Source organism: Eschrichtius robustus, chromosome 6 (assembly GCF_028021215.1).
Source record: "Eschrichtius robustus isolate mEscRob2 chromosome 6, mEscRob2.pri, whole genome shotgun sequence".
Taxonomy (NCBI): Eukaryota; Metazoa; Chordata; class Mammalia; order Artiodactyla; family Eschrichtiidae; genus Eschrichtius; species Eschrichtius robustus.
Genome location: NC_090829.1, coordinates 141,694,715 through 141,838,893, shown reverse-complemented (window position 1 = coordinate 141,838,893; position 144,179 = coordinate 141,694,715). Strand labels below are relative to the sequence as shown.

General features: G+C 43.5%; 1 protein-coding gene across 4 annotated transcripts; it reads right to left on the bottom strand.

The window, feature by feature from the left end:
• Window positions 1-71,581: 71,581 nt before the first annotated feature.
• On the bottom strand, window positions 71,582-115,535 carry IGSF5 (immunoglobulin superfamily member 5). 4 transcript variants are annotated; one of them, XM_068545777.1, is made up of 9 exons: window positions 115,377-115,535; window positions 111,837-111,912; window positions 104,215-104,532; window positions 99,049-99,348; window positions 88,184-88,321; window positions 84,791-84,815; window positions 81,122-81,222; window positions 79,861-79,934; window positions 71,582-72,597 (listed from the first exon to the last, which is right to left on the bottom strand). In XM_068545777.1, the coding sequence occupies exons 2-9, from the start codon at window positions 111,898-111,900 to the stop codon at window positions 72,502-72,504; spliced, it is 1,116 nt and encodes a 371-aa protein (XP_068401878.1). In that variant the 5' UTR covers window positions 111,901-111,912; window positions 115,377-115,535; the 3' UTR covers window positions 71,582-72,501. The 4 variants fall into 4 exon arrangements, with proteins under 4 accessions (XP_068401878.1, XP_068401879.1, XP_068401880.1 ...); XM_068545778.1 differs by having other exon boundaries at window positions 115,328-115,526; XM_068545779.1 differs by lacking the exon at window positions 115,377-115,535 and adding an exon at window positions 115,094-115,149.
• Between the last annotated feature and the right edge of the window lie 28,644 nt (window positions 115,536-144,179).

The following is a 144,179-nucleotide window of genomic DNA, read 5'->3' as shown; positions in this document are numbered from 1 at the left end:
TGCTTCCTTGTTGTAATACTGAAGGGACACAGGAGCAGAGCAAGGTCCCCTGAGGGCCCTGCTTGTAACCCTACAGTTATATTACACAGCATATATATTTGTGTCAGGTGAGAATTCCAAATCCTCATCCAAAATTCAGCTGTGTGGGAGCTCTTGCGTGTATTTCAGTCAAATCTGGCTCTCAGCAAGAACTCAGCATAAAAAGGATGACATGGAAATTCACAAAATAGTGCCCCCCAAACGAACTGAATCTGCTTTGAAGTTGGGAAAGATGAAATCTAGATGAAAAAATAACAGTGAACTTGCAAGAGGTATTTGGTGGAAGTACAAATTGACAAATTGGTACATCTATTTTAAGAAGATATAAAGAGGAAGTAAAATAGCCCACATTTCGGAGGTATAGAACATTGCCAGAAATAATATTTGCGATGTGGCACTGTATTATCTCGGTATTTTGACAGGACTTATACATATGTGAGAACTGAGCTATAAATACAGGGATGAGCCCACGCCCTGAACGAACTCCAATGACAAGAAAATAATAATAATGCTTAAGAAGCCACCCGGGGCTCTGAGATACAAAGCGTGCAATGATATTCTGCCATGGACAAATGTTAATACCCTCACAGAAGATAGATTACAGGCATATCTAAATTCACTTAGGCATTTCTCACAATTAGAATACGGAACTTTTAAAATAACACAATATGCACAATTCCAAAAATCTTATTGACTGTCCTCATGTAATCTGCTTCCAAAGTGCTGAACAGATTTATTTTCACTTAACACTTTTAAAGAAAGATATGACAAGTCATAGAACCCAACTATTCATTAATAAGGATGAAAAAAATGTCCAGCATGTTTAAAGCAATTTACATCACTAGGCAGGAGTTAGAAATCAACTACAGTCAGCCCTCTGTATCTGACAGTTCTGAATCTGAGATTCAACCAACCGCAGATTTAAAATATTTTTTAAAAATTCCAGAAAGTTCCAAAAACCAATACTTGAATTTGCTGCACGCTAGCAACTATTTACTTAGCACTTACATTGTATTTACAACTATTGACATAATTTACATTGTATTAGGCATTATAAGTAATCTGGAGATGATTTAAAGTATACGGGAGGATGTGTGTAGGTTATATGCAAATATTATGCCATTTTATATAAGGGACTTGAGCATCTTTGGATTGGTATCCATCCGTGGGCAGGGTGGTCCTGGAACCAACCAATCCCCCTAGGATACCAAGGGATAACTGAATAGTATCCTAATAGATATGTAACCATTCATTGGACCTGAAGATTGCTAAATTCGCATGAGGTTCTAACATATATGACTTTTAAGATTAACCATTAGTTATGGTGGTTATTCTTCAACCAACATGTACTGAGCCCTTACTTTTGTAAACATTGACTCTTTGAGAAGGTTTTGCTGGTCACATCCTTCTTCCACTTCCCAGGTCTGCACGATGATGTTAACCACTGTTTCCCTGGCACTTGGTCTATACAGTGAGTAGCCCCGTACCCTGTATGGACCCTGTTGTCCAGTTAATTTTATGTGAACTCTGTCTCCCCCAGTAGCCTATAAGCTCTTTGAGGGGCGGGGCCCGTTCACCCAGCACAATGTCCAACATATAATGGATTCTCCATCAGTGTGGGTTGAATGGTATGTGCTGGGGAGATGGAAGGGTGTAGAAGACACAGTCTCTGTCTTTTAAAGGTTCAGCATCTAGAAGGCAAACAGAAATTTGAGAGGGCAAGTAATTACCAATTACAGGCATATCTCGTTTTATTGCACTTTGCAAATATTGCATTTTTTACAAATTGAAGGTTTGTGGCAACGGTGTATCAAGCAAGTCTATCGGTGCCATTTTTCCAAAAGCATTTACTCACTTTGTGTCTCTGTGTCACATTTTGGCAATTCTCACAATGTTTCAAACTTTTTCATTATTATATTTGTTATGGTGATCTGTGATCAGTCATCTTTGATGTGACTGTGCAAAATGAGTATGCCTCGCTGAAGGCTCAGATGATAGCATCTTTTCAGCAATACAGCATTTTAAATTAAGGTAGGCACTTTTTCTTAGACATAATGCTATTGCACACCTAATAATAGACTACAGTGCAGTGTAACTGTAAATTTTATATGCACTGGGAAACAAAAACATTTGTGTGAGTCCCTTTATTGAGATATTCACTTTATTTCAGTTCCAGTGGTCTGGAACTGAACCCAAAATATATCCAAGGTCTGCCTGTACATGCAATGGTTTTGACCATAGAAAAGGACTCTGTTCACTGAGCAAACATTTTCTAAGAGTTTGATTTTGGGGGTTTAGAGTGGTCTTGCACATTCAAACAGAGCCAAGGAGGGTAAGGCAAGGAATGAAGGTCACTGGTGTAAACTCAAAGTCAAGGAAATTCTGCGGGACGATGCAGAAGAAAACTTTGGGAACAGAGATCTTTAAGAGATATTGCACAAGAGTAGCAATACTGACATTTACCAACTTCATGTGTGATTGGGGTGGGAGGATGAGGGGGTCGGCTTGGATACTTGAATCTCTAGAAACAAAGTGGAAGCCCTGGTGAAGGAAAGAATAACTTTGTCAAGATTTCTGTGGTTGTTCTTTTTTTACTCTGAAAAAAATAATCCAGGACAATATTAGTTTTAATATGTTTCATGTCCAAGTCCTAAATGGAATTGGGACAGGTATAAAAGAAATTGGGCTGTATCCAGGATATGTCAGAAAATGAGAAATTTAATAGGATAGGAAATGTGTAAGTGAAACCTAGCCTGACTTTTCCTCAAGAATCTCTGTGATTTTGAACAGGATTAGCCTTGGGGCACTCAGTTCCCTATTTTAAATGACTACTTGGAATGAAATGACAATAGGGCATCCTTTAATTCTAAGCAGGACGGTAGAAACAACCTTATTTCTCTGGGTCAATGGTCTTTAAGCAGGCCAGCTGCACCCCAGGAAGGGGCAGGGCCACCATGTTCAGCTGCACAGGTTGTGCACTGCACAATTCCAGAGGGCACCACTGACACAGACTGCAGTATGGATGGCACCTCAGGGATTGTAAGGTGCTCAACTCTTACAACTATACATGGTGCAGAGAATTTTAGAATGTCTATTTATATCAGTTTAGGATCTAAGATCAGTAAGAAAGAAATTAGATTTTACCAGTAGCTATTATCTGGATTGATATCGACATCATCATTTGGTGGGTGGGAAACAGTGGAAATCCCACGACTGAGGATTGTCCAGAACACCCTCCCTCTTCTTTCCCCCCTTTTTTTTTTAATTGAAGTATAGTGATTTACAATGTTGTGTTAGTTCCAGGTGTGCAGCAAAATGATTCAGTTTTATATATACATATTATATATAATATATATATACTATTTCAGATTCTTTTCCATTATAGGTTTTTACAAGATACTGAATATAGCTCCCTGTGCTATACAGATGGACCTTGTTGCTTATCTCTTTTATATATAGTGGTATGTATCCATTAATCCTCCTCCCACCACTTTCCCCTTTGGTAACCATGAGTTTGTTTTCTATGACTCCCTCACTCTTGAGTTGCTCTTGGAATATCACCACATGCTGCACTGCAGTTCCTTGTGCTCCGGTAAGAGGATTTATATTTATACACCTACCTTTAACCAACCTAATCCCACCACAGTAGGTAAGTGGCTTTAAAAAATTCCTGCATAGTCACATGCTACAACATGGATGAACCTTGAGGACGTGATGCTAAGTAATACAAGCCTGTTACAAAAAAAAGACAAATATTGTGTAATTCCACTTATATGAGGTGCTTAAAGTAGTCAAATTCATAGAGACAGAAAGCAGAAAGGTGGTTAACAGGGGATAGAGGGAGGAGAACAGGGAGTTGTTTAATGGGTAGAATTTCAGTTTTACAAGATGAAAAAGTTCTGGAGATCTGTTTCACAACAAAGTAAATAAACCATACGACTGAATTATACACTTAAAAATGAGAAAGATGGTAAATTTTCTGTTTTTTACAGGAATAAAAAAATTCCTGCATAAAATTTTCACAGATATTAATACTTCCAGCAAAAGCAACAGGGAAACAATGGAAACGCTACCTAACACTTCTCCTATTAGAATATCTTCACAAGTGCCAATACAAGCTTAAAAATCACAGTCAACAAATTCGGCTCAAAAAGAAGTGCAGGGCTTCCCTTGTGGCACAGTGGTTAAGAATCTGCCTGCCAATGCAGGGGACAAGGGTTCGAGCCCTGGTCCAGGAAGATCCCACATGCCGCAGAGCAACTAAGCCTGTGCGCCACAACTACTGAGCCTGTGCTCTAGAGCCCGTGAGCCACAACCAATGAGCCCGTGTGCCACATCTACTGGAGCACGTGCTCCGCAACAAGAGAAGCCACCGCAATGAGAAGTCCGCACACCACAACGAAGAGTAGCCCCTGCTCGTCGTAACTAGAGAAAGCCCGCGCACAGCAACAAAGACCCAACGCAGCCAAAAATAAACAAAATAAAATAAATAAATAAATGATTAAAAAAAAAAAAGAAGTGCAGTTACCAAGACTATTTGAACTATAGATTTCCACGTTTTCCATCAACAATTATGTCTCACAAGTATATACGGTGCCTTGAAATTTTGACTAAGATTAATAAAGCCATCACAATTAGCAAGATATCTAAAGTATAGCTTATTTCATCATTCTCTCATTCTTTTCAATGCTTATTTTTTGTATGTTTCATAACTGCACTTAAGAGATGAGCACATTAGCATGAATAAATAATTTTAAAATAAGTAAATAAAAAATTATTGTGCACGCATGCTCCAATTTTTTTCCTGAGAGGGTACACTATCAAAGGCTTTGAAGACCACTCTTCTTGAGAATTGATACCCACGGTCACTGTGTACACCATTCCATTGCTCTGTCACAGATCTGCAGGACGACTGAGGAAATGGTTCCCCAAAAGCTGATAAGCTTTGAATGTTAGTTTTTAAGTACTTGTGGATGTTTATTATTAGAATTACCACAGCTAATGGTGAAAAAGTCAAAGAAAGGAAGGGGCAGGATAGCAATGGTTTCACTAGGGAGAGACCAGAATCATTCCAAACCACCTTGGATTGTTTCAGGGATGTGTTCCTATGGCATAATAGTTTGAAGTTTTGCTTGTTGCATCTCCATCTACAGCTCTTTGAGACTTATGAAGAGAGAGGATCTTTATAGAGTGTTCAACACACTCTGCCACCTTGAATGTAGGCAGGTTTGTGTCAACACCTGTGTCTACTGATGACCTCTCAACCCTCCCAGATGAGGAGACCATCACAGTGGATGCTCTCAGGCTCAGAATTTGACCAGTTCACGGCCTCAGGGATTCTTTTGCACATCAAACAAGTGTGCGGAAATGTGAAAAAGAAAAGCCTAGGTACAATTAGCCATTTTGCCAAGCTCAAGAAAATAAAGTGATATTTTTCTAACAACCCCTAAGGAGACAGTGGATAATACTTAATAAGGAAATTATATATATAAGAATCTTCAGCTCGGTGCTTTGTGACCACCTAGAGGGGTGGGATGGGGAGGGTGGGAGGGAGGGAGATGCAAGAGGGAAGAGATATGGGAACATATGTATATGTATAACTGATTCACTTTGTTATAAAGCAGAAACTAACACACCATTGTAAAGCAATTATACTTCAATAAAGATGTTTAAAAAAAAAAAGAATCTTAAACTTTAAAACAAGTGTAATTTCTTAATTAGTTTTTAAATATTGGAACTTAACCACATGACTGACAGAAAAGTGTATTGACTAAAAAAAAAAAAAATTTCAAAAAGATCTTGGGAAAAAGAAAGAACATATTTCCTTGTTATATTTTTACTCTCTTGTTTGGTTAAGACCAATGTTAATGAGTATTGTCAATCTCTGGGGTCCTCTTCTCAGGCACTGTATAAAATTAAAATAACTAGTCACTTTGTTAGAACCTTGGCCACGATACAGGTGCGGTGTTATGGGGACAAATGACCATTTCTTTCACCGTGCCACTCCACAACAGTTTTGGATTGTAATAGCCAGAAAAGCATAATCTCACGTCAATCCAGATAGAAACTCAGTTATCAAATCACCATAAACAAGTATTTGAAGACTAACATTCAAAAGATATTCCAGGCCATTTGGTGAAGGATTGCAATATGGATGACTTGAGATATTTCAGTCTTAGGAAATCCACCAGTGTCCTCAAACTGGAGGCTGAAACCTTCCAGAGCAAAGGACACCCTGTTCTTCCTTATAGCTCCATCATGATATGAAAATTGCCCTATTTGAGTGGGGCAGTTCACACTTTTTGGCTTCTTCCCTTTAGATGTCCTGCAGGGGCGTTTTCAATTTGTGGATGATTACCTTCTTACTTTATGATTCTAATTTGTCTTCCTTTTATTTATAAAGTGGCAGTTTAAGAGTAAAATATAAAATAATGGCGTTTAGTGGGTGCTTGATTTTTCCATTGGCAATGTTATAAATATAGCCAAGCGTTTCCCTTTCAGATATGGAACAAGGAGTCATTTAGTGAGATTCTGAAGCATAAATTTAGGGCTATTTGCAAGGCACAAACAATATTCAAGCAGACTGATGCCTGGAACTTATGTGTAACTTATACTGAATTGTTCATGTAAAACAGCCCAGAAATGGATGTTGGATTTATGGGTTTTGGGCCGTTGCCAGATGTGGCAAGCTTGCTTGGCTTATGACACAAAACAATGAGCTATAGAACAGTCTCCTATCCATACCCAAAGGGCACCTGTACCAAATCGAACGGAAAATATTTCTTCATTCCTTATTTATACCTCACTTCATTCCAAAGATTGGAAGAACGGTAAGTAGTTTGTGCCTGGGGACAATAAAAAAAGTGGAGACAGACCCCACGAGACTGCACAGCAGCCTGGATGCACAATTCAATGTCCTACTTCCCAGGAGGACAAATATGAATTGATGTCTTTTTGCATATGAATTGTCCTGTATTCCTATTTCAAATATAAATTAATTTGAAATATTTAAATATGCACCTATAATTAAAATATTTGTTTTAATTAGTACTAACATTGGTGCTTCATTTTGAAGTATTCATTAAAATATTTAAATATGCAACTTGCTTTCTGTATGCTAGATATATTGCACCTGCAACAACACTCCAGAATTCACAGTTTGGCTGATGATGACTGGGCATATGGAGCTAACTTACTAAGATCAGTTTGGACTATTTCTTTTTCGCCTCTAATCCCAGTCAAATTGGTTTTCTATTTCAATACAGCAGCCGTTTTTCAAGGTAGTCATGGGCTCTGCCCCTCAGGTTACCACCCCTTTTTGTTTGAATTTCACAGAACTTACCTGAAGCAAAATAGTCTCAATGAAGAATAACCCCAAACTGAAGGATATTAGAATTCTCCATCCCTCCCTCAGCTCCCTATTTTTCTTGACATTTTCCCAAATGTCAAGAGTTCTTTCTATTGAGATTCTTCTAAGTTTTTCTCATTTTCTTTGCCTGCTGTGAAAGTATTTATTTTGCATGTATAACAATGCACCCATTTCCAATTTAAAAGGATTTAAATGGCAAACACAGGTTTCAAACCCGTAAACAACAAAAGAGAGAACTTCTTTCTCTCCAAACTCACCTGGACCACAAATCTCAACATTTAGAGAAGAGGGTGCTGGTCTGTTGGTCACAGTAACTGATAAGTCCACAACCTGAAATCTACTGATTCATCCAGTAGATTAATCTACTGAACAGTACAAAGTGCCAAACCAGGAGCCAGGTTTGTGGATGACTCAGGAAGTTCAAAGTCTAGGTAGGATAATTCTAATAAATAAAATGCAACCCATAATACTTGCTATGGTCTGGATGTTTGTGTCCCCCAAAATTCACATGCTGAAATCCTAACACCCAAAGGTGATGGCATTAGGAGGTGGGGCCTTTGGGAGGTGATTAAGTCATGAGGGTGGAGCCCTCATGGATGGGATTAATGCCTTTATAAAAGAGACCCCAGAAGGCTCCTTCACCCCTCCCACCAGGTGAGGATACAGTGGGAAGTCTGCAACCCAGAAGAGATCCTTCACCTGAGGATGCTGACACCCTGGTCTCAGACTGTCAGCCTCCAGAACCGTGAGCAATAAATTTCTATTGTTTATAAGCCACTCAGTCTGTGGTACTTTGTTATAGCAGCCCAGACAAATCAAGATAATACTTTAACAGCATGATCTTTACTGCTGTGTTTTATAAAAATATCAATCAAATATAATATATACCTGTGCATATGCATCCCCTAAAATCTTTCTTTTCCCCCACTATGAAGCCCTTTCTGGAAAGTCATTCTAAATTAATGGAAAGCCCCAGGCTTGGGTTCATGATATCATTCAGGTGTTCAAATAGTCCAGTATGCCCAGTGGACGAAGAACAGAAAGACCCCAAGCAAATTGTGAATGCCTTCCACCTATGACAACACCTCTGATAAAGCACTGAGAGCAGAAATTAGAATTTTAAAACATAATGCAGAGAACGTGTTCATCAAAAATTCAAGGCACTTTCCATTACAAAAGCTCATGTTTCCTCTTCATCTTGATCACACTATTCCACTAAACCCCTAATAAAATCAATTGTGAGTCATTTATTCAATTTTTCTCTCTAAAAAAAAAAATACATCTTTCATTCTGTCATTCTTAGAATTCAAAAGAGAAAAACGGTGAGACTTCTTAATCCCACAGCATTCGTTAATGAAATGCAGGATTGGGGAAATCAATCTTATAATAATCCATTACCATCACCAGCCCAGCAAACACAGTTTCCTGCTTCACTGTGGCCTCTTCCCACTTCGGAAATGTTGAAACTCGAACCCAAGTTGCAATTGGTGTCTTTCTAGACCTATTGTTCCCAATTAGAGTATAGAGAGCATCTATCAACGTGTGATCCAGCAAAACCATATGGATCTTGCTGGATCTTCCTATATCTCCCCTCAGGTATATCCCCAAATGAGGTTAAAATTACGTAAGAAATCGCATTTTCATTTGACCTTCTTTTGCTAAGCCTTTTGGGCCAGTTGCAAAATCTACATTGTGCAGTTACCCTCAGAATCCGGGCTTAACTGGTCTAAACTATACTGTTCCTTGCAAACCTATTACTCACCCGTCAGCACCTGTTTCAGTTCACTATTACATCATAGGAAGCACACAACTATACTAATTTTCATTTTAGGCCTGTTTCATCTTACTACTTCTCTCACCAAAGGGTTACACTGAGAGCTGAGTAGGTGAGCCCTAAACCAGTGTCATATGTGATTTTTAAACCATTGGCTACTTCCGGGAAACAAATCAAGTCTTTTCCATCCCCTGCCCCCCAATATAAGTGGGCATAGCTTTCCCTTGCAATCTCTGTCCAGAACAATACTGTTCACTGCTTTCTTCTTGCTTTAGAGATTTAATGTATCAGGCAAGTAGCTTCTGATTCTGTGCTAAGGATATACATGTGGGTCTAAAGATTTGACCCACAAAATTCCTCGGTGTGTTCAAACCATGCCTTGACAGGTGTGGTCCTTTTGTCGTGGCCAATGTCTGGATGGGAGAAAGGCCCAGAAACCTGGCATCAAATTGCAACATCCCATCCAAGCCGATGCAAGAAAAGAGACTGTGAACAGCAACAGGGAAGCGTCCAGAGAACGCTTTCCCAAAGGAGTCTCAAGTCTGATTCACAGCTGTCAACGGATGCATTATGCAACCGTGAACTCCCTGATCCTCTCACAAACAGGGTGATGGTGTGTGTCATTTTTTAAATCAACTCTCCAAATGTGTGCCTTTATGCATTAAAATCTTGCTCCTGGCTCTCCTAAATAAGTTCTTTTGAAAAGCAACTTAAAAACAGACACCTGAATGAGAAGATGGAACTGATTGTCATTGTTGGTGGAACTTTTCTTCAAATGGTATTATTAGGTCACTAAAAAAAAAAGGAGCCTTTTTCTTTCTTGGGCAGGGAAGAGATGAGAATACATTTTGTAAACTTCAACCTTGGTGTTTAGGATTTTTGATCCAGTGAATGTACCTAAGCCTGTATCTTGATCCTGGCTAAATTATCTTCCAGCTCATTTCATAGATTGCTCCAGGCACAGCTGACACACTTTAATACTGAAATGCCAATTAGACACCCCTGCAAACCACCTCCACTCCCTCACGTTACCCTAAATTTGGACTTGACTTTCTTTGCTATACTTGAGCTGCTCTTTTCAATCACATGCCACTTACCCCCAAAAAGCGTTGTCAAAGGGGTAAAAGATGTGTTGTCGTAAAGTCACCCAGTTTAAAGCCAGCTCCAGGCTCAGTCCCCCAACCAAAGGCTGCAAGAACTCAAAGAGAGAGCTCACCTCAGGGAGCCTTTGGCCCTTTGGGGGCCTCTCCTCCCAGCCCAGCTGTGAGCTAGGGAATTTCTGCAGCCTACACTATACCCTGACAGCTGGAGCAGGAACTCTGTGCCCATCAGACTCAAATAAATCCTGAAGTCAGGGGAAAGTCTGACAAAATCCATTGCTTTGGCCCTCTGGGGTAATTAGTTACACAGTTAAGTAAATGATCATCTGAAATCCATCCCCGCCTGAGAATTATTAAAATTAGAAGCCACATGGAAGTCATCCAACTAAAGAAAAGCTTAGGGGGGAGGGGGGAGAGATCCCGTCCTCTACCCAGAAAGGAGCTTCTGTTCAACTTTATTAAATGTTTTAAGCAGATTTAAGTTTGAGTCAAGGGACAAATTTCCACCCTCCGAGGGGCACGCTCCCAGAAACTTGGAGATGAGCCGCAGAGCTGGTCACCGGGGCTGCACGTGACGTGGGGCGAGGGATGGGCGCAGGAGGGAGAAAGGCAGAGAGAGCTGGAAGGGAAGCAAAGGGGGGCAAAGGTGTGAGATGTTCACGTTGTGGGATTTTATCAACATTCAAGAAAGAAGGCAGAGTTCTTGGAAGAGCCCGCAAAGGCCTCTGACAGAATGCTGAGGGGCTGGGCCGCGGCTGCAGAGCTGCCCTAATTACATGTTCAGCAGAAACGAGGTTGTGATCCTAATGATGGGTGAGCTCTGGGAAGTTTGCTGTCTCCCTGGGGACCCACAGTTAGGTGACACTGCCAAGCTGAGGCATTCTGGAAAGCTCATGAGTATGGCACGGGACAAGGAGCCTCTGCTGAAGATGGGGTGACAGCCGGAGGGGAGAGCCAGCGGGAGGATCCCCACTCCCGAAGAGTCCCCTTTAGCTAACTTGATCGAAGACAGGGAGCCCCCTGGGCTACACAGGTTTCTAAGTCCTTCTTCTATCTGAAACTATTAAGTTGTATAAAAAAAACCCACCCCACATGGCCATCCCTTCTACTTGCAAGCAAGGTGAGCCGATGCAAACAGAGAAGATACTGAAATCTCTGTCGACTCTGCAGAAAGCCCCTCACCTGAGCATTCAGGAAAAGAAGGCCTGGCTCTCATTGCCCTGTCTCTGTTTCAGAGCCCCAGCTTCCTGGCCTCAGCTCCCCGCCCTCCACCTCTTTCACTTTCTCTGGCATGCACTGTTCATACGGATCAGAAAATTCCATACGCAATTTGGACATCAAGACCCACCCAAGTCCTGGAGCTGCTCTTCACTAGCTGGTGGCTTTGAGCCAGCTGACCTTGAACTTCTCTGCTCCTGTTTCCTCATCTGTCAATTGCGAATCATAATAGCACCTACTTCACAGGCTTGTGGGGAAGTTCAAATAAGGTAACTAGATGCCCTGCTTGGTACTGGGGACACTGGGCAAACAGGAGCTGCTGTGGTGGAAGGTTTGTTGCTGCTGGAAGGTTTCTGCCTTCCCATCTTCCATCCACACTCGCACTCTTCCTTGCCCGATCCCTTGGCTCCATCCCAAACCCTGTTCCTAAATTTTATAACGCTTTGCCTGCTCCGTCTTCATGTCATGTTTATATCAAAAGTCACCCATCAGAGAGGTGAAAGCAGGGAAGAGGCATTTTATTTCTGAAGTTGTTAATTTTGCTGTAGATTTCCCAAAAAAACAGGATCACCCGTCTGTCAAAAAAAAAAAAAAAAAAAGGCAAAACAAAAGATTTTTAAAAACAATGATTTAAGTGCCAGCCAAAAGGATATGAAAGTGGATTTGCCTCAGCTACCAAGTGGAATTAGAGGGCGATGCTGTACAACCCCAAAACTGCCTTTTTGAAAAGAGAGACAGAGAATAGCATCTTTTAAAAAATACAATGAGCTATTAGTTTGCCCCAACAAACTCTTCCAGATAAACAGATACAGAGCAGTGACTTTCAATTGAAAACTGGAGCCAGAGTTTCTCCCGTCTTAGACCCACACGCCCATACACGCAGATTTTTTGTGGTTCATACAATTTGCATTTCTCTACTGGTTTTACTCTGATTAACTGCAGATGTAGTTTGTACAGGCAATGCTTCCACATGGCCACGCAATGCAATCCTTCCCTCACTTCTCTTCTGAGGCTGACTTTCGCCAGCTGGCCTGCCTGCTCACATTCTGACAGGTACCCACCAAGGAAAACATGTGAAGACACACACGCTGCAAGAGTGCAAATCTTCGCAAGAGACTAAAAACACTCAGCTTTCTCTCCTGAGGTCTAAACCCCAAAGCACCTTCGAAAGTCACAATTAAATCACAAGCAAAATGATGAATCCCTTTCTCTACCTAAGGTGAATTTTTAAAAGTTGCAAAATTAACCAATGTCTGCACTTACCATGCAAACCCAGATATGAACAGAGTCAGTCCCCCAAGCAAACAGTTCCAGGGTCGAAGGGTTCTACGTTTTCTGAGCCTAACTGAGCCCCTTCTCACCCCCAGGTTTCCCTCCAGGAGTCAAAGCCCCACTCACCTCACTCATGATGCTGTAACAGCAGCTCCGGTATCTCTACCAGCCACACGGAGAGCACTGCTCTGGGGTCGCTGCTCCCAGGCCCTGGCTTTTCTCTTAAAAAGGGCTGCCCAGTGGCATCATGCCTCCCGTGAACCAATGAGATTCATTCACCTGTCCGAACGCCTGGCAGATATCTGAGGGCTCCCAGGGCCACCTAGTGGAGCAAAGGAAGAAGGCGGGCTCGGTCACATCTCCAAGTCCTGCCAGGGAGGGAAGGAAACCACAGATGACAAAAGAGTCAAAGTCAGAGGCACACGGATTATCACAGGTTTGCCTTTGTTCATAATTTCAGGGGGTACAGGATCTAGACATGTGAAAGATGCACTTTCAATGTCGGTGGACAGAAGGGGGTTTTTTTTAGAAGGAAGACCAGTTCTGAAAACACCGGTGCCGGCCGTTCCACACACCCCTGGTTTTCTCGGGAGCTGCCATTTCCTCATCATTGTAGCACAGTCTCAGCCTTCAGAGCCGAGCAGTCTCCACTCCTCCTCCTCCAGCCCCAAACCTGCCAGCCTGCTTGAACCCCAGGTACTCATCCCCTGGTGGGAGGACGTGAGCAGTTGGGGTCATGGACTTGGAGAGTCACGCTGTGACCTCAGAGGAGAGCAGCTCCCCCAGCTTTGCCTGTGGGCGTCATAGCCTCGCAAGAACCAGGAGGAAAATGGCTCTGACCCTGGAATCTGCCCATCCAACCTGGCTGTGAAGATCCTTTTGCCCAGGTCTGGACTCCTGAGACCCTGAGGAGCATCCGAGTGGGTCCTTGATTTTCACAAGGCAGACGTCACGGGTGAGAGTGTAGCCGATGCCCAGAACTGAGACGCGTGTGACTGCCTGTCTCCTTGGTCCTTCCTGCAACTTGCCGGCTTCAGCTGGGCCCAGATTCAAGCACAGGAGCCCCAGAGTGGTAACAACGACGCCTTCTCATGGCAAATACTCCGAAGGGTAACAGTAACTCCTCACATGCCAAGGACCTACTGGAAATACAAACATACCCAAGTGATGACTATGGAATAGCTCATGTAGATAAATAAATGAGGACCTGGGTACAGCGATAGGATCCTCAGATGCCCCACGGGCCTCACCTTTCACCCAGAACACAGACATTCAATCAGCAGCTGCTCTTGGAATCAGTGCCAGTCACAGCCCCGTCTCTGACTCTCCTCCATCGGCTTCCATCACCTCCATCACCTCAGCAGCGTCTCCCTTCAACTTCCTCCTCCACGGCTCCTCCCTCCCTCACTTCACGCCCCATGGGGTTCTCAGGCCACCTCCATGCCCTCCTTCTCCAGGCTTTCTGTTCCCAGTGGGCACCCCAACAATCATGGCAAATCTTAATTCTCTCCCCATTCCCTGTTCTTTCCTGACTGTCCTTACTGCCTGGGAATGGCCCACGGTGACTGCTCCGGGGCGGAGTCCCACCATCTCTGCCTCGCAGCCACCCTGGGACGCAGATGCCCTGGTGGGACCTGGGAATATTTGGGTGACCTACTGTTTGAAACCCGAACTGTTGGATCCACAGAAGCTACTTCCTGAGTTTGGAAGAGGAAGTAAGAAGTGGTGACCGCAGGGCAGGTGCAAGATTTAAGGAGGCACTCACTCTCAGGTCCATGCACATGCTGACGCTGCACTTGCTCAAACCCGAGAATCAGCGCCTCCTTAAATTGTGTGCCCTGGGTGCCGGGATTGTGCCAGCCTGGTCCTGGCCCTGCTGGCAGCTCCCCACTTCCCAGGAGGGGGTTGATGAGCTTCATACCAAAGAATAAAAGCATGGTGAAAGGAAAGAACAGAACCCCTCTGGACGCCATCAAAGAAGAGGCTTGAACGTGGTTCTTTGGGGAGTGTTCGAACCAGAATGCACTTTTCAAGATGGAACCAGAACAGATAAATACAATCAACAGCATGAGCACCGGATGGAAACTTCAAAACCTGTGAGCACAGGCTGCCCGAGGAGGCTGAGGCAGAAGCGCTGGGTCCGAGCCCTCATCTGTGCCTTGTGAGCACAAGTGAGCAGGACCACGAAGCAGCAAGAAACACGAGTCTCCTATGGCTTGTGGGAACCCATCTTCTTAATTTATAGCCGCTTTAGGTAGGAATTGTGTCTGTAGAAAGGCCCCTTTCAATGGGAAGATTGGTACATTCATTATAATAAATCGTATTTCACAGAGCAACAGGAAGGGACTTAATATATAAATTATGCATACATGTACATATCCTAACCACACAAAGCATTTGCAAGCTATCAAAGCGTCTGCCTGCCGGCACATCCTGACAGCATGTTCCTTAAATTCTCACTCTCCTTCCTCCCGCCCCCTGTCTCCAATTTCACACGTGGGAGAGCCCAGGTGGGATGCTTTTAGGACTCCACAGCGGGTTAGAAAGTGGAGTTGGGGAGAGGAAGGTCAAAGTGGAGAACTGGGACTGCAGTGCTATCCGCAAATGTACCACAGACAAGAGGAGGGAGAGCAGGGCTCCATCCTCCCCTTGAGGAGCAGAACCACACCCTCCGAAGGGGAGCCTGTGTGGCTGGGAATTCTGAGCACCCGGTGCCTGGAGGGAACGGGGGAACTCTCCCAGCGGCAACCTTGGTGGGGTCCCATGGTTTTGCAGGCTGTGCTCAGGCAGAGGGGACAAGAGAAGGGACACCAAGAACCAGCCAGTGCTCTGCTGCCCTGGCTCTGGTGCAGACACGGATTTTCTCCTCCCACAGACACACGTATAGAATTGCAACAGCTGAGGTTTAGGGATCAGTAAGTACACTGTAGTGGGGGTTCCCCAAGGGAGGGGCCAGGATTGGTGGTGTGCAGAGTGTGGGCTGTGGCTTTACTGAGTAGAGCGTGCAATTGTTTGGGACAAACTGGGGGGTGTGTGTGTGTAAAGGTTATGGATAGATGATGTTATAGGCTGAATTGTGTCCCCCACAAAATTCATGTATCAAGGTTCTAACCCATCATACCTCCAAATGTGACTGTGTTTGGAGATAGGGCCTTAAAAGAGGTAATTAAGGTAAAATGAGGTCATATGGATAGTCCCAAGTCCAGTAGGACTGGTGTCTTATAAGAAGAGGAAATTTGGACACAGTCCCACTACAGAGAGAAGAAGATGTGAGGACATAGGGAGAACATGGCCATCTACAAGACAAGGAGAAAGGCCTCAGGAGAAACCAACCCTGACAACACCTTGATATTGGACTTCCAGCCTCCAGAACTGAGAGAAAGTAACTTTCTATTGGTTAAGCCTCCCATCCTGCAGTGCTTTGTTATGGTGACTCAAGCAAACATATAGAAAACCTAGCAAGCACTTGCAGAGGACTTTTGGGGAAAGGCTAGAAGGACCTTAAAGGGGATTTCATCAGTGTTTGCCATGTGGCACACAATTTAACACTATTCATTCCCCAGGGCATCTTTAGTAAAGCAGTTATCTCTTGTTAATAAGTTGTGAGGTTGTGTCTGTTTTAGAAAACACAAGGCAGAGACGGCTTCAAGATGGTGGAAGACTAAGACTTGGAGATCACCTTCCTCCCCACAAATACATCAGAAATACATCTACATGTGGAACAACCCCTACAGAACACCTACTGAACGCTGGCAGAAGACCTCAGACCTCTCAAAAGGCAAGAAACTCCCCACGTACCTGGGTAGGGCAAAAGAAAATAAAAAAACAGAGACAAAAGAATAGGGACGGGCCCTGCACCAGTGGGAGGGAGCTGTGAAGGAGGAAAGGTTTCCACACACCAGGAGCCCCTTTGCGGGCAGAGACTGCGGGTGGCAGAGGGGGGAAGCTTTGGAGCCACGGAGGAGAGCGCAGCCACATGGGTGCGGAGGGCAAAGCAGAGAGATTCCCGCACAGAGGATCGGTGCCGAGCAGCACTCACCAGCCCGAGAGGTTTGTCTGCTCACCCGCCGGGGCGGGCGGGGCTGGGAGCTGAGGCTCAGCTTTCGGTTGGATCGCAGGGAGAGGACTGGGGTTGGCAGCGTGAACACAGCCTGAAGGGGCTAGTGTGCCACGGCTAGCCGGGAGGGAGTCCGGGAAAAGGTCTGGAGCTGCCGAACAGGCAAGAGACCATTGTTTCGGGGAGCGCGAGGAGAGGGGATTCAGGGCACCTCCTAAATGAGCTCCAGAGACGGGCGCGAGCCGTGGTTATCAGCGCGGACCCCAGAGACGGGCATGAGATGCTAAGGCTGCTGCTGCCGCCACCAAGAAGCCTGTGTGTGAGCACAGGTCACTCTCCACACCACCCCTCCCGGGAGCCCGTGCAGCCCGCCACTGCCAGGGTCCCGAGAACCAGGGACAACTTCCCCGGGAGAACGCACGGCGCACCTCAGGCTGGTGCAACGTCACGACGCCTCTGCCGCCGCAGGCTCGCCCCGCCTCCTCCGTACCCCTCCCTCCCCCCGCCTGAGTGAGCCAGAGCCCCCGAATCAGCTGCTCCTTTAACCCCGTCCTGTCTGAGCGAAGAACAGATGCCCTCAGGCGACCTACACGCAGAGGCGGGGCCACATCCAAAGCTGAACCCCAGGAGCTGTGCGAACAAAGAAGAGAAAGGGAAATTTCTCCCCGCAGCCTCGGGAGCACGGATTAAATCTCCGCAATCAACCTGATGTACCTGCATCTGTGGAATACCTGAATAGACAACGAATCATCCCAAATTGAGGAGGTGGACTTTGGGAACAATGATATATATATATTTTTCCCCCTTTTTCTCTTTTTGTGAGTTTGTATGTGTATGCTTCTGTGTGTGATTTTGTCTGTATAGCCTTCCTTATACCATTTGTCCTAGGGTTCTGTCTGTCTGGTTTTTTTTGTTTGTTTGATTTGTTTTTAGTATAGTTTTTAGTGCTTGTTGTCATTGGTGGATTTGTTTTTTGATTTGGTTGCTCTCTTCTTTCTTTCTTTCTTTTTTTTTTTTACTATAAAAAAAATTTTTTAATAATTATTTTTTATTTTAATAACTTTATTTTAATTTATTTTATGTTATCTTCTTCTTTCTTTCTTTCTTTTTCTTCTCCCTTTTATTCTGAGCCGTGTGGATGACAGGCTCTTGGTGCTCCAGCCAGGCATCAGGGATGTGCCTCTGAGGTGTGATAGCCAACTTCAGGACACTGGCCCACAAGAGACCTCCCAGCTCCACATAATATCAAACAGCAAAAATCTCCCAGAGATCTCCATCTCAATGCCAAGACCCAGCTCCACTCAATGACCAGTAAGCAACAGTGCAGGACACCCTATGCCAAAAAACTAGCAAGACAGGAACACAACCCCACCCATTAGCAGAGAGGCTGCCTAAAATCATAATAAGGCCACAGACACTCCAAAACACACCACCAGATGTGGACCTGCCCACCAGAAAGACAAGATCCAGCCTCATCCACCAGAGCACAGGCACTAGTCCCCTCCACCAGGAAGCCTACACAACCCACTGAACCAACCTTAGCCACTGGGGACAGACACCAAAAACAACGGGAACTACGAACTTTCAGCCTGCAAAAAGGAGACCCCAAACACAGTAAGTTAAGCAAAATGAGAAGACAGAGAAACACACAGCAGATGAAGGAGCAATACACAAACCCACCAGACCTATCAAATGAAGAGGAAATAGGCAGTCTACCTGAAAAAGAATTCAGAATGATGATAGTAAAGATGATCCAAAATCTTGGAAATAGAATGGAGAAAATACAAGAACTATTTAACAAGGACCTAGAAGAACTAAAGAGCAAATAAACAGTGATGAACAACACAATATATGAAATTACACATTCTCTAGAAGGGATCAATAGCAGAATAACTGAGGGAGAAGAACGAATAAGTGACCTGGAAGACAAAATAGTGGAAATAACTACTGCAGAGCAGAATAAAGAAAAAAGAATGAAAAGGATTGAGGACAGTCTCAGAGATTTCTGGGACAACATTAAACGCACCAACATTCGAATTATAGGGGTCCCAGAAGAAGAAGAGAAAAAGAAAGAGACTGAGAAAATATTTGACGAGATTATAGTTGAAAACTTCCCTAATATGGGAAAGGAAATAGTCAATCAAGTCCAGGAAGTGCAGACAGTCCCATACAGGATAAATCCAAGGAGAAACAAGCCAAGACATGTATTAATCAAACTATCAAAATTTAAATACAAAGAAAAAATATTAAAAGCAGCAAGGGAGGGCTTCCCTGGTGGCGCAGTGGTTGAGAATCTGCCTGCCAATGCAGGGGACACGGGTTCGAGCCCTGGTCTGAGAGGATCCCACATGCCGCGGAGCAACTAAGCCCGTGAGCCACAATTACTGAGCCTGCGCGTCTGGAGCCTGTGCTCTGCAACAAGAGGGGCCGCGATAGTGAGAGGCCCGCGCACCGCGATGAAGAGTGGCACCCGCTTGCCGCAACTGGACAAAGCCCTCACACAGAAACGAACACCCAACACAGCCATAAATAAATAAATAAATAAAATTTAAAGAAAAAAAAAAGCTCCCTTTTAAAAAAAAAAAAAAAGCAGCAAGGGAAAAACAACAAATAACACACAAGGGAATCCCCATAAGGTTAACAGCTGATCTTTCAGAAGGAACTCTGCAAGCCAGAAGGGAGTGGCAGGACATATTTAAAGTGATGAAAGGGAAAAACCTAAAACCAAGATTACTCTACCCAGCAAGGATCTCATTCAGATTTGACAGAGAAATTAAAATCTTTACAGACAAGCAAAAGCTAAGAGAATTCAGCACCACCAAACCAGCTCTACAACAAATGCTAAAGGAACTTCTCTAGTCAGGAAGCACAAGAGAAGGAAAAGACCTACAATAACAAACCCAAAACCATTAAGAAAATGGTAATAGGAACATACACATCAATAATTACCTTAATGTAAATGGATTAAATGCTCCAACCAAAAGACATAGACTGGCTGAATGGATACAAAAACAAGACCCATATATATGCTATCTACAAGAGACCCACTTCAGACCTAGGGACACATACAGACTGAAAGTGAGAGGATGGAAAAAGATATTCCATGCAAATGGAAATCAAAAGAAAGCTGGAGTAGCAATACTCATATCAGAAAAAATAGACTTTAAAACAAAGATTATTACAAGAGACAAAGAAAGACACTACATAATGATCAAGGGATCAATCCAAGAGGAAGATATAACAATTGTACATATTTATGCACCCAACATAGGAGCACCTCAATACATAAGGCAAATACTAACAGCCATAAAAGGGCAAATCAACAGTAACACAATCATAGTAGGGGACTTTAACACCCCACTTTCACCAATGGACAGATCATCCAAAATGAAAATAAATAAGGAAACACAAGCTTTAAATGATACATTAAACAAGATGGACTTAATTGATATTTAAAGGACATTCCATCCAAAAACAACAGAATACACTTTCTTCTCAAGTGCTCATGGAACATTCTCCAGGATAGATATATCTTGGGTCACAAGTCAAGCCTTGGTAAATTTAAGAAAATTGAAATCTTATCAAATATCTTTTCTGACCACAACGCTATGAGACTAGATATCAATTACAGGAAAAAATCTGTAAAAAATACAAACACATGGAGGCTAAACAATACACTACTTAATAAACAAGAGATCACTGAAGAAATCAAAGAGGAAATCAAAAAATACCTAGAAACAAATGACAATGAAAACACGATGACCCAAAACCTATGGGATGCAACAAAAGCAGTTCTAAGAGGGAAGTTTATAGCAATACAATCCTACCTTAAGAAACAAGAAACATCTCAAATAAACAACCTAACGTTACACCTAAAGCAATTAGAGAAAGAAGAACAAAAAACCCCAAAGTTAGCAGAAGGAAAGAAATCATAAAGATCAGATCAGAAATAAATGAAAAAGAAATGAAGGAAACGATAGCAAAGATCAATAAAACCAAAAGCTGGTTCTTTGAGAAGATAAACAAAATTGATAAACCATTAGCCAGACTCATCAAGAAAAAAAGAGAGAAGACTCACATCAATAGAATTAGAAAAGAAAAAGGAGAAGTAACAGCTGACACTGCAGAAATACAAAGGATCATGAGAGATTACTACAAGCAACTATACGCCAATAAAATGGACAATCTGGAAGAAATGGACAAGTTCTTAGAAAAGCACAACTTTCCGAGACTGAACCAGGAAGAAATATAAAATATGAACAGACCAATCAGCAGCACTGAAATTGAAATTGTGATTAAAAATCTTCCAACAAACAAAAGCTCAGGACCAGATGGCTTCACAGGCGAATTCTATCAAACATTTAGAGAAGAGATAACACCTATGCTTCTCAAGCTCTTCCAAAATATAGCAGAGGGAGGAACACTCTCAAAGTTGTTCTACGAGACCACCATCACCCTGATACCAAAACCAGACAAAAATGTCACAAAGAAAGAAAACTACAGGCCAATATCACTGATGAACATAGATGCAAAAATCCTCAACAAAATACTAGCAAACAGAATCCAACAGCACATTAAAAGGATCATACACCATGATCAAGTGGGATTTATCCCAGGAATGCAAGGATTCTTCAATATATGTAAATCAATCAATGTGATACACCATATTAACAAATTGAAGGAGAAAAACCATATGATCATCTCAATAGACGCAGAGAAAGCTTTCAACAAAATGCAACACCCATTTATGTTAAAAACCCTCTAGAAAGTAGGCATAGAGGGAACTTTCCTCAACATAATAAAGGCCATATATGACAAACCCACAGCCAACATCGTCCTCGATGGTGAAAAACAGATCCACTAAGATCAGGAACAAGACAAGGTTGCCCACTCTCAGCACTATTATTCAACATAGTTTTGGAAGTTTTAGCCGCAGCAATCAGAGAAGAAAAATAAATAAAAGGAATCCAAATCGGAAAAGAAGAAGTAAAACTGTCACTGTTTGCAGATGACATGATACTGTACATAGAGAATCCTAAAGATGCTACCAGAAAACTCCTAGAGCTAATCAATGAATTTGGTAAAGTAGCAGGATACAACATTAATGCACAGAAATCTCTTGCATTCCTATACACTAATGATGAAAAATCTGAAAGTGAAATTAAGAAAACACTCCCATTTACCACTGCAACAAAAAGAATAAAATACCTAGGAGTAAACCTCCCTAAGGAGACAAAAGACATGTATGCAGAAAACTATAAGACACTGATGAAAGAAATTAAAGATCATACAAATAGATGGAGAGATATACCATGTTCCTGGATTGGAAGAATCAACATTGTGAAAATGACTCTACTACCCAAAGCAATCTACAGATCCAATGCAATCCCTATCAAACTACCAATGGCATTTTTCACAGAACTAGAACAAAAAATTTCACAATTTGCATGGAAACACAAAAGACCCCGAATAGCCAAAGCAATCTTGAGAAAGAAAAATGGAGCTGGAGAAATCAGGCTTCCTGACTTCAGACTGTACTACAAAGCTACAGTAATCAAGAGAGTATGGTTCTGGCACAAAAACAGAAATATAGACCAATGGAACAAGATAGAAAGCCCAGAGATAAACCCACGCACATATGGTCACCTTATCTTTGATAAAGGTGGCAAGAATATACAGTGGAGAAAAGACAGTCTCTTCAATAAGTGGTGCTGGGAAAACTGGACAGCTACATGTAAAAGAATGAAATTAGAACACTCCCTAACACCATACACAAAAATAAACTCACAATGGATTAAAGACCTAAATGTAAGGCCAGACACTATCAAACTCAGAAGAAAACATAAGCAGAACACTCTATGACATAAATCACAGCAAGATCCTTTTTGACCCACCTCTTAGAGAAATGGAAATAAAAACAAAAATAAACAAATGGGACCTAATGAAACTTAAAAGCTTTTGCACAGCAAAGGAAACCATAAACAAGACAAAAAGACAACCCTCAAAAATGTGAGAAAATATTTGCAAATGAAGCAACTGACAAAGGATTAATCTCAAAAATATACAAGCATCTCATGCAGCTCAATATCAAAAAAACAAACAACCCAATCCAAAACTGGGCAGAAGACCTAAATAGACATTTCTTCAAAGAAGATATACAGATTGCCAACAAACACATGAAAGAATGCTCAACATCATTAATCATTAGAGAAATGCAAATCAAAACTACAATGAGATATCATTTCACACTGGTCAGAATGGCCATCATCAAAAAATCTAAAAACAGTAAATGCTGGAGAGGGTATGGAGAAAAGGGAACCCTCTTGCACTGTTGGTGCGAATGTAAAGTGATACAGCCACTATGGAGAACAGTATGGAGGTTCCTTAAAAAACTAAAAATAGAACTACCATACGACCCAGCAATCTGACTACTGGGCATATTCCCTGAGAAAACCATAATTCAAAAAGAGTCATGTACCAAAATGTTCATTGCAGCTCTATTTACAATAGCCAGGACATGGAAGCAACCTAAGTGTCCATCAGCAGATGAATGGATAAAGAAGATGTGGCACATATATACAATGGAATATTACTCAGCCATAAAAAGGAACGAAACTGAGTTATTTGTAGTGAGGTGGATGGACCTAGAGACTGTCTTACAGAGTGAGGTAAGTCAGAAAGAGAAAAACAAATGCCGTATGCTAACACATATATATGGAATCTAAAAAAAAAAAAAAAGGGTCATGAAGAACCTAGGGTCAAGACAGGAATAAAGACACAGACCTAGTAGAGAATGGACTTGAGGATATGGGGAGGGGGAAGGGTAAGCTGGGACAAAGTGAGAGAGTGGCATGGACATATATACACTACCAAATGTAAAATAGATAGCTAGTGAGAAGCAGCTGCATAGCACAGGGACATCAGCTCGGTGCTTTGTGACCACCTAGAGGGGTGGGAGAGGGAGGGTGGGAGGGAGGGAGAGGCGAGAGCGAAGAGATGTGGGGACATATGTATATGTATAACTGATTCACTTTGTTATAAAGCAGAAACTAACACACCATTGTAAAGCAATTATACTCCAATAAAGATGTTTAAAAAAAAGAAAACACAAGGCAAATGCTGAGTGTGGCACAGAGGGAGAAGCAAGCTGCCCGTGGGAAATCAGTGCCCACGGGTGACACAGGACGCATCTGCGTGTGCGCCCCACACGTCTCCACGATGCTCGCTGGCCAGTTCCACGGGCACCCTGACACTGAGTGCTCCTCTGTCACATGCCCAGGTGGGCTCTTGGACCACAAATCTCAGCCAGCCCCATCCATGCTCTTGGGGCACTGGTGCCCCAACCAGCCATGAGACCAAGGATGGCAAAGACTCCATGGTCCTCATCTTGGACTCCCCAAGGACAAGGGTAATAAACAATAAACGGATGGTCTCTAAACTTCGTTATGTTGTTCTGATAAGCAGTCAGGTTTGAGAATCACTGCTTGAAGCAGTGATAGGACACACACACACACACACACACATCACTTACTCACTCCTTCCAAATTTCCCAGGCTCCGTCTTGCCACCTACCCCCACTCCCTTTACCTCCTGTTAGGATGTGCACAGACATTGCTGACTCTTACATGGACCAGTCTTATTTAAACAGCTTCAACACATCCCTATCCTATGACCCTCCTCAGATCAGCCAAACACCATATTACATGATAGATGGAGCCAGGAACCAGAAGCTTAGAACTTTAATCCTTGACAGGAGCAATCATTTTCCCTATGACCTTGGCCAAGCCTCTGCATTCCTCAGCGTCTCATTTCCTCCACTGGTAATATAGAAGTATTAAAACCTCACATCTGCCAACATAAGCAAAAATATATACACTAAATATACTGAGCTGGGAAATAAATTTTGAAGGATCTTCAGGAGAATTAGATCTACAGCTTCATATATTAGACCTGGGAGAATACTTCAGCCTTGCTGAATTAAAATACAGACATGTGGTTCTATAATGTATGAAAAAATATACAATATGGATAGATTATTTTCATCTTCTTGGAAGCGTGATCCTGCCTGAAGGTGCAGAGTTGGACCAGGCAGTCTTTCAAATCTTCCTTTGGACTTACTTAGAGGGATACTATATATTGATGACCTAAGGCTTTTCATCAGACTTTCAGACCCAACTCATCACTTGCGTACAATGGCAGGAGATGTGGGAGTTTTAAAAATATCCACCTCCTCTTTCATTTCTCCACCTTTGCTTCTCTACCGCTTCATCCTTTGTGGCTTTTTGTGAACTCCATGTGCAGCTGCAGTGCTGTCCTAATCCCTGAACATGAAAGGCTTCAGGACAGAGAATGTGGTCATCCTCCCATGATGGAAGATTCACCAGCTCAGCATCAGTGGCTGGTTTCCCCCCTCCCTTCTGCCTTTACTGCTCCCCAACCAGAAGCCAACACTGGTCCCTTGGGGACTATAGGTCCCCACCCCCAAGTCTCAGCATCCCCACCCTAATGAGCAGACCCAGTGGGCTCCTGTCCTTGATCCCCCACCTTGTTTCCTGCTGCCTTGAATTCTTATCCTTCCTACAGATCCCAGCCCTCTGCCAACCTCTGGATGTCGCATGGTCCAGAGCCGGGAGGCTACCCTGGTTGTATCTACAAAAGTGGAAATGCAACCTAATTCTACAAACCTCTCCTAGAAACATTTCTTTATCATAATGCTTCATTCATGTGTTTGCTGTTTACACAAATCTAGTCTCTCCTTGACTTTAAGTCTCTTGAAAGAGAATGAAACCGTCCTACCCAGTACACTCTTCCACTGCCCCTGCCCAGCATGGCATCAGCTCCCAACACGACTTTCCAACAGATAAGTATCCTATTGGTCACTAAGTGTGAATGTTGCTATATAAAGAAAACATTTTTCTACAAAATTAGATTCACTCTCCAAAGCTAATGTGTAAGAATTTTCTCTTTTGAAAAGGAGAAAAGAGGATATTTCAAAAATCTCTATGCTATTAAGCCAACTTTTTAAAACACTTTTAAAAATTGCTGGCCATTAAAAAGAATGAAATAATGCCATTTGCAGCAACATGGATGGACCTGGAGATGATCATACTAAGTGAAGTAAGTCAGACAGAGAAAGAAAAATATCATATGATATCACATGTGCGGAATCTAAAAAATGATACAAATGAACTTTTTTACAAAACAGAAATAGACTCACAGACTTAGAGAATGAACTTATGGTTACCAAAGGGGGAATGGTGGAAGGGTGAGGTGGGGAGGGATAATTAGGGGGTTTGGGCTTGACATGTACACACTGCTATATTTAAAATAGATAACCAACAAGGACCTACTGTAAATAAATAAATAAATTAATTAATTAATTGCTGGCAAGATTGACTTGTGGTAAACCTCCATGACTGTGTTTTACTGCCTTTTTAAAGAAAAAATAGATTAATAGAAATATTCGGTCATGGCCTTCCAAGGTTTTAGCAAATATCACACAGCTGCCATCCTGCCCCTGCTACTTTGCCCCTGCCCAACACGTGGGTTCCCCACCTTCTGTGCTCTAGAGCAACGGTCCCCAACCCTTTTGGCACCAGGGACCAGTTTAGTGGAAGACAATTTTTCTAAGGACTGGTGGCGGGGTGGGAGGGGAGCGGGGGGGGGAGGGATGGCTCAGGCGGTAATGCGAGCTATGGGGAGTGTAGGTGAAGCTTCACTCACTCGCTGCTCACCTCCTGCTGTGCGGCCCATTCCTAACAGGCCGTGGACCGGTACTGGTCCGCAGCCCGGGGGTGGGGACCCCTGCTCTAGAGGTCACCCTTAACTGGCCACCCTGGATGATATGTGTGTACACTTTATTATTTCTGGAAGGCATTGAAAGTTTGTTATCTTTGAGCTTTCTCTTCTCTCCCACCCACCCCATATCTCTCTGTCTCAGCTTAAATAACTTGAGTTTACTTATCCAAACTTCCACCCCACCTTGACCCTTGGTGAGGTCACTCTTTCTTCACAAAAGGCTCCACCAGCAGGAGAGAAAGGGGGATTATACGGGAGACGGACACATACGGGTCAAACCTCTCTGCCACGGTTCTGTGGACCCTCTCTCTTGTCTCTTCTTCTAATTTCAAGTGCAACAGTCTTACCTGAAGCTGCTACTATTCTCAAGGTTTAAATCACTCCCAGTTTAGGGACTTCCCTGATGGTGCAGTGGTTAAGACTTCACCTTCCAATGCAGGGGGTGCGGGTTTGATCCCTGGTTGGGGAACTAAGATCCCACATGCCTCATGGCCAAAACACCAAAACATAAAACAGAAGCAATATTGTAACAAATTCAATAAAGACTTTAAAAATGGTCCACATCAAAAAAAAATCTTTAAAATAAAAAACATTTTAAAATCACTCCCTGTTTATAGATGAAAAGGTCATCTTATAACCTGTGGTCCCTTTTAGCCCAATTAAATGTCCAAGTGGGGCCCCGGGATGAGGCCTCCTGGACAGCCCCCAGAGCCAGCGTGCCACCCCCTGCAGCGTGCTCTTTGATGGAAAGGTCAGTGGGTGTTTGTATTCAAAGAGCCCCTTCTCGGAAGGCCAACATTGGGGCCTGCTGGGAGGGCTGTCCCATCTCCGCAGCCATGAGAGCGTTCAGAATCGTGCTCTGTTGAGTCCTTAATTATTCTCCCTGTCTTTCCTTCCTACACAGGTGAACTCCTCCAATTCACTCTCCAACAACTGTACTCATATTTTCAAATCAGTGATTCTGCAGAGCCAGCCCACTTGTCTGGCGTTACAGGCTGAATTGTGGCCCCCATTCCCCACCCCCAATTCATACATTGAAGTCCTAACACCCATGTGACTGTACTTGCAGATGGGGCCTTTAATGACGTAATGAAGGTGAAATGAAGTCATATGGATGGACCCTGATCTAATATGGCTGGAGTCCTTATGAGAAGAGGAGATTAGGACACAAACACACACAGAGGGATGACCTCTTGAGGACACAGGGAGGACATGGCATCTACAAGCCAAGGAGAGAGGTCCCAGGAGACCAACCCTGCTGGCACTTTGATCTTGGACTTCCAGCCTCCAGACAGTGAGATAATAAATGTCGGTTGTTTACGCCGCCCAGTGTGTGGTCCTGTGTTATGGAAGCTCAAGCAGACTTGGACACTGGACCGTGGCTGAGGTTCCTTCTATGGAGGACGCTCCAGTGGCCACCCCAGACCCTCTCCCTCCCAGGACGGAAGCCTTGATTCCCCGGCTGCTGGGTGTCGGTGATGGTGATGGACTCAGCCCTGTACTCAGTCCCCCGGGGAACCTGCTCTCAACCCAAGGGAGCTGCCTCACCCAAAGGCGCTATGCCATGCCGGTGACACATCCACATCCAACAAAAGCCTGGCCCCCTTGTCACAATTCACGACAATTCTGCAGGGTTACCCATCCCAGCTCTGAAGCTTCCTGTGGGATCTGCTGGAATCACAGCCCACATTCCCCCTCTGCTCCACCCTGGCCTTCACTCTGTCGACTGGAAAAAAGAAAAGCACAACCTAAAAGTTGAGAATGACATTTTATTTGGCAGGCAAAGCTGAGGATTTAAGCCTGGGACGCAGCATCTCAGATCGCTCTGAAGGACTGCTCTGAAGAGGTCAGGAAAGATCCAGGATATACAGGAGTTTTTGCAACAAAAACCAGGTAGTGAGAACATGAAAAGATCACTGTTAATTAAAGAAAACCAGACATCTCAAGTTAATGACTTTAGCGCTTTTCTATGTATAGGGAGATGCAAGAGTCTGGGCTCACTGAAATCACTCCTTTGATATGCACCTTAACCATCTAGGGCCGGTATCCTGCTTTTCTCCACCCTGAATCCGTTCACAGCGCACAGTTGGGGGGGCGGCTGCAGTGGCTGAGGGCTTGACAGGGGGCAGCCCATTTGTCCCCCTCCTGAGTCCCCTCAGGGCTCACCGATGGGGTGGCTGTGGTAGAGTGATGGCTGCAACATCCTTCGTTTACTGATATGCCAGGCAGCCCTTTTTCACTCACAACCCCCACATGGCTATAATGACAGGACACCCCCTCGATCACCCTGCGAATATTTTAAACTCCACCTCAGAGTCTACTTACAGGTACGACCTGACACAGACAGTTGTGATGGGAGAAAGCAGACCCTGACCTGGGGATGGGAGCTGGACCGCCTGCTGGCCAGCTGGCCAGGAGAACCCCCAATGGCAGCAGGTGGAGCGCGGAGGCCCCTGGGGTGCAGCCACGCGGGGGCTGAAACGTTCACCCTGGTGAGGTGGGGTGCTACCCCTGCAGAAGTGAGCATGCAGGGTAAGGAGACGCGTGTCAGGCTTTCGAGAAATAGGTAGGAAAGGGTAACCATAAGGACAGCAGAATGAGATGGCTGTTGCTGGGGAAATCAAGGCTTTGGAGAAAAATAAGGCAAGGCTGGGGTGATTAATTAGGAATTGAAGACTAAGTGTGAAGCCAAGGGCACAGGGAGACTGAGGTTTGCAAGACTGAAAAGCAGAAAAGAGGCTGCAGCAGGGAGAGAGCTGCAGAGATCTGCAGAGTTTCCCTTGGATCTTGGACTGAACAGTGATCTATGCAAAAGCCACTCCTTGATGCCAAAGTGGAAGAAACCTCCCAGCGCTGGGGAAGAGCCCCTGAAGAATCCCTGGAAGTCCCACAGAACTGGAAACCATGCCTGTTCCCACCAGGCAAAGAGGAGCAATCTTGGGCATCGGGTCAAGGCCTCAACGGCCCATGCCTTAGTAATAGTGTTAAACTAGTCCCAGAGTAAAGACTGTTCTTGGCTCACATAACAAAGCCTGACAGCAAGCCTCAAAAGACTCAGACCGATCCACAGGGGACTTAATCATGTGCCAGAAAAATAACCCAACACTCTTTGAAAGAATGCAGTAAAATCCAGCACCCGACAATCTGATATTCATAGTGTCTGGCATCAGAAAATTCACCAGGCATACAAAAAAAAGCAGGAAAATACGATTCATTCACTTCATAGAAACTGATCACAAAGGGGGTGGAATTAGTAGGCTCTCCCTCCTATATCCCTGCTCCACGATCCTATATGTGGGATTCTACAATGCACGTTTCGGCTTGGCCAGCCACTCGTTTCCAGAATCAGCCAAGAGGGAGCACGGGAGGGAGGCTTCAAGGGTGGAGGAGGAAGGAGAGATGTGTTCCCGTTTCTTTCTTGCCCTTCCTGCTTGATTCCTGTTCCTCTCGGTGGCAGCACCTCTTCACCGCAGCAGTGCAACTCCTCCTGGCTGGATCTCCTTGCTGGTTTTGCGTACATTTGCAGAACAAGCCTCACCGGGCTCCTTCCAGACACACCAGCCCGAGCCACGCCCCCGTCCTCAGAGGTCTGAACCTCAGCTCCGCGAGGCCCTTCCTCTAAGCTTCTAAGTTTTAATAATCCCAATTCTTCCCTTTGTTCCCTCAGCCCCAAGGGTGGGAGCTGCTTCCCGTACTTGCTTCCTCTAGGACACCTTAGTGTTTTCTTTTTGCTCCTTTGGTCCCTAGTCAACAACTTCACTCATTATCAATTTTTATACCAACTCCAATCCGAGCAAAAACTGGTGTGATTTCTGCCTCCTGATAAAGCCTGCCTGGATAGCCCCTTAGGTGCCTCATTACATTTAGTACTCACAAAACTGAATAAGGTAGGGAATTCTATTAAGCTCGTGTTTTCAGATAAAGAACCTGTGGTTCAGAGAAATTGGTAATTTGCCTGAAGTCCCACAGTTAGTAACTGTAAAGGTTTGTTTTTAGAAACAAGCAGCATGACTCCAAAATGTGTGTGCTGACTGCATGGCAGCCTGTAATGATAACATGGCTGGACTCACTGGTATCGGGGGAAGTGTCTGTCAGAGGCTAGAGAGGGGTTAGGAGGATTCGTAAATACTACACACGCTCAGCCCGTGATCACAAGAGCACCCAGGAGAAGTCCTCAGGGGTCATGTGGAATGAAATGAGTCTTGCATCATAGACAGTGTCTATGTGAGAAACCCCAAGTGATCCGGAAATAAAAATACCAGGGAACAGGTGGTTTATTTGTTGTTACTCACCCACAATATAACTTTCAATTCCCTGAGTTCAGACAATCCACCTATTTTCCCTCAAGAGAAAAAAAAAAATAATAGTTTACATGGTAGTAAAATTTAAAAATTTGATCATTGTTTTTCTTCTTGGGTGTATAACCTGGTGGATACCACTGTCTCATTCCCTCAAACCCCTTAATAGAGCCCTTTCCTTGTAGCAAGCGTTGTTCAGGACAAAGATTTGGAGGGGGGGCGGGCAGTGTGTATGCTTGTGTGTGTGTCCCAAGGGCTGGAGAAAGGGGCAGACAGAAAGTAAACAATCATAACGTATCCCCAGTGGCACCTTCTAAGCCAAACAGCATTTAAATGGGTCATGAAAGAATTATATATGGTGCCCACTCTCTGGACCTAATGCGTATGTCCATAGATGCTGGGAAATTGTGCTAGAATCTTTCAAGATGAAAGCAAAAATGTTGTCCACATTTGATCTCCTGCAAAACCTTCCTGTCATTTTAGTCATTTCAAGACAGTAAAATATTCGCATAAAAAATAAGTTCATTCCATTTAATATGCACACTTGCTTTAAATAATTCCAAATACTAAATCACGCCAAAGAACTTATTACCAATATAGTAAAAATTAGAAAAAAATCTCAGTCAGTTCAATTCAGTGAAATAAAGTCTTTAGAAAAATTTAATTCCCTAATTAAGCAGCTGGTGGGGTGGGGAGGACAAATGCGATGTTCCCCCCACAGTGGCTGCAGAGTTACTAAGCTCATAGATGAGATATTCTGACTAAGACATAATTGTGGAGAAGGAAGGTTAAAAATGCATAAATGCCATCATATACTTGGATTCCAAAAGGCAAGGCCATTTTCATCATGTAGAGAACTTAGAAAAAAAGCTTTCATTCATCTGATGAAAAATAGCTTTTGCAAACAGGTGCCTACAAGTCAAAAATATTTTGAGTGATAACATTCTATTCAGTGGTCCTAATTTGGCCTGAACAGTCTAGGAGCCAGAATGTCATTTATAGCAACTCCCTTACCCAAAATATTAAAATGTGGATGAGCTCGCTGCCCACTCCCCCATAAACACATATTCTTTAATAGTAATAGCAATGCCTTTAATAAGATCCACGGGGACATGTAATTCTTCCGGAGGCTGTGCATCCTTTGATCCCTAGGGCCATGGAAAAAATACCTAAAACTTCATGAAGTACTTGAACTATTGAAAGAGCAGCCAGAAACACGTGAAATATCAGCCTGGGGGCGGGGGGTAGAGATATAGGGTATGAGATGAATGGCTACAGGGAGGGACTTTATCCCTGGGAGAAGGGAGGGGCCGAGGAGTAGGGAGGAAACATGACACTTCACCATATGTGAAGTCTGTCCTGGGAGGACCAAGGACCAGCAGAGACTGGAGGGAGGGCGGAGTCAAGATACAGGAAGGGAGGAGCCAGGGGAAGTTCCCCAAAAGGTCTCCCAAAGAATCACTGAGTGCAGGAGAGGGAAAGAGGCCCAGAGCCAAGGAATGGAAATGGTCCGAGATTATGTGTACATACATCATGCTTTAAATGAGAGGGGTCAGGCAGGGCCAGCGAAGTCAGGAACTCGGAGTCAGACGGCCAGGTTGCAATGTTAGGTAGGAAAGGCAGGCAATTCTGGACATTGGTCTGAAGAGGAAAAGCTGCATCTTCTGTGACCCTGGATTGTCCTATTAGGTGTGGCGAATTCCTACAGATGAAACTAGGCTGAACTAAGCGGTTGACCAGGAGGGACTTCACGGGCACCAGCGCCATCTGCCTGAAAGCTGACCCAAAGGACACCCGCCAGGAACGCGTCTTCTGTTACCGGCCATTGTGTCTGTCCAGTGCAATGCACGGGGTGGTTATCATTCTGGGCCAGGACAGCGCTGGGGTCACTCACCTCCAGATGTCGGGAAAACAAGAGTACGTTTTGCGGAGCACACAAAAAGGAATCTCATCTCTGACACATTCCCCCTGGGGAGATAACGGGGCTATTTCATCCCCCCACTCACCCAATCGCCACTCCATCCCTGAGTTATTCTGGGCCAGGGTGGAGGTGACAGGTTTTTCAGGGAGCAGGAGTTATGCAGGGTGTGTCATAAATGGCCAGCACCCACCGAGGGCCTCCTGCACTCGGCATTCCCCACACACAATCTCATTTACTTCTCACCACATCCCAGTGAGGTAAGTGGTACCGTAGGGTAGAAAGGTTTGCCACCACTGAGCACAGCCCATGGCCCCAGAGCCAACAGGTGTTGGTTTCAATGCTGGGCAGTCCGCTCCAAAGCCTCAGGTCACCACTGTGTCACTCTGCCTTAGTCCAGGGGCCTCGGCAGCCAGCCCGCTCACCTCTGGCGTCTGTGGGCGTGGCTCTTGTCCTCACCTGCTTGCTGTTTGAATGTAGCGTAAGCCCCAGAAAACCAAAGGGAGAGTATCAGCATGGAAACCAGAAGTCAAGCAATGGACAGCCTGTGTTTCAGCTCCATGGTTACACACCTGATGGCCCCTCAGCATCACAGAGAGATCACATTACCAAGGTTTCAGTTGCCAATGCCTTATTTTGGTTTCTAAAGCACATTCATCTGCCTTATGACATTTAACCCCTCCTTGATCTAGGCATAATTAGCCTGTTTTAAATATGAAGAAAAACCTGAGGTTCAGAGAATTGAAGTGACCTGTCTTGGTTTCCTATTGTTTCTTATATGCTCCTGCCATCATGAGGTTTGGGATCATGGGAAGTCCAGGGCCTACTCAATAGGCCCTTCCCCCAGCCTCCCAAGGAGGGAGGAAAAATAAATGAATGAAGTGGATTCAGACATGAAGAATCCAGACCAAGGCCTGGAGCAAAGCCAGGGCCTCTGCAGGAGCTGGGTTCAGTTCCAAAACACTAGAAGTTATCTAGAATCCTGATGATTCACCTTGAAAGTCAACTCCAGAAAAAAAGTTCCAGAAAATTCTCAAATCTCAAAGAATTTCCCTAAGTGCCTGATGAGCTGAGAATTTGATTCCCATTGTGTAACAGGTACAATCCATTTTTTAAATAAATTAAGTGTATTATTTTTCATAACAATGGGATCTGATATTTATAATTAAAAAAAGAAAAGAAGTGTAGTGTAGATGTCTCCTGCTGTCATCATTCCTTTCAGTATCTGAGGATGGAACTTTTTCACATATAATTCTATTAGTCGATGTTGAAACTATTATTTCCAAGTAGTTTGGTGACTTTTATGAAGAGGAAACCTTGAAGATAATTAAGCTAGAATACTTAAGCGGTAACAATCTGAATGCAAGGAAAGTAGCTGCTCCCCATGCCCACAAAAAATCAGTGGGATGAAAGACATTCACAGGTCATAGTTATTTGATGTGGCATGCACCCATGTTCTTACTTTGAATTGTAGCTCAATTATAATAATGCTTGTCCATTTTATTAAAATTAGCCACACGATAAACAGGTGAATATTGGATCCACTTCCAGTTAAATAACAAGACCGATTTCAAAGAAGGATTTCAAGAAAAAAAAAAATGTGTTTAAGTTGGGAAACCAAGAATTTTTCCTTTATAAATTGTTTTAATTAATAACAGCTTTCAGTGTCACAAGTAATTTGCCTTTTTAAGTATGGAAAGTTCACCTTGATCCATGAAAGCTAAGTTTTTCTACTCTAAAAATACTAACCTCCTGTGGAGTCAAATTTAGATGAGCATCTTCACATTTGCATGAAGTTCAACTTTATTTTCTAGAGAGGGAGTCTGAAGCATGCTCATTTTTACATCCCCCTGTGTGTGCAAAGGTAGAGCAGAGAGAGTCCTCTTGCTTAGGCTTATTTTGGTTTTGAAAAATAGCAACCGTATCCAGCTCGCTTAAGCCCAAGAGGATTGATTAAAGGGAAGCAGCCTGCCTCCTAGAAGTCAAGGGCAAGATGAGGATGAACGAAGAAGGCTGGGGGTGGGGGGTGGAGGTTGCTAGGGAACCAGGAAGCGCTAGTGATTGGCTTCTACCCTCTTTCACTGCAAACTGGGCTTCTCGGCTACTCAAGGCCCACGTGGATGGAGGACGACCACTGCAAGCCCAAGTTCACGTGTAGTGATTCCAGCCACATTCGGTCTCTGTGTGCACAGATTTCCCAGAAATCAGCCCAGCATGGCGTACACCCCTGGATGAATCAACTATGCCTGGGATGCGGTCACGTACCAGAATCATGTTCCCCAGGAGCCCTCCCTGAGCCTGGCAGGACCAGCACATCCTCAAAAGGGGGCTGGTCAGACAGCCCGTCAGCTACTCACAGAAAGAAACGCCCCCTTTGAAGGCTCAGAATGATTGGATTCTAACGCCAAAGAAACCTGGGGTTGACTCCCCGTGGAGCCCAAGTTCCTAAAGAGGAAGCAACTGGCCCTGGAGCAAAATGACTGATCGTGGGTCATGACCACACCACATTTTACAGGATGCTTAGCACCCCTGGCCCACCCAGTAAATGCCAAAGGGGACCGTCCCTGGTCATTGTGACTCTGAACCTGCCCACTTTGCTTTAAGTACCTCCTCAGATCACAGCACTGCATCCTGTTGAAAAGCACTGAATTTTAGTCCAAACTTCTTGAAACACACAGGTATGGTTCCCAAGCCCTTAAGTAAGGTGCAAAATAGTGCAAGCTATTTAGTATAAGACAGCTGTCTCTGCCAGCCTACCGGCTCTGCGAGATTAAGCAAATACCCTAACCTCCCTGAACTGTGGTTCCTCACCACCCAAAAAATTAATTAAATGACACTTGCCCCATAAACGTATTGTGAGGATTAAGTGAAATTATGTATTAGGTTAAACCATGGGAAATGTCTGGTTTCGTAGGTCAATTGCAGTTGAATATCTGCAATTTCATAGAGCTCAGACCAACATCCCAAGGCTTTAGCACTGCACCTGGCACCTAAGAAGAGCTCAATAAATGGTAAATATGAACCCTACAAGGATGTAAGTTGAACTTGGATTGCGCAAAATACAATAAAAAAAAATAATTTCTAAGTAAGGACTCTGTGTCCCATCCTCCAACCTTGGACAGAATATAGCACATGCCATGAACTAAGGTATAAACAATGATGGGAAGACAGTATCCTTTGGGGAAATTTTAGTTAAACGCCATCTGTGACAGCTGTGACAATCGGAAGAGCGAAAAGGAGGCACCTTCCCAGTGGAGCCTTAGAGCATGGTGGCCAGCTGTCCTCCGTTTATGGGAGATGCTGGAGAAAGCTAGAGAAAGTCATCTGTGATGACTCAACAGTCATCCCCAGGAAGACAAAACAAAGCCTTCCTCTCCTCTCCAGAAACAAGGAAGTGGGGCTGCGATGGGTAGCTGAAGGGATTGTGGACTTGGAGATGATTTTCATTTTTCATTGTTTCAGACTTACCTTTTGCATCATTTTCCATAAAAGAAATATCATTTCTTTCAAGCTCCCCAAGGCCCTCATCACTTGCATACAAAGGCCACATTCTGGCCCTTCAACTGGCCAGCAGGTCAGGAAAGCCCAGAGTGCGTGAATTGCCTGGGTACAGCGGGAGAAAGTTCCTTGGCACTTTCCACTTGCAGTTAACTTTTAATTAAAAGGTAAAAAAGACATTAATTATTGGTTACCAAATTTCAATCTCTATTCAGACAAGGGAATTAATGTGTTTAAAAAAGACCTCGATAATTATTTCTTGCAGTTTAGAAAAGAGGTGATGATAAAAGTGTACCCCTGCCCTCACTCTTCCCTTCGGGTTTCAGGAAGCTTGAATGCCAGGGCAGCCATACCCAACTCCTGTTGGAGCGTTCAAGATTTAAAGGCCCCGTTATAGAAAACTTCAGGAGGTGGGGCACATCCCCCAGTGGAAAGGGAAGCTGTTGGCAGGCTGGTCACCTTAGGAAGCTGGTCCTGCACTAGACTCCCTTCCAGATCATTCTTTTCTTAAGTTTATTCCTGCTTTGCCCCCCACAGAGCTTGGCTTTCTAAATGCAGGTAGGAATACCACAAAGTCAGGAAGGATTTTCTCCACATTCAGAAGTTGCTAGAGCTCAAAGAAAAATGTTCCCAGGCGGGAAAACAAGGCGACCTCTCCTCTCATCACCTTAACAGATCTCATGTGGCAGAGCTGACCAGTGGAGAGAAATGCTTCTCTACCCCTCTTCCTGAGTTATTTATTCTTTGTGATTTTTTTCTCTCCAAACTCTCCTTCTGAGACATTCTTCAGTTTTTTCAGAACCCGCCTTTTCTTTCCTTCCTTTCTTTCCTTGGAAGGAGATTTGAACTGCTAACGTTTACTTGATAAGAGTAAGTCAGCCACTGAGAATGGAAAATGGGGTTTGGGGGGACGTCAAAGGCTTTCAGCTCCTCTGATGAAGCTGTGTCAGATGGCAACATGCTGAGAGGCCGCCCACCCGTGAATAAATTAGAACCTGGATCGAATATAGCAAAACCATCCTCTTTCACTTGATAGACCTCAATGTAGGTCATTTTTTAGCTGCTCCGCTGGACCCCCAGCACATTTTGAGGTCACAGAACTGAGGACTCCCCAGGGCTCGAGCCTCACAGACCAAAGGGCAGAGGAGAAAGGTTTGCAAAGGTGAAGCCAGAGTGCAGCCACCCACTGCGATCAAAGACACTCATTCTCAGAAGGAGGGGAAACGCACCCAAACAGACCCTCCCCTCTGTGCCCATGAGCGGGTCCCTCAGCCTGGAGTCTGCCCCTAACCTTGGCCAGCTGTCCTCAAGCCCTGCCCAGGTGTCCCCTCCACCTCCCCCATCGCTGCCCCCTCTGAGAATCCGCCCTGCAGCCTCCTGCTGATGGCCTCGCCTCTCCACGGAGCCACCGCCAGGACGAAGGCTTCTTCCTGATTATAGACCATCTCATGTTGAAACCCAAAACCCTGCCGACCCCAATGCCCTCCTCAGGAAGTCAGAGTGTCCTAAGTCATGCAAAAGCACATGACTTCCTGGCTTTCGGGGTTGTTTTAGTTACTGGGGCCACAAAATACCACAGAATGGGTGGCTTAAACAGCAGACATTGATTTCTCACAGTTTTGGAGGCTGGAATTCCAAGATCAGGTGCTGGTGAGAAACTGCTTCCTGGCTTGCACGGGCCACCTCCTTCTTACGTTCTTATATGCCCTTTATTTAGTGCATGCCTGTGGAGGGAGAGCTCTCATGTCTCTCCCTCTTCTTATAAGGGCACTAATCCCATCACGGACCCCACCCTCATGACCTCATCTAACCCTAATCATCTCCCAAAGGCCCCACCTCCCAACACCATCCCATTGTGGGTCAGGGCTTCAATATGTGAATCGGGGATGGGGAAAGACACAAGCATCCAGTCCATAGCAGAGCCCTGCTCCGCAAGTGAGCTGTGTGACTTTGAGAGTGCCGAGTGACCTCTCTGAGCCCTGCTCTCTCGCCCTTCAGTCAATCTGGGTCTGACCACGAGCTGTTGGTCCGCTCAGATGGGTTTAACAGAAAAGAGTTTACTGTGGAGACTGTGTACCCAAGTGTAGGCAGGATTAACAAAGCAGCAGAGGAAGTTAACCACCCAGGACCAATAACTTCAGGAAACTCTGTCAGCATCTCCCTCTGACTAAACGGAGTCAAGAGGCCTGGTCATTGCACTCCATGGGGCAGATCCAGGCTGAGCAGGCAGGAAGAGGGTGGAGAATGGTCATTGAGGGCAAGTGCAGAGCACAGGGCCAGTGGGAGTTGGGCTGGTTGGAGACATCTCAGCGTACGCTTTTGTACTGCTTCATACTCAAGTCATGCAAATGGGGTTCCTGTTCAAATAAATGAATATAAAGGAAAATTTCAATATTCAAGGAAGTCAATCACTGGGACACAGTGGGACCCAGAATGAGAGAGGAATTACACCCACCTGCTCCTCCCCTGCCCCGTTGTTCCACAAAAGGGGCAGAGAAGGGAAGAATCTCTACATGCCCCAGAGTAGAATCAACACATCAAAATGGAATCAAAATGGAAAAACAATAACAAAGAGTGATACACAGTGTAGGACTGTGGTCTTACTTTATTGTATCGTGTGCGGCTGCCACTGCGCAATCACTGGGGAAGATTTGGAAGTAAAACAATCTCATTAGAGCAGCGTCCTCCTCGCTGTGGGCAAAGAGAGACCCATTCACAGCCAGCAAGGAGGCGCCTGTAATGGAAGCTGGTTCTGGGAAGAAGCCAGACACTCCTGGGCACAGTGATGCCAGGGCTCATTGTTTTGCATGGGGCAATGAAAGGTCGTGTAACGAGAATGACAGGCTTTCATTGGGTGAGACCAACTACATTGTCACCAAGTAGAAATAGCACTCACCTTGGCAAGGTGCTGGCTTTGCAGGTGAGCTAGGAAGGCAGTCAACTGCCCATCTGGCTGGTGGTTGGACCAAACCAGAGGTGGGGAGTCTGCTTTCCTGAGCACCCCCTGGACAATGCTGACCCTTCCCCTTGGGGGTCTCAGCAGCAGTAACCTTCTCCACCAGCATCCAGACCAACCTGGAGGCTCTCAGCATCCAAGCCTCATGAAGGGACCACACTGAAGAAAGTCCGTCCTCTTAAGGGGAGGGGAGCAGTCTCCCGAAATCGACCTGACCCTTCAGTGAAGAAACTATGCCTCCATCCCCATCCATGATGAGTTTAGTAAAACATGGTTAAAGCCATGTGAAGATTTAAAGCCCCTCCTCTCCATCACCAAGCCCCTCTAGAAGATAAACCAGCACTTCCCAAATCAAATGAACATGAGAAAAATACACAGCGGTCTGAACCTTGGATAAATATGTAATTCTGAAAAATATGATTGCTCTAACTTCAATGTGCATTTCCTTCCTATTGTTCATGACCAATATCCTTAAAACATCACTTCATAAAAGCTTTATTATATGAAACTTTTTGTACCATTCTCCTCTATTATAAAAGCATTGTTATTGCAGAGCTCTCAACTTATTTGGGCAGCTCCCTCACACAAGACACACACACGCGCGCACACACACCCACACATGCGTGCACATACACACAAATCCCATTGTCTTGTATAGATGAAGGTCAGGCTTTCAAGGCCAAGAAGTCCGGCATCCTAAATGTGAGGCTTGCATACCAGAAGCACTCACAAGATGCTCATGACTCTCGAAGGTTAAAATTCCTTACCCTTTGCAACAGAGACTGAGCTATTTTACTGCCCTAGTGTGAGCAGCAGAGAGGTTCATTCATTCATTCAGTGTGCAAGGGATTAGTACTCTGGCACTCATGTAAGTAATATTTATTGAACACATATAGTGTGGAAAGCCATGAATTACCCCTGTGGGTGCCTATGGAACGTACAAGATGGGACTTCATCTTAGAAAAGTCAACATCTCATTAAGGGCAGTAGAACACCCACGAACAAGTAGAATACAAGGTTAAAATTGCCAAATGAGAGTTGTAGATGGTTATGTTGATATGTGGATTTTTTTTTTCTGCAATAGCTTGAAAAACTCAAAGATTACAACAAACACCTATGTACATTTGACCCAAATTCACCAATTAAATCCTCCCAACATTTGAGTCCCCCCCCCATTTGTTTATCATTTGAAAGTAAATTGAAGTCATCATAACACTTCATTCCCAAATCTTTTATTCCCAAATATTTCTTCTAAGGAAAAGGATGCTTTTCTACATAACTTGAATCTCATTGTCACATCCAAGAAATTTAACACTGATAAATAATATTATCAAATATACAGTCCGTATTCAAATGTCCCAGCCATCTGAGACCTTATCAAGGATCATGCAATGTATTTAATCATCATGGCTCTCTGGCCTCCCTTTACCTAGAACAGATCCTTTGCCTATGTTTTTATTTTTGTTTTGTTGGCAACATTCTTTTTAAGAGGCCAGGCTGGTTGTTTTGTTGAATGTCCTACAGTCTGATTGAGTCTGACTGTGTCCTCAATGTTAGATTCAGGTTAAAACAACTTGGGCCAGAATGCTAAATATTTGATGCTGCGCCCTTCATCTTGCATCAGAGCAAGAGCCGGTGAAGTCAGCTTTTCCCATGACCCTGATGCCGACAGATGGCTGGGCTGGGAAGGGAAGTTTCCCTCGTAATTAATGAATAACCCAGGGAGTGTTACTCTGAGACCATGTGTCTATCCTGTTCCCCAACAATTTTTCATCCTATGACCTTCACCTGACTCTATTATAGTCATGATTGCAAAATAAAGATTTTCTAATTCCATCCTTTTCCATCTAATTCTGTCTCCTCCTTTCATTTTGTTCTGTTTTGCTTTTGCCACGTGGATTTGAAGGAAGGGGAGATTCTCCCTCTAGCTGGGATAATAAAGGAAACCTTAGGAAGGACAAGGCATTTGGAGATGCAGAAGGAGATTGAAAAGGCCATCAGGACAACAAGTTGTTAGGCTCTTGAGACGACAAGAGAAGGTCAGGGTCTGTTCTTTACCCTGCCGCATGGAAAGCTCAATACACCTCATGCTGAATCCCATCCCCAGACACTGTGCAGCTCAGCTGTGCCAAGTACCCCCCACCCCGTCCCTCAGACACACCCCTGTAGGGCACACCTGCTCGACACAGCATCCCAAAGCATCAGTGTGACTTGAGGGTTTGGGGAAATAGACATTTTTATGTTAAAACAAGTGGGAATGTGATAAGAACGTAAATCATAGGGGTAAGTGGGAAACTGAAATAGGAGATTACACAAAAATGTTGTGCCTTTGGTAAGTCATTCTGGGTTATCCCCCAGAACCGCAGGGACACACATCTCTCTCTTCTGCAAAGAGAACGCTGAGAGAAACATTTGGGAAACACTGTCCAAAGCCAATGAAGCAATGAAGGGACCACAAACGTCAGCGATCAGGCAGGAAAAATACACAAGGGGCAACTCGACTGTACAATAGCAAGTGGGAAACTAACAGTATTGACTTCCTTGAAATCAATACTGCGGTCACATGACAGGAAGATTACTAACAACTAGATGTTTAAACATTTTGGTCTTCATAACATCCTTATTGGTAGAGAGGGCTTTAGTTGGTCTCCTTTGTCTTATCCTCCAAATACTTCATGGAACATGTTAGTAAAGAAAATACAGGTTCGAACTTTTTTTTAGCGTTTAATTTTAGGGATTTTATTTTAGGGTTCAAATTTTATATTTTGCACAGAGAGAGAAAGAAAGAGAAACAGAGCACTCAAAAAGGGAAACCAATCAAACAGAATATGCATCCCAAAATCTTAGGAGGATTTGGAAACTGGCCCATCATTTCATAAAAAGGAGAAAAGAAATTGAAGCTTTAAAAAGAAAAGAATGAAGTCACTATTTTTATGAGATTTTTAAAAATCCAAACTCTGAGGCTCAGATTTAGCTAAGCCACCATAAAATGAAAACCAATAAAGCCTGTAAGTGTACATTTTCATGAAGTGGAAGCTATGCTAATTTTTATAATTACAAAGTAGGAGACTTCTTTGGGTCCGTCTGTCAATTTTAATTCAGGCGCTCTTAAATATTTAGTTTATTGCCTCTTTGGAACCGGAGTCTCAGCAGATAAAATTTTAAAGGTGTTAGAAAGCACACTCCGTTCTCACCTCTGGCTGTGTCCGTGGAGCGCGTTGAATAACAGACCTCTCACTCGTGGAGGAGAGCTGTTCGCACTTAAAAACCCGTGGCCTCTAAGGCAGCCTGGGCAGCTTATCACTGTGCCCTTGGTCCTTCCCACAGGGGACTTGCGTCAGGGCTCAGAGGACGGCAAAGTAAGTGACTGAGCGCAGAGCCCCACCCACCTCTGCACCAGCCGATTCTGGAACCATCTAAACTGCATCCTTCCTGATTGATCAGTTCATAGTTACGTGTTTATTTGTCTAAGGTCTGTTTCCCCTGCTAGACTGGAAGTTCCAAGAGGCTGGGGAGTGTGCTGCTAGTCTAAAGGATGAACGTTTGTTGAATGAATGCATGAAAGCATGATGCTCCCCAAGGAGCAGTCATTGAGTCTCAGAGTTTTCCTCCTTGCCTGGACATCAGTTATTTCACCAAATGGGGAGGCTCCAGACTCCAGCCTCCTGTAAATTGTCATTCATCCAGCCCATGTTCTCTGAGGCCCTATCACGTCCCAGGCGCTGAGAATAGAAAGATGAATGAGATGCAAACAAATGTGTGAACTCATCAATCAAATCAAAGCTTGCCTTCCAATAGTTTTTTTCCAGAGGTAAGTACATTGAATTTTTCACTCTTAAAATGCAAAAACTAAAATTAAAATAAAAACTCTGAAAGACCTGTAGGAAAAAAAAAAATACGTTTAACAACATGATAAGTATAATTCACACTGCTGTATGTTATACTTGAAAGTTGTTAAGAGAGCAAATCCTCACGTTCTCATCATAGGGGAAAAATTTTTTTTTCCTATTTCTTTAATTTTGTATCTATATGAGATGGATGTTCGCTAAACGTACTGTGGTGATCATTTCCTGATGTGTGTAAGTCAAATCATTATGCTGTATACCTTAAACTTATACTGTGCTGTATGTCAATTATATCTCAATAAAACTAGAAAAAAAATAAAATTATACACTTATATGAAAAAAAATGCAATATGAAAACAGAAATTATAAATTTAGGAAGAAAAACAAAAGAGGTGGCAACCTTGACTCACCAGTATCTAGGCCCAGAGAAGACAGGCTCTCTGATTTCACTTCCTGTAGCCCCCAATTTTTCTCTCCTCGAAACAGCAGACATTAATAGAGACCCCCTAACTTTCCTATACACAGAGACCCTCAACAGCCAAATAGAAAATGGGGTTAGTCTCCAACGGCTACTCCTATTGGCTGGTAGTGTCTGCCTGGAGTCACGGGTGCCATATGCAAAGTGGGAAAAGACCACCATCAATTAGTGATGCAACAGGCACCATGGGTGCCATATGCCATATTTTTGTCAGTCCTGCCCTAGGAGGTGGACATTAGTACAAGGCAGACATGGAGAAGATCAGAAGAGCTTTTTTCTGACCCTGCCTTAGCCCAGTATTGGGCGTACAGTAAGTGCTCAAGAAAAATTTAATTAGATTGATTAGTCTCTACGCTAGTAATGTTCACTTGGTGAGATTCATGCCACACTTTCTGTACCATTTTGTAGCTGAAGAGTTTATGGGAAAGTGATCTCTTTAGGATGGAGACATTGAAAATAACCTTTCTTATGGTTCTCATATATGACTATCGAATAGAGTAACATTCTTCTATTGGACTCAGGCAGTAGAGCCCAAGACATTCCTGGTTTAATTTATGCCCAAGAAGATTCCTTGTGTTCCCCCATGACAGGCAGCCCTTACTGAACACTGTTATGATCATTTATTTATTCATCTGCCACTTCTGCAAAGACAGTGATGATTTCTAATTCATTTTTGTTTCATCAACCCGGGAATAGTAACTGCTACATAACAGCTTCTTATTAAATTTTAATTAAATAAATGAACTGAAAAGTGGTTATGATATAACTACTGCTGGTTATATATTTTTTGACAAAAATAGCACAAAAATATTATGATTTTTAAAATATATAAATGCAATTATAAGGAACTCAACAACAAGAAAATAAACAAACCAATTTAAAAGTGGGTAAAAAACTTGAAAATACATTTCTCCAAAGAAGATATTCAAATGGCTAAAAAGCACATGAAGAGATGCTCAATATCACTAATGATTAGGGAATTGCAAATCAAAATCACAATAAGATACCATGTCACACCCATTAAGATGGTTATTATCAAAAAAAAAAAAAAAAAAGAAAAGAAAATAACAAGTGTTGGTGAGGATGTGGAGAAATTGGAATCCTTGTGCACTGTTGGTGGGAATGTAAAATGGTGCAGCTGCTGTGAAAACAGTATACTATTTCCCCAAAAAGTTAAACAGGGAAGTATCATATGATCCAGCAATTCTAATTCTGAGTGTAGACCCAAAAGAATTGAAAGCAGGGACTCGAACGCATATTTGTATGCCAGTGTTCACAGCACCATTATTTACAATAACCAAAAGGGGGAAACAACCCAAGTGTCCATTGATGGATGAATGGATAAACAAAATGTGGTATATACATATGATGCAATATTTTTCAGCCTTAAAACGGAAAGAAATTCTGACACATACTCCAACATGGAAAAAACCTTGAATACATTATGCTAAATGAAATCCATCAGGCTCAAAAAGATAATATTATATGATTCCACTTGTATGAGGTACCAAGTGTGGTCAAATTCATAAGTAGAATGGTAGTTGCCCAAGCTAGGGAAAGGGGAAAATGAAGGGTTAGTGTTTAATGAGTACAGAGTTTCAGTTTGGAAAAATGAAAAATTCTAGAGATGGATGGTGGTGATGGTTGCACAGCAATGTGAATGTACTTTAATGCCACTGAAATATACACTATACTTAGTGCCACCTAAAAATCATTTAAATGGTAACTTCTATGGTATGTATATTTTACCACAATGAAACAATTTTTAAAAACAATAAGTGCACATGCCCTTAGGATTATGTCATTTTACTTTTGTGCAGTTTATCCTACATATATAGTCACAAACACATGAAACTACATATGTATACAGTTATTTGTTGCAGCATCATTTATAACAGCAAAATATTGGAAGCCATCTAAATGGCCATCATGAGAGCACCAGCTAAATAAATCATCTTTCCAAGCATGCAATGGAAAATTTTGCAACTGTAAGAATAAATCAAGATGTTCTTTATATACTCATATGGAAAATTTCCCAAGATAAATAGTTGAATGAAAAAAAAGCAAGGTACAAAGCAGAGTATATAGTATGCTACGATTTGCTTTAAAAATGGGGGGAGAATATGCCCTTGAATTATTTGTATATGCATAAAACTCTCCTGGAAGATTACACGAGAAACAAATGAAAAATATTGCCTGGGGGAAGGGAAATGGAGCAGGGAAAGGAGGGAGGCTTTTCATGCATTCCTGTTTAAGTTTTTATTGACAACCTTGTGAATGCACCATCTGTTCATATAGATTGCTAGAGACCACGTTTTAAAATATGAATAAGCTGGTTCAACAATAACCAAAAAAAAGTGATTATGGGGTATTTTTACTTATATTGAGAATCTGATGATGTCTAATTATTTAGATGCACTGTATTAGTTTCCTGAGGCTCCCATAACAAATGACTACAAACTAGGTGTTTATAAAGGAAGATTCCCTCACAGTTCTAGAGCCCAGACCTCTGAAATCTAAGTATTGACAGAGCCATGCTCTCTGGAGACCCTAGGGGAGGATCCCTCCAACTCTTCTAGCTTCTGGTGGTTGCCAGCAATCCTTGGTGTTCCTTGACTTTTAGATGCATCACTCCAATATCTTCCTCTGTCTTCACAGGGATTTCTCCCTATGTGTATGGCTCTGTGTCCAAATTTTCCCTTTCGTAAGGAAACTAGTCATATTGGACTTAAGACCAAATAATTTTAAGTTTATTATATTTGCAAAGGTACTATTTCCAAACAAAGTCACATTCACAGGTTCTGGATGGATATGAATTTGGGGAGGACACTATTAAACCCAGGACATGCTCTAAAGATCATGCTGGTGTTTCAGTGTGTTTATATAATTACCATCTTTCTTGGCCCCGTCATAGAAACCTCATGTCTTTCTCTCTCCCAGGAAGGTTGGGGTAGAGATGCACCCATAAGGAACACCTAAATGATCTAACACAAGAGTTGATACATTCACTGTTCCTATTATTATTCCCCTGGTCTTTTCCAATTCCAATCCTGTGACAATGTTGGTCACCAGTTTTAGGTATTTCTACTCAAACCAGTTCCCACTGGGATTATTTTAATAGTAAGGTTAAACTAAAGGACTTACTTGAGAATAACCATCACACTGTGATAAATTGCTGAGGGTATTTACTAAGTTGTTAAACTAAGTATAAGGCGCTAACCACAATACAAATATGAGTTAGGTTCTTACTTGTATTTTACTTTCCTAGGAAATAAATAATATTCTCTCGTTGGGGACAGCAGTTTAGTTTTGTAGTCCTGATCTTGTAATCTATGAATTATGATCTAGCATCTTATTCTTGGCTGTACTGAGGAGTTAACAGTCTTCCTCTTCATTTTACTCAACATCCAGCTGTTCTGTTACTGAGCTCTGCTGCTGTTGCCAAAAATGCTCACAGGTTCACTTCTTCCTTATTCATCTCCTTTGCTTCCCTTCATCCCTTGTGTCTTCTGCAACAAGCCCTGCATCATGCTGTGTTCTCTGGCCCCTACTATGAAAGAATAAAGACAGAGAAGATGGTAGTCAAGACACAGGATGTGGATTTCAATTACCTGGGCTCAGATCTCAAACGTGTTACTTACTAGAGGAGCAGCCTCACACAAGTTACTGTACTTCTCTGAGCCTCAGCTGGCAAGGAAGGCCTCTCTGAGGAGGTGACATGAATCTGAGACTTGAGTGATGTGAAGATGTACGGAAACAGTGTTCAAGGCAGAGGATCAGCAAGTACAAAGGCCCTGAGATAGAAACAAAATTGACCAATGAAGACAAGTAGGCCAGGGAGTTGGCAGCATGGTATTCCAGTGCATAAGTATGTCGATGGGTGATGAAGGGGTAAGGGTGCCAACTGAAGTCAGAAAAATAAGGTAGAGCCAGATTAAGAGAGCTTGGAGGATTTTTTTCTTAAGTATAATTGTTACTGCACTCAGGCCCAGCTGCTAACTGCTCGAAAGCCAATACTCAAGAGAAAAGTGTTGGTAGGAAAGGAAAGGTTGCTTTATCCCAGAGGTTGGCAACCGGGAGAGAAGCTGGACTCATGTCCAATAGCCAACTCCCCACTGCTGATTAGGGCACAAGAGCTTTTAAAGGGGAGTTTCAGGGGTGTATAGGCAGAAGTAGGGGGCTACATGCACAGCAGCACAGTCAGCTCGGACAGCCATCTTGAAATTGGTCATGTGATGGTCTGATCAGTGTCATCTTGATTGTTTTAAGTACAGTTAATCTTTAGTTCCAGGGTTGGTTTGTTCCCTTTACCTTGAGGCCAGTTCTTGAAATTGTGTAAGGCGGAGCAGCTATGTCATGGCTACAGTCTGGTCATCATGTAGTTAACTTCTTCCACCTGGTGGGGGTTTCAGTATCTACAAAACAGCTCAAAGGATATGGCTCAGAATATTATCTGTAGCCCTTGAGGAGGAATTAAACGTACTTCACTTTGTGTAATGACTAAACTATTATTATTTTGTCCTGTTTGACTATTTTCCTTCACTTCTGCATTTTCTCACTTCTCTGATTAAACTTATTCTTTGGCTAAAGTTTTCTACAGACAAGAGGCAGGCAGAGGACATGGGGCAGGGGGGCCAAGGGTTTGTCCCAGGAAGGCCCCATAGGGTCCTGCTCCATTTCATAATGAGAAGTCATTGGATAGTTTTAACAAAGGAAATAGTATTATCTGATTTACATTTCTAAAGACTCTCCTTGCTATTTGGAGAATGACATGTACTGGAGCTAGAGTGAAAGCAAGGAGACCAGTGAAGAGGCTAGGGCAGTTGTCTAGAGAGACGGTGATGATGGCTTGGACCAGCTTGGGAGCTGTGGGGATGAGCCAAGTGGATGGGTTGGGGAAGTACATTGTGGAAGGAGAGCTAGCAGGACTTGCTGATGGATTTGGATGTGTCGATAATGGAAAGAGAAGAACCAAGGATTACTTCTAGATTATTTTTTTCATTTTATAGTGAGGGATCAAAAGTTCTGTTTTAAACTTTTTGGTTCAGCAGCCTAGTAGACTTTGAAATAGAGATGTCAAGGGGGCAGTTGCATATATGAGATTAGAGCTCAGGGAAGAAGTCAGGGATGAACATCAATTTGGAAGTCATCAGCATTTAGATGTTATTCAAAGTCATGAGACCATAAAAAAAACACCTGAGGGGAAAACATAAATGAAGAAAGAAGGACAGTCAACCACCAGGAGTTTTCCAACATGTCATCTGGTAAAAACAAGCAATAATGAAGGCAGTTTGAGGGAGGAAGAAAATCAAGTAAATGAATCAACTTGGAAACCAAAGAAGAAAGTTTTCCAAGAGAAGGAAGTGGTCAACTTGATCTAACACTGCCAAGAGGACCTGTGAGGTAACCCATGTGGATGTCTTTGATCCTGACAAAATGGTAGTCATTGGTGACCTTGACATGAGCTGATTCCATACTGTGCTGGGGGAAGAAGCTGGACTGAGTCAAAAAGAGAATGGAGGAGGAGGGATTGTGCATATAAAGTGCTGTTCTTAGCACAGAGCCTGGCACAGAGTAAGCTCCAATGAATGATAGGATGTATCACTAGGCATCACAGGGCATGGCTCCTCTGCAGCCCCACGTGACTCCTAAGCTGCAGATTGCTACAGATAGAAATTCTAAAGTTAACATGTGCTCCAAAATGCTACATCACCCAGGAAAAGGGTACCAGCAGAGGAACTTGACCAGGACAAAGTATTTCTTTAATTTAAAAAAATGTAAATTTCTATTTTCCAATCATAGTAAAAAACTGATGATCAAAACTACTAGAAAATACATGATGTAAATGAAGAAGCTACAGAAGCTTGAGTCCTAATGTGCCAACTGGGTCCTGAAACATGGGTGGGAGGAAGCGCACAGTGATTTGGAGGTGTTGTGCTGGTCATGTAGACCCAAGTACACACCTCCCTAGATGAAGGAGTTGTTCTGTGAATAAGTTTTTTTTTTTAACATCGCATGCCCTGATATCTCAGCACTTCAGCAATGTCATCAGAAATGAGAGATGCTAGATATGTGACTTAATTGGAAAATCACGCTCGGTGACCTCTCCTGCAGGCTGTAACAGCATGGTACCAGATCATCCTGTACATGGGAGGAGAGGAGAACCTTCTTCTTGCCATCATTATATTCATAAAGCATGTGAGTTCAGTCAAAAACCAAAGAAGCAAGCAAAATGCCATGGCCTCTTGCATCTCTGAGCCCCAAAGTTCTGAGACAGCAGCTGACCAGCACTGTCAGATGCTCCCCCTGTTTGCCTTGCCTCTTGGGCTCTGATTCCGCTGTGTTGGGACATGAGCAACGTGCTAGCCCAACCTAGCCCCACTTCTTTCCAAGCTCTGCAGAGCTCCTTCACCCAGTGAGCCAACTGATGTGTCGATATGTCTGATAAAGAAGTAATCATGTGGAAAACGGAGAGCATCTCTCTCCATTCCCTCTCCAAGCACTTGAGGTGCAGAAGAGATGGATTCATTGACTCAAAGACTCAGATACTCTAGCTACATTCTGTGCTTCCTCACTCATTCAACAAAAATATATTAAAACCCTACTACAGGCCAGAAGCTGTTCTAGCCAACAATGCACAAAACAGCAACACACAAGGCAAAATTTTAGGGGCCCTCATGAAGCTAATTTTCTAGTGGCAGAGACAGACAATAAACTAGCAAAGGAAAGAGACTATAATACCCATTTTGAATACTAATAAATGCTATCAAAAATAGTATAACAGGTGAAGGAATAGAGGTGGCAGGAGTGGGACATGGGATGATTGCAGATATGGCCGACCAAGAGTCCTGTCTGTGGAGGTGCCGTGTTACCACTGAACTGGATGAAATGAGGGGACAAACCTGGTGAATATCTGGAAAAACAGCAAGGATTCAAGGGAAAAGTTACAGCAAGGACAAAAACCCTGGGGCAGGGATGAGCTTGGTCTGTTCTAGAAATTACAAGATCAATGTCTTTGAAGCAAAATGAGAGAGAAGACACTTGAAAGAATTCAAGGTTATAAAGTTACATAGACATCAGACATGTAGAGATTTGCGTGTCATGATAAAAAAATTTGGATTTTTTTTTCTAAATATGCTGAGAAGATTTTAGAGCAGAAGAATAGCTTTGAAACAGAATAATGGCATGATCTAGTTTATATTTTTAAATATCACTTTGGTTATTTTGTAAAGTAGAAGCAACGGGAAGACTATTGCCAAGAGATGATGGTGCCTTCTACAGGGTGATGATAGTAATGGAGGTTGTATTAGTTTTCTATTGCTGCTGTGATGAGTTACCATAAACTCAGTGCCTTAAAACTACATTGATTTATTACCTTACAGTTCCTTAGGTCAGAAGTCCCATACAGTCTCATGATGCTAAAATGAAGGTGTTGGCAGTGTTGCATTCCTCTCTGGAGGCTCTAGGGAAGAACTTACTTCCTGTTCATTCGAGTTGTCAGAATTCAGTTCCTTGTGGGTACAGAACCAAGGTCTCTGTTTCCTTTCAGGCTCTAAAATGAGGGCTGTGCCAAGCTTCTAGAAGCTGCCACATTCTTTAGCCCATGGCCTCTTTTTTCCATCTTCAAAGCCAGCAACAGTGGTTGAGTCCTTCTCACATCTTATCTTTCTTACTCACCTTTTGCCTTCTGCTTCCACTTTGAAGGGCTCGTGTAACTAAATTGGGTCACCAGATAATCTAAAATAATCTCTCATCCAAGATCTGTAACCTAAATTACATGTGCACAGTCCCTCTTGCCATGTAAGGTGACAATCATAGGTTCTAGAGATTAGAGCATGGACATTTTTGGGGGGCCATTATTCTGTCAACCACAGAAGTGGTGACAATAGATGGATTCCAGATGTATTTGAAGGATATTTCCAACAAGACAATGGATGAAAGATGTGAAAAGGAGAACCAAAACCAGATGGCCTGACTTCAAATGACATCACTTACTGACATGGGAAGCAGTGGGCTTGGGGAGAAAGTTAACACTGATGGGTAGATTTGAGGTGTCTACTCAACATCTAAGTGAGATGCCAAGTAGTAATTTGGAAAACAAGTCTGAAGCTTAGGGGGAAAGTCAAGGACAAATATAAAAATGTGGAACTATCAGCTTACACCTGGTTTTTAAAGCCATGAGACCTAGGGAGAGATTGTAGATAGAGAAGAAAATCAAAGACTCAGTCCAAAATGAACCAACATTTAGACATGACAAGAAGAGGAGAAGCCTAAACAACCAACAAGAAAAAAACATGGGAAGAGAAGTTAGTAAAGTAGGAGGGGGAGAAAGGAGCCTCATGGAAACCAAATGAGAGATTTTAAAGAGGAAGTGAGCAACTCTACCAAATCTCACCAATGGGTCAAGCAAGATGAACGTCACAATATCCACTGGATTTGATAAGATGGTGGTTGTTGGTGACCTTGACCACTATGATCCTAAAGGGGGGATAAAACTTATTGGAATTTGGAGGTGAGACAGTGGACTATAATTTGGGGCAACTCTTTTGAGGAATTTTGCTATAAAGAACAGCAAGTTGAGTTGGTGACAAGAGTGGGATGAAAAATCAAAGAAGGACAATGTTTTGGTGTGGGAGCTGGTCAGCATGACTGCTGATGGGGGTGATGCAGGAGAGAAGGAAAAATTGATGGTGCAGGGAAGCCACCTGCAGTAGCCAGAAGAGAGAAGATATAGGGCACTCTGGAGGGTGGGGTTTAGACACAGCAGACCCTTTATCACAAGAGAGAAGGCAGAGGGCATGAGTCAGACAGAGACTCTTGTTGGGCTGACAATTGAAATAAAACATGATCATCAGTTGGGTGTAATTATCATTCAGCAAATACTTGCTTCCTTCCCCCAACATCTCCATCTGAGGAGTAGACGTTCCCACCATGTTGGTGTGGGGTTTGGTCTTATGACTTAGTTTGGCCAGTGGAATGTGAGTGAATGTGAGATGAACAGAGAATTGAAATGACCTTGCCCAGCTGGGCCTGGTCTCTTTACTTCTCCCACTGTCATGAGAAGAATGTTTCCCTGACCTCCAGAATAAGAAGAGACACATGGAACAAGCAAGCCTGCTGACCCATAGATCGGTAAGCATGATCACAAATTCTTATAGTTGTATGCAAGTACAGGGATTTTTGTACTTGCTTGTTACACAGCAAAAACTGACTGATGCAAAAGGATATTGGCAGTTCCAAGGAGAGAGGAGAAAGTGTGAAGTAGTTCTCTCTGGATGTAATAGAAAGAGTTGAATGGAAGAAGTAACTGGATAGCTGGGCAGTGCTGAGGAACTACGTGAGGTGATGTAATGAATTCAAGGTGGGACCAGTCAGCACTGCTGGCAATTGTTTCTAGCACATTCGGTTGCTTGGAAGCAGGTGTGAAATAGTCAGAAAATTTACTTCAGCCACAGCTGAAGTTGCCAAGCAAATCTGAGAAGGGCAAAGAGCTGAGGGCGTTCACAAGGGAGTGATTATAGTTAAGGACAAGGAACTCTAAACTGGGTAAAAGAAAAAGGAGTAACGCTCAGTGAAAAAGGAGGACCTAACCCTAACCAGTGGTCCCGGTGTAGACTAAGCATTGTGGGGACACAGGACTTAAGTATGTAAAGATAAGAAGTGAGGAGTTTGAGATGAATATATTTAGAATTAAAATTACAGAGGTCTAAAGAATGACCAAAAGAGCAAATGCTTGAGGTGAAACAGAGAAAACCTGTGTGTGAGCAGTGAGGAAAGGAAGGAGCTGAGAAGGAGCTGCATGTAGGTTTGTCATGAATGTTGAATCATTGAGAACCTAGAGCAGCGCTGAAGACAATGTGAAGTGTTCAGTATCTATATTTTCTCATATGAAGTTGGAGGTAGATATGAGTCTCCAGAGAAAGAATAAATTAATTTTACTCACTTATCATAACCACACCCCTCCCCATCCCACACCCCAATTCTTGCCCCTGGGGTGATGCAGTGAAGGCTACATCAGATGTTCCCCTACACGTACTGCAGTTGCAAATGGAAATATGCATCTGAGTAGTTTAATAGGATGGCTTGTATAGTAGCCCTCCTCCCCTTCTTGAAAAAGAAAATTAAAACTTATCTCCTATCTAAGAAAAAACAGAGTTGGACAGGAAAGTGGTAAAAAACAGATTTTATTCAGAACTATTGCAAAAGGGAAAAAGAGACCTCAGTATAGACCAGGTTCAACTCCGAGTACAGAGTGGGCAATTGGGAATCACAGTCAAGGAGCAGGGTGGGTGCAATGGAGGTGAAATTACTGAGAGGAAACATCGGGGTAAGGGAGGGTTCTGGGTAAACTAACCTATCAAGACTCTTGCTAGAGGCAGCCCAGAGCGACCAGACATCATCTGGGGGATGGTGGAGGATGAGGAACCTGATCAGATATCAAGGATGGGGCTTCTGGTTAAACCGACTTAGCAAGGGTCTTGCCAAAACTGGCTTCTAGATGGAAGTACACAGATGAGTCTAGGAGAATGTGCAGGAGCCCAACTGAAATTGGTCAAGGAAAGGATTTTTGTCACTCCCTAGGGAAAAAAATTCCCCTTGGAAACGGTCCTGGGTTCTTACCGTTTGGAATGTAAATAAATGACTCCAAGGAGGAGAGGAAGTGAGTGTCTCCAGCTTGAGAACCCGGGGACATGCAAAGGTGCTGAGTCCCATCCCCACCTTGAAATGTAAACACACACCTCCAGGGAGGTAGATCTCTCAGGAAAGCCTCTCGCTGTCTCATCACCCTTCATCTTTCAAGCCTTGTTCTTTTAGCCCAGGTCCCGAGTTTCAATAACATTTGCTCAGAAAACCCTAACTCTACAGAAACATAAAAATATCTTCTCTACAGTTGCCCAGATAATAAGAATGAACTAAGTGTTCAAATCTTCAATGAGCAAGGAGAAGTGACCAAAAGATGAGCTGAGGACGGTGACAGGTAAGTGTGGTGTGATGGCTGATACCATGTGTCAACTTTCGTGGGCCACAGGGCGCCCAGACATATGGTTAAACATTATTCTGGGTGTGTCTGCAAGGGTGTTTCTTGGTGAGATTAAAAAAAAAAAAGAATGCACATATATGTATAGCTGAATCAATTTGCTGTACAGCAGAAATTAACACAACATTGTAAATCAACAATACTCCAATAAAAAAGGACAGGAGAAGTAAAGGTATATGTGAGAAAATGAAAAAAAAATTTGAATCTGTGGATGGGAGTAAAGAAGGTTGCCCTTCCAGTATGGGTGGCTTTGTCTAGTCTGTTGAGGGTCTGAATAGAATAAAAGGCTGAGTAAGAAAGAATTCTTTCTCTCTGCCTCATTGTCTTTAAGCTCGAACAGCCGTCTACTCCTACCTTCAGACTTGGATCCAGATGGGACCTTGTACAAATCAGCTCTGCTTGTTCTCAGGCCTTTGAACTTAGACTAGAACTTTACCATCAGCTCTCCTGGGTCTGCAGCTTGTCAACTGCAGATATTGGAACTTCTCAGCCTCCATAATGGTGTGAGCCAATTCCTTACAGTAAATATATATACATATTTTAGAATATATATATAGTAAATGTTAGTGTATATATATATATATATATATAGTAAATATATACTATATATTTAAAATGAAACATATAAAATATATAATATATACAAAACATTATATTGTATTATAATAATATATCCTACTATAGGAGATATAAATAGATATAGATATAAATATACAAATATATTCTATCGATTCTATTTCTCTGGAAAATCCAAGACTAATACATATGGTAATGGCAATTACCTCAAAAGGCCAGAATCTTCGAGGAAAGCAGGGAGAAAATGGTCAGGGAGAAACCACATGAAGCAGAAAGGATGCTACCCCAGCTCCCAACCTGTGTTCCATGGGGAATGGGAGAAGAAACAGCCACCACTCAAAAGGACGGCAGTGTCCTCAGGGGAGAGCAGATCTCATTCTGGGAAAGAAGGGAGGTTTCTGAGAAGAGATTGAAGGTTCAGGGGATTTTGAGGATGACAGACTCGATTGCAGAGGATACACTGGAAGGTTTTGAGTGGTAAGGAAGGGACGGGAGACTGAATCCTATTAAGGGATATAAAGAAATTTATGGGGCACAAATCAGGGTGGAAAAAGACCACCTTAAAGTCTTGGCAGTCTGGTGGAGACTGACCTAAATGAGATGTACATACAGAGTGATGAGATGATTTCTGATGGCCTTTTAGAAGAAAGTGACTAAGCAGCTCTAATTCCATCCTCGGGCAGGGAGGCTGGGGGAGGGAGGTCCCCTTAAATATTTCAGTGACACATGAGCCCAAGAGAGGCAGCTCCTCCTGCAGGAATCACTGGCTGTGCCCTTGGAGGGGGCTGTAGGGACACTGACCAGGCAGACTGCTCAGGTCACCAGTGACTAGCTCTTACCACCAAGAAAACAGGAGGTGAAACTCAGGACTTTGGTTACAGATTGGAAGATGATTCGTGGTCAATGTCATCTGAGGAGACCCTGGCCATACAAACACTCTCCCTGAGAAGATCCTCAGTAACTCATCCCCCACAAATCATGGAAGACCCAGCCCAAGGGCAGGTCCTTTGTAATGTTTCCCACCTTCTCTGCTCTGGGCTCCACCCTGCTCCTCGTTGGAACCTGCTCCTCCCTAGACCACCTGTCTGCTACCTGAGCATCTCTTGGGCTACACCCTAACCCGCTGGTAATGCTCCTTCCTCTTCCAAGGACTTCTCTCCCCTTGGAGCCCTCCCTCCCTCGCACCGTGAATCAGTACACAATCCACCACATCACTGTCTTTGTACAACCTTTCCTGGGCTTCCTTGCTTCACACACCATCTCTCTACTCATTCATTCAACATTATTAAGAGCCTGGGGTTTCCCTGGTGACGCAGTGGTTGAGAATCTGCCTGATAATGCAGGGGACACGGGTTCGAGCCCTGGTCTGGGAAGATCCCACATGCCGCGGAGCAACTAGGCCCGTGAGCCACAACTACTGAGCCTGCGTGTCTGGAGCCTGTGTTCTGCAACAAGAGAGGCCATGATAGTGAGAGGCCCGTGCACCGCGATGAAGAGTGGCCCCCGCTTGCCACAACTAGAGAAAGCCCTCACACAGAAACGAAGACCCAACACAGCCAAAAATAAATAAATAAATTAAAAAAAAAAAAAAAAAAGAGCCTGCCCTCTGAAAACAACTCATTCTAAATTGCCTAAAGGATGTGTTCTTCTCTGGAAAACATGTATGATGGACCGCTGGTCACAGTCCCATCTCTGGGTCATCTTTGGGGTCCCAGTCTCGCCATCCTTGACTGCCTCTCTTAACATTATCTCTTCCTAAATGTGAAAAGTCCTTGAGATGCATTTTTTCCAAATAACTCACTGCTATATGAAAACAACAGCAAAATCTCCCAGACCCCACTCCCCGAAGTCAACTGTCCTCAATCACAAACTTGCTACTTGGTAATGAGGCTAACAGCTCACTTTTCAAAACATTCATTCAAACATTTACACAGTTGATGCTACATTATCTAGTCTCTTACTTCAGCCATCTGTTCTATGTTTTAATCTTTTAAGAAGACATCAATTACATCTTTATATCATGGCATGTCACATTCAGACAGACGTTAACTATTTTTATCTTAGTGATGAAATAAAAGTCCAGGGTATGTTGGTGCTAACCCAACACATGACCAATTGTAGCCAACGCGCTCTCACCACGATCTTCCATTGGTCACTGAAGCTTAAGAGTCATGCATTTTCCAGAGAATAGATCTAAATTTTGCATTTTGCAGGTTGCCCTTGCGCCTGCCCACATTGGCCCTGAAAAGATGCATGAGTTTAGAGCCTGTTACACTCATTCATTTTTAGGTCTAGTTACTCCCATAGACCATGGAGAGGACCACTTGCATATCAGTGACAAGGGAAGCATGCTCATCTATACCCCTGGGCTTCTTCATTCATTCGTTTCCTTATAATTATCATAATCAAAGAGCAGCTACAAGCTCTGCACAATTTCTCAGCCATTTGCCAATAAAGCAGAAAGACTTAGACTTCAAATCTGGGTACCAAAGTTATATTCATCAAATCTGAGCTTTCTCAAGTCCTCCTCTTCTCCTCCTCCCCGATCTTCGCTTGTTTGATTGTGGAGTCAATCGATCAATAGGAAAAGGAAAAGGGAGATGAGGCTCCCTGAGGCAGATGCTTTCTGGTGCCCTGAGTACCACCTCCTCGACCCACTGTCCACTGATGTGAGGAGTTAGGGGCGCCCTCAGACTCATCTTGCACTTTGCAGCCCCCTTCCACTCCTGACTCAGGCAGCCACCTTTAGTCTTTCCTGTTCATGCTGCAGGGTTTTCTCAGAAGCTGGGAGAGAAGGAGAAGGAAATTAATGTCCCCATCAGTGGGGATGGAGCAGGTGACAGGTGCTGCAGCCTATTGTCTTTCAGGGGGTTCTTTCCGGGGGCTCCTGTACCCTTCCTCAAGGAGCCCTCACTGGGTCAACAGCATCCCCGCTGGCTTTATAGATGAGACTGGTGACATGCATGCTCGCACATTGGCTTCCCCCTTCCCTGCTTCCCTATCTCGCTCCCTAACTCCCACCTCGTGGAATCACCTTCTTTGGCCTTTGGTAGGGGAGGAGACTCACACTAAAACTCTCCCCTTACCCCAACAATTTTGCTATGTGTGTCCTCAAGAAACTGAGTGAGGAGGTAACTGAATTTATGAGCCAATTTTGTTAAGTGACAATTTTGGATGATCTGAAAATTTCCCTAATTCCTCAGAAAGTCCTGGCCTATACATTGGCTGCAATATACCCAGTCTTTGAAGAAACACAAAGTAGACAGACCCAAGAAGCAAAGATGTCTCTCTCTCTCAGACAATATTAGCTCATGTGAGAACCCAAACACAAGTCTACAGGGAGACCATGGTAAGCAGCAGCCAGCCTTAAAACAAGACTTTAACAAACCAATGACTTGAAAATTGGATGTGAACAGTATCTTATTCTTTGTGTCCTAAGGAACCTTGGAAAATCAATGAATGTTTATTGACTAACTCTTCAACTGAAGATAGCAAAATAAAGGTTCTGAAGCAAATTTGGCAGGATACTTCTGTAGTCCCAGAAAAGCTATGTCCCAGAGCAAATCAAGAGTTTATCTTAAAAGTCAGATCATCCAGCAGTGGTAAATCTCTCCTCAGTTATTCATTCGTAATTTTTATATAACTCTCACTCACAGTGTTTGCTGACTCACATGACAGAAAAATGTTTTATTAAAGTTTTCCTCTATTTTTTAAATGAACACGAATCATGTCATAACAACAAGTATTTAAATAACAGTCTTTATGTATTAACATATAAAAATATACTTTGGAAAAATCTCTATATTAAAAAATATTTATAAGCTTTAGGCATGAATTTGTATAATTCTAGAGTGTTTTGGTTTGGGGGGCGTTTGGGTGTTTTCAGTTTTGTTTTTTGTTTTGCTTATTTGTTCATTTGCTCATGTGTTTGTTTCCTGGTACATGAAAGGGATGATCTAAAAAAAAGAGAAAAATAAATGTCAGAATTAGGGTACCACTTTGTTACTGATGAGCTTAAAGGTACAAAATATATACTTTTGAATTATGGGATATCAGTGTTAGGATCTGACATAGATTTTCAAAAACTATTTAAATGAGAGAAGTGCATTTGAATATCTTAAGTTTACAGATGACAGAAAAGTCCATTCAGAAGGGGTAGGCACAGAGAAATTTATGTAAACAGCCAGAAGAAAAGCAGCTAACTTTTAATATGGGCATTTATAGATAAGTAATGCATGTGTGGAAATGGGTTGTAATAGTCTGCTCAGTCTGCCATGCAATATACCACAGAAGGGGTGGCTCTAACTACAGAAATTTTTTTCTCCCAGTTCTAGAGGCTGGAAATCCAAGATCAAAGTGCCAGGAAATTTGATTCCTGGTGATGTTTCCTCCTGGCTTGCAGAAGGCTGCCATCTCTCTGTGTGTTTGTATGGCCTTTCCTCTGTGGGCGTTTGCTCAGAGAGAGGGAGAGAGCTCTCTGGTGACTCCTCCTCCTCTTATAAGGACACCAATCCCTTCGGATTAGGGCCCCACCCTTATGACCTTGTTTAACCCTATTACCTCCCAAAGGCCCCACCACCAAATACTATCATATTAGGGTTAGGGGCTTCAACACATGAATTTTGGGGGAGACACAATTTAGCCCATGAGAGGGGTCATGCCCTTTGATGCAATAATGTCTCTTTTTAGAATCTATACTAAGCGATGATTCTAAAATCATCATTTATGCACATGGAAAAACAAGTGCATAAAGATTTTTACTTGCAGAAAAAAAATACGGCACTAACCTAAAATGTGCAACAACAATAAGGAACATAAGGATGACAAAACCACATGAAGAAATATTATGTAGCCATTAAACATGGCAACTACAAAGATTGTACAGCAACAGGGAAAGAATTTATAATATAATGGCAGGTGATTTTTTAAAAGTGTGAGGAATTGAGTAAATCTAGTTAGGATTGAACTGGGTTTCAGTTTTTTTTTTTATTGTTACTGTTGTAGACTGAGTTGCTCACCCCAAAATCCAGATGTTGAAGCCCTAACCCCCAGTAACTCAGAACATGACTGCATTCGGAGATGGACATTTAAAGAGGTAATAAATGTTAAATGAAGTCAAAAGAGTGAACTCTAATCCAACTTGACTGATGTCCTTATAAGAAGAGGAAGAGACACCAGGGATGCATGTGCACAGAGGAAAAACCATGTGAGGACACAGTGAGAAGACAGCCATCATCTGCAAGCCAAGGAGAGAGGCCTCAGGAGAAACCAACCCTGCTGACACATTGATCTTGGACTTCCAGCCTCCAGAACTGTGAGAAAATGAATTCTGTTGTTCCAAACCCCCAAGTCGGTGGTACTTTGTTATGGCAGCCCAAGCTGACTGATCCAGTTACCTTCATGGAACCAAAGACTTTACTTTCCCTAAGATGCTCTGTGGTCAGGTGGCGGCTGGAGTGCAGAAAGATTCTCCTCTGTGTTCATGTCCCATCCTCAGCTTCCACCCAGCCCTGCTCAGCTGCCTCTCTGAGTTTCCTGAGCTTCTGGGGGCTCTCGCTCCTTCCCCTGCAGCCTGCTGTTGGCTGCTCGGTCCTTGTTGGGCTGGTAGGAGGATGTGCCCAGCATCTCTGTCACCCAGCCCAGCATCAGCCTCAGAAGGTCCTGTGTGCTTGGGACTTGAGCGTGGAGCTTTTTGGGTATCCCTGAGCCTTCTTCCCATGAAGGTCAAGCTGCTCTGTATCTTCAGTGAGTCCTACACAAGAGCGCTCCCTACCCACCCCAGCGACAGGAGATCCTAGTGGCGTGTGTAGGATTCCGGGTGCACGGCTTTCTCTGCCCCTCTCCCGGGTAGAGGGTCTGTCTTCTCTCCTTCCCTCAGCAGCAATGGGTGTATACCTGCACCTTGGACGCTATAGATCCCACTGCCTCTTCTCCCAGAAGCTTAAGGCTTTGAGTGAAGGATCAGGCCTTAGGGTGGGGTTCCCTGACCCTCCCTCCAACTTCCTGCCCACTCTACCCCTGCAATGATACCTAGATTGTCTGCAGGCCTGCACCACCAACGAGGCTCTCTCCAGCCTCACACCCGATCCACCTGGAGAGTCCCAGGTGGAGCTCCATAGGAGAGAGTCTGGGAGTGAGTGTGAACCCCATTACGTCTGGGGGTCTCTCTGCTGTCCCCATGCTAGTCCACACTAGGCCTGTAACAATTAGTTAAAATTTTGCTGATTTCTTTGAAACACTTTCATGGCAGAGGTGACTTTCTCTCTGTTCTGATGCAGTACTTGTGTCCTGACTTTTCTCAGGGGAGAGACTCTGCCCCCTTGGAATTCAGGCTACTCGATCACCACTCTGATGGGTTCAGGAAAAGCTATGATTTTGTAGCTTATCTGGCTTTTTCTCATGAACGTCTGAGTGATGTTCTTCCAGCTTTCTCCGTCCTAGGCAGGAGTGGAACCCACATCCAATTTTAAGTGGCACCTTTGCTGCATGTAAATGCTGAATTCAGCACTGGCAGAAACACGTTTTGCAAAAAGACAACGTCAAGCCCAGCACAATAATTACCACGAGGCCTTGATATCACTGATAATTCTCCAGCAGTCAAAAAACTTCCAGGGAATGTGTAAATATCCAGTTAAGAAAAACAACAGATGGGAAGAGACAAAATGAATACCTGAACATACCTAAACAGTTTGGGGGATTCCTCTCTTTTCCTTTTGCCAAACCTCCTTCAGAAGCCACATGTGACTCTGTGGAATGGGGGAAACACAGAGATATTTTAAAGCTAAAACGACAATCATGAGCAGATAGTCTAAAGACTCTTACACTTTCAAATGCAACGCCATATGAGTAAAGATTATTTTGCATATGAGTAACAATTATTTTGCAATGTCTATTTTACTTTTCTGAAATTAAATTCATAGATAATGTAACTTAACAACATACCTAAATTTCAAGATAAAAAACTCCAACATAATGCCCTGTATATGATATAAAGGAGGTATACACTAATTATTAGAGAAATGCAAATCAAAACTACAATGAGATACCACCTCACACAGGTCAGAAAGGCCATCATTAAAAAGTCTACGAATAACAAATGCTGGAGAGGGTGTGGAGAAAAGGGAACCCTCCTGCACTGCTAGTGGGAATGTAAATTGGTGCAATCGCTAAGGAAACCAGTATGGAATTTCCTCAAAAAGCTAAAAATAGAGTTGCATATGATCCAGCAATCCCATTCCTGGGCATTTATCCAGACAAAACTATAATTCGAAAAGATACGTGCACCCTTATGTTCATAGAATAGCAGCATTATTCACAATAGCCAAAATATGGAAACAACCTAAATGTTCATCAACAGATGAATGGATAAAGAATATGTGGTACTAATAAGAACCTGCTGTATAAAAAATAAATAAAATTAAATTTAAAAAAAAGAATATGTGGTACATATATACAATGGAATACTACTCAGCCATAAAACAGGATGAAATAATGCCATTTGCGGCAACATGGATGGACCTAGAGATAATCACACTAAGTGAAGTAAGTCAGAAAGGGAAAGACAAATACCATAGGATATCACTTATCTGTGGAATCTAAAATATGACACAAATGAACCTATCTGTGAAACAGAGACAGACTCACAGATGAAAAGAACAGACTTGTGGTTGGGGGGGGGAAGGGCAGGGGGAGGATGGACTGGGAGATTGGGGTAAGCAGATGCCAACTAGTGTATATAGGATGGATAAGCAACAAGGTCCTACTGTAGAGCACAGGGGACTACATTCAACATCCTGTGATAAACCATAATGGAAAAGAATATGAAAAAGAATGTATATATATAGGTATAACTGAACCACTTTACTGTACAGCAGAAGTTAACACAACATTGTAAATCAACTACCTTTAATAAAATAAATTTTTTAAAAAATAAAGGAGATATAAAAGGGAAGTCATTTATAAGACAGCAAAAATAACGCCAGTAGGACAACACCAGAAGACATATGAAGTAGTCAAATCCCTGAATCTACAATAAGAATTACCAGGGATGCAGCAGCTATAAATCCATATGGATCCCAGTACGCTGTAATAGCAACTCAGATACTCTAAGTAGCAGTGCTATCGGTGATGCGGTTTTCCAAAACGGCAAACAAGTCTTGAAGAAGCTCCTCCCAAAACCAACTTTAACTTTCCCTTGATTTTCAAGGTAGCTTCATTCATAGAAAATTAGATATACCTTACACACATGATAAATATACTTTATGATTTTTTATTGTGAAATATTTATAGTGAAATATAGTCTCAAGTAAACAGAGTTATCACTTACGTAGATGTCCGATGGGACATTTGAAATTTTTCAGGCTTTTCCCAAATATTGTAGGACATCTAGGAACCTGCCCTCAACTGAAAGTCACCAGGACTGTCAATCACTAAGAAGTTCAAGCATTGCACCTACACCAGGAGAAGGGCCACGCCTTTGACCAAAGATGCCATGACTCAGAGGAGGTCACAGGGCAAGTTGGCTGCAAGCCCAGTCGCTTCTTTGCAGGGTGTTTCCTCTGCATCATGTTTCTGGGGGCTTCCAAGCTCCAAAAAGGGAAAATCTAACTCTGCAACAATCCCCCCAAAATTTTTTAAAATCGTGATGATTACCTTAACTGTGTGTCTTTGAGCCTCAGCTTGTGTCCCCTTGGCTGGGGACACTGTGGAACCAGGTGAGCCAAGGAGGGGAGAGTGGCCACTAACGTGTGTTTTGGTCAACGGGTCTCGACAGCCTGGAGGTTCTGAAAATAATGTGAACCACAGCCTAAGAGCAAAACCAATTTCCATGTTCCCTTGCTGGTTCTGGAATAAATCGTTCATTCTGCAAACATTTATAGACCACGCGGAATGCGCCTGCCCCGATGGGAGCAACGCCAGGGCCATGTGGGAGCAGGTGGAGGAGAAGCCCTCACACCTTCATGGAATTTAATGGGAAAGTAGGCAGTCAGTGATTAATTACACAATTACGTCATTAATGCAATGAAGGAGACGCCTAAAGTGACATATTAGCAGCGTGGAAGCATTAACCCAGCAGGGAGGGAGTCAGAGTTCCATTAGGGAAGCAGAAAGTTCCGAGTGATACGGAGTAAGGGATTAATTATCAGAATTCCGCCTCCCACATCACAAAAGATGCAGGGGAAGAAAAGGTCCAGAAGCGGAGGGTTAGATGGTCAGAAAAGAGTCACTAACCAGGCCTGCGAAGGGAAGCTGAGAAGTCCACCGCAAGTGTGGTCCCTGCAATCAGGCCCCAGTAGAAGAGTGGGGTGTGAAGCAACAGTCAGCGGCCACGCAAACTTGAACCCGGGGAGAAACACGGCCGCCTGCCTTTCTCTCAGCTCACCCACCCGCAATGACGCAGGCGCCCTGCAGAAGCTGGCACCCTTCCCCCTAGAGCCACACACACGTGCCAGGACCCAGAGAAGCAAAGGAGAAGGTCATGACAGTGCTGGAGGGGCTGCAGATCCAGCAGGCAGCAGGCCAGCCTCCGCAGGTGTGAGCTCCCAGGGCACGGGGAGCCGCACGCCACCCTTCCACGTGCATTGCCTCTGGCCCTTCACGGGCATCTTTCTGTGCGGGCAGCTCCCACCCAGAACCACAGCAGGAAGAGTGGCTAACTGACAGGGTACAGAAGCATCCAAAAGGCTTCACCAAGGAGAATCTGAAGGATCAGCCGGAGTTGGACAAAGTGAGGGGAGGAGGAGTGAGTGATCCGAGCAGGAACAAAGGCCCTCGGGTGGGCAGGACCACAGACCCCGGGGGAACCTTCTGCGCATCGGAGACCACAATGGAATGTGTAGAGAGTGGCGCCTGGCCAGGGAGGGTTGGGGATACACCCAGCTGATCCCTGGAGGCCTTGGCAGGATTTTAGATTTCGTCCTAAGAGTGGTGGAGATGCAGGGGAGATTCTGCCCTGCACAGAGGGTAGGCAGAGCACCAGCCTAGGAGTCCGAAAGGCCTGGGGTCAGAAGGCATATGTGTTGCTCTGTGACCACAGCTTATGAGCTCACTTTGTTCATTGGAACCGCACAGGACTGAGCGAGGATTAAGGGAAATAACGCATGAAACTGCCAGTGTGCGTGAGGCAGGTGGGCACACTTCTTCTGCAAGGGGCCACGTAGTGACTGTCTCAGGCTTTGTGGGCCAAATGGTCTCAACGGCTCAACTCTGCCATCAGGCCTGAAAGTAGCCACAGAAAACATGTAAATATTGACTGGGTACCGAAAAAAATCTTACTTGTGGACATGGACGTTTGAATTTAACATAATTTTCACATGTCATGAAATATTCTTCTTCTTTCAATTTTCTTCAACCACTTAAAAATGTAAAAACCATTCTTAGTTCACGGGCCGTATAAAACTAAGCAGCAGCTGAGTTTGACTCATGGGCTAGAGTTTGTTGGCCCCCGTGGTAGACACAAAACTAGTGTCTCTCCCCTTAACTTTGCTCTTTACACACACATGCACACACACTCATGTATATACTACCATATACACCCACACATAGAGCCACACATACATACACACTACACAAACACACACACATGCACGCGTGCACACCACACAACTGTGAAGAGACTGCTGCCATAAGATAAGCCTTCATGCTGACTGCATTTCCTTTAATTCAGTCCAATTTGTACATTCTGAGGAAAACAAACAAAACTAGATCAACCGGAATTTTTAAAATTGGTTTTTGATTTAGACAATAATGTGCTATGATTTGAACTACCACAGACTTTATTAGCCATGAAATTGAAGCAGTTATTACCAAGAGTTCCCAAATTAAGTTACTCTGTGAAACATCCCACATTCTTAAGGTTTCTGTAGAGAAATGTAACCAATACATTCTGTACTACATTTTCCCCATAGACTTTACTGGAATCTTATAAGTTTTCTGTTTTGTCAACACAGTATGATTACGAGGCCAAGCATGAATCTCTCATTCTGAAGCCATTGGTTGAGCAATGATTCTCACAAAGCTTCCCACCAGCCCGCAGGGTTCTGAATCTCACTGTAGTTTTAGAAATAACATGTCTCACCCAACAAAAGAAGGAAGACAGTTGTGGGGTTGTTTCAGCTCAGGACCCAGCCTGCTGCCCCAAACTCTGCATTTTCCAGGCTGAGAAGCCAGGGCACCTGCTTCATAAACGTTGGAGAGTGAGTCTCATCCGAGGCCGTGGCCTGTGGCATGATTTACAGGCTGTGCAGGGTGAGAATTAAATATTTACCATCTGCAGGGGAACGCAGCTCCCTCCAAATGCTGCGGGGATGAGGGAGGCCTGCACGCACTCAGAGCAGGGCAGCCTCGGGCCTAAGAACTGGGCCATGTCACGTGAAGACAGGGCAGGGCATGTATGTGTGCATGTGTGTCTGTGTGTGAACATCTCCACGAGGGTAAGCACCAGAAGGGACTTCAGGGGTCCACAATTCAATCCCTTTGTTCTACTGATGTGTCACCAAAGACATGACCTACTCAAGTTCAATGCAGCCAAATTCCTTTCCCCCCATGTGTGTCCTCTTTTGTTAAATGGATTCACTCCAAGGAGAGGAAAAAGCAGAACCCTACAAGGCAAAACGTCTTTCCCCGTGATGTCACGAGCACAAGGCATGTCTCCATCTCATGATTTGTTTCCTAAAAGTTGCCAGACCCTCCTGGCTGGGTGTCTTCTGCCTGCCTCTCCCATCCATTGGCCGCCCTCACCCTTCTCCATCCCGTGTGGATGCCATCAGTGGGCTCCCTGGACCCCTGGCTCTGGATGGGCTTGGTGAGCAGGAGAGTGAGGAGGTGGCATCTTTGTCACCTGACTCCCTCCCTGCCAGCTTTCCAGAGCTTGGCTGTGTCCCTCTACCTGTGGCCCAGCAACCGTCAGAGACCCTCTCCATACAGGGCTGGCCACCTCTCCTACCCCGTCAGCCTTATGCATGGTGACAGCTCCGCAGACATATACATCCTTCACAGGCCTGCTGCACCGCCCTCTATCCCATCCTACATGCCCTTGAACCCTCCCTCCTGTCTTGCTGCTCACCTATTCCTCTTGTCTCTGAACTCCACGCTCTCATCTCTTCCACAGAGAGCATTTTCCTCCCTCTTTGCACAGGACACGTGTTCTTCCCCAAGGGCATCGTACTCACGTAAATGGCAGGTCCAGATGCTGACACAGCATCTCTTGTATCCTCCGCAGCATCCATTCACCTTGAGGTCATCACCGCCTAGGAACTGGCAACCCAGCTTTCATGCCCCTAAGTGTTTTCCAAGAACAGGGCCACATAGAGCAAAGGAAGTGCTTCTATTGGACCTCTCCAATTATCTTCAATGTGTTGACATTATGACTTGAGTCCTACTCGTAAGTAAACGATGAAAGATCCTTGACTCCATAGGGCAGGCTTGGAATCTGGCAGCATAACCAGGGTCAAAGACCCTTGGAAGGATGGGCAGGTGTGGTCTCCCTGGGTAGCATTTTATGACTCAAGGCTCTGAGGAACATTTGTTTAAATATATCTGGGCCTTCATCAGCCATTTATTAGCAGAGAGCCGTATCTATCTTTCTGAGAAACACCCTTGGTCGTGACGTTTTGACTCCTCTCACCCCTTCCCCTTGAGGCTGCTTCAGCTCTCTGCACTGCAGGAGTGAGAGATAAATTTGCCACATCAGCAAAATCCCATTATCAGTTGAGAGCTGCCCTGGGGTTTGCAGGATTCCTAAATAGAAACTGGCAAGTACACAGACATAACACTGAGAGAAAACATGGATTGCGTGCTTGTGTAAAAGAGCCCACCCTTGACACATCAAGGTCATTTCCAAGTAGCTAGCTCTAGGTCAGCACTGTCCAGAAAAAACTTTTTGCAACAATGAAGACTGTAATCTGCGTGTCCAATACAGTAGCCACTAGCCAGACGTGGTATTGAGCACTTGACATGTGGCTAGTAGGACTGAGGAAATAAATCTTATATTTTACTTAATTTCAAATAATTTAAATGCAAATAACCACGTGTGTCTATTGTATTGGACAGAGCAGCTCTAGATAGTTTTGTTTATAAAATATCCATACCCCTTGCAAAATAAAAACTAGCCAGGGGTCCCTTTGAGAAAACTTACTCGTAGAATAAGCTACTATAAGAAAGAACCTTTTTATTTGTGACACAGGAAAACTTCCCGAGCCTGATAAATGAAAAAAATATTATAGACTGATTCACCAAGCACATAGCAAATTGAAGAAATTTCTATGAAGATCATTCGGCATTGATCTCCAGAGTTTAAAACTTGACGTTCAACTATATTCTACATGCAACCCCCCACCGACTTCTAAAATAACCACAAGAATATGATTCTTATAGTAGGCAGATGGCAAATATTCATTATACTTCAATATACTGTGTTTCTCAATATTGACTTGTTTGAGGTCAATATTTACTCTGTGCCTCCAGAATGCTAGGTTCTGTAAAGGTTACAAAAAGTGTAAATGACATGACATTTGCTTTGTCTCGGGATCCGTGTCCTGTGGCAATTTAAGGAGAGTAAACTATGAAGCAAAGAATATGGAATTCACTCACTGAACAGCTCTGCTTAACAGGAGACCAGAAGGTCTCCTGAACCTTCTGGGCTTTATCCTTGACTTGTACCCATTCAAGGATGGTGGCAGGAGACAGGATCACATTGACAGGGAGTAAAGAAGTTATAATAAACAAGAGTCTCACTTTTAAGCAGTTGAATTGTCAATTTTTCTCATAAAAAGGACCCTTTGGAAAGTACCAACTGAAAAAAATGCACAACATGAGAGTTGTGAGTTAAGTTTTATTGGGGGCAAGATGAGGACTATAGGCCAGGAGACAGCATCTCAGATAGCTCTGAGAAACTGTTCTAAAGAGGCAGGGGAGAAGGTCAGTATATATATGTGATTTTGTGGTGAAGGGGGAGTCCATGCAATCAAGCACATATTTTTTTGCAGAAGGTTTCTGCTAGTCACAAGGAGCAGACGTCACCATGAAGGATTTTAATGTGTTTCTAGATATGCGGAGATGCAAGAATTAGGCTCATAAAAACCATCTCCTGAAAATAACTATCTGAAGGCCTGTTCTGCCAGTTTTTTCTAGAACACAGAGGGCCTCACTCCTCATCTCCACCCTGAACTCCTTTCAGACGATGTTGAAGGTCAACAGCTGCAGTGGCTCATAATTTAATCCTTGTAAATCTAGATGGCAAGTGCCAATTTGTAGGTGACAAAAGTGATATAGCTATATTCATGGTGTTTCGAAATTTTGCATTTTAGTTCTACTCTAAAGAAAATAGTGACCAATTCCCTCACATTAGGGACACGGTCTTAGAAGAGGTGATCTCTTTTTTAGGATCCTCTAAGTAGCGGGCATATACAAAATATTTGACAACCTATAAAACAGGAACACCACCCAATCAGAATGGATAGTGTATGGGCACCACCCAATCAGAGTGGGTAGTGTAGGGGCACCGACCAATCAGAACAGTACAGAACAGAACACAGCCCCACGTTGTACCAGCAAATACCCCTTGAGTTAGTTGTCAATTCATAGGAGGGGGTCCAGGGTAGAGACCAAATGTGATTTATGATGAAGAAATACTTTAAAAATCATGGTAGTATACAGGTACACCTTGTTTTATTACTCTTTGCTTTATTCTGCTATGCAGATATTGCATTATTTACAAACTGAAGGCTTGTGACAACCCAGCACAAATCTATCGGCACCATTTTTCCAAAAGCATTTGCTCACTTCACGTCTCTGAGTCCATTTTGGTAATTCTTGCAATATTTCAAACTTTTTCATTATTATTATACTCGTTATGGTTGTGGATGAAAAACGTTGCCTGCCATATCAGCAAACAAAGCGTGGTGCAGCCATCAAGACCTCAGCCACTGCAGCCCCCCACAAGCGGTGTCCCCGAGGGGACTCAGGATGGGAAAGGAGAGGCTCCTGGCCCCAGAGAGCTGAGATGTACATCAAAGGAATGATTGCAATGAGCCCAGACTCTTGCATCTTCCCATACACAGAAAAGCACTAAATTCCTTAGCTTGAGATGTCTGGTTTTCTTTAATTAACAGTAAATTTTTGATGTTCCAACTATCTGCTCTTTGCTGCAAAACTGCTATATATCCTGGCTCCACCCTGCCCTCTTTGGAGCGGTCCCTCAGAGTTAACTGAGAGGCTGCCTTCCAGGCTTGAAGTCCTCAGAAAGTCTGCCAAGTAAAACGTAATTCTCAACTTTTAGGTTGTGCAGCTTTATTCAATCGACATGGTGACCTGTGATCAGTGATCTTTGATGTGGCTATTGCAAAAGGATTGCAACTCACTGAACTCTCAGATGATGGTGAGCATTTTTTAGCAGGAAAATATTTTTTAATTAAGGTCTGTGCATTGTTTTTTAGACATAGTGCTAGGGCACATTTAATAGACTACTGTATAGTGTAAGTGTCACTTTCACATGCACTGGGAAACCAAAACATTCTTGTTACTTGCTTTATTACTGTGTTCTGGAACCGAACCTGCAACATTTCCAAGGTCTGCCTGTATAGACTTCTCTACCACTGGATTAGCACGCAGGGGTGTGGAGTGATAAGAAACATCATCACGATGAATTTGTGTCTTTTACCAGGTAACTTCAAGGAATTCACCACAATCTTAACACTTTTAAAAGTCGAATTCCATAAAGACGCAGACCTACTAGAGAATGGACTTGAGGACACGGGGAGGGGGAAGGGTAAGCTGGGACGAAGTGAGAGAGTGGCATGGACATATATACACTACCAAATGTAAAATAGATAGCTAGTGGGAAGCAGTCGCATAGCACAGGGAGATCAGCTCGGTGCTTTGTGACCAGATAGAGGGGTGGGTTAGGGAGGGTGGGAGGGAGGGAGATGCAAGAGGGAAGAGATATAGGGACATATGTATATGTATAACTGATTCACTTTGTTATAAAGCAGAAACTAACACACCATTGTAAAGCAATTATACTCCAATAAAAATGTTAAAAAAAAAAAAAAAAGTCGAATTCCACTTCAGCAATAGCATGGTTGGGCCTGGGGGCCCAGAGCAGTTGCTAACTACTGACCATCATAGCAATCTGTTCCAACCAGTGTAGAGCACAGCCAAATAATAGCCTCTACTTTAAATATGAAGCGATGGGGTGGACAGCGAAATACACTGAGAATCTCTACATGAAAAAAGAAAAGAAAATTTTATAGAGGTCTCTGTTTTGTTTCTTGGAAAATTCTTGGTTCCTAAGCTCTATGATTCTTTAAACTACCCCCAGAATAGTAAAGAGTTAAGAAAAGCAATACAAGTTTTTTGGTGTTTTCCCTTTTATTTATGAAAGAACATATTGCCCATTTCCAGTTTTTTCATGGCTGGAGGTATGTCCCCCACAAAACATAATCCACATCTAACTCATCCGAGGACATGAGAACAAGACTGATAAGGGAGCAGATAAAAATGAATGTCTTCATGTCAATATTCAATAATGAGATATTTCTCAAGGTACACATTAGCTTTAGAATTTAAAATTACTTATAACCTATAAGTTCTGATTTTCTGGGCAATTTTAATTTTTATTTTTTACCACGCCACGTGGCTTGCAGGATCTTAGTTTTCCAACCAGGGATCGAACCCGGCTATGGCAGTGAAAGCATCAAGTCCTAACCACTGGACCACCAGGGAGCTCCCCATTCTGGGCAATTTTAGATGTCTGTTGATCCTAGTTTTTATCCTCTTTTTTTCACAGATAATATGCAATAATACCCACATAGTAAACATACATAAATATCACTTCATAGGATTTCAGATAATAGGAACTTCTTAAATGTCATGGTGGGATGTAGACTTATCTACCATTTGTTGGGTTAGCAAGCAGGAGTGTTGAGTGGTGAGAAGCACGATCATGATGAATTTGCAGCTTTTACTTAGTAACTACGGAATTCACTGAAATCTCGAAACATTTTAAAAGTCAAATTCCACTTTAGAAGCTGGAAAAATGGATTCCTCCCCTCCGTATAAAATATCCATTCCAATGATGCCAACGTCGCTTCTTCTAGGTCATGTTGGCAAAGCTGGACCCCAGCCACAGGATGATGGAGAACAATGGCGACACCATTGTGAGCAATGATGACATCATCATGAGCAGGGATGACATCATCATGAGTGCTGACAATATCTCAATGTAGGTCATCAACCAAGTGCCATGTGGAGCCAAAGGGATGCCTGTACTATACCAAAGTCACATTCCTGACCTTCTTAGGACTGGCCACGTTAAAGGAAACCTGTGGGCGACTTGCTGGGCCCAGCTGGTGCTGATCAGGTCCCTGGAGATAGAGAGAAAAGGGTAGATTGAGTTGGTTGAGATCACCATAACGGCACACTTGAGAAGGAAGCTCAACTCGTCAGCTAAGATAAAACGAGGGTGCAGAGAGGAACACAAATGTTAACACAGGTCCTTCCTCTATGATTTTCAATAACACACATTGCAGATGTTTCCCAAGTTCAGGGCCTAAAGAGCGATCCAATTCAAAGAATCCAGCGTTTGTATGAAGGCAAACTACAGTAAAGTTTCACTGTTTTGTTTTTCAATATTACTATGGAAATTCTCACCATTGTGTGAGAATGTAAAATATTTCTAACCTTCTTTAAATAACACACATTCTTTCTAAAGGAAAGGAGCAAAACTGAAGAACTGACTCCGTGTCGATCACCAACCTGTCTCCTCGGACAGTGTTCCTGGCTCTTACATTCTGAAATGTACTACCAAGCAGACCACTCACTCCTCTGAGGGGCCAATGCCTGTGGAAGAGTGTTGCCCTATTAAAATACATGCAGTGGACTTCCCTGGTGGCGCAGTGGTTAAGAATCCACCTGCCAGTGCAGGGGACACAGGTTCGAGCCCTGGTCTGGGAAGATCCCACATTCCCTGGAGCAACTAAGCCCGTGTGCCACAACTATTGAATCCCGTGCGCCTAGAGCCCGTGCCCCACAACAGGAGAAGCCACCGCAGTGAGAAGCCCATGCACCACAACAAAGAGTAGCCCCTGCTTGCCACAACTAGAGAAAGCCCGTGTGCAGCAACGGAGACCCAACACAGCCAAAACTTAATTAATTAATTAATTAATTAAAAGTCATCAGTCCTTTACATTAAAAATAAATAAATAATTAAAATAAAATACAATACATGCAGCGTATTTTCCTGCCTCCCTGAGGATGCTGACTCAGACTCCAGGGCACCCGAGCTGCATTTAACATCTTAAATAATGTAACTGGGTGCCATAAATAATTTACATCACAATGGAACGTCAGCAAGTCTGGGGGGTGGAATCACTCTGACTCGTGGTTTTAATTCATTGACTCCCCATCACACAAGGATGTAGCCCCACAGGACTGACGGGGTTACATCGCACCGTAAGGACGGTGCTTCTGCTGTGATGATGCCTGGGATTTTTGCTGGCGTTTGCCTTTTGTCCCCATGACACGGTTGCACCGACCATTGTTGTTTTCTAAGTTTATCAAGAGTTTATTTCTGTTGACCTCAATGGGGAAAAGATTAGCAGGGAAGACATCGTCCAGGTTTCAAGTTATTCATAAGCTCACCCCCCATAACTGAAAGAGTCAGGAAGAAAGACACAGAATTGCCTGAAATAACCAGAGAAATGGACTGACAGCGGGTCAAGGAGAGGAAAAGGTGGACCGTTTGATTGAAATATTCATCATGATGCAAAATATTTGCAAACCCTATGGCTTCCTATCAAAATAAAAGGTGTTTCCCTTTCCCATTAACTGTAATTTTCAGAAAGAATTTCTGATTTTATTTATTAGTTTTGCACCAGTGTGTTTTGTGGGCAGTTACACCTGCGTTATCTGTACTTCACCAACAGAAATTCTTGTCTGGAAAATAACGTCAGTGTTATACATTCTAACTGGAGATGCAGCCAGGATAGAAATAATCAGTGTAGAAAAGGGTCGTTTTGGTTTATGTCAGTTTGGAAAATCAGTCTCTTTTTTTACCTTCTGAGCCTTCTTAAAATTTAGTGCATGACCTGGGGTCTCTACAACCCAAAATCCTCTTTCTATCATTCATATATATTGAATGAGATGTGCCTTAGACCCACCTAAAACATGGGAGATTTAAAAAGTGTTCCTCAGCTATGGTGCCACGTGGTTATGGAATATTCTGGTGCTGAGACGCTTCCATTTGACCCTCATCACAGCCCCACCACAAGCATCTCGGATCCTCCATGCTCTGTGGCAAGCTCCATGCAGTGAGGTTGTGAACACGGATCATTCCAGATGCACAGATGTAAGCAAACCCCCAAAACTCAGAATGACTTTCCCTTAGAAGCAATGCAATACGTGTCTGTTTTCACGCTGAGCCACAAAACAATTTCCTTAAAGCAGATTGCCTGGGGAACAAAGTAAAAATGCCCTTTCTTCGGTCGTACCTCCCAGATATTCTGATCCAGAAATTCTGGAAGAGACTCAGGAGCGTGCATTTTAACAAGCCCTCCCCCCACCCCTAAAGAGCTTCTCTGTACTGAGGACCACGGCTCGATCAGCAGGTACCCAGATAAGTGTGTCTCTAGGTGCTGGCTGCACCTCCACGCTCAGGGAGCATTCTTTGGGACCCAGGATACAGGAAACACTACCCCCGTTTCTGCCCATTGGTGATAAGAACGAGGATTCTCCATCTCAGCCTCTGGTAAAGAGCCCCAAGTTCACGGGGCACCCTGGCAAGGCAGCAGGCTGAGAGGTAGGGATGAGCATGGGAGATGCTCCAGGCGGCTAGCGGGGGCGTCTTCCCATGGTTTACAAGCCAGCAACTCCCAACGGACCTGGCCTACATCAGCCATGGCCCCCTGTGGCCTCTGACCACAGTAGCTGGCCTTCTATGGAGCCAACCTCCAGCCCACAGCCTGTCCCCGATGACACTGTCCCTGATGACACTGTCCCTGAGCTGAGCCCTCACCCCCTCTGATGTTTTCAAGGACCGTCTGCACTGAAAACATTGGGAGACACCTGGAGATCTCAGAAAAGAGGTTCGCCACGACATCCATACTGCCCTTCCCCACAGCAGAGTGGGCCTCTGGCGTTCCGGACCTTAACGGGAAGGATGTCGGAGGAGCGAGGGTCATGGGGGGCTGGTGCCGTGGCGGACGGGGTTTCACCCCTTCCTAAAGCATTAAGAATCCAGGCTCCTGTTCTAGTAACTGTTGAGCGTAGGATGTAATTTAAATCATACTTGGCAACGCATGATGAAGACACAGCATGTAGAAGCTCTCTGCACCCTGCGGATGTAGACACAGGTGGTGGAACTCTGGGTGGGAGTGACCCCGAAAACCGCCCGCTCCTCAGCACCTGTGCTCAGCTCTGAGCGAACATGGTCACAGACTCCAGGGCCTTCTCTCTTTGTAAGGGGGTCCACATGATGCCAGCAAGAGTACAGGCACCATCAACCCCAGGGAGGGGTCCAGTACAGCCTCTGCCCGCTGTGGTTACCGTGAATGCCTTGGGACTCCGAACAAATCATAAGTACTGGATGGGGTGAAATGACAAAGTAGGCAAGTCCATCTTTGGCAAAGTCGCACTCTTCCCTCCTGCAAGCTCCACTGCCATCTTACTATAAGGCAGCCAATAACCCTTCAATCTAGCCATGTGTCAAGCCCCCTCAGCTGGCTCTAAAACGCAGAGATGCCCAGGCTGCCTCCCCAGCTCTACTGAGACAGGAAGTCTGCAGGTGGGGGCCAAGAGCCTGGGCATCCCAAAGGCCACAGTGATGAGTCCCCTAAGCACCCCAGGCCCTTCGGGTTTCCCCTTTCTTGGATCATGTTTGAACGAGAGAGCCTTGAAGAAAACCCAAAGTGACCAAGATTACAAGGGAGCAAAATGGCAGTTTGACCTGGAATCATGTAACTTTCTTCAGGGATCCAAAACAAAATGTTGCATACTTGTCTATGTTGGTCAAATAGTATTTTTTGTCATGATTGCCCTGTGATGATCAGTCTATATGCACACAGGCTCCTGGTGTCGCCCTGTTGGTGACACACAATGCTGGGTGTTGAGAACATTCTCCGCTGGAAGGAATTACTGTGTAAGGAATGCCCAGAATGCTGTGCCAGTCTGTGTGTAGTCAATGGCCGTCCACTACGTAAGACCTCCTGAGATGCAGAGGGCAAATAAGACACCAGCCGAGCAGAAGAGAAGACAACGTGGAGAGAACACGCACACGTGGACTTGTGAGTTGTTGTGCTTGCCAAAGCCAAGATGGCCCTGCTCTGAGTGAGACCTGTTGACCCAGAGCAGGAGCCTTAGCTGCTGTCATGCACACCCTGTCTCCACCCACAGGACTTGCATCCGACCCAACCAGCTCCACAGTGATGGAGCCTGGGCTGTGCTTTTGCTGCAGGCTGACTCACAGCTTGAGATCTCTCGGTTTAACTGACAGGTTTTTCGGGACCTGAGCCTAGCGCAGATTTTCTGCAAAGCTGTGTCATCTGTAGTCAACCACCCTGAACTCTAACAAGCCAGCTTCTCGGGCCTCGCACCTGCTTTGGGCCCCTGAGGCCCACGTGGGTCTCACTGGGCACCTGCTCTGGGCCCCTGAGGCCCACGTGGGTGGCCACACCCCACAGCAGCAAGGACGGCAAAGTGGACAAAATGAGTCACACAGAGACACGCGGAGAGGAATGCAGGATGAAAGGACAAAGGACGGGGTCTGAATATCTCTCAGCTGCCTGTCCTGGGCCCTCCAGGGAGCAAAGCTCATTGCACATGGAGAAAGGTTATGAGGAAAGAAAGGACAGATTGCACTGTCCTTGCTCCGTGTCCTAAGGAGTTCTGAGGAAAGTCCGCATGAGCCTGCACAGCAGGGGACGTGGCCACGCAGACCAGGCTGGGCTGCAGGCCTGGCCTTGGCAAGTTCTAAAGGAACCTCTGGCTAAGGGTCGCCTGGACCTGCTTCTACAGGCTATGGCTTGACCACCTGGTGGCTCTTCTGTGGCCAGATGATCCCATGCAGGACTATGTCCTCTTTGGAATAAGGACACAGAAGGGACCTACTGAAGGCCCAGCCCTTTCCTCTACTGACCATCTTGTTCCCTCCCTGCTTTTTTTTTTTAATTGAAGTATAGTTGATTTACAATGTCGTGTTAGTTTCAGGTGTACAGCAAAGTGATTCAGTTACATATATTGGGTTGGCCAAAAAGTTCGTTCGGGTTTTCCATAAGATGGTACAGAAAACCCGAATGAACTTTTTGGCCAAGCCCAATGTATATATATTCAGATTCTTTTCCTTCATAGTTATTACAAAATATTGAGTAGAGTTCCCTGTGCTATACAGTAGGACCTTGTTGTTTATCTATTTTATATATAGTAGTGCATACCTGTTAATCCAAAACTCCTAATTTATCTCTCCTCGCCCTTTCCCCTTTGGGAACCATAATTTTGTTTTCTATAGTCTGTGGGTCTATTTCTGTTTTGTAAATAAGTTCATTTGTATCATTTTTTTAGATTCCACACAGAAGTGATATTATATGATATTTGTCTGCTCCCTTCCTCCTTTAAGTGCCTCATGGGAAGCATAGCTCACAGTACATCTCATGTTCAGGTTCTTCAAATGGGCATCCAGGACACAGTGCCTGGGCCCACACCAGCAAGTCACCCTTTGCTTAATGACCAAAGATGGGCCTCTTCATAAACGTGCTTGTCCAAGTTCCCTCGCTTAGAAAAATCCAGCTATTTAAAAACTCTTTGTCAGTTTCTAGCTCAGGAAAAAATAGTTCATCTTCCTTTCATCCTCTTTGTTTCTTAAGGACCCTGGTGCTCTGGCCAAGATGCCCTGCTTCCCCAGTAGCCTTACATACACTTCAAGAAACACAGATATGTGAGTTACCAGCCCCCAGGGCCCAGCACCTCAATGGCCACTGTTCTTTTTCCACCAATAGATTATTTAACTGGTTACATGTTTAAGTAGCAGAAACTTCTTAAATTTCTCTCCCTGTATATTTTCAAAACAACACTTCAAGCTTAAGAGCATCCATTCAGAGCTCCAAACGTCAGCCTCCATTCTTGTATCCAAATGCATCTAGACTTCCCCTTTCTCCTCATTTATATCAAGGGGAATCAACTGACATGACCCTCTTCTGTATCTCCTCCCCACCTGCCCCATCCTCCACTGCAGACCTGAGCATTGTGGCTTGTCAGGTGGAAAGACACACAACAGAAAAAGGTAACCACAGAAAGGCCACGGAAGTAAAGATTGGCTTAAGTGTGTCCTTGGGGTGACCATGCTTGGCGCTGGGGGAGAGAGAGCCACTTCATCAGACTACATTCCCCACTCAGGTCCAGTCGTGGGGTCTTGACAGGAAACATCCTTCACAGCCCGGCGATTACTCCCTTTCACCCACCATCTCTTAGTCAAGAGACCAGCCCTTCGAAGGGGAAACAGTTGCATCTCTACAGCCAAAAGATATATGTGTCCAAGAGAGCAGCCTTGATGGGAAGAATTTTACGTCTCTATTTTCCTGCCACCCAGCCTGAGGAAGTAGCTTGAACTCGTACCGGGGGCTCACAATTTGTCACGTAGGCCCATCTGCTTTTGTGAAGACCCCTCATATGTCTTCCCGCCTGGCTACCTTGGTTGCCGCTAATAGCATCATTTCGTTCCTCCCGATACATGGCTGAGCATCAATCAAAACTCCCCTTCCCCCCAAAGGCCGGGGAGGCACACATCACTGGCAAGCTGTATGTATGGAGCTGAATCCCGACTGCAGGAAGGAATATTACAGCCTGGAGCTGCCTGGAAACTCAAGTGAACATCTACGCCAGGAAGGAAACATGGGGCTTCGAAGGCACACGCTCAGCAGTAGCGCCTCAGGCCAGTAGCAACTCCAAGGCAGAACAAAACCAAGGCCACCTGATCCAGCAAACTGCCGGAAACCCAATCTGTGAGTCTGGCTTTCCCAAAAGCTAAATGGGGAAAACACCCACTGGGGATATTGTGGCAGAATCTCATCCAAGTACTTCTCCTTTGAAGATGCACAGGCCAGAAAATGGTCCTGGTTATATACACGTTTGTTTAATATGATTTTTGGATATAGAGAATCATATTTTCTGCATATGAACTCTAATTCATTCATGAGTGACAACCAATGCTAACTCAGTGTTGGAAAATGAATGTACTGTGTCCTCACGGTTCCTAATGGATGGTTTTCTTTATGTGTAACGTCCCTTGGAAGGGAGGTGCCCATCAAAAGTTGCCTAGCAACCAGGAACACCTGCGATCGTGCCTCTGCCTGGAGCCCCAGACTCACATATCCATCTGCACGCCCCATACCTCTGTGTGGACGTCTAACAGACACCTCAAGATTACCAGCCCCCAATTAAACTTCTGCTCTTTCCCCAAAAAACCCACTACAAAGAGATACTACGTGTTCCAGCCCCATTCCTCCATGCTGTCCCGTTGACTTGGAGGTGAGCAAAGGCCACATTTGTCCATCATGAATGTAATGTAATCACCTACCACGGGGGAAGGGTTTTTAAGTAGCAAAAAAAAAGTCCAAAAGGGAGAGGAAGGTCTGAGTCACCTGATGCGGTTGCCTACTGCCACGTTGTTCTGGAACACTGGATTCAGAGGACTTTGCAGGGAGAGAAGCAGTCTCTGCAACAGAAAAATGATTTTAGCATCACAAGTGACCAAAACCACACTACCTATTCTAACAATTCCAATCCATAAAGAAATACCTTTGCTTTTAAGTAGTACCCCTGGCATCAATAATCTGTAACCACAAATGGGTATTTTTTAAGTTTACTTGAGGTTACATATTTTTAGAACTTTGTCTTTCTAATGAAATTTAAAACGTAGCAAAAGGACTCAAAATCGATTCCTTTCTTGACACGTTATTCTCATCCAGAGACAAGATGAACCCATAGCTTTAATCGCTCATGGAGGGAAATAAACACAGAGGAAAAAAAGGAGCCAGAGAGGTTCAGTTTGGGCCATGATTTTGGTCAAGCTACTTGATTAATCATATAAAATATTAATGAATAAATATTCTATCACAGGAAATTCTGCAAGAGGCTTTGATCAGATTATCAAAGGAAACTGTCTATGCTTTGTGGAATTCTTTTAAATCTGAAGCATACAATTTGGAATGTACATAGGAGACAGCCACGGAAAAATGGAAATTATGGGGTTGCCAAGAATAGAGTCCCAATCTCAGTGAACAAAAGTCTTCTAGCCTCTCAGCAAGAATCAATTAACCAAAAATCTATCTCTGGAATTTGTTTTGTCGGCAACCTGTGAGGGCCAGTCTCCCTCCCCGACCGCTAAGGGGTAATTTGTACCGTCTCTCTTTCTCTCAACTGCTTTCAAAAGGATCTTGGTTCAAATACTACCCTTGCCCCTCACTAGTGACAGTGGTTTCAGAGACACCCCCCGTTATGACTGTCAGATTGAAGAGGAAAAGATTTCTTGCTGAATTTCAGATTTAAGTGAAGTTTTGGGGCCGTTACCCTCAATGTATTCAAATGCCTCCTCACACACTTTAAGGTAGAAGCATTTTTTAAAAAAGAGAGAAAACATTGAGAAAAAAATTATTTTTAAAAAACTCTTAGATTTCCACCTCAATTTCTTTTAAACTTTAGACAAATAGGCGGGTTTTGACTGTTATCTTCTCCTAGAATATTTCTAGTTCTGGAATGTCTCCTTCTTCTAAAAATTACTCCCCAAATAATGACCGCCAACCGCTAAGGCAGCCGCCTTCAGAAGCCGGTGTTTGATGGGCCAGCCTCTCTCCTGACACTTTCCCTTCCAGATCTTTCCGCTGCACCCGCCCAGCCGCTCACTTGTGGTCCTCGGCTCATCTGAACTGTAGCCATAGTTTTCATTTCCGCTTTTTAACTTCGTCCCAGAAGTGTCTTTGTTTGTCTTCATATTTGCAGATTTCCTAGAATTAGACCATTTGAAAAAGCCAAATGTTAATCAGCAACGGATGCTCGGGTCTCACTACTCCACCCAGAGCATTCACACACGGTGAACTCACCACGAGGCCGAAGCTCGGGCACTGGCCTCTGGAGGGTGGCTAGCCACGGGATATACCCTCACAGCCACCAGCACGGCTGTGTGGACGGCCTGTGTCGACGGCCTGTGTCTCGCACACTCCCCTTATGGGGAGAAATGGAACCTCATCATGATAGGCCCACAGACTCCAGTCCCCAGGTGGTTGGTACTCAACTCTCAGACACCAGTGACCAAATAAAGCAGGGCTGGCCAGCTATGACCCACAGGCCAAATCCAGCTCCCTGTCTGTTTTTTTAAATAAAGTTTTACTGGAACCCGTCTGCTTCCATATTGTCTATGGCTGCTTTCCTGTTACAGCAGCAGGGTTGAGTAGTTGTGACAGAGAGCATGTGGCCCACAAAACCCCAAAGATTTACCATCTGGCCCTTGATAGAAGAAGTATGCCAGCCTCTGAAATAAAGCAAAAATTGGTGCAGCTTCCCAGGGAAAAGAAGTTTGGCAATGGATACCCAAAGATTTTTAAATATTTAGCTTAACCACTAAGAACTGATTATAATAAGCAAGGGAAATACGCAAGGGTATGTGCAGAGATTTATCTGAAAGAATGTTCATTCATGAGCTATTTATACCAGCAAAAGTGCAAACACAGGTGCCCAGCCATAGGTAGGGAACTAGTAACATAAATGACAATGCATCTCTAAAATGGAATTCCATGCCACCTGTAAATATTATTACAGGTGAGAACTCTCATACACTGCTGGTAGAAGTGTAAACTGCTATACCTACTTTGAAAATTGTATGGTAACATCATCTAAAGCTGAACATATACCTGCCCTATGACCCAGCTTGCACTAATAGATTATACCCAACAGAATGCAAAACAGGAATGAGGACTGGTATACATGTCACCAAAAGACACACACAAGATCGCTTAGTGCAGTAATGTTCGTCATGGTCCCAAATGCCCTTTTAGTGTAAAATGGAAAAATCAACTGCCTATATGTCCCTTACTTGGTATTATATAGTAATAAACCACTGACATCTACATTCAATAATATGATCGATCTCACAGCCTGAAGTTCAAGAAGGCAGACGTATCACATGACTTCACTTATATCAAGTTTATACAACTCTAACTTCTGGGGATGTGGGGATAGATGTCAGAAGACATAACCTTTGAGGAAGAGGCAGCAGATGATTTCATGGAGGCCCGAGTAGGGGTTGGGGTCCTGGGGGTGTCCTAGTTCTGCATCAGCAGTCCAGGTCCAGGTGCATATGCTTTATGAAAATTAATCAAGCTATGTACTCACGATTTGTGTACTTTTCTATACTTATATTTTAATAAAATACTTTATTAAGCAAATGAAACAAAAACATTGTAGGCAAGTATTTGTCAACAGAAATAATCTTCAGAATAGTGTCAAGTGAGGAGAAACAGATATTAAATGATGTTTCTTATGATCCAAATTTCACAAAACATATAAGTGTGTGTATCTTGGTGAACACACATGTGTGTAAATATATACGTACTTAGGTAACAGTTACTTCTGGGCAATAGAATTAGGGGTGATTTTAAAACCATTTCTTATCAACTATCTTTACTTAAGATTTTTTTTCTAAAATAAGCATGCATTGATCCTACAGGAAAAATATATATACGAAATATATATACATGTTCTTTTAATGCAGTAGAAATCTGTGAGCAGCTAGCGTTAGCCCTGTTGACCCAGTGGGAGGGGAAGCAGGTGCAACACGGGGGCCCCAGTGAGCTGCCCCATTTTTCTTCCCTGGGCCCAATGCACTTGGATCTAAGGGTGAGAGCTGCACACGGACAAGAGCTCAGGCCCTGAGCAAGGTCAGCTGGTTCACATTCAGACCCTTCCATTCTCTGGACAGGAGATACTGAGTACATTACTTAACCTCCTTATACCCCTCAGCCTCTTCATCTACAAAATGGAAAAATAGCCTCATAAAATCATTGGGAGAATTAAGGAAGATCACCTCCACCAAGTGTAAAATAGTCTGACACGCATGCTAGGCACTCATGCTAGCTCTTACTGTCACTACTTTTGTCATGATTATTATTGCCATCGTTATTGTTGTTCTCTACCCATTGCCTTGAATAGCTGTTGATCACTGTACTACGTTTTGAAATCACCTAAGATCCCAGAGAATAGAATTGACATTACACAGTCAATAATGACAAACAGAAGAATTCAGACCGCCACCCTGCTGGTGATAGCAATTGAGAGAAATTCCAGTATAATTATAGAGGTCAGTTTTCCTTCCTCTCCTCTTGCCCCAAGTCAGGCCCCAAAGGAGGTGTATTTTCAGATTGCTGCTTTGTGGCACCCTCAGAGAGAGCGAACCACATTATCACCAGGGAGCGACTGGGGTCGAGGGAAAATGGATGGTATCTGTTACATGATGATTACATACATCGTCCTTCACCACATGTAGCCGGAAGATATTTTAAATCACAGCATTTCACGTATTAAAATTATCTAATAAAATACTGAAAAGTAGACGGGGTTTTAACACCCCCAACAAAATCACCACTGTCTAAAAATCCTTCCCCTGAGTGTATTTATAATTATGTAAATATTGCAGATATTGAAACTGGTTTTAGTAAGTGCTTGGCATAGTTACCTTAAAAGTGCTTGCAGGGCTTCCCTGGTGGCGCAGCGGTTGAGAATCTGTCTGCCAATTCAGGGGACATGGGTTCGAGCCCTGGTCTGGGAAGATCCCACATGCAGCGGAGCAACTAGGCCCGTGAGCCACAAATACTGAGCCTGCGCGTCTGGAGCCTGTGCTCCGCAACAAAAGAGGCCGCGATAGTGAGAGGCCCGCGCACCGCGATGAAGAGTGGCCCCCGCTTGCCACAACTAGAGAAAGCCCTCGCACAGAAACGAAGACCCAACACAGCCAAAAATAAATAAATTAATTAATTAAAAAAAAAAAAGTGCTTGCAGTTACTTCTGGACAGCCGTGAGAATGGCAGGAATTTCTCTGTCCCTCCGCCCTGAACAGTGAGCTCCTAATCTGTCTGCCTGGTCAGTTTCATTGCCTTAGCCACCCAGCTGGTCTCACTGCCTCTACCACCCCAGAAATTCCAGCAGGACCTCTGCCTGGTTCTTTGACATCCTTGAAATGGTCCTCACATCTCTAGCCTTGACTCAAAGCAGGAGGGCCAACAGTCACAGTACAGAGTGTCCTCTTGTGGAAAGAGTTGTGAATGCCAGACACCAACTAAAATTCCACTCCACTTTCCTAAGTGAGCAAGTCGAACTTAGGCAGTAGGAACCCACCTATTTTATTCTGCAATTAATGTTGCCCTATGAGTTTGTGATTGGCATACGTGTTTTTCAGAGTTGTCCATTTTTAGTACCTAATTTTGAGTAACATAATCTAAAATCCCACAGCTCTGTGTGTCTGTGTTGGTTGGTTTTCATTTGTTTTTTATTTTCAGAAAATTGATGTGATCTCAAACTTACCTTATTTCACTTTGATAACTAGATTCTGCAAAAAAAAAAAAAAAGAAAAGGAAGAAAATCACATTAGCAAAATCGGGATAGTTATTCTGAAAATAAAATCTCATATATTTTTATAGGTCCCCTGATTTTAAATACTCACATTACTGAGTGTTTGTGATCCAATAGATATTAAGCTTCCCAACAGTGAACTATCAAATGGCTTCCAAGCTTAAGGAAAGTAGAACTCGCTATTCACTATCATAAATATAAGTATTTGTGATACTTGGGTACCTGAAATATAGTAGGTGCCCAGTAAGTACTTAGTGAGTACTGAATCTAATTTCTGAGGTTATAAAGACTCTACTGTTCACCATGAAGAGATGCTCTGTGTTCCCAGTCTGTGCTGTCAATCATTCAGTACTTACCTGTTCAGGCACCATGCCAGTGCTATGCAAGGTGTTATTTCACCTAATCGTCACAACAACCCAAGAGGTAGGTGTTAGCATTATCATATTTTTAACAAACTAGATACTATTACAAGAGTATAACCATGTCTTTAACAGATAAGGAATTTCATTGCCTCAGCACTATATTTCTTTTGTTCTTAAATACTTTTTCAATCAATATGTACCAATGTTATCAATTCATACAGTTGTGTCCATGCCCCAAAAGCTCTCATTAAATTGCTAATGTTTTTAATCAATGGATTCTTGGACTGGAGGGACTCTAGCATTTCACAATGAGGAGTAACAGAGCCCACACAGCAGCCCCCGTCCATCTGGCACTAAAGCCAGTGTGCTTTGCACTTTTGCCGTCCCATCTAGGGCTCCTATGCATCAAGCTTTATCAAGATCAAAAAAATATTCATTTTCCTTATTTTCTGGATAATGTTCTCACTTATTTGCAGTTCTGACAACATCTGCTGATTCACACCTCATATTGAACCTCAGAAGCAATCTTCTTTGAATTGAAGGGGAGAGATTATCTAGTGTCCCTCTGGTAATAGAGGAATGTCGCTAGTGTTCCTGTGAAGCTTCGATCCCAAAGCCTCCAGGCCATGTTGAGTGGGGTCCTCAGCCGTCCTCAGTCAGTCTCCAGTAAACCAGGCAGAGTACTGAGAATTCTCCAGGCACCAACAAAGCAGAGCACCAGAAAATACTCTTTAAAACACTTGCTATTTAATATTTTTAAGCATGGAAATAATTATCATGGGAAAATCCAAGTCTTCGCTGGATCCTATACATTTATGTCAAGGGGAAGTGTAGCGTCCATTGTGAATCAACTTTTCAAAGTTAAATGAAGGATAAAATCTAGGACAGATCATGATCACATAAACTTTTATTATGTTAATATACTTAATTCTCATAACCAATCTATAGGATAATACTTATCCCCATTTTGTAAATGAGGAAGCTGAGAATCAGAGAATCTCCCTGGTGCACATCCTGTGTGGCCACAAACCTTCTTAGTAGGCTGGCGTGGGACAGACAAAAGCCTAAGAGATGCAGAAGTCCAAATAAACAGAATGTTCTCCAAATATGCCACAATAGCTAATGTCAGAAATAATAATCTGAAGGCAATGAACAATCCTAGTCAGTTCTAAATTAAAATTTAAGTTATTCATAGTTTTCATTAAAATCCAGTGGTTTTTTTTTTTTTTTTTTTTTTTTTTTGAGTAATGCATCTGTGACATACAGGGTAACTCCTAGGTGAAAACAAATTCCCATCAAATATGGGTCAACAGGTATTTACTACTTTTCACTTCTGTTTCCTAAAGAATAAAGGTATACAAATGTAAAGTAGATAGCTAGTGGGAAGCAGCCGCATAGCACAGGAAGATCAGCTCGGTGCTTTGTGACCACCTAGAGGGGTGGGATGGGGAGAGTGGGAGGGAGGGAGATGCAAGAGGGAAGAGATATGGGAACATATGTATATGTATAACTGATTCACTTTGTTATAAAGCAGAAACTGGCACACCATTGTAAGGCAATTATACTTCAATAAAGATGTTTAAAAAAAAAAAAAGAATAAAGGTATAGCACAGAATTAATTCCCCAAGGACAAACCAAACCCATGCAGGAGCTAAGGCTAGACAATTAACCTAGTTAAGGCTGGACCATGAACTTCTCATGGAATATCTCACTAAGAGAACTATTCTGAGTAAAAGAGTTAGGTAACATGGTGCCTGGCAGACACGCAAAAAGTGCTCATCGAATGGCAGTTAGTGTTAATAAAATTAAAAGTGCAATTAAACTGACATGTAGCTAAACATCAAAACTCTAACTTTAAGAAAATTGATTTCATATTCAAATTTAAATATTTGAATATTAAATATGTAATTTAAATATTCAGTAGGAGTATGTGGAGGTTTCATGAGAGAAAGAAAGACAAAGATGGACACACACACTCAACACTTGGAAAGTCCTGAGCTGTCCATATGACAAAGTCCCTGTGGTTTCTGAAATCACAAACTAACTCCAGAATAAGCCCACCCTAATATTAATAAGCCCACCCCTATGTTGGCCTGCTCCCCAAACAAGGCCTCTCCTTCATATATCTTGGAGTATCTCAAAATACGTCATTTAGAAGACATGTGTAACTATTTTTATTTATTTTATTTGTACTATTTTTGTTAACAGAAGACCATGTTTTTCTTTCTCCCACTACACCAATATTCACTTACAAAAGGAGACTCAGAATTCTACAAAATAGAAAATGATCTTTTGATGTGTTCAGATAGGTGGGTATTATTCTAGAAAAAACATAGCATCTAAATGAAAGATTGCGACAGCCTTATGTCCTTGGCAGTAAACACAAAACTCAAATAGTCAGTGTCTTTGGTGAGAAAGGCATCACCTCTTGACCCTCTCAAAGTGTGAAGATCTGTCTTCCTTGGGGGGGTTGACTCAGGCCCCAGAGGAATGGCTTCCTTCCTTGAGAAAGTCCTTTCCCTCTCTATGAATGGCATGCATTTCCTTTCAAGGGCTCTAAAAGCCAATATATCTTTTTTTTTTTTTTTTTTTTAATTTTTCATTTATTTATTTTTGGCTGTGTTGGGTCTTCATTTCTGTGCGAGGGCTTTCTCTAGTTGTGGCGAGCGGGGGCCACTCTTCATCGCGGTGCGAGGGCCTCTCACTGTCGCGGCCTCTCCCGTTGTGGAGCACAGGCTCCAGATGCACAGGCTCAGTAGTTGTGGCTCATGGGCTTAGTTGCTCCATGGCATGTGGGATCTTCCCAGACCAGGGCTCAAACCCGTGTCCCCTGCATTGGCAGGCAGATTCTTAACCACTGCGCCACCAGGGAAGCCCCCCAATATATCTTTTGAAAGAGCCGATGAGCTAATGAACTGCAAATGCTTGTACCAAAAGTTCAAAAATATATGTAAATCTATACGAACAACAACAAAAAAATTACCTTCTTTCTCTCTCCTGGAGACACAGCAGCAGAACATTATAACCAGAACAATGATCACGATCAAAAGCAATGACAATGATACTGCAAGTAGAGCTATGGCCCAGGCAGGCAATGATGTACCTGGTTTATCAATACTGTCTATAAGGTAGAAAGGAGAAAAATATATATTTTAGTGATGCTTGCCACTGTCAAGGGTATGTAATCACTGATTCTGCCACACTATAAATTAGATTATGTTTTCCAACAATGTTGTAACTATTCAGTCTGCTACAGCCAGATGTCAAAGGCCAAGTTTCCTTTGGTGTGCCTAAATATTCAATGCTCTACAGTATTTTCCATTACAGTGTTTATTGCTGCCAATAAATAACAGCCTAGTAACACAGTCCAAGCATTCTCTGGTTAACCCCTCTAAAATTCCTGAGAGGTGAATAAGCTGGGCTGGGCCACGACTCCCTGAGGTTGGAACAGTGGTTTCCATGCTCTGACATCCTTTACTTATTCAAGAAATGCTTATTGACTGGATATAAGCCCAGGAGTGGGATTGCTGAATCAAAACTCTAATTTGAAAAGATACATGCACCCTTATGTTCATAGCAGCACTATTTACAATAGCCAAGACGTGGAAACAACCTAAATGTCCATCAACAGATGAATGGATAAAGAAGATGTGGTACATATACACAATGGAATATTACTCAGCCATAAAAAAGAATGAAATAATGCCATTTACAGCAACAAGGATCGACCTAGAGATTATCATACTAAGTGAAGTAAGTCAGACAGAGAAAGACTAATATATGATATCACTTACATGTGGAATCTAAAAAAATGATACAAATGAACTTATTTACAAAAGGGAAACACACTCACAGACTTAGAAAACAAACTTATGGTTACCAAAAGGGAAAGGGGATGGGGGAGAGATAAACTGGAGTTTGGGATTAGCAGATACAAACCATTACGTATAGAATGGATAAACAACAAGGTCCTACTGTATAGCACAGGGAACTATATATTCAATATCCTGTCATAAACTGTAATGGAAAAGAATATATATATGTATAACCGAATCACTGTGCTGTAACGCAGAAATTAACACAACATTGTAGATCAACTATACTTCAATAAAATAATTTTTTAAAAAAAGGAAGTACTTATTGAGCAGCTACTTCTGGACAAGACTGGAAGGGTGACCTTGGTTCTCATTTCCATGTCCCCACCCACGGAGAGTCAGAAGCCCAGAGGAAATCAGAGCAAACTGAGGAAGAGTCACTCCCAAAGGAACCTAGTGCAAGTCTCCACACCAGTGCCACCCACACCTCACCTGCAATTCGCTTCTCTTCTAGTAATTGCCCCTCACATGGCTCTCTGGGAGCCACCTTCCTTAGTGTCTACTTTGCCCTCTTGTTCTATCCAGTAGTCATGGAGGTGGGAGAGAGGAAGGATCAGGTGGGGCAAGGCAAGCAGAAAAAAAAAGGAGCTGGGATATCGCTTGCTGCTCATTTTGTTCAAATCTGTACAGAGATTAACGGACATATAACTGAAACTCTCACCTACTCTCACCTGTTTCAAGCTACGGCTCATCACCAACTTATTTTTAGGAATGCAAACAACTGTGACACTTTTGAAGTTCCTTTCATCTTATTTACATTAATGTGTCTAGTAGTACTTTAACAATGTAAAGGTTTTTTTCCCCCAGAAAGTAATTGCAACAATGATGTGTTCTACAAGTTGTTGATAGCAAAGACGTTTTCCTTAAAAAGAGTTTTGACGTACACTACTTTAAATAGGGTGCTGAAATAGTGATTGTGCAAAATACATTGTACTAATTAAGCAAGCTAGAAGTACTAAGAAAAATTGTGATTATTATGTTAATTTCTGGACCAAATAAAAAAGTGCAGTCAAAAAAAAAAGGAGGAGGGAGAGCTGGGGAGAGAAGGAAAGAGAGAAGAAAAGCCATTTTGATTTTTCTTAGCCATGTCCTAGCTGTAACTTTCTACTACATATCATATGGTTGTCTAAATTCAAGTTTAATTTAATTTAAATTATATACAATTAAATACTCAGCGCCAGTCACAGTGGCCACATTTCAAGGGCTCGGTTGCCACAGGTGTAGAACCTCACCTTCATCAGGGAGTCCTGTGGGACCAGGCCGCCTAGCCATGGGCTGTGGGAACTGCACGGGTGTCCCAGAGAGCCCTCATCCAGCATTTCACTTCTCCTACCGAACCACGTTGAAGTCAAACCACATTTACGTTGGTCAGCTTAAATGTGAATTGCTATTCAAGAAAGTCTGTCACTCAACCCTGAGTACGTGGGTAGCATCTCAGTGTAAATTTGTGCTATTTTATTAGATGCTAGTCATTAGAAAAATATTAAAACAACAGACTTCCTATGAAGGAAGATAGGGTTTGCTTTTAAATCAACGTCCTTCCCGCACTTTGGAACCAGAGATATAGCTGGAAAATGTCTCTTGGATGTTCTTACTTAGAGTTTTCCTTGAAATCATAGTTTCAAAGTTAAATCCTCAGAATAAGTTGCGGGAATGGTTAGAGATGATCACTAATGCTCTGGTGTCAACATCTGGTTGCTGATTCATGGGCGAGCAAGGATCCCACTGCAGAATAATCCACAGGCTTATCTCAAAGCAAGTGCTAAAATCCAGGGAACTCTGTGTTTTGAAGAACTATGTAATATAGAAAGATATTTGTCTTTTGCCCTTTGTGCAAGGCTTCTCTGCATTACCTACAATGGTTTTTACATTTCCTTCTTTTTTTTAACATCTCACATTCGACGCCATCTTAAATGTCTATGAAATTGACCACTATCAGGTCCATTCTTCTTACACTTCTGCTCCTATCTAAATTAGACTTAGTCCCCACAAGGACCTTGTCTTATTTTCCTTATACTACAAGCACCTGGCACATATTGGACACCTTGAACAAATGAATTGATAGATGGATGGATGGACAGATAAAGAGGCTGAATTTCCTTCTGACTCTACATGGAGAAATCTGTACATCAGGCAGTCAGCTGCCTCTGAGCCAGACCTAGGACTCATCTTTCTCCCATATTAAGATGCTCAGACAAGAATTACAGGACTTTAGAAAAGTCAGAACTAATGCCATCTATCTCCACATCAGTCACCATTTTTCTGAGGTGAGCTGGGACTGATAGAGATAAGAAAAGAGTTACCCTCCAAAAAAATGAAGGGGGAAGGAACAGGATTATACCCTTCCCATGTCCCATAAATGCAGCTTTAAAACAAGCCAGTCCCTAAATTGGGAGATTGGAATTAACATATACACACTCCTGTGTATAAAATAAAGAACAAGAACTTACTGTATAGCACAGGGAACTATACTCAATATTTTGTAATAATCTACAAGGGAAAATAATGTGAAAAAGAATATATACACATACATATGTATATATATAACTGAATCACTTTGCTGTACAACTGAAACTAACACAACATGGTAAATCAACTATACTTCAATTTTTAAAAATGAAAATAAAATAAAATATAGCATATGGTCCAAAAACAACAAAACAAGCCAGACCCTTCACATCCAGAGAGTAATACGGCTCCACAGAAAACAGAATCCCAAGCATCTCCTGGAATGTTTATTGTGCACACGGATTCAGAGCCCACCTCCTGCGATGCTGAGTCAGGGGTCTGGAATGGTACCCCAGGTGATTCTGATGCAGGTGGTTAGTGACCCACACTTTGAGAATCCCAAAATGCAGCCAAAATGTAAGCACCGCCCAAGCAACCTGCCACATTACAGGGCACCCCTATATTCTCCCTCTCTCTGATGTGATGATAAAATTATTAAGCCCAGAACTACATTTAGGATATTCACAATCAGACCACTCTACGGAAGCTTCCTGACTGACAGAGACCTTTGGGCTTTGTGTCAGTGGAACCAATCAAATCTCATGGCCACTGTGTCCCTGTGCTCCCTTTGGCCTTGGGCTCACTCATTGGTAACAATTCTCACCCCACCAGGCTGTTCAGAGACTCGAGAGATGGGGGTCAAAGTGCAGAATGCTGTAAAGTCCAGCACACGTGTTCAAGATTGCCGTGGTCATTTTAATTCGGTCTGATGAACTCTTTTACAAACTGAAGCTTGCAAATAATAGGAGCTTTCATAGTAGGGGAGCCAGCTGGGGCTAAACATTAAGGTCTGGCTCAAGATCCAAGAGACAGGCTTGAAATTCTTACTGGAAAAAGTCAACACACTGTTGACCTACTCAGACCCTCTCTGTCAGCGGTGTTTCCTCCCCGGCTGGAGAAAACTCTCAGCGCGCCAGCTTCTGTCATCTGAGTCTTGGCATAACAACTTTCCTCTGATCTTGCACAGAGGCAGCCAGCGATCCCCAGGGAGGGCCTGTTTAAAGGACGGGAGGCCACCTCACTGGGGTTGGGGACAGAATCAAGAAAGAGAGCGGGTGATATTGTGCCCTGCCTGCCTCTCATGTCCCTTAATTCAACCACCAAGTTCAATGAAGTGATGCCTGCACTCACCTAAAAGCCCCAGGCTCTCACCAAAATGGCAGCCACAGGGCTCATTCTTTGCTTCCACTGGGGGTCAAATTTCCCACGGAGCTTCCTACCTAAGAAAGACTTAAACCCTCTACTCCAGGGGAGCCCACAGAAAAGTGTGGGGTGTGCACTCTGAAGAGATGTAATTTAGGATTGGAGCTACACAGAAGAACCTCCCTTACTTTAATAATAACTTTTAATTTATCTTATAGCACTTACATATATGTGCACACACGCATATATACCATGGGTATTTTTGTTTAGCATGAGGCTAATTTTTAAATGTGCACCTTTACAGTGGGTTGAAAGAAAAAGAAACAATAGTCATATATTGATAAAGCAAAAATCGTGACAGTGGACAGAAAACAGAATCTTGGAATGATCTCATCCATGACCCAACCCCTTCGTCATGCAAATAAGACACTCAGGATAAAGACTCGGTGAAAGGGTCAAGGGCGCTCAGAGCAGGAAAGCCCCAGGGGCTCTCGCTCATGTCTTTCTATTCTGCCATGTTGGGTCTCCAATCTGGAAGAATCCTTCTGGGGAAGTTACAGCCCACGTCTTAAAGGAAACAGGGAATCTAGGTGGACGCCAAGCCTTACTGAAGGGTGTGGGTGTGATGATTCAAGGTGAATGGCAGATCTGCAGGCGAGGATAGGTATACTATACCTGAGAACTCACAAATAGTGACTAAGGAAGATTATCTCCAAGGTCAACACAGCTCACCTTCCTCCCTATGTTCCTTCACACAACTACATGCACGTGAGGGCTGCATGACTGGATTTACTGTGTGATTTTAATCTCAGCTCCGAGATTGTCTTTTTCCCATCTGTGAAGACAAGGAAAATAATATTTCCCAGATGCTCTCATAGGAATGCTCAGAGTTTTAAAAGGGCACATAGAATTTCTCAAAACCAACTGGATGACCACAAAATGTCACCACCAGCATGGGCAAAGCATGCTCCTGACTACAAGGGACACAGGAGATCTCTGAATCCATAAAATAAATGATAACCATTGCTCACTCTCCTGTCTTGTGGGGTCTGGGATGGGGACTGTCCTAAGTGCTCTCAGTGTTTTAACCCACTTACTTCTCACAATAACAACTACCCTATAAGGTAGGGATTATTACTATCTCAGTTTCCCAGATGAGAAAACTGAGGCACAGAGAGGTTGTCACTTGCGTAAAGTCACACAGCGAGTAAGTAGGCAAGCTGGGGGTTGAGTTCAGGCTGTCTGGTGTCCAAGTCCGTGAATAGTAGCACCTGATGAGGCTGGGTCAGGAGGCGGGGCCTTGGAGAGTTTCCGTTTCATTAGCCCCTAATCCTGACTGTTCAGTAATTTGGGAGCTTTTTTTTAAAATGCCAATTCCCAGACTCCACACAGACCAAGTAAGTCAGAACCTCTGGGGTGGGGCCTGAGAATCAGCATAAGTGTTAAAGCTCCCTTGACAGGCAGCCAAGGAGAGGGAACGCCTGCCCTATGCTCCTCCCCACCTCGTTTTACGGGCAAGGAAACTGAGCCTCGAAGGCCAGTGACTTGCCCAACATCACACAGCTAGTGCCAGAGTTCCCACCAGGACGGTCACTCCCACCGCTCTTGTCTGCTCGTGAAATGACCACATCCCACAAAACTCAGATCATCCCAGGAATCACTACAGTCTACAAGGTGTTCATGTGTCCGAAAAATATGGCTTCACTTTCACAGTTCACAGCCTACACACTTGTAAGTATGTAGAGAAAACAATCCAGACGGTCAGACAGAGGACTGAGGGACCTTGGCTCATGGCAGGTATGATGGGGGCCTTCACCTTCTAGCTGTACGTACGTCTGTGATGCTTAAAGTCTGTATTACCTCTATAATGGAGAAAATAGATTTTTTTAAAAAAACATTAGCCTGTGACCTTTCAATATGCTTTTCTTTACAGAATCAATGTGTGTAATACAACCTTTTGGCTTGAACTCACTAGACTTCCTAAGCTGCCAGTGTTATTCTTCTTTCAAGGACTTGAAAGGATTATTCCGGAAATGAACACAAATTCCTTGCACTTTTAGGAATGAGTGGCAGGACTGATGCTTTTGTCTGATTCCTGAAGAAGCTTGAACAAGCACAGCCTCGTGCATCTTCAGCTCTTTGTAAACGTGGCTTTGCTTCTACAAGCCAGCTCTCCCGGCCGAGGCAGTAACGAGGCCTTCAGACACTAAAACCTGCATAAAACACACAACGGCGCAGCCAGCCACCAGCTGCTCTGGATCTTGATGAAGAATTTAGAAACAAATTACCCTTCTCCAAATGAGTCCAATAAAGTCAGACTCATTGCAACACACCCCTAACTTGCTCTCCTCTGTGAAACTGTCGTGACTCCAGCTGCCGTAATTAAGGCCGCTCACTTCACTGGTCCCAGGCTAAGAAGAATTCAGCCGAATTAAACCCCATGACGGGAAACCGAATGTCCCTTGCCCTTCCCCTACAAAAGAGAAGCTTTGCAGGTGTGCTAATATCCAAATCCATTTCTGTGAAGTATCATCATAGACCAGAGCTCTTCGCTGCATTATTACCTTGTTAAGGTGTGTGCTTTAAACAAATTCATTCCATTTGGTGCTAATGGAAATTTTTTCAATCTTCCCTTTCAAAGCCTGGACCATACTTTGTCATATTTAAATTGCTTAAAAGCAAGCTGGGTTGGCTCCTTGGAGAGCTGGCTGATTCCAGGCTGGAACAGGGGAAAGGTGAAGAAAGTTCGGAACATCTTAGTGAGCCAAGAGGAAGGAGATATGGGGATATATGTACACATATAGCTGATTCACTTTGTTATACAGCAGAAACTAACACACCATTGTAAAGCAATTATACTCCAATAAAGATGTTAAAAACAAAACACAAAAAACTAAGAGGGACACATCAGAAGGACAGCAGAGCCAGCCGGAAGGGATTCCCACTGGCCGAATCTGGAGGAATCTGAGCGTCGCAATGAGTAACGATGGAAATAAATCATAATGTATTGGATAAAAATGAGTCCGTACTAAAACTGTAAAATTTTTTTTAAAAAAGAAAGAAAGAAAAGGAAGAAAAGAAATGCCTCTTCTTTACAGAAGAATGCCAAACTAATAAATATAGAAAAATGATGGAACCAGAAAAATCACTCTTTTACAACCACTATAGAAATAAGTGATTCAGGCAACGACTTATCCATGAATGCAAATGTTATTATGTGAAAGATTGTCAAGAAACAAGATATTCACACAGTATTTGTAGATCATATATTAATTATAAAGGCCAAAAAGGTACCTTTACAACGGAGAAATCTGGGGGACACCACCTTACCCAAATGATCAAACTTATTACCAATAATAGAGAAAATTGGCATCACATGCCCACATGACATTACCCATGTCTTGCCAAAAATATTTAACCAACATCAAAGTACTTTGGGAAAATTCAGACAAATCCATATTGAAGGGTATCTTGCAAAAATGGTCTGGATCCTTCAAAGATGTTTATATCGGGAAAGACAAAAAGTGGGGGAACCACTGGACGTTAAAGGAGACAGAAGAAGACCTGACAGCCAGAGGCAATGCATGGCCTTTAACTGGATACTGGTTTGGGGGGAAAAAAATCTAGAAAGGACAGTCAGGGAAATTTGAATATGGACTGAATATTGTATAATAGTATTGTATCAATGTTAAATTTCCTGACTGCCAACTTCATTGGGGCTATGTAGAATGGCCTTGTTCTTATTATACACATGCTGGGGTATTTAGGGGTAAAATGTCATAAAATCTCCAACTAAATCTCAAATGGTAAAGAAAGGAAGAAAGGAAGGAAGGAAGGGAGGAAGGAAGAAGGAAAGAAAGAAATTTTAAAAAGAGTGAGGGAAAGATGGAGGAAGGAAGGAAGAAAGGAAGGAAAGAAGGGAGGGAGAGAGGAAGGGAAAGAAAAGCGAAGAGAGAGAAGCAAACATGAGAAAATGTTAACATCTGTTGTATCTAAGTGAAGATACATTGGTATTCATTGTACTATTCTTGCACCAACTTTTCTAAAGTTTTTTTAATTGTCCAAAAGAATAAGAAAGCAAGTTAGGTTTGAATTCTGGCTTCATCTTCATATACAGTATTGGTAGGAAATAAGCTAAAATCCTTTGAATTTAATAAGCTGAAATAAGTTAACCTCGACTTAAAACCAAAGAAAATATAGATTTCTGTGTCCTTTACCCTCAAAACCACTGATATTCCCCAGAACCAGGTCAAAGCGCTGGCAGTCTGAGTCCCCATTCCTAATGGCAACAACCAGCTGGAGCTTGTACAGCTGCTCCGTGTCGATGGGGATGCTGTTTGGTTCCCAGCAGGCCCCTGCACTCTGTCTTCTACCTGACACGTGGATTCACTCACGCTTTAATTTCTGTTGTCTGCCTGGTCTCTGGAGACATCTGAGTTGGAGACAAGGGCCAGACATCAGGAGTGCAAGCTTGTGATGGTACTGCATTGGGGATCAATCTCTGCAGTGCAAAGCTCAGGATGACTGGTGCTAACCACAGCTTAGGCTCTAAATGGCTTTTTACAGGTTCACAGAGACATCATCTGTTATGCGGTGAATTGTCTATCCCCAAAATTCATTTGTTAAAATACTAACTCCTAGTGCCTCAGAATGTGACCTTATTTGGAAACAGGGTTGTTGCAGATGGAATTTAGTTAAGATGAGGTCATAGGGTGGCCCCTGATCCAATATGACTGGGGTCCTTATTAAAAAAAAGGAAATATGGACACGAGCCACACATACAGGGAGAACATCATGGGAAGATGAAGGCAGAGATCAGGTGATGCAGGGTCTACAAGCCAAGGGACACCAAAGATTGCCAGCCGACCACCAGAAGCTGGGGGAGAGGCTTGGAACAGATTGGTCCTCAGAAGGAACCAACACTGCGCACACCTTGACCTTGGACTCTTAGACGCCACAGCTGTGAGAGAAACCATGTCTGTTGTTTAAATCCCCAGTCTGAGGTTACGGCAGCCCCAGGACACTCGCAAACCTTCCAGGGCCGCTCACAGGGGGAGGGCAGAGCGGACGGGCGAGCAGATTCTGGAGACACACTGGCGAGGCCACCTCTGCCGTCTACTATAAACGTGGGCAAGTTCCAAACAATGTGTCTCTGTCGCCTCATCTTTACATCAGGAATAATAACAGCATCCACTCATAAGAAAGTTGTGTAATTTGGTTAATATTTGAGAACTGCTTAAAACAGTGTCTCTAAAGAGTTGATATATGTACACGTATAACTGATTCACTTTGCTGTACAGCAGAAACTAACACAACATTTTAAATCAAGTATACTCCGATAAAAATTTTTTTAAAAATAAAGTGAAACACTGAGTTGGGAAAAAAAAAAAAACACGCATCTTTACTTAATAAGAGCTATGTAGTACTGTTTTTTATTTTTATTATTGTTATTATTAATCTTGCTATGGCTGTAACTTTATTCCAAACTTTGGAAGATCCAAGTAGAAGTGTTTTCATAGTGGGAAGAGTTTTGGACCAAGGGAGAAGTTCCTCCTGGCTTCGGGATCCCTCTGTGCCATTAGCATAAGACCTGGAACGGAGTGTAGTCCTTCTCTGGGCCTCCCTTTCTTTCCTCTTCTGTAAAATGAAGGCATGAAACTCAGCCCTGGCCCCTGTGCTTTCTAGTTGGCCCAAGTGACCTCCGAGGTCAAGCAGGCTCAGAGGCCCCATGAAGGTGTGGTCAGAGTTTGGCGTTTGCCCCGGACCCTACAACAGATTTTCTTCGGGATCTAAACTTTAAACTTATGTCATTTTGTGAAGTTAAAAAAAAAAAAAAAAAAACATAGACCTGGTACTTTGAGATACACTGTGAATTTGCTGGGTAAAAAAATGAACCCTCCTAATCCCACTAAGATTGGAAGGAATCCTTGAGAACATGCATGACCTCCTCAGATACTGAAAGAGCTCATTTCCTTGGCCCAGGGGATGGGATCAGACAGGAACAATGAGTGAAAGCTAGAGAAAAACATTGAATTCAAGTATTTACATCTGAACTTGATGCTATTTTATAAGTAATTGTCAAGATTCTCAATGGTTTCCATATGTAACTAGAAAAGAGAGAAGCACTTGAAGACGGAATTTTAAAAGTGAAATTACAAGGTCATGAAGCTGACACGAGTCGTTTGTCTCCATTACCATCCCTACCTGAGATCAAGATCACCGTGCAATTCTCCTGGGCATCACTGATTAAGCAGCACAACATACAAAACGTAAAGCATGCAATAATAATCCACTTTGTATAAAGCAAAACGTCTTCACTTACCCAAGGGAGGCTGAACCACAGTAAGATTTACAGTTACCGACTCGTGGACGTGCAGCCCCTTCATCTCAGCCACACACGTCACAGTGCCATTGCCCTGCGGCGTCAGAGCCAGAACGCTCACTGCACTTTGAAGGTCCTCAGGCTCCAGGACGGAGTAATAGCTCGAATGGCTCACGGGAACCCCGATCTCCCAGGAAAGACGTGGGAGTGGGGTCCAGCCCAATGCGCGGCAAGTCACATTACAAGGCTTATCCTCCATGACTACTAGACTGCCTTCAGGAATGAACAACCGCCCCATAACTAAAGAAGAAAAGAAAAATGTTTGGAAGGAATGATCATGCTTCTCAGTGATAGATGTTTTTAAAATTCTCCTTCAAATCACATTGCATGAACACTATCTTCCCGAGCGCAAATTAACTGTGCCTGTATCTGGAAACCTTAACTCAGGTTTGATCTGTGTATTTAATTTATACCCGTCAGGTTCACAGAAGAAAGGAAGGTGGCTCACGAGAAAACATAGATTCCAGAGAAAATGAATAAATAAAAATCAGGATCCAAGGGAATATAAATTACATGGGAAAGAGAGGGCGGATGTGCCCACCATGGAGGGCTACACAATCTCTGCAGTGGAGTTGCAAACTTGCCCTGGGCTGCCCTAGGAGCCAAAGCAAAAAGGGAAACAACCTTTACATTCTTTTCATTGTAAGGAGAACACATCTCAAAGTTTCTTGGGAAGCAAGTCTCTCCTGGCCTTTGGTCAGTCAGATTCATTTTATTTTTGAGTCACATTTTTAAGGATAATTTCCTATGATACTGCCTTAAAATATTTTTCTAGGTACAAATTAAATAAAAATCTAATCTAATCTAATTATAGAAATAGCTACCTTAAATTCTGGATCAGAATATATTACTTAGATCAATTATTTTAAAGTTTTTAGTAAAGACATGCTTGCATATGCCAAGGTTCACACTGTAAATGACCCATCTGAAAATAGCACTTTTTTTATTGCTAATTTTACTAATTATTGCTATTATTGTATTGCTAATATTACTAAAATAACCTGAGGATTGGCCCCGGTAAAAACACAGCGTTAGTGAACTATATAGACAGTGAAACATTCAGATTAAAATACCCTAAAACTCCCTGCCATGTAATATAATGGAAAGAACACTGGACTAAGAATCAAAAGATCTGTTCTCGATCCTGGCTTTCCCACAAAATTGCCATCACCTTGGGTAAGTCACTGAAATGTTCGGGCTCTCTGTTTACTACCTGGTGAACAAGATGATTTAACAAGATCAGTGGTTTTCAAACATTTTGGTTTCAGTAACTTTCATACTCTTAAACACCACTGAGAATGGCAAAGACCTTTGATTTATGTGGGTTCTATCAATATTTTCCATATTTGAAATAAGAATTAAATATTTGCTTATTTTTTTCCAACATTTGTTTTAAAATAACATTAATAACCTATTACCTGTTAATATGGATTAACATATTTTTATGAAAAATATCTTTATTTTTAACCCAAAATAAATTAGATGACACTGTTTTCTATTTATGCAAATCTCTTTAACATCTGGCTGGATTCTCATATCTGCTTCTGCCTTCATTCTGTTGTGATATATTGCCTTCTTTGGAGTATATGAAGAAAATCTGACTTCACATGGATATATGGTTGGAATGGTGAGGAAGCTTTTCAGATAATCATGGATATTCTTTGATACTACTGATACACCAAAACTTGACAAGTAGTGTTTGCCTAAAGGTTAGTTACACTGTGGAAACTGAAACCGTATTAAGGAACTTTCATGCTATTACATTAGAATCCGTTGCTCTAGTTGGCACTTTGAATGGACTTTTACCCTTGCATGATTTTGTATCATTTTACATCAGTCATTTGGAAAACACCGGTCCACTGAGTTATGCAGACCTTCCCAATGTACAGTGGGAAAATCCCTGTACACTCATGACAATGAGTGAGAAAGGAAACTAGAATCTTAGTATTACCATGGAAACAGTCAGGACCACAGAGACCACCCTGAAAGAATCTAGGGGTTGCCTGGGAGTTTCCAGACTAGACTGAGCTGGATCAGCTCTGAAAGCTCTTCTTACTCTGAAATGTTAATTTCCAGTTATTCCTTTCTTGAATAATGTCTTGGAGCAAGTAAATCACCTTAGCTATTTCAAGGATTACTGTAAACGCAGCACTGAGAATGGAACAGATTTGTCCCTTCAGACTACAGGATTTTGTGTTTATTCTTTTTAGTTCATTCATTGTTTCATTGATGGAGGGTTTAAGATGACAGAAACTGGGGGTAGGGGGGTGGTATTGCTTCAGTTAGTAACAGCTGATCTTGAACTCAAGTCTTAGCTTAGTGGCCTTCAAAACACAAGAGGTCTAGAGTTTGGTGTGTGATTAATTGGTGTACGGGCAAAAATACAGCAATCTGAAGCATTTCCTTTCTCAGTATTTGTGATCCACCTTTTCCCACTGGCTTTCACAAAGGTCATCCAGTGGCATGACAAGCACTTTACACAGGGTGATGGCTAGAATATTCATGTAGATTTTGGATGACTCAACATGGAGTTATGTAATTTCTCTTTCTTTTCCTTGTGGATACACGGGAAGGAAAAAAACAAACTTTAGAAAATTCACTTTCAAAATAAACTGGATACTTCCTCTTTTTTCATGGTTCTTTTCCTTCGAAGAGACCCTGTTGCCCAGAGAACTTTTGTTTCTCTAAGAGCAAAGTGCCATTCAGCCCAGTGCAACCAGGGTAAACAGATGGAGTTCTGTCTCGATCTATGGGTTCCTTCCACGTGACCTTGGGGAAGACTTTAACTTCCCTAGATTCTTGTTCTTCCATCTGTGTTAAAACCAAAAGCTACAGTAATTACCAACATATAAAAATGCATGTTAGGGGTATTCAGACAACTTCATAGATGCATCTTGGGAAAGATGTTATAAAACCACATAGATTTATGAATCTGATATGCCATAAGCATAGCAATAATAAGTCATGCCTTTAACCCTGTTTCCTTGATCCAGGGGTGCCCTCCTCCTCTCTTGCTTCCCCATTTTGCCTATTATCTACAGACCTTCAAGGCACATCTCGTAAGCACCTGCTCTGTGGAGTCATCCTAGAAGCCTTCGCTAAGTCTCTCATCTCCCTTCCCAATTCGAACCTTACCTTGTCTCCCTCTCATTGCACTTGCCAGCATCTACATTGCACCACTGTTATTCACGCACTTGCATTATCTACTCTTCTTGTAAGATTCTTGAGGGCAGGACTGTGTCTTATTGCATTCACCTTGGGTCCCCCTTAAATGCCTAACACAATGGCATGCTCCTACTGGGAACGCTACAAATAATAGCAAATGACGTTATGGGCATTGCTATGAACCAGGTGCTGTTCTAAAGGCTTTATATAGACCTACTCATTTGATCCCACAACTGCCCTATGATGAGCAAACTAGGACACAAGGTCATTAAGTAACATGTCCAAGGTCACACAGTTAGTCAGTGATAAAGCTGGAACTTGAACCTGGCAGTCAGGCTCCCACGTCTGGGCTATTTACCACTAGACCCCTCTGCCCCACCAGCTTCATTTGCAATAACTTGAAACAGACAGGGCTCTGGAGTCTTCAAACCATCCTCAGTCATTTTTCCATCCGATCCTCATAGTAAACCTGTGATGTGGGCAGGGGAGCCTTATCCTCACTTTAGAGATAAAGAAATTGGGCCATTTCAGGAGTCACCAAGGTAGGTAACTGATGAAAACAAAACCAGAACCCATATCTTTGGTTCCTTGTCCTGTGTTCTTTCCTTTATACCACAAATTATTAGAATAATAATTTGGTCATGCAAACTAAGCCAATAATCCAGGTAGCTTCACAGAATCACTTATTTAGAGAATATCATTGTGCCCCTAATTAAACCACACAAAATTAAAGACACATAGAAGTAAAGATATAACAATTTGACTAAATTAAAAAATGCAAATAGAAATAGGTAGACATGTAACTCCACCAAATGTTATCAAATTTGATTTGATAGCAATATGAATATAGACCAAATCATAGGAAATTTCTCCTAAACAAACTAATAAACAGGCATAAGAAAACATTTCAAAGACACAATGTAGTCTGTTAAAAGAAATGCTGCCATAGAAATCAGAAACTCTAAAAGCTCCAATGCATCTACAAATAGTACATAATTACATTTTTCAGGAATGCAAAATGATTAAACTTTGATAAAGATGTTTTGAATCCTTATATCCTTTTATTTTTTTCACTAAGTAGCATAATCTTCAGCACCTGAAAATTACCTTTGATCCCACAACTGCCCTATGATGAAAATGAATAAATGATAAAAGGAAAAATAAGTTATCCATTATTACAAATTTTGTTTACTCTTTTATTTTCTCTAAAAGACTTGGTAGGGCTTAGTGAACACACACCTTTGATTATAAGAACCACTGGGGGCAGTAAGAGTAATAGATTAGGGAAATTCAGCTGGAAAGAGGAAAAAGTTAAAGCATGATTCAAAGTTGATAAATGATGTCAGGCAAAGAAATAAAGTCAAGTATATGAAAAACTAGAAAAAGGGCAATGATCGTCAACTCTCTCTCTCTAAATCAAAGACTAGTGACCGCAACTGGCCCCAGAATTCTGGGATGTACTTCCAGAAAAGTTATTAGTACTGAAATTGGTCAGATGAAAAAGTGATAAAAGCTGTCTTTGATAGTCTTAATAAAAGAAAAAGGAAAGGAAAGGGAAAGGAAGGAAAAGGAAGAGGAAAGGGAGAGAAGCAGAAAGAAAGAAAGTAGCAAGACAGTCAGTGAGGATGGGAGGAGAGAAATAAACACATAAAAACAACAAACACTAGTCAGTTCAGAATAGTTCTAAGCATAATACCAACTGAAGGCGAGTCCACATATGAAAGAAGGAAGGAAGGCCAGGAAGAAGGGAGAGGGGGAGGGAGCGTGGTGATAAGTAACAAAATATCCATCAGTTCAGAATAATTCTAAGCATAGCACCAACTGAAGGTCGACCCTATATGCCCCCATATATGACATGAACTTCAGAAGGTCCCTTTCAGCCCCCTGACATTTAACCCAGTGAACTCCAAATGCTCCCGTTGGAGTCACCTGCATACACACCTTGGACAGAAAGAAAGGCGGATCCATCCCGGTCACTGTTCTGGAGGCTGCATTTGATTTGCCCCGTATCATTGAGTTGTACGTCGTGGATTATCATCTCAGAGATGAAGTTACCGCCCTCTTCATAACTCGTAGAGGTGAAGCGGTTGTTGGTGATGATGGGCTCTGTGGGCGTGATGCTCAGAACCACCGTGCCCTTCAGAGCCCACATGATGAGCTTCCAGCCCCGCGAGATGGTACAGTTGAAGCGAGCCTCCGAGCCCTTCAGCGCCGTGACATTCTTGGGACCCTCTATGATTTCATTGCCGGATCCACAAGCTAAAAGACAACCAATTTTTCAAGGTGGTGAGGGGATGACTACAGAAGTCAACTGTGCAATGTAGCACTTCTGTGTACCAGTTGTGACCACTGGGTGACCATCCCATGGCTCAGATTCCATGTCCTACTGGTCTCAACAACAGGTCTCCCAGTAGCTCAGGAGCTTCCAGTGGACAGGAAGCCACATCCATGCCTGCCTTTCCATGGCCCTCCCCCAACTCCACAGTCCACAGAACTCCCAGCAGGGTTGGGACTGGAGGGAGAAATGTCCCTCCTCCACCTCCTGCGGGATGTTACCTTAAGTATCTGACCCCAGCCTGTCCAGAGAGCCACCACTAGCCTAGCTCTGTGACTTCAGGCAAGTTTTTCAGCCTCACCATGAAGTGAGAATTTTCCTCCCCGTGAAGTGGGAAGGACATGTGATTTCCACCTCAGAGGAGATCCCAAGGCTCAAAGGGGGAAGTGGAAAGAAGCTTCTCTTTGCATAGAGGGTGGAGACCCCAGCTTGCCGTGATCATGGTCCACCGCACGCCCCCTGCACCCTTAGGACGGAACTGTCACTAATGCCACACCCCTCTTCCTAAGGACGAGAAGAGATACGTGGGGGAAACACAGAGAGGGGAAACACAGAGAGGGAAAACACATAGAAGGATGTAGGAGAGTGGGATCCCTCAAGGAGAACTCTGTGGGGATGTAAAGGATGCAGGAGAATGAGATCCCTCAATGACAACACTGGGGGGATGCATTTGGCAGCCTTGTAGAGAGTCTTAGAGCATCTAGTGTTGTGTTTAAAACTCCAGCGGGTGGGCAGGTAGTTCTAGAGCATAATACTGTGAACTCCAGAGTCCTGCCTCACTGGGCATGTTGTCACACTTCTCCTTGACCACTCCCCTCACTGCAAAACAGGGACACTAGTACTGAAACCCAGTAGAATGCTATGGGGCCTTCCCAGGGACAGACCCTCCCCTCCCCTATCCCCTCTGCCTCTTGTTTGTAGAAAAACTTTAACCTCTTAGACCTTCCCTGAGTTCTAAATAGCAAATTTAACCAGAGAAGTGAGAAAATGCAGAAAAAAAGGAAAACAGTCAAACAAGACAAAATAATAATAGTTTAGCCATAAAACAAAGTCAAGGACACTTAGCTCCTCCTCCAGGGCTATAGATAACATCCTGAGCCATATTCTTGAGCTGTTTTGCAGATACTGAAACCCCCACCAGGTGAAAGAAGTTAAGTGCATGCTGACCACAAGCACATAGACTCCAGACCAGTTGGAACCAGAAGGCTGATGATGTTAACTCCTGAAATACTACCCTGTTATCTCCCCACTAACCGACCAGAAGAATGTCCATGAGCTGTTCATGAACCCCATGACCCACTCCCTCACACTGCCTTTTAAAGCCCTTCCCTGAAAGCTAATAGGGAGTCTGGGTCTTTTGAGCATTAGCTGCCTGTTTTCCTTGTTTGGTGCTTGGAATAAACGCTGCACCTCCCTTCACCACAACCTCATGTCAGTAGACTGGCTTGGCTGTGTGTTGCGCAAGTGGACCCAAGGTTGGTTAAAAGTACCACAGCAACTAGTTTTAAGAACCAAATGAGACGATCCACATAAAGCCCTTAACATGACCCTCAAGCACTCAGTAAGCAGTCACTACTATGTGACTTACAAGACAAACCAAGAAAATCATAGAGGAAAGTAAAATGTTTCCTTCAGACTTCTCACAACATTCTACCTTTTGCTCACCAGATGCACTCTGACGCTGGTTTTAACTGGAATGACAACTCCTAACTGGCCTTCCCCATGGAGGGCATCAAGACCTCTCCAGCTCATGGGAACTCAGTCAGAAACACTCAAGACAGAGTGTGTTCTGCTCCTGAAGAACTCAAGAAATCTTTCGGCCATTTAGGACTGATTTTCTTATCACCCCAGAAGAGCGAATTGGTGGTCAGAGTTTTCCTAGACTTTCCCATGTTTGTAATAATAATTCAAAGTAGAACTTGCAGAGCAATTGATAATCTCCAAGATTTCTCATCTGTTACCTCTTACGTTTTAATGCTGAGGAAATCAAGACCAGCAACGTCTCAGGACTTGTGACCACAGTGGTGGGGCTGAGACACAAACTCAGCCCTTCCCACTCTGAATTTTCCCTCTTTCCCACTCTTTGCCCTCTGATCCCACTCAGAGTTTATAGTAAAAAGACCCCCCAACAGCCCACACTCTTGGTTTCTTCTCAGCCACGCCTGCCACCATCAGTAAGACTACATGTTCCAGGGGCTTCCCTGGCGGTCCAGTGGTTAAGACTTCGCCTTCCAATTCCGGGGGTACAGGTTCGATCCCTGGTTGGGAGCTAAGATCCCACATGCCTCATGGCCAAAAAAACCAAAACATAAAACAGAAGCAATATTGTAACTAATTCAATACAGACTTTAAAAATGGTCCACATCAAAAAAATCTTTAAAAAAAAAAAAAGACTACATGCTTCTATCACCTTTCAGAGCTATATGAACTCTATGGGTCCACCAGGCAGCTCCCATCCACACTGGGTGCCCCCAAATAACTGCAGCCCCTCTTTCCTTCCAACCTTATAAGGTCAAGTTGTAAGGCAGGTTCTAAAAGAATCTAATTACCACCTGAAAGATTTCTGGGAAGGAACCTCCCCACCAGACACGCATTAACACATTGACACTCACCTGGGTACCCAGAATGCACTTCAGGGATGGTGCCCACGGCAGGGCCAGGTCAATGGGAGAGAATGGGGTGTACAGGCAGCGTCCCTGAGGCCCGCAGGACTGGGTCAACTAGGAGATCCCAGGCTCCAAAGAGGCAGAACTGAGGGAAGGTCAGAATTAACTAGGACTAATCCTGTTTGGGGGTAAACATGATCACTATTCTTTGTTTTGCCTCTGGGCATGATAGAAAGAGAGAGAAAGTATGACCCTAAATAACCCCTCAAATTGGGTATTCTCCCTTACCCTTGGGCACATCTTTCTGATCCAAAGATCCCTCTGATCTGGGATTTTAAAAAAAAGGGGAAAAGCCTGAAGAAGGGAAGTCAGAAATGATTCCCCAGGGAAGCCACAGCCTCTGTGCCAACTTGACTCTTTCCACGAGCCCTGAATTGCATCTTAAAAAAAACTCAAAGGAAAGAAACAGCCAAATCTACACCCCGAGGAAAAAAAAGACGAGATGTGTCCTCATACTCCACACTGTGATAACAACATCTTTCCCAACTCGGACTCGGGTCCATGGGAGTAGGTTGAACACAGCCCACGGGTCTGGGTGCTGGGAGTGCAGCGGCAGTGAGACCCGGGCTTGCCCGGCCAGCTGCTCTGTCCAGGCTGCTCCAACAGGATAAGCAAAGCATCTGAAACCCTGGTTCTATCACTTCCCGGTGCCGGGTAGGCTATTCACTCCAAAACATTGTTCACTCCAAGCCAGTCTTTAAATTCCCTGCAGACTGCACATGGGAGCAAGAATGCACCAGGTACAGACCTTACTGTGCAGCTCAGGAGGTGGGAGCTTGCGAGGGATCTGGACCAAATGGAAACTCTTCCACTTTGAACTTGGCCTTTAAATTAAACAGGCAGCATCAAATCCTAATCACTAAACTCCCCTGACATCGTTGCCTGCGATCCTTGCTACCATCGTGAGTAAACTCCCTCCCAGCTCTGCCTTGTGACTCAGAAGCTCTATTTCTGGTAACGTGAGGCCCTGGAATCTCACTGCTCCCTCACCTGCATCCTATCAGCTGCGGTGTGTGTAACTTGCCCCACACAGGACAAATATGAGAAAATTGTAAATAAGACCTTTCATCAAACAGTCCGCTTTCCCCTTTGCTCTCCCTTTCACTTTGTAGAGCAAAGGGCCAAACCAGGGGCAGAGCCATGGGAACGATCAATGTCCCCGCACCCACCTCGGCCACCAGCTATGGTGATCACCCAACACCGGGTCCTCCCTTGCAGGAGTTGATCCACTTGCAAGATGCTCATTCATGCCAACACCCTCCAATTCCAAATCCAGGGCTTCAGCCCTGCCCCCCCTTACTTTCCTCCTGCCTTGCAAATCCTGCTCCACCAGGCCTCTCCGTGTAAATGACTGGCTGCCACCCAGGATTGAGAAGCTTCTCTTCTACTCATTGTGCCCGAACAGCTGCAGAACTGAAATCACTCACACCGTAACATGTGGGCCAGCTGCCTGGCCCCTCCCAGTCCTCTGCAGATAGATCCTAAACATAAGTACCATTCTTCTGCAACTGCTTCTTAGCTCCTTGGAGTAGCAGCCGGGTGTCTCCTTTGCATGTGGGGCACAGAGGGTCTGCACCAACTAACCCCTCTACTCTTCCACTTACCTCTTCTCCAGCTTCCCTCCTGCACCTGTAGACCCCTCACCTGCTCCCATCTCTTACTTAACATTGGAAATGAACAGACAAGCAGACAATTAAAAGCAGAAGGGAGAAAGGGAAATAAAGCAGAGGGCAGTAGAAGGGAAGTGCCCAGGTAAGACAGCTCCGATGGAGAAAATGGGAGTCAAAACACATCGGGGGCTGGGAGCATCAGAAGGAAACTGGAAAGTGAGGGAGGGGGTCCCGAGGTGTATCAGAGCTGCCCCCCATGTCCCGCTGACCATAGCAGGAGGTGCCATCATCACCGCTGTGCCACCGCCATCACCCAAGACTGCTTTCCACGTGGCAGCCAGACGGGTCTTCTCAACATGACTATGTGACCAGGTACCCTTTCCAACCTCCCACCACCACACCCCAGACTTTGTTTAAAATATTTCCATCCTTTAGGATACAGACCAGATCACCCTTAACACTATCATATCTTAAGACCCTTCTTAGTCTCACATCAATGTCTTCTCCAACTTCATTTTGCCCCAAACTATGCCCTCTGCCCACCAGACCATCTTCAATTTATCCAACTCACCAAGTCTTTCTGGCCCCAGGGCCTTTGCACAGGCAGTGACTGCCTGAAGAACTAGTCTCGCTTACTCCTCAGCTCCCAGCCAAGTCGTCTCCTCCTCAGGAAGCCTTCCCAGACCACCCTGTACAGGTCAAATGATCCATAAAAGGCTTTCGAATCAGTGAAGCAATTGTCATGGTGGTGATTTTGTATTGATTTTTCTATCTGTTGATGTCTAAGCTCTTTGTTAGCAGAGACTGTGCCTGGTTTTGCTCACCCCAGTGCCTGCACCTAAATGGCACGTAAGAGGCTCCCAGTGAATATTCACCGAGTGAACAAATAACCCATCATGCTAGGAGAAAGGTGGACAGGCGAGGGCTGGCAGGAGTCCTCTGGGGACACGTGGAGGTTGTCCTCAGCTATTCAAAGCCATTGGAGATGTCTCTACCTGACACTTTCCAAGATGAAGCATCCTAGGAGTTCAGGCTTTTGCAATGGACTCCATCCCCTAGGGGGCTCTAGGATTACCCATAATCCTCTCCCCTCCTGGAATAGCTATCTCCAGACCTTAACCCAAGCCATCCCTGCCTTCAAAACAGTACTTCAGGAAAAATAGCTCAGAAAAATTGTAGACGCAGAGTTCATCAGTTTCCCACTAAGCCGCCGGAAGAGACTTTTGCCAGCATGGCTGAGATAGCCACGTTGGCGCCATATCCCTAAAATGCGTGCTGAGCCTGGTTTGTTTACCCCATGAGTGCCTACACAAGCAGGGAAAATGTTTTCCTCTCCACCCTACAAACAAATGCATATCAAGAACCTACTAAATGCTTAGCACCACATACTACAAGGCACGGGCTTCCAAACATCTTTGCCCCTAAATACACGTTAACACCCACCACAGCCTGGTTCCCTTGGCTTAATGTGTAAACACACCCAAAACCAAAATTTGTAAAACAGTCCTGACTGCACATCACACACTCTGATCATTCCTATGCTATTTTATTCTGTTTGATTTTTTCAAGCTGTCGTGGACGGAGTTAAAAAAAAGAAAAATAAACTGTTATCTAGCCATCTGAAACAGAGTTTATAGGTGTGTAAAATATAAAGCAAGCAAAACTTATCTACACAACTAAAAGTCAGAACAATGGTCACTTTGGGGGAGGGGGAGGGAATGAAGGAAGCATTTGTGAAGTGTTCTTGGGCCCATCATTGATACACAAAGGTGCTCAGTTTGTAAAATTTCATCAAGCTGTACCTTTATGACTTGTGCACTTTTCTGTATGTATATTATTCTTCAATACAGCGCCTTAAAATCCCTGCAATAGGGGGCTTCCCTGGTTGCGCAGTGGTTGAGAGTCTGCCTGCCAATGCAGGGGACACGGGTTCGAGCCCTGGTCTGGGAGGATCCCACATGCCACGGAGCAACTGGGCCCGTGAGCCACAACTACTGAGCCTGCACATCTGGAGCCTGTGCTCCGCAACGAGAGGCCGCGATAGTGAGAGGCCCGCGCACCGCGATGAAGAGTGACCCCCGCTCGCCGCAACTAGAGAAAGCCCTCGCACAGAAACGAGGACCCAACACAGCCAACAATTAATTAATTAATTATTTTTAAAAAAAAAACGCAAATGAGTTTAAAAAAAAATCTGTCACAAGTAAAATTAAAAGAAAAAAATGGAAGTTTAAAAAAAAAAAAAATCCCTGCAGTAAGAATACCCTGAGGGCTTTAAAACCTAGCGAGGAAAACAAGACAAACACACAGGAAGCCATAGAAATCAAGACAAGACATAGTCAAAAGAAAGCTGGCGTACAAACTCCTGTTACCCTAACCACCCCCGGGGTCTGCACACTCCATCTCCTGCAACGCAGAATCTGATCCAGAGACCCTGGCCTGGGACACCTGGAATCTATTCCGACTGATACTCTGGGAAAGTTCCAGGATGAGGAGGAGCTGTGGGGAGGACTGGGGAGTCTCACAGGCAATGGGTCCCTCACTCTGTCAACAATGGGAGCTGGGGTTATCACCCAGAAAACTGCAAGGTCAGGAAGGCTTCAGGGAGGAGGTGACGCCCAAGTCAGGTCTTCCTTGAAGACCAGGTAGAAATGGAAGGGGAGAATATCCAGGCAGGGGGATGGGATGCTTCAACAAGAGCAATGACCTTGGGAAGGTACCCAAGCAAGGACGCCGGTGAGGAGGGCTGGTGGGCTCCTGTGCACCTGAAGGACCCTTCCGGAGTGAGGCCGACGCAGCAGGAAACGGAGGAGGTGGGGGGGGGAGGGGACCCAACAGGAAAAGCCTAAGGCAGAATCTGCTGGCAGCCACGCGCCCCCGTGGCCTCCTCCAAGTCCCTTCCGCCCACTGCAGGTGGATGCCCGGGATCACGCCAGCCAGCTCTGTGGTCCCTACCTGCCAGCCCAGCCAGGAAGACCAGCGCAGCCAGGATGCCTCGGCAGCTGCCCGCATCTCGCATGCTCCTCCACACCTGTGAAAGCAAAGCAGGCAGGTCACAGCCTGTCTCCATTCAGAGGCGCATGGGGACCCTCCCAGCTCGTGTGTTTCCCTGGAGAGATAAGTCAGCCTGGCCAGTGGCACCAGACTCATCTTGGAACTTGTTAGAAAAGCAAATTCTCGGGCCCAGCCCAGACCTGCTGGATTAGAAGCTTTGGGGGCCAAGCTCAGAAATCTGCCTAAAGTTCAACATGGTACCGATTCCTGTACGTGCTCACGTGTGAGAATCGGTGTATTCAACGACCTTGCTCCCAAGCCCACGTATAAGTCGTGGGAAGCACGTGCTATACCATGACCACAGAATCACTAACCAGAGGGTCAGAGTGTGGACTTACTGCTACTCACTTCAATCAGGATGCTTTAATCATTGAGAAAAAAAATCCTACTCACAGCAGGTGTATATTAGCAAGAGGGAAGACAGACAGCAAAAGGAAGGACTAGATCATAAGCTTATTAGGTGGTAAGAGGCATGGAGACAAATAGAAGAGAGCAGTGTGTGTGAGGGGATGTGTGTTTGGTGGGCTGGCTGGTGCTTCGAATGCAGAGGTCAGAGAAAGGCTCCCAAGAAGATGCCCAGTGAACAGGGAAGGCGGTGAGGCGACCGGCACATGGGGATGTACAGAAGAGCTTACCAGGCAAAACAGCAGGTGCAAAGACCCTGGGGTGGGACCGTGCCTGGCACGTTTGGGGAACTGTAGAGGGGGCTCTGGGGCTGGGGCAGGAGAGAGGTCAGGGTAGACCAAGTAAGGCCTTCCTGGCCCCTTGGTAGCACCCAAGGATCCTGTCATGTACATCTCTCGGCCTTTCCTTTGTTCTTTGATAACCCTCTTGCTCACTCTCCATCCCTGCATTTTTTATTTTTATTTTTTCCTTCTCCTTGGGACAGGCCTATCCGGGGCGGTCACCAGCACTGCTTAGAGTACATAAGTTAAATCTCCCACTGAACATATCGTGAACTGTCTACAAAATCACCAGCTTCTCAGCCCCAGGAAAGGGTTTCTTTATTTCACACGTCCTTAGCACAGCGACCCGACCTGCAGGGAGTTTTCACTTTGGCTTTGGCCTCCACATGGATTTCACAGCTCCGCTGGCGGGCATACGTCCCTTCCCCCCAAATCAGGAGGCAGCGGGTTCCCTAAGCGAGCCGGCGCGGGATTCTGTGATAAGCTGCCACACCCCCCGGGCTCCATATTGTCGTCTCTAACAGGACATAGGCCACCACAACCCACAAGCCCAAATACAATAACTGAAATAGACACAGGTAAGAACCGCCCCACCTCCTCCCTCAGAAAGCACCTCATACAAGCTGCTGAATCAAATAGAGTGGGGTGTGAGGGATCAGGGGATGCCTGGCCCGTGACCCCACTTTACCTGTAAGGGCAGCACTGGGTGCTCACAGCTCATGAGCAGGAACGTGGGGTTTCCACCTCTGATTTCTGATGTCTTTGGAAAGCAAAATTCAGCCTGTATAGTAAACCATAACTGCTCGTGTGTGTAATGTAAGGGTCCCAGCAACTGTGCTGCAGGACCTTCCCACCAAGCACCTCAGCTCCTGACATCACCTAAAAAAGATTCAGTAAATCCCTACAAATACGCCTTGATACCAAGCGGTCCAGCAGCTGAACACAAACCAAGCTGAAATCATGGCCTTCCCAGATGGATCCAAGATCCCAAATTACCAAGTGCCAAATAAATCATTTACTAATTTTCAAGGTTCAATGAACACAAGTGGACCAGCCAATCGCTCTACAAGTCACCTAGAAATCTAGGCTCAAGCGGAGGATGGAGGAGAGATTGAGCTGCCGAGTTATAAAAGTCACACATTTTCCTGAAAGCAATAAATGTGAAGTGCGGACCCAGCATTACTGAAACTGCAGCATGAGCTTAAGGTCCACCAGGAAAGGCTTCTAGTCACTGATTGTCTAGTCAGCCAGGCTGCAGACTAGCACCAGATTACTTAACTCGCTTATTCTCTGTGTGACAGAACGAGTCCATTTCTAAGAGCCCAGCAGAACCTCCCGGGCGGGGGCACGTAGGAACACCCCGAGTGCTACAGGACCCCAGACGTGGATCTTGAGGGGACAGTATTTTTTGAAGGGTGTGTACAGGAAGGAACTTGATTCCAAGTTGTAACTGAACTCAGATAGTTTGCTTTAATTAAAGGAAGGCTCTGCCAGGTAATTTGCAAGTTCATATCTCTATGGAGTAGTTTGAGATTTTACTTCTCATTCATTTTGTTACAGAAGACTTGGATTACCTACTTTTAGTTGAAAAACTACAAAGTCTTTCAAAAATCTTAAATCTTATTAAATTGCATTGAAACAGAAATAGAGTTACAGTTGTAGAAAATAAACTTATGGTTACCGGGGGGAGGGATAAATTGGGAGATTGGGATTGACATATACACACTACTATATATGAAATAGATAATTAATAAGGACCTATTATATAGCACAGGGAACTCTACTCAATACTCTGTAATGACCTATATGGGAAAAGAATCTTAAAAAGAGTGGATATATGTATATATATAACAGATTCACTTTGCTGTACACCTGAAACTAACACAACATTGTAAATCAGCTACACCCCCATAAAAATATTTTTTTAAATTGCATCAAGACAGAATTTAAATCACAACCACTTCCTACTGCCCAGACAAGGCAGAAACACTCAGGAGACCCGTCTGCACCCACCAAGCCTGTCATCTCAGGATGAAAATTGCCAGATGTGATCATTTCACTTATTTACCCACACACATAAACCCTTATGTCTGGGTTCTTGGAAAAAGCTTGAAATCATAAAATCCAGAGGCTGCAGACATCCTGTTTTTAGGCATCAGCATAAATCCTAAACCCAGAAACAAGTAGGACAGGAGGGAACTTAATTACACACAAGGGGCTCTCCACAAACTTCTATGTGCACATACAAAAGCACCAGGGCCCCTCCTCCACCCCAGTACCCCAGCTCAGGGCGCCCCCGTATTCGGTGGTGCCTTGGCCCTGCCTGCTAAATGTGGGGAATCTTAGGACTTCCAGAGATTTAGAGCAATTTCCTTTCCATCAGGCCTCTCATTGGGGAAGAATAAATGGCATTTAAAGTCTGTCCAATGAATAACGGGAGTGCCAGGAATTTTCCAGCCTTTGAATCCAGACCTTCCAAATTCCAGCGAGTCTCAGCTTTCAAGGCGTTCGGACAACAGCTCCCTGTGAATCTTGATGAGAGATCGTCTCAAATTCCTATACTCGCAGAGCAGCCCGATCTTTTAATTTTTAACTCTGTGGAATTTGGGAAACAGATACGTGTTGGATCGTCCAGCACTTCCCCCCCAAGACCAGCAAGCGGCCTGCCTGGGGCTGAGCACCGGCTCCCCAGGAGGAAATGGGTACCTGCAGGGAGTCCGCTGGCCACACACACCAGGGTCAAGCGGTGTCTCACCTGTGACAGGTGGATCTGCCCGTTGGGGCTTCAGCGAAGGTACTGCGGTCCCCAAAGTCCCCTCTCCTGCCTCTGAGCTCTCCCCACAGAAACGCAGGAACAAATCTCTCAGCCACGGAGAATCCGGACCGCTCTCACCTGTAACCAGGAAGTCGCTCACGTCACAGGCCGGGCTGTGCACACACAGGTGGCCTCCCTGCCTCGGGCCCTGGAGCCGCAGACTCCCCGTTAATCATCAGCCAGCCCCGGGTCTGCTCAGGCTGACCACTCCATGCCTCAGGGCCAAGGCTGCCCTTGCACTTGGCCTCCACCCCCTGTTCCTGCCCCAAGCCTTTCTTATGTCCTGTAGGAGGCCAGCGGGAGGCTGGTGGCCCCCTCCTGCCCTTGGCCTCCTCCTGCACGTGGACGTGGCCGGCCACCGGCCAACCTTGTTTCTTGGCTCCGGCACAGACCCGGAGCTGGCAAAGCGGGTTTCTTCTCGCAGCCCGGCTCCTCCACATCCACAAGAACAGGTTCTTTTGTGAAAGAAAAAACAAAAAGTCCTGAGAATGAAGTCCTCTGGAATGGGGCCAGCTTTAGAAGTCAAGTCCAGTTTCCTGTGGAGCGTTTGCAGGAGAACTGCTAAGAGGTTTTCTGCAGGCATCCCAGACCCCACTCCCAGCCCCTGGGAAGTGAACTAAGGAACTTGGCTTTTCAGAGCATTGAAAATTCCTGGAAAAAACCATCCCCCCAAATCCTGAAGCAGCAGTGTACTGAATTGTCTGCTCTCTTACAGTTCTTTTTGAGTATCTGGCTGGTCTCCCTCATCGCATTCTAATCCTGTCATGAGACTTAGGGTCATGGGCATCTGCACAGAAGAGGTGACAACAGAAGGTATGGACCATATACTTAGAGTAAGACGCTAAAGCGAATAAATAGGGGAAATGCTGTGTCTTCCAGTTGAAGGGGATCAGAACATGCCACCCCAAAACATGTCACTTTGGCATAAAGATTATTTTTAAGCTGAAGACATTTGAGAGTCAACAGATGCTTTAAAAAAAAAAGGAAATAAAGAAAAAAAGCTTTCTCAGAGCTTCCCTTTACTGACTAAAAGCAGGACCTCCTGGGAAATAAGGTTGCCATAAATTCCTCTCCAGGGTGGATCTATGCCCAGAAGGGAGAACACAAATAAAACCTACTCCAAATCCCTTCTTCAGGGGAGTTTATGATGCTAAGGAAGACAGAAAGACCACTCATACCTGTATAGACAAATATTACCACAAATTTCTCAACTCCCATCTGTCTGGAAGAAACATAGGTATTCTTCCCCTAAAATACCTTTTCTCATCCCCTCCCTTTCTCCTACTAAATTAGCTATGTAAGTCTTTAACCATTCAATGAGCCAGTTACTTCCTTTGTTGGCTCCCATATGCACACAAAATAAACCTTTTTCTCCTATTCACCTTTCTTTTGTCAGTTTAATTCACAGGCCTCGGTAAATGAACATAAGAGGGTAGAGGCAAAGGTTTTTTTCCCTCCCTACCAGGCTCTGGTGCTAGGAGCTGGTCAGAAAAATGGTGAACAAGCAGATAGAGAGTCAATATGTTTGTCAAATAATCTCACAAATATACACGGGCTTATAGCATCTTATTTAGGAGCTGTGTCCCTGAAGGCCTACCATAATTCAAAACTCAAATAATTCCAGGGCAGTGAGCCACAGGAATAAAAATTGAAGGCCAGTGTAGCTCATATTTGCCCTAATGTGGTTTTTTAAATTTTTTTGGCTTCATTACTTTCTGACATTTAGAATTTCATTCACCAGTTCTTCAGACTGGCCTTCGGAGCACAGTATCAGCCAAGATTTCCAGCCCTACCCTCAGCCTCAGCAGTACTACTGGAGAATATCATTAGAGCTTCTAGAAAAATTTAAGGTATAATAACAAAGAGGGTGTAGGGGAGGGGAAAAACAAACTTTACCCTCCTCAGTCTGTGGCTGGGACCCTGGAAATTAAACTGACAAAGACAGATCAACAAGAGAAAAACAAGAGATTAACAAGAATTTATTAACACATGCAGTACAGATACATGCAGAGGAAACTCATTGCCGGGTAGCTCAAAGGGGTGGTTAGGACTCGGGCTTATCTAGTATCTAACAAGAGAATAAATTTGTAGAGAAGTGACAAGAAAAGGAAAAGGAGTTCAGGCTATTGGGGTGGCAAACTGTGGGAAGGTGAGTACATGGGTGAGACTAATGGAAGATAAGTGTTGTGTTGATAAGGTTTGTTTGTGTTGATTCTGATAAAAGTCTCCAGTATTAAGATCCCTTTGCCCTTCATGGTACAAAAGAGCGGAGGGTGGAGAGTTTGGTGTCTGCTGTTTCTCAGTCATCTTCAACTTAAAATAATCCATATGCCAAAGTGGCACATTTTAGGGTGGTATGTTCTGATTCCCCACAAGTGCCATAACAACTATGCATACATAATAATCAAAACCACTGTCAGCAATTCCATAGCAAATGCACGGTCCTCCTCGGACGACCCCAGGGTATTCCTATCTATCAGTTACTGAGAGGTTCCCCCAGGGCAAGAGTGGAAACACTACTGACAAGTCACTGGAAATGCAGCTCAAACTGTGTGGTCCTGAGGGATTTTTTTTTTTTTTTTTAATTTGGGAGATTTGCATTATTTCAAAGTTTGAACATAAAGAGAGATTTTACTAATATTTTTAGCCTGTGCTATTTTAAACTTGTAAAGTTCAAATTTACATAAAACATATTCACACTGTAATTCCTATCACAGTAAAATCTCTGAAGGAACTCTGATGAAGGTTGGGGTGAGGAGGGAGTTTCCCTGAGGAAACTGGGTTTGAGCTCAGATTGGGGTGGGGGGATGTAAGTAGTGAACTGGGCAGGAAGGTGGAGGGTGCAGAGGACCACTCCTGGGGCAGAGGGAACAATGTGCTTCTGGGCAGCAGGATGGATGGCAGGAGACTTGGTACCCTGAGGATGTTAAAGAGGCTCGTGGGACCTGAATGCAGCTAGGTGGGGGGGCCAGGGGAGCCCCCCACCTAGCTGCAATCATTATTGCATTATTATATATAATTTTACCCACAAAATTTGAATTTTTTCACTTCATCCCCTATACTGGGTTGAATAGTGTCCGCCTCAGAATGCATGTCTACCCAGAACCTCAGAATGTGACCTTGTTTGGATATAGGGCCTCGGTAATTAGTTAAATTAAAGTGAGGTCATACTGGATTACAGAAGGTGATAAATTCAATATAAATGGTGTCCTTATAAGCAGAGAGAAATTTGGACACAGGGGCATACACAGAGGGAAGATTATATGAAGACACAGGGAGAAGGCCATGTGATGACAGAGGCAGAGAGTGGAACGATGCAGCTACAAGCCAAGGAATGCCAAGGATTGCCGGCCAGGAGACGGAAGAAGTGAAGAAGCATCCTCCCCTAGAGCCTTCAGAGGGAGTGTGGTCCTGCCGACACCTTGATTTCGGACTTCCAGCCTCCAGAACTACGAAACAATGAAGACATGTTGTTTTAAGACACTTAATTTGTGGTACTTTGTAACGGTAGCCCTAGGAAACTAATATCCCCACTTAACCAATGGCTTAAATGTGTTTCCATAAATTTATGTATTCTTATGAAATAATTTTGAGTGGCTAAAAAGTGTATGTTTTATGGATGTACCATCAGTTACTTATTAATTCTTTAATTATTAAACATTAAGTTGCATCTGTATTTTAACTGTTAGAAATCTTTTATTTGAACAAACATATGTACTTTCATGTATTACATAGTAGAATATGTTGATGTCTGTACAATTTTATATCATTTTAAATTTAACTCTATATTATAAGCAACATTCTCTATCACTAAAAACCATTCATGAGCATTGCTTTAATGGACTTATAATAATATGCTATGATACATAATATCATTATAAATTATCATAATAACTGTGAGAATATCCAAGCCCTTAAACATTATGTTGTTTCCAGATTTTCAATATTGCAAGCAATACCGAGATGAATGTATTTATGCATGTAGAGGGTTGGGGTTATTTCTTCTTTTATTTTGCATTTGGTACCCTATCTCACATTAGGCTCTTTTAATTAGAGTCATATGTCAAAACATTATTCACTTTAAAATTACTGATAGAGTTAAATTTGATTCCAGAACCATGCCCGTTTACAATCCCACATGCAGTGTCTGAGATGGCTTATTTCACCACACCCTCAAAAGCATTGAAGATGATCATTTTTGTGAGTGTGGTTAACTGGGGTACAAAGTTAATAAATCCCTCTGTAAGTAGAAATTTGCAAAATGCCCTCTGCCCATTGCATTCCTCGATCACGAAATCTTAGGAGGAAAGTTGACTAGAATAATGTGTCCTTAAAGTTGCAGGAGCCATTTCACCCTCTCATGCAGGCATGTCTTTCGGTTATTTTTAACATCAACCATGTCACTAGGGACATAATGAGAAATTTTGGCCCTGGACCATCAGCAGAAAATTCACCCTCTATTTAAACCACCCCAATACTTAGTGCCTTAAAAGCCATCATTTGTTTTTCAATCTGCACAGGGCTCAGTGGAGATGGCCTGTCCTGCAACACACAGTGTCAGCTGGGACAGATCACCTGGAGCTGGACCCACATCCAAGGTGGTTCATTCACAAGGCTGGAAGATTGGTCCTAATGGTGAGGGTCTTCATTCCTCTCCACATGGACCTCTCTGTGGCACCGCTTGGGCTCCCTCATAGCATGGCAATTCGGTTCCAAGAGCAATTGTCCCATTGGACAGAATGTGGAAGCTGCTAGTCTTTTAAAGCTTGGACCTAGAAATTGGCAGAGTCACTGTATTAGTTTTTTGTTACTGAGCAACGAACTCCCACAAGTTTAGTGGCTTAAAACAATACCCATTTACTATCTCACAGTTCTGTAAGTCAGAAGTCTGGGCAGGTTCAGCTGGGTTCTCTGGGCAGGTTTAGCTGGGTTCTGGGTTATCTTGAGACTCTGGGAATGAATCCACTGCTAAGTTCATTATTTTTGTGATCTGAACTCATTTGCTTGTGGTTGTAGGACTGAGGTCCCCGTTTCCTTGCTGGGTGTCAGCCAAGGGCTACTCCCTGCTCCTCAAGGTCAGGTACATTCCTTGGCACGTGACTCCCTCCACCACCTAAGCCAGCAACGGTGCACTGGGCCTCCCTCTGCTTCCAATCTCTGACTTCCCCTGTGCAGCAAGCTGGAGAAAACTCTCTGCTTTTAAAAGGCCCATGTGGTTAGATGAGGCCCACTTGGATAATCTCCCTTTCAACCTATGATCTAACATAATCACAGGAGCGATGGCACAGCATACTCACAGCTTGCACCCACACTCAAAGGACAGGGGTTGTACAAAGGTGGGGGTCATTGGGGGTCATAGAATTCTTCCAACCCCAGTCATCCCACTATATGCTATTGACCAAGAAATCACAGAGTCCAGATTTGGGGAGACCCCTCTATGGAGGAGTGTCAAAGAATTTGGGGGTCATGTTTTAAAACCACACATCCTCAAATAATTTTGGCTTCAGGAGAGGACCTAAAGGAATGGAAGGAGATGATTTGTGTCTACAAGTACATCCTTCTCAAGCAGGCTCCCAGCCCTAGACCTCAGGTGTCAGGTGTCCTCCACGTGACAAGAAGCCCCGTGAGGTCAATCTGGCTTTGTCACTGGGCAAAGAGTAGTGCTTGCTGATGGATGAGAGGGCTTTAAAAATGTGCAAAATCTTTTAAAAGCAGTCATTAAATTGGAGGGCTTCTATTGGTACACTGGCCCCAAGCCAGGAGTTCCCCTCTTAGGTACCATCCTGTTCACACACTGATACAGTTCACACACTAATGACTGGATGAAAAGCAAAATAAAAGTGGTCCTTGAAAGTCAACTTAGATTTTCAAAGACAAATAAATTATTTTTTTTAATGAATTCCAAAGCATAGGAAAGCATAAACTGCCTTCGGAACATCACCATCTAATTTCTTCTATTCTATTTTTATGGCAGAATTCTCATTTTTAGGCATGTCAAAATGGCTTGACACATCACAGGTGTGCGTGTCTGGGAAACGATCACATTGCCCTTTTTTGGCAATTAGTGCTTGCACAGGGGCTCAGAGCTGCCTGGGAAATAATACTCCCTGGATGCTAACATGGGCTTTGGTAGTGGGATCTTTCTTGCTTCTGAGGATGAGAGTTAAATTGACTTTGACTTCCGATAATGAATGTCTATCAAGCAAGCCACTATGGGTTGAACTGTGTCTCCCCCCAAAAAGGTCCACACCTACAGGACCTCAGAATGTGACATCATTTGGAGATAAGGTCTTTACAGAGAAGTCAAGTTGAAATGAGGCCATTAGAGTGGGCCCTAATCCAGCTTGGCTGGTGTCCTCACAGAAAGGAGAAACTTGGACAGAAAGACAGACATATGCAGAGGGAAGACAGTGTGAAGAGACGCAGGGAGAAGGCCATGGGAAGACAGAGTCAGGGATTGAAACGATGCTGCCGTCAACCATGGAAAGTCTGGGGCTACCAGAAGCTAGGAGAGGCCAGGAAGGATGCCCCCCTACAGGCTTGAGAGGGACCACGGGCCTGCAGACAACCTGATTTCTTACTCTGGCCGCCAGGACTGAGATAATAAATTTCCTTTTTTTTTTAACATCTTTATTGGAGTATAATTGCTTTACAATGGTGTGTTAGTTTCTGCTTTATAACAAAGTGAATCAGTTATACATATACATATGTTCCCATATCTCTTCCCTCTTGCGTCTCCCTCCCTCCCACCCTCCCTATCCCACCCCTCTACGTGGTCATTTCCATTCTTCTAAGCCGGTCAGGGTGTGGCTCTTTGTCCTGGCAGCCCGAGGACACATACACCAGGGTTTGCTGAAGTCACTGTTTATCTAGTGGCCACCAGTCGCTGAAAATTCTCCTGTCCAGTGGATTTCTCTGGTCTCATTTCTCTCATGTCCCCAATCTGCTTAAGTCACCTGGTGTATTTCCTTCAAAAGTGGAAGTCGGGGTCAGTGGATTGTTTGGGGATTTTTTATAGCATCCCAAGGAGCTCTGCATCTCAAGTCTTGAACTAGCTTAATATTACTTTCTCTTCACCTCTTTTTCTTTTCTTAAAAAAAGTTTTTGGTCACACCACACAGCTTGTGGGATCTTAGTTCCCTGATCAGGGACTGAACCCGCATCCTCGGCAGTAAAAGCACAGAATCCTAACCACTGGGCAGCCAGGGAATTCCCTGCCTCTTTATTACTTTGTTTATTTTGTGTATTCTCCCAGCCAGGACCTGTTGGCTGATCATACCTGGATATCTTTTCTCCCCATTTGTTGTATTCTTGCCATTCCATGGACCACATTGGCTGTGTCTACCTGCTAGCAAAACTTTGCCTTTGTGGTCTCCCTCTTCTGGATTTAGGAACCACGATGTGTTCACCTTCCTGTTCCCAACAAGGCTTGTTACAGTGCCAAGCCCAAAGTGTGTCCCACGCACAGCTACTGGCAAGGCCCAACATCCATGGCAGAGAGAGTAGGGAGAAGGAATCTGAGCCCTCGGGGGCTCTGAAGAGCAGGACTGCCCCACACGTAGGCTTCTGTAGAGAGAAATAAATGTCTACCGTGTTCAAACCACTGCTATTTTGGTCTCTATAGCAGCCACACTCATATACCAACTAATACAAGAGGATTCATAGATAAAAGCTAGAGACCATAAGGAAAATTCAAGATTTACTGGCCAAGGTTTTGGTCCTAGGTGGTTAGGAAGAACAATGATTTGCGGTCATAAATGGTGCAAGTTACTTAACCTCTACCAGACTCAGTTTTTCTTCTGTAAAATAGTGATACTAATATCTAGTACATGGGCTTGCATTGGATTAAATTTGATATGTCTGTAAAGTGCTAGGCACATAACAGATGGCCAGCAATGGGCAAGTATCATTATAATAAAATATTTCAAAAAAAAAAAGAAAAAAGGAGTTTGTGCAGACACTTAAGTCTCCTTAGACACTAGTGTAACCTTCTTTACACAGCATAGGGGTTTCTTGGCCTGGGTTTCTAAAAAAGAAGATCCTGAGAAAAAAGCATTTGTGAGCAGGTAGTTTATTTGCGAGGTGATTCCAGGGCAAGAGAGAGAAAATGAAAAGAACCAGTGTGTTAGTTTTCTAGGGCTGCTGTAACCACACATTGGGGGCTTAGAACAGTGGAAATCTACTCTCTCCCAGTTCTGGAGCCGGAAGTCTGAGATCAAGGTGTCGGCAGGGCGGTACTCCCACTGAAACCCGTAGAAGAGACTCTTGATGCTTCCTCCTGGTTTCTGGTGTTTGCTGTCAATCCTTGGTGCGCCTGTGCTTGTGGCTGCATCACTCCAATCCCTGTCTCTATTGCCACATGGCCTTCTCTCCCCACATCTTCACTTCATCTTCTGATAAAGACACCAGACATGTTAGTTTGGACCCACCCCAATCTAGTATGACTTGTCTTAACTTGATTACATCTGCAAAGACCCTGTTTCCAAATAAAGCCACATTCACAGGTGCCACAGGTTGAGCCTTAAACATTCTTTTTAAAGGAGACACAATTCCACAATTCAACCTAGAACAGTGAGATGGGGAAGGAGGAAGTGACAGTCTTTTTTTTTTTTTTTTAACATCTTTATTGGAGTATAATTGCTTTACAATGGTGTGTTAGTTTCTGCTTTATAACAAAGTGAATCAGCTATATGTATACATATATCCCCATATCTCCTTCCTCTTGTGTCTCCCTCCCACCCTCCCTATCCCACCCCTCGGGGTGGTCACAAAGCACTGAGCTGATTCCCTATGCTATGTGGCTGCTTCCCACTAGCTATCTATTTTACATTTGGTAGTGTGTACATGTCCATGCCACTCTCTCATTTCATCCCAGCTTACCCTTCCCCCTTCCCGTGGCCTCAAGTCCATTCTCTACATTTGCGTCTTTATTCCTTTACTGCCTCTAGGTTCTTCAGAACCGTTTTTTTTTTGTTTTTTGTTTTTAGATTCCATATATATGTATTAGCATACAGTATTTGTTTTTCTCTTTCTGACTTCCTTCACTCTGTATGACAGTGTCTAGGTCCATCCACCTCACTACAAATAACCCAATTTCGTTTCTTTTTATGGCTGAGTAATATTCCATTGTATATATGTGCCAAATCTCCTTTATCCATTCATCTTTTGATGGGCACTTAGGTTGCTTCCCTGTCCTAGCTATTGTAAACAGAGCTGCACTGAACATTGTGGTACATGACTCTTTTTGAATTGTGGTTTTCTCAGGGTATATGCCCGGTAGTGGGCTTGCTGGGTCATATGGTAGTTCTATTTTTAGTTTTTCAAGGAACCTCCATACTATTCTCCATAGTGGCTGTATCAATTTACATTCCCATCAACAGTGCAAGAGTGTTCCCTTTTCTCCACACCCTCTCCAGCGTTAATTGTTTGTAGATTTTGTGATGATGGCCATTCTGACCGGCGTGACCTGATACCTCATTGTAGTTTTGATTTCCATTTCTCTAATTATTAGTGATGTTGAGCATCTTTTCATGTGTTTGTTGGCAATCTCTACATCTTTTTTGGAGAAATGTCTATTTAGGTCTTCTGCCCATTTTTGGATTCGGTTGTTTGTTTTTTTGATATTGAGCTGCATGAGCTGCTTGTAAATTTTTGAGATTAATCCTTTGTCAGTTGCTTCATTTGCAAATATTTTCTCCCATTCTGAGGGCTGTCTTTTCAACTTGTTTATGGTTTCCTTTGCTGTGCAAAAGCTTTTAAGTTTCACTAGGTGCCATTTGTTTATTTTTGTTTTTATTTCCATTTCTTTAGGAGCTGGGTCAAAAAGGATCTTGCTGTGATTTATGTCATAGAGTATTCTGCCTATGTTTTCCTCTAAGAGTTTGATAGTGTCTGGCCTTACATTTAGGTCTTTAATCCACTTTGAGTTTATTTTTGTATATGGTGTTAGGGAGTGTTCTAATTTCATTCTTTCACATGTAGCTGTCCAGTTTTCCCAGCCCCACTTATTGAAGAGGCTGTCTTTTCTCCATTGTATATTCTTTCCTCCTTTATCAAAGATAAGGTGACCATATGTGCGTGGGTTTATCTTTGGGCTTTCTATCCTGTTCCATTGATCTATATTTCTGTTTTTGTGCCAGTACCATACTGTCTTGATTACTGTAGCTTTGTAGTATAGTCTGAAGTCTGGGAGCCTGATTCCTCCAGCTCCGTTTTTCTTTCTCAAGATTGCTTTGGCTATTCGGGGTCTTTTGTGTTTCCATACAAATTGTGAAATTTTTTGTTCTAGTTCTGTGAAAAATGCCATTGTTAGTTTGATAGGGATTGCATTGAATCTGTAGATTGCTTTGGATAGTATAGTCACTTTCACAATGTTGATTCTTCCAATCCAAGAACATAGTACATCTCTCCACCTGTTTGTATCATCTTTAATTTCTTTCATCAGTGTCTTATAGTTTTCTGCATACAGGTGTTTTGTCTCTTTAGGTAGGTTTATTCCTAGGTAATTTATTCTTTTTCTTGCAATGGTAAATGGGAGTGTTTCCTTAATTTCCCTTTCAGATTTTTCATCATTAGTGTATAGGAATGCAAGAGATTTCTGTGCATTAATTTTGTATCCTGCAACTTTGCCAAATTCATTGATTAGCTCTAGTAGTTTTCTGGTAGCATCTTTAGGATTCTCTATGTATAGTATCATGTCATCTGCAAACAGCGACAGCTTTACTTCTTCTTTTCCGATTTGGATTGCCTTTATTTCTTTTCCTTCTCTAATTGCTGTGGCTAAACCTTCCAGAACTATATTGAATAATAGTGGTGAGGGTGGACAACCTTGTCTTCTTCCTGATCTTAGGGGAAATGGTTTCAGTTTTTCACCATTGAGAATGATGTTGGCTGTGGGTTTGTCGTATATGGCCTTTATTATGTTGAGGTAATTTCCCTCTATGCCTACTTTCTGGGGGGTTTTTATCATAAATGGGTGTTGAATTTTGTCAAAAGCTTTTTCTGCATATATTGAGACGATCATGTGGTTTTTCTCCTTCAATTTGTTAATATGGTGTATCACATTAATTGTTTTGCATATACTGAAGAATCCTTGCATTCCTAGGATAAACCCCACTTGATCATGGTGTATGATTCTTTTAATGTGCTGTTGGATTCTGTTTGCTAGTATTTTGTTGAGGATTTTTGCATCTATGTTCATCAGTGATATTGGCCTGTAGTTTTCTTTCTTTGTGACATCTTTGTCTGGTTTTGGTATCAGGGTGATGGTGGCCTCGTAGAATGAGTTTGGGAGTGTTCCTCCCACTGCTATATTTTGGAAGAGTTTGAGAAGGATAGGTGTTAGCTCTTCTCTAAATGTTTGATAACATTCGCCTGTGAAGCCATCTGGTCCTGGGCTTCTGTTTGTTGGAAGTTTTTAATCACAATCTCAATTTCAGTGCTTGTGATTGGTCTGTCTATATTTTCTATTTCTTCCTGGTTCAGTCTCAGAAGGTTGTGCTTTTCTAAGAATTTGTCCATTTCTTCCAGGTTGTCCATTTTATTGGCATAGAGTTGCTTGTAGTAATCTCTCATGAGCCTTTGTATTTCTGCAGTGTCAGTTGTTACTTCTCCTTTTTCATTTCTAATTCTATTAATTTGAGTCTTCTCCCTTTTTTTCTTGATGAGTCTGGCTAATGGTTTATCAATTTTGTTTATCTTCTCAAAGAACTAGCTTTTAGTTTTATTGATCTTTGCTATTGTTTCCTTCACTTCTTGTTCATTTATTTCTGATCTGATCTTTATGATTTCTTTCCTTCTGCTAACTTTGGGGTTTTTTTGTTCCTCTTTCTCTAATTCCTTTAGGTGTAAAGTTAGGTTGTTTATTTGAGATGTTTCTTGTTTCTTGAGGTAGTATTGTATTGCTATAAACTTCCCTCTTAGAACTGTTTTTGCTGCATCCCATGGGTTTTGGGTCACTGTGTTTTCATTGTCATTTGTTTCTAGGTATTTTTTGATTTCCTCTTTGATTTCTTCAGTGATCTCTTGGTTATTAAGTACTGTATTGTTTAGCCTCCATGTGTTTGTATTTTTTACAGATTTTTTTCCTGTAATTGATATCTAGTCTCATAGGATTGTGGTCGGAAAAGATACTTGATACGATTTCAACTTTCTTTAATTTGCCAAGGTTTGATTTGTGACCTAAGATATGATCTATCCTGGAGAATATTCCATGAGGACTTGAGAATAAAGTGTATTCTGTTGTTTTTGGATGGAATGTCCTATAAATATCAATTAAGCCCATCTTGTTTCATGTATCATTTAAAGCTTGTGTTTCCTTATTCATTTTCATTTTGGATGATTGGTCCATTGGTGAAAGTTGGGTGTTAAAGTCCCCTACTATGATTGTGTTACTGTCGATTTCCCCTTTTATGGCTGTTAACATTTGCCTTATGTATTGAGGTGCTCCTATGTTGGGTGCATAAATATGTACAATTGTTATATCTTCTTCTTGGATTGATCCCTTGATCATTATGTAGTGTTCTTCTTTGTCTCTTGTAATAGTCTTTATCTGAAAGTCTATTTTGTCTGATATGAGAATTGCTACTCCAGCTTTCTTTTGATTTCCATTTGCATGGAGTATCTTTTTCCATCCCCTCACTTTCAGTCTGTATGTGTCCCTAGGTCTGAAGTGGGTCTCTTGTAGACAGCATATATATGGGTCTTGTTTTTGTATCCATTCAGCCAGTCTATGTCTTTTGGTGGGAGCATTTAATCCATTTACATGTAAGGTAATTATTGATGTGTATGTTCCTATTATCATTTTCTTAATTGTTTGGGGTTTGTTATTGTAGGTCTTTTCCTTCTCTTGTGTTTCCCACTTAGAGAAGTTCCTTTAGCATTTGCTGTAAAGCTGGTTTGATGGTGCTGAATTCTCTTAGCTTTTGCTTGTCTGTAAAGGTTTTAATTTCTCCATCAAATCTGAATGAGATCCTTGCTGGGTAGAGTAATCTTGGTAGTAGGTTTTTCCCTTTCATCACTTTAAATATATCTTGCCAGTCCCTTCTGGCTTGTAGAGTTTTTGCTGAAAGTTCAGCTGTTAACCTTATGGGGATTCCCTTGTATGTTATTTTTTGTTTTTCCCTTGCTGTTTTTAGTATTTTTTCTTTGTATTTAATTTTTGATAGTTTGATTAATATGTGTCTTGGCGTGTTTCTCCTTGGATTTATCCTGTATGGGACTCTCTGCACTTCCTGGACTTGAGTGACTATTTTATTTCCCACATTAGGTAAGTTTTCAAGTATAATCTCTTCAAATATTTTCTCAGTCCCTTTCTTTTTCTCTTCTTCTTCTGGACCCCTATAATTCGAATGTTGGTGTGTTTAATGTTGTCCCAGAGGTCTCTGAGACTGCCCTCAATTCTTTTCATTCTTTTTTCTTTATTCTGCTCTGCAATAGTTATTTCCACTATTTTATCTTCCAGGTCACTTATCTGTTCTTCTGCCTCAGTTATTCTGCTATTGATTCCTTCTAGAGATTTTAAAATGTCATTTATTGTGTTATTCATCATTGTTTGTTTGCTCTTTAGTTCTTCCAGGTCCTTGTTAAACGTTTCTTGTATTTCCTCCATTCTATTTCCAAGATTTTGGATCATCTTTACTGTCATTACTCTGAAGTCTTTTTCAGGTAGACTGCCTATTTCCTGTTCATTTGTTTGGTCTGGTGGGATTTTACCTTGCTCCTTCATCTGCTGCATGTTTCTCTGTCTTCTCATGTTGCTTACCTTACTGTGTTTAGGGTCTCCTTTGCGCAGGCTACAGGTTCGTAGTTCCCGTTGTTTTTGGTTTCTGCCCCCAGTGGCTAAGGTTGGTTCAGTGGGTTGTGTAGGCTTCCTGGTGTAGGGAACTAGTGCCTGAGCTCTGGTGGATGAGGCTGGATCTTGTCTTTCTGGTGGACAGGACTGCATCCGGTGGTGTGTTTTGGGGTGTCTGTGACCTTATTATGATTTTAGGCAGCCTCTCTGCTAATGGGTCGTGTTCCTGTCTTGCTAGTTGTTTGGCATAGGGTGTCCAGCACAGTAGCTTGCTGGTCGTTGAGTGGAGCTGGGTCTTAGCATTGAGATGGAGATCTCTGGGAGATTTTCGCCATTTGATATTACATGGAGCTGGGAGGTCTCTGGTGGACCAGTGTCCTGAACCCAGCCCTCCCACCTCAGAGGCACAGGCCTGACACCCGGCCAGAGCACCAAGACCCTGTCAGCAACACGGCCAGGTACGTGGGGAGTTTCTTGCCTTTTGGGAAGTCTGAGGTCTTCTGCCAGTGTTCAGTAAGTGTTCTTGGAAGCAACAGTCTTATCAAGGAAACCACTTTGGACCATAGTACTCCATCCCGTTTGGACCTCCTGAGAAGTGTACACACTGCCTCCAGAACCATTCACCAAAGGACGGGAGGAGTGAGCACTTCCTGCCAGCCTCTGCCCTCCCAGGTAGAGGATTTTCTCCAAGGACATAACTCCCCACGTTGAGCTCCCCCAAGTCACAGCATCCAAGGAGCCCCGGAGTAGAAAGTAAAAACCTGAAAGACATGCTTAACATCAGCCGTTATCAGCATGAAGTGACTTGAACACAGAGCAGAAATGCAGTCCCGGCCCCTGCTGAAATCAGAGGCCAGGCCAAGAGCACACGAGTCAGAGCATCACATGTCTGCTGGACACCCCTCGCACCTCTCAGATTGCTCTTCTTCTATGTTAATTCCATTGGTGAATCTTCAAGTCTGTGACGATCTTCAAGTCTGTGACAAGCCACAGTCTCTATAGATGATTCCATAGAGAAGGTGTGGGTGAGTAAGCAACCTGCAGCTAACCAGGGACCGTGATGGAAATCTGTCATCCCCCCTCTTCACTTCAGCCGCTGGCTCTACGTTTCCCTCATGCTCCATCAGCTCTCCCGCTGGTCCGGGCCGCTTGCCTAAGTGCTGTCCAGTCCTCACTCTCACCAGAGGGGGGCGCACCAAGAGAAGCCCAGACAACCCCCAAGCCCCAGTCATCCTCCCCCGTTTCCGCTGCGTGGCAGCAACCATAGGCCCGGTGATAACCGAGGCTAATGATCCTGGCGGGAAGAGCATCTTCTTTCTTTGCCTACTAGCCCATCCACAGGGGAGACCCGAAAGACGGGGTGATGTCATATTCAGGTGCAATGGAATCTTTACTGTGAACCTGAGTGGAAGCCCCCAAACTCTAACCCCAGGAACCAGGATCTCTAATCCTATAGAATGTAAGGGTTCTGGCAAAATCCACTGGGAGTGACAGTGAGGGCAGCTGATCCCACTTCCAAGATTTGCTTCCCAGACCTGCAGATTCTGACCGTTAGAAACCAAGCACCAGTTGTTGGCTGCTGGTTCATTATCACATTGGCTATTGTTGCAGCACCATGTGTTTGCCGCCCCAGAGGACGTGTCCGACTCCAGGGGACATCAGCTCTGAGCTGGCACAGTTGCTGAGCTGTTAATGGCCTTTTCTTTGTTGACTTAGGCTGATTGCTTCCAGGTTATGTAGTACATGGTAGAGACAATGGATTATATGGTCATGTACTCATGACACACTTCTTTGTCCATAAAATGGGTCCTTGGTTTGAGCTGATGTCATGCAGATCCAATTTGATAAATCATTCATCCTGAGGCCCTCCGATGGTGGTGCTGGCAGGACAGGAGCAGGAAAGGCAAACCTATATTAGGAGCAGATGTCAATTCCAGTAAGGATAAATTCCTCCCGCTGCAACTGAAGGACTCCGATGTTATCAATGTGCTAACAAATGGCTGGTGGTCCCCCCACGGCTAGGCTAGTAACAGGACAAATGCAGCCGGCATTCAGCAGAGGTGGGAGCTAGATCAGCCTTGGTGAGGGGGCCATGCAGAACCTCCCTCCACCCCTGCCATCTTGGCTACTCCACCCATGGGCCATTGCAGGCGCAATGGGTGACTGAGGACAGAGGCCACTGGACACCACCAGACCAGTCATCCTGTCCGACTGGTTGTAGAGGCACAGAGGCCCTCAGCGGACAGTGCCATGGACACGGGCATCTGCATGCCCCCTGCCCACTCCCAAAAGCCCATCCACATCCCTTTTCCCTGGGCTTCCAGTGTCTTTGTCTGCTGGGGCTGATAAAACACAATACCATAGACTGGGGGAGGGAGGGAGCTTAAGAAACAGGCCTTTATTTCTCACAGTTCTGAAGGCTGGAAGTTCAAGATCAGGGTGCAGGCATGGTTGGGTTCTGAGCTCTTTCTTGCTTGTACATGGTCAACTTCTGCTGTGTCCTCACATAACAGAGAAAGAGAGAGAGCTCCCTGGTGTCTTCTTGTGAGGACACTAATCCCATCATGAGGATCCAACTGTCATGACCTCATCTAACCCCAGTTACCTCCCAAAGGCCCATCTCCAAATACCATCACATTGCAGGTTAGGGCTTCAAAATATGAATTTTGGAAGGGGGAGGGGGTGGAGACACAATCCAGTCCATAGCATCCAGTCTCTGCTCTACAACCCTGCTTCTTCTAGGTCTCCACCAGAGGTCTCCATCCAATTTCTGAATTTCCAGTTAATTTTTTAAAATAATTCCAACCACAGACTAAATGAGGGGGAAATCTCTCGAAGTCCATACCTATGGATCGAGGTCTTTCCTCATCATCTCTCCTACTCTAGCCCCCTTTCTTCACATTCCCGACCTCCCACCACTGGAGTTGAAGGCCCACACGTGCACATGCACACACACTCAAATGGTTAAAAATTAGTATAATGAGAGGGAGTTAGGAAGCAGATAGCATTCAGTGAAGGAAAATCACAACCCCCATGTCATTCTCATATCAATCTCTTATCAATCATATCAATGTGAATTTCATATTAAACATTTCAATCTCATTTCATTCACATAGACTGATGGGATGTAAAGCATCAACCAGCCCCTGGGGCCTCCTTGTCTGCACTCCCTCTGGGATCCTGCAGGTCACCTGAGCCCATGGTCTCCTACCATCTCAACCAATTTCACCTTCCATGGAGTCCAGAATTCCGAAACAGCAGCTGTAACCCACAGCCAATATTCACTTCATATTTTACTTTAATTTGCACAATTACCTACTTTAGTCTCATCCTAAATCATAATATCCATGGAATTAAGACCATGATTTTTTCTTGTAATGTTTTTTCCTGATTGACACTAAAATAAAGTCATAATTATGAAAATTAAAATTGTGTTTGTGTTATCTAGAATCATCTAATGGGCCTGTTAGAAGCTCTTTTATTGTAACCACAGCAGAGAAGAAAGAGGAACCATTTTCAAATGCTGAAAATCACTTGGGGGTTTCTAAGTCAGGGGAACAAAGGCGCTTGATTTTACACAATGAAAGGAAAAATATCCTGGTTCCATTTTGAGTAAATGTAGTGACGTCTGAAGTGATTAACACCAAGTAGTATTTATGAGCTGTTACCATTTACTATGTTACCATTTCCCATGTTTAATGACTGCGAGAAGTTATCTAAAACATGTTTAAGCATGTTGGCACTCATACAAAAGCAGAGATTTACATTCCAGATGGGTAAAGCAGGTTCTGCAATAAAGCCACCAGGCAAGTGAGTCATGATCTCTTGATTTGGAAGAGTGGAAAATCACAACGGATCAATCAGGCATATTTAGCAGAAAACAAAATACAGTCCACCTGAGTCTTACTGAGAACCTCGCCTCATTGCTAACCTGATGAGGTGGCAAATTGTTCTTTATGACACATCCCTAGGTTGTAAATATTCCCTATTGTGTCAGGATTAGTTGCAGCCACATATGCTTCAGATATATAGGAGAGAAACCCCAGAAAACAGTGGCTCATTCATGTAGGCATTTTCTCTTGCAGAAAAACGTCCAGAGGTAAAAGTCCTGGACCAGTTCCCAGAGTCATTCCTTCTCTCTGCTCTGCAGCCTCAGCTGGTGGCTGGAGCAGGATAAAGGAAAGTTCCAGAGGATGCACTGACCAGCTGAGTCACCCAGTGGTAAGGCACCTTTCCAGGAGGTACACATAACACAGTGGTTAGAATTTAGTCAAATGTCCACTGTACCTGCAAAGGAGGATGAGAAATATACTCTTTTTGGCCCAAATAAAAGGACTTAGGATAAAGGTGTGAATAGAAATAGTTCCACTGACTTCTGTTATCAGTGTAGAGAGAAGAATTTATTACATTATCTGAAGAAGCAAAGTAGTCTTAGGTCCAAGCAATTAGTTTCATAATTTCATGCCATCAAAAACCAATCTCTTTCTTAAAGTGAGTCTAAATTTTCTGATTTCATTTTTTCTAAAGGATGTGTATTATTCAGGGACCTGATTCTGACCCTAATGAGAATAAAATTAATATTTGAGTCTTGCTTAGTGAACGCAAGCTACTTTTTGATCTGTAATCACATATAGTTCTAATAATGCCTCCGTGAGGTAGGTTCTGGGGAGCATGGTCCTTACCACTTACCTGCTATGTGGCCTTGTATAAGTGATGTCCCTTCTCTGAACATACAGTTCCTTGTGGTGGGCAAACTCCCAGACGGTCTCAATAACTCCTCCCTCCTGGTATTCATGCCCTTGTGTAATGTCCTTCCTTTGAGTGTGAGGGGACCTTCTAACAAATAGATACAGCCAAAGTGATGAGGTGTCGCTTCTGTGGTTGCAAAAGGTGGTAACTTCTGCCTTGCTAGCCAATGCTCTCCATTGCCTTCTCAGCAGGCACAGTTTGAGGAAGCAAGCAGTCATGTTGAAGAGGTCCATGGCAGGGGACTGAGACTGTGGGCAGACTCCAGTCAACAGCCTGCAAGAAACTGAACCCTGCTGGCAACAACATGAGCTTGCAAGTGTATCCTTCCCCAGTCAAGCCATCAGATGAGATCTGAGTCCTAGCCAAACCTGATTGCAGTCTTGTGGAAACCCTAAACAAAAGCCCAAGCTAACTATCTGGACTCCTGACCCACAGCAACTAGGAAATAATAAATATGTGTGGTTCTAAGCTATTTTGTGGTAATTTGCTACACAGAAAAAGCTAACAAATACATTTCTCAAAAGTAAAATGAGAATAATTCACCTATAAGGAAAAATAAGGATAACAATGCTATCTACCTCATACACCATTGTGAGCACCAAATGAGATACTGCATATAAACTCCTTGGAGAATACCCCACACTTAGAAGGTGCTCATTGATAGTGTGGATGCTTTCAGTGATGTTGATTAATTCACATAATAAATAACACTGAGCTTTGACAGCAGTGAGCACAATAGAAATCTCTGTTTTGGGGAACCTCATATTCTAGAGGGGAAAACAGACAACCAATAAATGAACAGACAAATGTATGTTGTGTGGTGGTAAATGTTATAAAGACAAATAAGGTAGGGTACAAAAGATAAATAGTAACAAGGGATACGATTTGAGTTAAGGGATTGCTATTGTTAAGTATATCAGTCAGGATAGGATAGGCTCTGTCATGGTAACAAATAATCCCCAAATCATGGTGGCTGCACAGAGTATAAGTTTATATCTCACTCAGGAGAATTCTGCTCATCTTGCCTACTCAGACACCCAGGTTGGTGGAAGTTTCATCTTAAAATTTTTTCCTTCATTGAGACAGAAATGTGACAAATCCTGTGCTTGCTCTTAAAGTCCCCCACTCCCTGCCACTACCTGCATAAGTAACAGGTTATTTCTGCTTATATTGCACTGTCCAAATCAAACCACATGGCAACACCTAATATCAAAGCGCTTGGAAGTAGGGAAACCCCCATGTAGTGAACGGCACTGCTAACGTCACACGGAGCTCAGCTGTGTCACCGTTTTTACACAGTCATCACCACGAGTCTCCTGTCCTTGCTCTAAGCACGAATGAGATGCCCTTCCTTCTCTCTGCCTTTGGCAGGGTCTCTTGCTATCTTCCTTTTCCATTTATAGTGTTTTCTAAAAGCATCCCTTTATAATTTGTCCATACTGAGGCAAAGTCCAACTCAGCATGTGTTTTTGTAAATAAAGCTTTATTAAAATATAACCATGCTCATTTACTTACATATGGTCTATGGCTGTTGAAAGCAAGTCTGAGTAGTCGTAGCAGATATATGGACCACAAAGCCAAAAGTATTTATTATCTTCCTTTACAGAGAAAGTTTGCTGACCCCTGATCTACATCTATACTCAGAATTTTAAAAAATGAGCATGACCTTTCATTCAGTAATTCCCCTTTCTGAGGAAACAACAAGGAAGGTGCACGTAGTTTATATAACAGAAGGCATAGTAGGGTAGTGTTTATGATAAATGACAGATGGATGAATGAATGCATAGATAGATAATAAATGATTTTATGTGTCAACTTGGATAAGTCACAGTCCCCAACTATTCAATTAAATGCTAACATAGGTGCTGCAGAGAAGGTATTTTGTAGATGTGATTAATGTCTATAATTGATTTGAAGTAAAAGAGATTATTGTAGATAATCTTGCTGGGCTTGATTCAATCAATTTAAAGGCTTTAAGAGCAGAACTGAGGCTTCTCAGAAGAAGAAATTCCACCTGTGGACTTCAGCTTTAGCTCGTACTGAGTTTCAGCTGCCCTTTCTGATGGTCTATACTGTGAATTTCAGACCTGCCTATCTGGATATATATATATCATCTCCTAGTGGTTCTGTTTCTCTGGTAGAACTCTCATTGATATAGATAGGTAAATAGATGGTATAATATTGTGCTTTATAATAAGACATATATGTGTCTGGTCTTCATCCCCATTCCTAGAACAGAGTTCCTAAAACCCTTGGAACTTCCTAAGTGATAAGAGATAAAGATGGCTTTCTTATTCACAGAAGGCCTCCTTCAACCAAGGCTGCGTTTGTGAATGCAGTGATGTTTGGAAAGCCCCTAAGGATGGGGGCTGGTTGCCAGGGGAATCACCCTTGTGATTAGAGGGGTGGAACTTTCAGCCCCATGCCCTGCATCTACCTAGGGAGGGGAGAGGGCTGGACGTTGAATTAATCACCAATGGCCAACGATTTAATCAATTGTGCCTATATAATGATGCCTCCATAAAAACCCAAAAGAATGGTGTTCAGAGAGCTTCCAGGTCAATGAACAAGAATACATCCACTGCTAGGAGGGTGGTTCACGCCAGACTCCACAGAGGCAGAAGATCATGTGCTTGGGACCCTTGCACAGCTCCCCCTATGTTTCTCTGCATCTGGCTGTTCATTCTGATCCTTTACTCTCTTTTGTAATAAACCAGTTATCTAGTAAGTAAACTGTTTTCCTGAGCTCTGAGAGCCACTCTAGCAAATTAATCAAACCCAAGGAATGGGTCTATGGAAATCTTCAATGTATAGCAGTTGGTTGGAAGCACAGGTAACAACCTGGACTTGAGACTGGTGTTTGAAGTGGGGCGAAGGGGCAGTCTTATAGGACCGCATTCTTATCATGTGGGATCTGATACTCTCTCCAGGTGGGCAGTGTCAGAATTGAATTAAATTGTAGGACACCCAGGTGGTGTCACAGAATTGCTTGGCGGGGGGTAAACACACCTCCCCACATATCTGGCCACAGAAGTGTTCAGTGTGAATATTGAAAGTAGAGTAGAAACATAGCAGTGTTTTTCCTACCTCAATTAAATAACCTCGGGAGACCAGAAGGGGGAGCTCTCACACCCTGCCATGATTGCAGAGCCCAACAGGAAGAAAAAAAGGCTCCTCTCCTTTCCAGGCAAGGACTCAGCCAGTGCAACACCGCGGACTCTTTGTTTACTAGAGCCCTACCAACTTCCTTTTCCCCTCTATAAAAGCGTTCTCCTTCCCTCCCTGTGCAGGAAATTTGAAGGTAGCTCACCATGGTTGCAGACCCTAAATTGCAATTCTCTGCTGATCCTGAATAAACCCATCTTTGCTGGATAAATATCTGGCAGTCTATTTGTTTTAGGTCAACAGTACGTACATATATACATACCTACATACAGTGGAAGCAACCGAACGAGAAATTTGTTAAATATAGTATGGTTATAATTTAACTAAAGAATGGGAAACCCTTTAATGGAATTCTATAAAATCGTTGAGAACCAAGTTGCAGAAGAATGTCATGTGACAATGTACACTCTATATTATTAAGTGATAAAAGAATGATAGAAAAAATTTTTGCAATGTAATTGTAATTTTTTGTGAAATGTGTAAGTATGTGGGTGTTTATGGGTGTTTGTGTGTGTTAGAGAGAGAGGTAGACCATCAATTGGGTGGCTTAAACAATACACATTTATTTTTCACAGTTCTGGAGGTGGAAAGTCTGAGATCAAGATGCTGGCAGATTCAGTGTCTGAGAGCCTCTTCCTGGCTTGCAAACAGCACTTTCTGTCTGTGTCCTCACACGGCAGAGAGAGAGAGAGGTCTCTGACCTATAAGGACACTGACCCCATTATGGGGGCCCCACCCTCATGACCTCATCTAAATCTGATTACTTCCCAAAGGCCCTATCTCCATATACCTTCACAATGGGGCTTCAACATATGAATTTGGGGGGCAAAAAAACATTCAGTCCACAGCAGAAACTAAAAAACTATATACACTAAAATGTTGACAATGGTTACTTCTGGTAAAATTAAATTTTTTAAAACTTTTTCTCTCTTTTATTTGTACATTCCAAGATTGCTATGAATATACATGCCACTTTGTCATCTGAGAAAGTGAGATGATTACTCTGAAAGCCCTTGTAATTCCTTCTAGTTCTCTGTCCTTCCTTCTCACAGAAAGATCTACTCAACCCCCCTGGAAAGAGTCTCAACACACATTTGAACATATAAAGCATTACCCTCTGCCAAATGAAAGAATGAACGCCCTTTTAAACCACTCTGGCTACCTAGCTATCTGCTTATTTTACCACATCACTCTGATTCCCTTTTGGTCCTTAGAATGCTTCCCAGGGTGTTCTGAAAATGAGTTTCTCTGCCCCCCACTAGTATGTCCTCTAGTTTAGCAGTGGGAGACAAGCATACTATTTGTATCTAATGCTGCCTCGTCAGATCCGGTCCTGATGTTATCAGAAGAGTGTCAGCCATGGGGGAAGGACACCTCATTGTTTAAGCACCTGGTTATTTTAATCATAAATTAAAATCTCATGGATTTAGATTTCTTTCATTTGGAATGTATGGTAATACCACACTTGAAATTAATTTAAACGGTTCTGAACCAAATTCAGGATGCAAGTAAGATACCCACAGAGGGCATAATTTTTAAAGGACTTTATTCAGTTATTGGCAGGCAGATCCCAATGACCTCTAACAGGCAATAAAATATTGAATTGGTGTTCCAGCTTTAGATAGTATACGTACTAGAAAGAAAACTAACTCACTGAATTAAGCACACTCTACAAACAGAGTTTCCACTTTCAGAATGCCTTCCCTGTGATTCACACCTGTTGTGGAGGTGTGGTGGGTGGAGGGATTGCCTCCCCTGGGCCTAGCGCTGTGTCGAGAACAGCTTCTACAGTCTCATTTAACTGGCCCTACAGTCCTGAGAGGGCGGTATCATACCCATTTTAGAGATTAAAACGGAGGCTCTAGACATTGCGTTGCCAAGAGCCATGCCATCGGTAAGCCAGGAGCTCTGCTTCTGTCTCTGACACCAAAGTCTGCCCGTTCTTTTCCTGCTCTACTGCGCTGTCTTTTTATTAGGATATTTATGAGAAAGTTTATAAGGGGCTTCGCTCATCTAACTCCTCATTCAGAAAACTGCCCTTATCATGAAAGATGTGATTTCGGATGTCTGTCTCTACAGCGTACATTACTGCCTCTTGCAGTTCAATCCATCAGCCACCTTATACTAAGGTTTCTCTCTGTTAGGGCAACTATTGCTTGTTTGTTTTGTTTTGAAGTATCTTTTTTTAACTGAGATATAATTGACATATATTGGTTTCAGGTATATGACATAATGACTCAATATACGTATACATTATAAAACTATTACTACAGTAAGTCTACTTAACATCCATCACCTCACAGAGTTAACAAAAATTGTTTTTCTTGTGATGAGAACTTTTAAGATTTACCCTCTTAGCAACTTTCAAATATGCAATATAGTACTATTTACTGTAGTCCCCATGCTATAGCCCCCAGGACTTATTTATCTTATAACTGAAATTTTGTACATTTTGACCCCCTTTCCCCATTGCACCCTTCCCCCAACCCCACCTCAGACAACCACCAACCTCTTCTCTGTATCTATATAGCTCAAGGGGTTTTTTTGTTTTGTTTTTTGGATTCCACATGGATTTTTTTGTTGTTGTTGTTAAATAAACTTTTTATTTTAGAGTAGTTTTAGATTTACAGAAAAATCCCCAGGATAGTACAGGGAGTTCCCATGTACCCCCTCCTCCAGCTTCCCTGCTTATTAACATCCTACATGAGTAGGTACCCTTGTCACAATTAACAACTCAAAGTTGATTTATTCTAATTAACTAAAGTCCATACTTCATTCAGATCTCCTGTTTTCCCTGAATCCTTTTTTCCTTTCCTGAGCCCCACCCAGGATCCACCATGACACTCAGTCATCACGTCTCTTTGGGCCCCTCTTGGTTGTGACAGCTTCTCAGACTTTCCTTGTTTTTGATGACCTTGACAGTTGTGAGACCTACCGGGCAGATACTCTGCAGAATGCCCTTCAGTTGGGATTTGTTTGATGTTCCTCATGTACCATACAGATGTAGGGTGTTAATTACAGGGAAAACTGAGTATGGAGTATATAGAAACCCTCTGGACTATATTCAATTTTTTGTAAATCTAAAACAATTCTAAAATTTAAAGTTCATTTTAAAAAGCCTAAGACAGGGGGAGGAGAGAAGATGGCGGAAGAGTAAGACGCGGAGAGATCACCTTCCTTCCCACAGATACAGTAGAAATACATCTACACGTGGAACTGCTCCTACAGAACACCCACTGAACGCTGGCAGAAAACGTCCGACCTCCAAAAAGGCAAGAAACTCCCCCCATACTTGGGTAGGGCAAAAGAAAAAAGAAATAACAGAGACAAAAGAATAGGGACGGCACCTGCACCAGTGGGAGGGAGCTGTGAAGGAGGAAAGATTTCCACGCACTAGGAAGCCCCTTCGCGGGCAGAGACTGCGGGTGGCAGAGGGGGGAAGCTTCGGAGCCACGGAGGAGAGCGCAGCCACAGGGGTGCGGAGGGCAAAGCGGAGAGGTTCCCGCACGGAGGAGCGGTGCCGACCAGCACTCACCAGCCCGAGAGGCTTGTCTGCTCCCCCGCCGGGGCGGGCGGGGGCTGGGAGCTGAGGCTCGGGCTTCGGTCAGATCACAGGGAGAGGACTGGGGTTGGCGGCGTGAACACAGCCTGAAGGGGTTAGCGCACCACAGCTGGCCGGGAGGGAGTCCGAGAAAAAGTCTGCAGCTGCCGAAGAGGCAAGAGACTTTTTCTTCCCTCTTTGTTTCCTGGTGCGCGAGGAGAGGGGATTCAGAGCGCCGCCTGAACGAACTCCAGAGACGGGCGCAAGCCGCGGCTAACAGCGCGGATCCCACAGCAACAGGGGCGCAGAGGGAAAAACGGAGAGACTCCCGCACAGAGGCTCGGCGCCGAGCAGCGCTCACCAGCCCGAGAGGCTTGTCTGCTCAGCCGCCAGGGCGGGCGGGGCTGGGAGCTGAGGCTCGGGCTTCGGTCGGATCACAGGGAGAGGACTGGGGCTGGCGGCGTGAACACAGCCTGAAGGGGTTAGCGCACCACAGCTGGCTGGGAGGGAGACCAGGAAAAAGTCTGCAGCTGCTGAAGAGGCAAGAGACTTTTTCTTGCCTCTTTGTTTCGCTGCGCGCAAGGAGAGGGGATTCAGAGCGCCACCTAAACGAACTCCAGAGAAGGGCGCGAGCCGCGGCGATCAGCGCGGACCCCAGAGACGGGCGTGAGACGCTGGGGCTGCTGCTGCCGCCTCCAAAAAGCCTGTGTGTGAGCACAGGTCACTCTCCACACCGCCCCTCCCGGGAGCCGGTGCAGCCCGCCACTGCCAGGGTCCCGTGATCCCCGGACAACTTCCCCGGGAGAACGCACTGCGCGCCTCAGGCTGGTGCAACGTCACGCCGGCCTCTGACGCCGCAGCCTCGCCCCGCCTCCTCCGTACCCCTCCCTCCCCGCGGCCTGAGTGAGCCAGCGCCCCCGAAGCAGCGGCTTCTTTAACCCCGTTCTGTCTGGGCGGGGAATAGACGCCCTCAGGCGACCTACACGCAGAGGCGGGTCCAAATCCAAAGCTGAACCCCAGGAGCTGTGTGAACAGGGAAGAGAAGGGGAAATCTCTCCCAGCAGCCTCAGAAGCAGCGGATTAAAACTCCACAAACAACTTGATGTGCCTGCATCTGTTGAATACCTGAATAGACAACGAATCATCCCAAATTCAGGAGGTGGACTTTGGGAGCAGGATATATTAATTTTTCCCCTGTTCCTTTTTTTTTTGTGAGTGTATATGTATATGCTTCTGGGTGAGATTTTGTCTGTATAGCTTTGCTTTACAATAGCTTTATTTTACTTCACTATATTATAGCCTCTTTCTTTCTTTCTTTCTTTCTATTTTTTCTCCCTTTTACTCTGAGCCGTGTGGACGAAAGGCTCTTGGTGCTTCAGCCAGGCATCAGGGCCGTGCCTCTGAGGTGGGAGAGCCAACTTCAGGACACTGGTCCACAAGAGACCTCCCAGCTCCACGTAATACCAAACGGTAAAAATCTCTCAGAGATCTCCATCTCAACATCAAGACCCAGCATCACTCAATGACCAGCAAGCTACAGTGCTGAACACCCTATGCCAAACAACTAGCAAGACAGGAACACAGCCCCATCCATTAGCAGAGAGGCTGCCTAAAATCATAATAAGGCCACAGACACCCCAAAATACACCACCAGACGTGGATGTGCCCACCAGAAAGACAAGATCCAGCCTCATCCACCAGAGCTCAGGCACTAGTTCCCTACACCAGGAAGCCTACACAACCCACTGAACCGACCTTAGCCACTGGGGACAGATACCAAAAACAACGGGAACTACAAACCTGCAGTCTGTGAAAAGGAGACCCCAAACACAGTAAGATAAGCAAAATGAGACGACAGAAAAACACACAGCAGATGAAGGAGCAGGGTCAAAACACACCAGACTTAACAAATGAAGAGGAAATAGGTAGTCTACCTGAAAAAGAATTCAGAATAATGATAGTAAGGATGATCCAAAATCTTGGAAATAGAATAGACAAAATGCAAGAAACATTTAACAAGGACGTAGAAGAACTAAAGAGGAACCAAGCAATGATGAAAAACACAATAAATGAAATTAAAAATACTCTAGATGGGATCAATAGCAGAATAACTGAGGCAGAAGAAAGGATAAGTGACCTGGAAGATAAAATGGTGGAAATAACTACTACAGAGCAGGATAAAGAAAAAAGAATGAAAAGAACTGAGGACAGTCTCAGAGACCTCTGGGACAACATTAAACGCACCAACATTCGAATTATAGGGGTCCCAGAAGAAGAAGAGAAAAAGAAAGGGACTGAGAAAATATTTGAAGAGATTATAGTTGAAAACTTCCCTAATATGGGAAAGGAAATAGTTAATCAAGTCCTGGAAGCACAGAGAGTCCCATACAGGATAAACCCAAGGAGAAACACGCCAAGACACATATTAATCAAACTGTCAAAAATTAAATATAAGGAAAACATATTAAAGGGAGCAAGGGAAAAAAAACAAATAACACACAAGGGAATCCCCATAAGGTTAACATCTGATCTTTCAGCAGAAACTCTGCAAGCCAGAAGGGAGTGGCAGGATATACTTAAAGTGATGAAGGAGAAAAACCTACAACCAAGATTACTCTACCCAGCAAGGATCTCATTCAGATTCGATGGAGAAATTAAAACCTTTACAGACAAGCAAAAGCTGAGAGAGTTCAGCACCACCAAACCAGCTTTACAACAAATGCTAAAGGAACTTCTCTAGGCAAGAAACACAAGAGAAGGAAAACACCTACAATAACAAACCCAAAACATTTAAGAAAATGGGAATAGGAACATACATATCGATAATTACCTTGAATGTAAATGGATTAAATGCTCCCACCAAAAGACACAGGCTGGCTGAATGGATACAAAAACAAGACCCATATATATGCTGTCTACAAGAGGCCCACTTCAGACCTAGAGACACATGCAGACTGAAAGTGAGGGGATGGAAAAAGATATTCCATGCAAATGGAAATCAAAAGAAAGCTGGAGTAGCAATTCTCATATCAGACAAAATAGACTTTAAAATAAAGACTATTACAAGAGACAAAGAAGGACACTATATAATGATCAAGGGACCGATCCAAGAGGAAGCTATAACAATTGTAAATATTTATGCACCCAACATAGGAGCACCTCAATACATAAGGCAAATACTAACAGCCATAAAAGGGGAAATCGACAGCAACACAATCATAGTAGGGGACTTTAACACCCCACTTTCACCAATGGACAGATCATCCAAAATGAAAATAAATAAGGAAACACAAGCTTTAAATGATACATTAAACAAGATGGACTTAATTGATATTTATAGGACATTCTACCCAAAAACAACAGAATACACATTTTTCTCAAGTGCTCATGGAACATTCTCCAGGATAGATCATATCTTGGGTCATAAATCAAGCCTTGGTAAATTTAAGAAAATTGAAATCGTATCAAGTATCTTTTCCGACCACAATGCTATGAG

Excerpts from the sequence above, each read along its gene's own strand:
- IGSF5 (XM_068545777.1), bottom strand. The coding sequence starts at position 111,900 with ATGCGAGATGCGGGCAGCTGCCGAGGCATCCTGGCTGCGCTGGTCTTC. Across the intron at positions 88,322-99,048 it reads TGTGGTTCAGCCTCCCTTGG|ACAGTATTGATAAACCAGGT; the intron begins GTAAGTGAAGAC and ends TCTACCTTATAG. Across the intron at positions 79,935-81,121 it reads AGATGAGCCGAGGACCACAA|AGACTGCTTCTCTCCCTGCA; the intron begins GTGAGCGGCTGG and ends TTTCTGTTGCAG.